This window comes from Homalodisca vitripennis, chromosome 4 (assembly GCF_021130785.1).
Source record: "Homalodisca vitripennis isolate AUS2020 chromosome 4, UT_GWSS_2.1, whole genome shotgun sequence".
NCBI classification, from domain to species: domain Eukaryota; kingdom Metazoa; phylum Arthropoda; class Insecta; order Hemiptera; family Cicadellidae; genus Homalodisca; species Homalodisca vitripennis.
Window position 1 is genome coordinate 119,120,579 of NC_060210.1, and position 144,179 is coordinate 119,264,757.

The window sequence follows — 144,179 nt, forward strand, 5'->3', positions numbered from 1 at the left end:
TTGAGGTATACAGAGAATCATTGAAGAAACATATAGAAATTATTTTGTGCAAAATTGTGAAGCCTACATGCTTTTCTTGTTATACTAAGACGTTTAACATGAAATTATGTTTACGGATTTTTGCCATTATTATTGAATAATTTGATGGCATATAAAAAGGACTGGAAATTGGCCATCGTTGTGGGAGTGTTAAACCATGCAACCTAAATCAAGACAGATGCAAAGCAGAGGGTTTACAACACTTACTTTCAAACTTTTAAATTAAATGATGGATACCGGTACAGCATTCTGGAACAAAGATGCATGTAGCTGAGAAATACCTCTAATTTTTGCTGACTCTAATCCCTTGTGGTTTGGTTCATTGAATGTTTTTCTTAGTTCTCTGTGGCTCATGTGCATAGTTTGTTATTAAAAACTGGTTTACTAACTATCCACTATATATAACAGTACATAGCCACGTTTTTCTCAACTCATACATCAGCCTTCCACCCTGCTTCACTTCATAATATTATGGATTCTATGAACACTACTTTAAGCTCTTTCCTTTGATGGAACATTCAACAAAAGTACCTCCCCCACACCCATCAACAGTCAACAAGAGCACAGTGGAAGTAGTGCTTGGTGACCTCACACTAAGTGAGGCACTAAAGCAGAGCAGTGATTAAAGTACAGAGCTGGATATCAGTGTTGGAGGGGCAGTCTAACAGTCACCTGATCCATCTTTAAACTCACCAGACCAAACATCGGCACTAATGAAATAATTATGTTTTATTTTCATAAATATTCAATATCTTGCATCAAAAACTAATTAATTGAAAGCAATTTTACATTAAATATATGACATGAAAGATTACGAAATATCCCAGGTTAACATATATACAATTATATTACAATTTGAGCTTATTTTTCAAGAAAAAAAATAAAACAAAAGAAGTTCTAACAATAATGTCCGAGGAGGGTTTCGAGTTCAAGCAGGTGACTGGTTCAAGTCAATTAAAAGATAAATTGAGGAAATTCAGTTTGAATTCTGAGTTTGTAGTTGTTATAACAAATATCAAGTTTACTGTAATTGTAATTTACCGATCATCCAATTCAGATGTGAATACTTTTCTAAATAGGTTAAGCCTTTTAATTGATTATTTCAGTAATAAATATTCCAAAATTGTAGTAGTTGCTTCTACTTTAATAGCATACTTGTGGAATAATAAAAGATTCTCTCAACTGGTTTGTCTTAACTTTCTGACAAATCTCAAATTGTATGTATAAATAATGCACTTAGAGTACAACCAATTCAAACTGCAGTACCCTTCAGTTTTGAGTATCTCTAAATTGTATCCTCTATATTTTTGCTATTTAAAAAAAGTGAATATTTAATTAATTAAGCTGCTTCTCTTTTGAGGAGTTTTCCACCTCTTCTTGATTCATACAGTTATTTTTACTCTTAAAATCATTAATATTTTAATATACAAGTTTATATAAAAAAGTAAACTTATGGTTATTATTAGCACTTAACTGTGATTTATAAACAGCTTAAGAATAAATACCAACTATAAAGTGGAAAGAACTATTTATTGAATGCTGTAAATAAAAAAACAGTGGAGCACTATCTAGTACATATATGTTAATGTACTTGTCTACATGACACTATTCACTGTATCGACATGCGAAAATACGAATAAAGATTTTGACTATTGACCATTGAATACAGTGTCCTTAATAACCAACCATATGATGTCATAAATCATTGCTACGTACTTGAACAATTTTGGTAGTTTTGAAAACTTTTTATACTTTCTTTATTTCTTGCTTTTGTATAATTTTAAATCCTGTTTATTATATATTAATTGTTGCCTATTTTTAACTGACTAACTGAATATTATAAGCCTGGTTGATTTCCAATCAAAATCTGTAAATGACCACCATCTTCAGGATTTTCCAAGTTTTATAATTTTTATACAGTTATTCTTATCTCATCAAACATTTAACATGATATACTAAAAAACGTTAACTAACGTTAAAGTTTCAGATTTTTCACTAAATTCGCCATTGTGTGTTGTTAAAGACTACTTTACTCGTTGTTTCAGACACTGTTACAAGACCACAAGAAAACATCATGGGAAAAGAAAATAAACAAAACTTTATGGAACAAAAATAAAATAATATATATTAATACACGTAATTGACAATCAAACTTTAATTCCTATACACAACTCTGTACAAATACGCCAAAAGCTGTACATCAGTTCTTCAATACATTTGCTCCTTGAATTCCAGAGTTAATTTCCAACAAAATTATAAATAAAAGTTGACATGAATAATAATACAATTTAATATAAATAATTTTAAATTCTAAACATTGTTAATATAAAGCTAATTTATGCTAAAATCAATATACAAACCAACTGAAACAAAATTTTGCAAAGGAGATGTGACTAAATACTTTGAACAAAATATAATTTTAAAATTTTATATTGAAGTACTATGCATTTAATTAATATATTGAATAAATATTAAAAACTGGCTATAATCAATTATACAATTTTTAAGTTATGGATAGGTTATCAAACAAAAAGTAATTATTAAGTAATTCATAACAAAGAAGTAGTAAGTACTCAAAACAAAGTAAATCACCTTGAAACTCTAAAAAAACAATGGGATTTAGATATGAATTGCTGTTTAGTATTTACTATATGTTAATTAAGTAATATAATTTTCAATATAGTAAAATACATAACTTCTAGTAGACTAATAGACCAAACACAAAATAAATATGATTTGTACCAAATGTATTTTTGATTTAATTTCACATGGTTATTTGTTTAAACCAAAAACTAATTTTCAGCATATTTAACTACATAATGTAAAGGGGTTTCTAAATTTGAAAATATATTTCATTTTATAGATAGTTTACTATGTGATAACCATGTTTTCGAATAAAAATAAAACTTCACAAACAGATTAAAAAGGAAACACAACATATGACAAAGTTAAAACTATTGATTAGCAAATAAAATACAAAAGCTTCTTTCACCAGAATATCACATATTAAAGCTGATATTTGATAAATTATCGGAGATGTATCCAGTTGAGAGCTTGGCGGATGATGGACAGTTTGGCGCGCTGCAGGAAACAAGCGATCAGCTGGTACTCGGTAGCAGTACGTCTTGCTCCTGTCACCCCCTGAAGCCGCCCCTCACACAGCACCTTCGTAGTAAGACACAGCAGCCATTGCAATATCTGTAACAGACATAGAGATGATCAGTATTGACTCACCTAAATCCTGGAATGATGGTCTTCCAGACTAAAAGAATTCCAGTTTGTGAAAATCACAACTGAGATGGTCAGAGCCTCGCATTTACAGATTTTTAGGCCAAGTATTCGTGCCTCTCTTCACTTCAAAATTCTTTATTCATTTTTATGTACATGTGTATACGTTGAATAGTATCAAATGTCTTGGTCAATTTCTTCCCCTTGTCCCATTTGAATTTAAAATTACGATTATTTATTTACATGTAATGACAGTTTAATTTAAACAAAACTTGTAGATGAAAAGCTTGATTTTTTAAAGGTCTTTGAAAATAATAATATAACTACTCTTTTAAATATTGATAAAAAGTATATCGCTAGCTGAGAGTAATGTTATCGTATGTTACTTTTTGATGCTAAGAGATTCGAATTTTGAACCTTTGAAAGTTTACATCTCCAGTTCTATATAATGCTTTTGTTTAATAAAATAAAATATATCTATAACGATAAATATAATAATATGTTCTACATAGAATACACAGAGCACATGTAATATTTAATATTAAGATATGGAAATATGAAACCAAATTTGCCACCCAAACACGGGAAGAACTACTTGATGCAATCAAAGAGACATGATGAAGGTATTGAGAATTGTAAATTAAAATGTAAGAACACTGAAAAACTTTTCTTCCCGCACTTGGACGATCATTCTTCCCATATTTAAACGATGAAAATGCTTTGTGGTGGAAACTCAAGACGATAATACCCGGTCTCCTTACTCCGCCTGTCGAGTATTACAGATTACGGGTTTATTCTTAATTAATAGGTCAGCAATGAATGAAAGAACTAATTAATGGACTAAGGAACAGTTGAATGAAATTAACCAGTTGAACGAATTGAACAACTCCACGATTTTGGGAACCTGCTGTATTCTATAACGCAAAGAATCAACACAGTTTTAGTTAGTTGCATATAATTTTGAGCTATTATTTCTATAGATAAGGGCCTCAACATGAACTTAATTATAATATTATAAGTTTTTACAATTCTTAAAAATAAATTAATAATCTGATTTGGAAGAAATATCAAATTTATTTAGTTAGCGAGAAAAGTGAACGAAACGTTCTGGGGAACATTGTGATCCGGATCACTCGTTCATCTGAATAACCCGCTTCCTTGTTCATATATCGGAACGAGGAACGGAACGACACATCTCTACATTCCAATTTCCAGTTGTTGTTTATGCCGAGTGGTGTTGTCTTGTCACATACAGGTGGCTTATGTTTAGTTAGGCTACTTAATGTTACGATAACACAAGTAGCCAGTTTTAAAACGAATGAATAAGAAAATAATTATTAATGTTTATTATACCGTCATTATTCATACAAAATAAGGGACGAGCTCAGCAAATCGAGTAAGTTTCAATTAGTTTTACTCGAAAATCTTCTAGTTTGACGTATGATAACCAACATTCTAAAACCTTATTGACCAAAAGACAAATACAATTACATTAGTCCTGTCAAGCAAGAAATAGGCTAAGCATTAATAACCTATAATAAATAAATAAATTAGCATGAGATTAAAATAATGTCACAGTTTAACCTACATGTACACACGTTTGTACAGAGCTTCAATATAGTACCTTGTAGATATTTCATAGAAAAATAACTTAAACATGGTTGCAAAATTTAAACCAAAGAACTCAGTTATACAATGTATTATTTACCAGGAAATGCTTTAGGCTTAGGCTACAATATAATAAGCAGCTACCAACACAATCGAATCAACTATCAATAAGAAATATCTAACCTACGAATATAAAAATATTTGACCAATAAATATTCACAATTAATAATTTCCAGCTGTTTTTATTGATCAGATTAATAATATTGTTGAAACTTTATTTAACGCAATAAAGTAAAATGAGTAGGCTAGTGACACCGGCAAGAGTAATGGTAATAAACAAGCTCTTCTAGTCTCAAAATGTAATTTTTAGTAGATTTTAATATGCGGCCTACACTTGTTCGATTGCTATTATCGAATGGTTTGATTTTTTTTATCAATCATGTTATTTTATATTATCTTAAATACATACATTTCTTTTACATAAAAAATATAGCTTCACTATAATTCAATTTTAAAAGCATATAAGTTAATGTAATACGGTTTGATATTGTTCCAAATTAATTTAAAGTAAAATCATGTGTTTGGTATGTTTGAGTAATGGTCAAAAGTATAATGCCGATTTATGTGTATTCTTTGTGTCACAAGAAGTCAGACACATTTATCCTTAAAAACAGTAAAAATTAAATAAATATTATATTGTTTTGTTTAAAACATTTTACAAATATACATAGGCTAGCCTAGATAAGGTGTAAGACCAGCAGAACTATATTGTTATGTGAAATAACTATTACGTACTTTTATTCAACTTTTTTTTTTCAGTATTTGTAGATAGTCATGAATATCGAGGATTCAATACTCATGAATGTCAATGATTCGATTATCGTGGTGGCCTCTTATTATACTGCAGCCAATGCTTTATTTTTCTCTAGACAATCTCAATATTTAGGAAGATTTATAAAACTAACAGACAAAACATTATGTATAAAGGCTAACAACTACAAAGCTTTTTATAGTTCAGGAGTATTAGTGATGCTGCATAAAAAGGTTACTTTTGCCTTGTTTCATAACTATGTACATGTTCATGTAGGCTACAACCAAATTATTTACATTCTTCTTAAAATACAATAAACAATGCAGACAGGGTTAAAATTCCAAGAAAAGCAAACTGAGGTTTACAGTGAGACCTTTGAGAAGCACCACAGATAAGTCGCACATATCTTTTCTACAGCAAGATCAGTCATATGGCTGAAGAATGATTCCCCCAGAGCACAGTGCCATAGGCCAGGTAGCTCTTCACATGAGCAAAATGCACAGCCAACAAAGCTTGCTGACAAACGACATGAGCCAAAACTCAGATAAAAAAAGTACCACTGCTCAGTTTTTTTACAAGAGAGGATGATGTGAGTTTCCCACCCCAGACCAGACTCAAATTTGGATTCACAGAAACTTAACAGGATCGGGAAAAGATTTCAAAGTGCGGCTAGAAGTGAATCTAATATCAAAAGTTTTGGTACTGTTTAAACAGAGGCTATGGATTGAAAAGAAAAATAATTAAATCATAACAAATTATTACTTTCTTAAGCTATGATTTATTGTTTTTGGACATAGAAATTAGGAATACAGTGTAATATCAAACAAGGTCCAAGTAGATTTGTATAACCACAATGTTTTGGCATAACTAGGCTAGTACAATTCCAATATTGAGTTGAAAATAATACAGTAGCATAATACAAGGGTAGGGTACGATAAGCGGATCCGGTTTTTTATATCGAAATTAGCAAACGATATTACTTAATCGTAACCATTGATATAATCAATCAATACTGATTAATTATTTTAAATTATTAACTTAAATAGTCTATATCAACAGCTGTAAACACTTTAAAATAATACATGTAGAGTAATATTTCAATTTTACATAAGTAATTTTAATTATTAAAAATGGCAGTCAATTTTAGAAAACTACACGACATTGCTTTGAAAGGTGATAAGACATAAATAAAATATATTGTTTTTGTGGCTTCAACATGTTGGACTCGTACCGAAAACCCCATTATGTGAAATTTGTGGGAAAGAAACAACTGTAACTGTGAGAGGAGCAAATATGGTCGTCTTTAGTTTTCCTAATTTTTGTTATAACTTGTTTGATCACTGTAAATATTAAATTAATATTTTAATTAAAACATATGATTGTTATTGAGGACTATAGTCTTTTATATCGATTGATAGTCTAGGATTTGAGATGCGAATATTAGGTATCCAAGACTACATTCTTTGATGTAAAAAACCAGGTCCGCTTATCGTACCCTACCCTAATACAATTTTAAAAGAATAAAAAACTGTTTTTTTCATTGTTACTGGTACATCTAATGTTACCTACCAGACTGTCAAGGTTGATTTGAATAAGTTGACAATTAATAACCCTATCACCCAAATAAAACTAGTCAATCCTCCACTTATTTTTTTTATAGAGAACCGTGTCCACTTTTTAAAAATTATTTCAAATTTGACCAATTGCTCTGAAACTCAGCTTTCACTCCCTACAGTACAAACTATGTTAAAAAAATAGATTATACTCCATTTTTTACTCTATGAATGTAATTTTCTTTACTATATATTACTTATTCTATCAGACATTATACTATTTGGCCTAACTATGGCCAGCAGTTTTACTTATAATTGATAAAAAGATTTTGTATATTTCATCTTATTGTAAAAAGTATCCAGCAGTAAAAGGATAGTAATAACTGCTTCGATCACTCAAATCTTATTTATATAAATTTCTTCAATTCAATTTCATATATTGCCCCAGTTTTATCCGTGTAGTTTGAATATGGACAAACACTCTCAGTATCTTAAATTTCCTCTCCATGTCTTTAAGTAATCAATACTCAATTAAAAGTTTAGGGTAGAGAAAGTTTTCAAAGTTGGTGAAGTTGAATAGAACCATCCATTTTCACAACTTCATCAGTATTTAGATTTTCATTATAATAAACAAATGACCTACATAAAATTCTTCCATGAAAGAACTAACACTAAAATGTAAGCAATATATATAAAATCATGTTATAAACATTATTAAAAATATATGTAAAATCTGTGAAAAATTGATACAGAATTAATCTATCAGTATTGTTGTTGAATACAAATTTTGTTTTGGTTCAATCAAAATTAAGTTATAAAGAATTTTGCATATGGTTACCTTAACATGCACCACATAATATTTCAGAGTTATAATAGCATGCTAGTGTTGTATTTGGTCATCGGAAAAAGATATGTAGCTGCTGAATGAAATTTTTTACTTGTTAAAAAAAAGACAGTAGCTGCATCTCTTTTTGGTCTAGTGCTACTTAGTGGATTGAGGTCCAGAATCTTGATGAGCGATGCCACAAATCTGACGGTCTCCAAAATAAAAGCACATGATCATAATGAATATAGATAGTGATGTGGGCGGTATATACCAAGTGGGAAGGTAAATATAAATAATTGGGTATATACCCAATGATCATTTCAATACCCAAAATTAGGGTTTATTGTTGGTTTTTTATTTTTAGTTTTTGAGCTTTATACAACATCTTTTGCTGTGCAGTGTTCAGCAAACAAGAATTAAAATATAGTAATTTGATGCATTAAAATGAAATCAGCAATAATATTTAACTTTCAAAATTAAAAGAATTGTAAAACGGGTGACCAGTTATTTTTTGAGTATTTATAGCTTTTTTCTCTGTTTTTTTCAAATTTTTTGATTTTTCAAATGTTTTTTGTTTGTCTTAAACTAAGATAAAATGAAGGATAAAACATATTATAATCAGTATTATTTTAATCAGCAGCATAAATAATGGAGTGTGAGAGGGATTGAACTCTAGAAGTGCCCTAGAAATAAAAAAGATACGTAACAGCAATCCAAATTGTTTAAATTAAGCAGTGAAATATTTATTTTAAATTGAACCTATCCAATTTATTCAAATTTAGATTTATTCCATACCTATCCCCTTGTGTGGTTTGCTCTTCAATCGGATTCATCACCTTCTCCAGAGTCAAACCCTAGATACACCCCTGATTTAAATATATGCTGAAGCATTGGGTTCGTACCATTTCATTACAATGGCATTGGACCTGTTCATTGCAAAATACAAGAAAGAGTAAACTGGAACCTAATTTGTAACAAAATAGGAGTACCTAGTCTATACTTCAATTTCTTCTTGAGATACCCAACAAAAAACAGATATACAAGAGCAGATAGACAGACAGAAGAAAAGTTTTGTCCAGAATAATAGTGTGAGTAAGCAAAATACACAAAGTTTCAAGTTTATAGTTGTTTATAGGTTTAACCTACTATTTTCTCATTGTCATCAAAACCTAATGACAAACATAATGCCTTGTAAGACGCAATCCAAACATATTTCCCTTACTCAGTTAAATCCCATGTAGTGAGTGACGTGTATCACTCGTCCATCGAATTTGGTGTTGCATACATAGAAATTAAGCTTGGTGCAAAATTTCAAGTCTATAGGACTATTGGTTTTCAAGATATCATGTGGACAGACAGAAATTAAATTTTACCATCTCCTTTGCTAATGTACAGTCAACTAGGTTACTACATTTAGCTTTTAGTTATAACATATACTTTTACAAAGCTTCAGTTTTATTACTGCAAAGTAACAACTAAGATGTGAGAGGAGTACGCTTGCTCCTTTAACCTGTTGAGGAATAGCTGAATATGGTTCCAAAAGAGAAATGATGGTTATAGCCATTTGATCTCAAAAGAGTAGTTATGGTTTTAACCGTCCATCATGGGTTTGTAAAATAATCAGTATTACAGCTGTGTACAGTCTCTAGTAGCTTTCTTACAAACTATTTTAACTATTCAATGTTCAAAGTAATTATTGACTGTAATGTGCTGGCTCCTTAGACAGAACATATAATCACAGCTTTGTCACCAAATGTCCTGTAATTTTCTTTCACCAAGTCCATTTATAGGCTGTTCTCGGTTCTAACAATTCATTGATCATCGTTGTATGGTGCTGGCTCCTAGCGACAGGATAATAGTTAAAACTTTTCTGCCAATTTTATTGTCCTATAATTTTCTTGTTCAAACTCCTCTCGTACCCGTGATTAGAAAATTATCATACTTTGCCAAACTTCTTTAAAAAAATAACACATATAGCATGTAAATAATGCATTATTCTTTACTTTCATAATATTTTAATACATCTTGAATGAAAACAACTAAAAGGTATTAAAAAAAACACTTAATGTGTTTAAGTGAAAATAAACCACATCAAAATAAAGAGTAACATAATGACTACAGGCAAACATTTTTAGGCCTTTATAGCTTTTTGTAACAATTGCATGTAATTTGGTAATTTGATGTTTTATTGTGAATAAATTTAATTCCTGGAGTCCATTGGTATTTCACATTCCTAAATATAGATGATTTATTAATAATCATCTCGGAGCATAGAGATACTGGTTACCGTGGCATCTAAAACTGCTAGAAATCATTATTGGGGGTTCTAGGTAAGAATGCTAGACCCACCTATCATACAAGTTCTATTTAAAAAATATCACAACTTTTTAATTTTCGCGGCTTATATATATTCACTTTTTTATTTTCGTGTAACCTTATGTTGGTACACATGTCTCTGACGAATGCCAACAAGTTCGACCATTTTGAATATTCAGTTAATTATTGACAGCTGATTTGCTTGCACGTGTCATGTCTCGTCTTTGATTTGTGCCTATTCAAACAAATGGATCAGATAATCTGTATTAAATGTTGTGTTAAAAACTAAATTAAGTGTGCAGACACATTCCGAATGCTGGCTGTAGCTTATGGAGAAGCTACCTTGAACCAAAGCAACGTTTATTGGTGGTACAAAACGTTTGCAGTGGGCCGAGATGTTAACGACAGACAGCGTGTCGGACGCCCGGACACGTCAAGAACAGACAAAAACATTGATAAAGTGAAGAAAATAGTATTAGCCAATTGTTGAATCACCGTTAGAGAAGTTGCAGAGGACCTGAACATATCGATTGGCTCATGCCATTAGAGGTCAGATATAGAGAGGTATGAGACAGGTCGCCGCGAATTTCATACCAAAATTGCTCAATTTCGTCCAAAAACATCAACGCATTACCATTGCTAATGAGCTGTTAGACTCTGTCCACAACGATCCAAATTTGCTCTAGAGGGTCATAATCAGTCACGAATCATGGGTTTATGGTTATAACGTAGAAACCAAAGCTCAATTATCTCAATGAGAGCTGCCCCACGAGCCAAGACTGAAAAAAGCGTGCCAAGTTTGGTCGCATGTGTAAGTTTTGCTTAGTTTTTTTTTCAATTGCAGGAACGTGGTACATCATGAGTTTTTAACACAGGGTATAACTGTCAATAAGGAATATTATCTGCAAGTTATGCACAATTTGCACGAAGAAATCTATCACAAACACCATCAATATTTGTGAAAGAACAAAAATAGGCTTTTGCACCACAATAACGTCTCTGCTTACACACTAATGATGCCGCAGCTACCGTATTCCCAGATCTGGGCTTCCTGTGACTTTTTAGTTCCCAAAAACAGACTTTTATTATTACTCTCACGGTTAGTCAAGTCAAAGTCAAAATGTTCTTTATTCATATACATGAAGTACAGAGATAGTGTCAAAAATTAATAAACCTAATTGGTGACATAAAACATTTAGAGTAGAATATTAATGTCCATGATTGGTCATTTGGTAAAATTCTTCAAGTGTGTAGATGGCCTGGTGTGAGAGCAGTTTATGGAGTTCAGTCTTTAGCTGTTTCCCCTTCTTCGTTCTTATTTCTATCGGTAGACAGTTGCTCAGCTTTCTTCCTATGTAGGATGGTTTTTTTTTTCATACTGTGCTAAGTGGTGAATGGGCAGTGGATACATAGTTGAGTTGCGGGTGTTGTAGTAGTGCAGGTCTTCAAGCCTTGATAGGTTTTCTCTGTCAACATATAAAATAACTTCTTGTATGTAGAGAGCGGTCACGGTCAAGATCTTTAATGTTGCAACGACCTCTCTGCAGCTTTCCCGAAAATGAAGGTTTGCAAGTATTCTTATTGCCTTTTTTTTGAAGGATTAGAATTCTGGTCATGTTAGCATTTGATGTCCCTCCCCATACAGCTAGACCGTATCTTACATGTGCCTCAAATAGAGCAAAATAGGCAGTACGTGCTGTAGTCAGATCACCAATCTCTTTAACCTGTTTGAGTGCATATAGGCTTGAGTTTAGTCTATTGCATAGCTGGTCAATATGGGGTGTCCAGGATAAGCTTGAGCCAATTGTAATTGTGAGGAATTTTGTTTGTTCAACCAAGTTAACTTCTGGTGAGCAATTAATTTGTCCTGTTCTTCTCCCAAACCCTAGTTGGGTAGTTTTAGAGGGGTTAACCTCTAAGTCATTTCCATCACAATATTGATATGCCATGTTGACCGCAATAAAAGCATTTACACTAAGGTTTTCAGGTGTATTGTTGTCAAGGATTAAGGTTGTATCGTCAGCGTATATCAAAGTTTTAGTATATTCATGTAAGTATTTTGGAAGGTCATTAGTAAAAAGAATAAAAAGCACTGGACCCAGCACGGATCCCTGTGGGACACCTCTATGTATAGGACGGGGTTGTGATCGGAATGCTTTAGTCAACCCTTTTTCAGTAGACTTTAGTTCGACCATGACTTCTGTCTTTGAGGTAGCTTTCGAACCATTTCAGAGCTGTTTCCGTTACACCATGTGCTTTTAGTTTCTTCTGTATGAGGTCATGACCCAGGCAGTCGAAAGCCTTGCTCAAATCCAAGAAGATAGGTGTAGTCAGGTTGCCTTTTTCTATGCTGTCAGTCACTGATTCTATCAAGCTAATCATTGCTGTAGTTGTTGACTTGCCATTGACGAAGCCATGCTGAGAGCTGCTTAACAGGTTGTTCAACCTGCAATGTTCTAATAGCCTGACGAGAACAATTTTCTCACAAAGTTTTGAGACAGTTGGTAGTAATGAAATGGGTCTGTAATTACTTAATTCTGATTTTCTGCCAGTCTTAAATTTAGGATAGATTTTTGATATTTTCAGTGCTGAGGGAAAGTGTCCTTTGTTGAAAGATTTATTGAAGATATCAGTAAGGGGATGGATAAGTTCTTCTGCACAGTGCTTTAGTATTTTTGTGGATATGTCATCAATACCGGCTGAGTTTTTTTATTTAAAGTTTTTAATAATTAATCTTAATTCCTCTTGAGTTGTAGGTCTTAATGAACTAAGTTCATTCATTTGAGTGCCTATATGTTATTGACGTAGTATTACATTCATAGCGATTGTGTAAAAGCATGCAACTGACATAATATTATACATCATTATATCGTTTCTGTTTTCTGCCGTAATAATGTGCAAGAAGAATTTTTATGATAACAACACATCACAGTAGTGATTCTGGTGTTTCTACTAGATTTCAGCACTTCCTTGGTCCTCTGTAATGAGTGTTTGTACCTTGGTGAGTTCGCTGTAGTCACACATTGCAGACAGCTACCGAGTGTTCTTGCATATCATCCGTCTTGTAGAAATGTATGGTTTTATTTCTAATGTTTCTAGTTCTAGTTCTAATAGTTCTAATGTACCATAAAAATATCTGACATTCGAATAGACAGTTGGCCTCGTTTATGTGATGATGACACGGACAGGGGTAGTGAACATTTCTTAGTGGACAATATATAAAAAAATTGAAAAAAGACACTAAAAATAATGTTTGTAATTTAAAAGTATATAATCTAAACTCTACAAACCCGTTTTTGAAGAAAAAAGAACAGAAACAAAAAAATTCAGCAACACAACATAACTTAAAGTATAACAAGAAAACTGTTAAGGGTATTAACAAAGCATTGTTTTATTTCAGGCCTTTTGTGTAAAATATTAATTCAAGTAATATAAATTGCGTATTAACTAATAAACTTTGCTTATGTAATGTTTCAGGTAATGCCATCGAAATTACTTCAGGAGAAATATTATGAAGAAGCAATGGAGACAGTTGTGTTTTCGTATGTCAGAGGTTCATGCGAAGCATCACATGTACATGAAATAAAAGCTGCATATGGTGAGGCACTACCATTAAACGATGCCAACCATCTGAGTGATAAACTTGGAAAAAACAATGTCTACATTTTATCCAAATTCGTGAAAGTACTCATTCCCTTAAAACACTGTGATTCTCGTAAAGTGCTTCAACTGTTATTTAAAGAGATCAGTGACAGCTGTACAAACTCAAGTGTGGATTCAAAACAGTTCAAAGTGGTAGTATTCAACGGGTGTGCTCAAAGAGTGCAGGAGGCCATTTCTGAACATCTTATCCGGCCAGGTGATATTGTGACCTTTCATCGACCGACAGTCATGGTTTTGACAAAAACGATTAAAGAGAATGGACTCGAGAGGGAGGACAGTGGAGTGTGGATCGAGATGGGTGCCGAGGATAATCAGCTAATCAACATCTGGCAAGCATTCAGTGACTCTTTTATTGATTCTGTCCGGTGCAAATATAGCTACAGACATCTAGATATCCATGACATGGACTACGTCGGTAGTGATTACCATGCAGTGAGGAACCTGCTCCACATTGTGGCAGATAGGGGCTTTGTCATGACCCTCAGAGAAATTGCAGCTGACAAATCACAGCAAAAGAAAGTTGCATTAGCTAGACTGAAAAAAACTCTTAGTTCACCAAAAAACTTTGATCTAACTGGTGAAGTGAAAATGCTCTTTAGTGAAATTTTACTAGAGAAAACCGGACAGACTGTTTTAACTAGCATATTCCCTGAATTTACAGCAATTTTTAGTGGAGAGCTCGCTAAAGAATTGCACAAAGCTGTGATTGATAGACATTTAGTACCTGGAGATATGGTGGTGTTTTGTCATCCAATTTTTGAAAAAGTTACATCTGCTCCTATGAAGATAGAATTTCTATCAAATGAAGAAAAACCTTTTATTGCACTCAAGTTGCGTCAATACTCGGACATGTCAACTGCTTCAAAAGTGACCGGTCTTCAATTACATAACCATAAGTATAATCAAAACAGTTCTACTTGTAATGTAACAAACAAAATTGAAAGTTTACTTGAGATTGAAAATTTTGAGATTTTATTGTTTAGGGACTTCATTAATGAAGTGAATATATTAGAGTGCATTTCTAATTATATGGAAAAATTTGGCACGGTAGAAACTTTGGAAAACCTGTACAAACAATTAAATTTTAATAACAAAAATGAAAATGGTGTGATACTGGCATATTTTTTAAAAACTGTTACACCATTGAAGGAACAAGATAAACCCATAAGGGCTATAATTTTTCTAAAAGAAATATGTTCAGATCACACATGGGGTGGATATTTTAGACTTGTGTTGCACAACAAACTTGCAGCAGAAGTACAAAAAGCGATAAAAAGTAAAAAAATTGTTCGGGGTGATATAATATCATTAGTACATCCTGTCATACACCTCAATCCTAAGTACACAATAAAAGATTTTGTAGCTGAAGAACCATTTCTTTTGGAAATAGGTGGTCGAAGAGACAGAGAAAAAGTTATCGTTTGCAAACTTAATCGTAGCTGTTGTAATTCTAATGTAAACAAGTCTACTGTGCGAAACTGTGTCCCAAGAAACGTGTCTGTTAACACACAAAATTTTAAAAAACCATTCGATAAAAACAACAGTGTAAGTGATACATCAAAAGAATCAAGTGAGCATAAATATAGTTCTTGTACAAACAACATTGATCAGAGAAACTGTGGGCAAAGTAACGAATCTGTTCAATCGGTCACCAAATCAAATTTTAAAAAACCTCTTGATATTGAACATCTGAGAGGAAATAGAAATGCCACTTCAGTAGAACAAGAAAATAAAGTGCCTAAATCATATATAAATCATAATTTATTAGAACTATGTTGTTTACTAGAAAATACAGGAAATTATGAAAAAGAGAGTTCTAATAACGTAAATAGTATAACAGTAGGTTTAAGTAAATCTCAAAATGAGTGTTCCAAGAAGAGAACTTTAAATATTGAAGAACACTGTTCATCTGTAGACAACACATTGGGTAAAACCTTTCGATTACAATCTAAGTGTATGAAAAGAGAACACAGTAAGGAGACCATAGATTCAAAAGTTATTAAATCAGTTTTAAGGAGCATAAAAGGGCCAGCTTTGAGAGAAATGGAAAACAACTGTGTATTTCCAGTGTTTGTCACCAAACCATCTTTGGCAAATCGCTGGGATCTCATCAGTGGTTACTGCTATGAGAGCTGCCACAACATGCATGTCTACTCTGCAATAAAATGGGATTTAACTAAAGATCCTTTGTGTCCCAGGTGTTTCCTCAAATTGAGACTAGTTCTGTGTTTTGAAATGTGTGCTCTCACATCAACTGGAAGACACGTCAAATTATTGCTAGTCGGAGAAGAAGCAGAAAGGATTTTGAATGTTAGTTGTGAAATGTTTCTGAGTTCCGAAAAACATAGGAAATCAGCTACAAAGTGTTTGGAAAAGATTACCTCTATAAGACTTGATGATGGTGAAACAAGATATAAAATAAAACTGTCAGATGTTACTCAGTGGGAGCTCTATTGTTAGTTCAACAAATTGATTTCTTTGTTCATTACCAGCATGAGTTATTTATTATGTTTTATTGTGATGTTTCACATGTGTATAATAATATATCAGACTTCTTCTTTCAACTTTATTTATAATAGTGTTCAATGTTCTATTTTAATGTTCATCGCTTACTTAAATTAATATGTGTGTAATATATCAAACTTATTTCAACTTTATTTATAATAGAGTTTGATGTTCTATTTTAATGTGCATGACTTACTTAACTTAATACATCTGTTTCACTATTTTATTGAATTATTGTATTTGTCATGGATCAGATTTTCCCTATACTAAGTAAGTTATTGTTAACCCTTTCTGGACGAGATGTAGGCTGTAATGCTATAGTTCCACTAGTGGATGAATCACAGGCACTGCATGGTTGGCATACTACATCTTATTTTGCTGATGTATGAGATTAGTCCTGAAGATTCTACTGGCTCTGCATTGTGCTGCTACCTCTCAGGAATAGTTTAAACTATTTGAAACAATATTGTAGCTTTTTTTCACAGTACATATACTGGTTTGTTGTCCGCCGATGTAAACAAACTAGTCGAGCCACTGTGAATCGGAGTCTTTGTACTTTTATTGTTGTTTACATCTTAAGAGAAGTTTGTTTTAGTTTTTAATCTATTTCAAATATGTGAGTTAAGTGCAATTAAATAATTTAATCTCTTTAAGGCTCAATTTTCATGTGAAAATACGTAACTTGTATTACTTTGGGTTGAGTTGCTGAAATATTGTGTTGGAACAATGCGTGACCTATTCATTTAGTACTATTTTATTTTCTGATGACTGCAAGTACAAGTGGATTACAAATTAATGACTTAAGTGATATACTGGATGAGTGGTTCCCAAACTTTTTACTTGTGTGACCCACCATCGTAAAACACTGAAGCATAAAGAATAAACAATGAAAGATCGAGCACTGATTGGCAGCAGTCAGCTGATAATGTCACGTAACAATTACGAAATAAAAATGCATAGACCTCCAAAATAAAAATGATATTCATATTAATTATATACAAATATACCAGGGAATAAAAAAGCATAAAACTTTAATCATTTGACGTATTTATTTAAGAAAACAACGAAATCAAGGAGACAATATATTGCCGCCTGGCACTTTTCAGACACATCTATGGCGGTAATATATTGCCTCCTGGCCCGGAAAGGGTTAAAAAAAATTATTTTAGGAAAGTAGTTTTTAAAATAAAAAGAAATAGGAAAATTGTTGCTTGCTTGTTTTGATTTCCGATTGATATTTTAGTCATTACTGATTTTAACATTAATAATTCTTTGCTTTTCGGCACTTCAATGTGTCTATGGTACAGGCCTTTGGGCAGTGTGGTCTTTATCTTAGTCTTACACTTTATCATGTTTAGGCTAATTATATTATGTATTTTACATTAAAATAATGAATAGTATGTATGTTTTGTATAGTGTAATGTATTTTATTTCTTGACGTCTATAGCAATGTAAAATTGACAAATGAAAAATGAAATGAAATGAAACAAGTTAAGCCTTAAAAAACACATTACATTGAATTAAAAATATGAAAGTAATATTTTTTTCTTTTAATTAAAGTTTGGACAAATTAAAGACAGTATTTTAACCCACACCGAGTGACATTGATATGACTTGTCCACAGAACCACAATTTGTAGAAAAGATTCTGTTCTAGATCTATCACGCTAAATGTTATTAAAGTTTCTAATATCACAATCACCATTTTCCCATCACCACAACAGATGTAATGGTTACTAGGATCTGAGCTCTTTGTCATTTGTTTATTATTATATCACAATGAATGCTTCAGTTATCTTTGAAGTTAGCACTGTGTTTAGTGGGAAAAAAATAACTTGGCGAAAATAAGCAGCTAAACAAGCCATTTCTCAACCTATATATGACATTTTTTGTTTGAAATGATGAGTACCATCATCCACAGAAGTTTGCGACACCCTTTTGTGAACACCCTGTATACTTTCAGAACATTTTCACTGCAAATAACAACAAAGTTGGTATATACACCCTTCACACGCCACTAATGAACTCCATAACTTTTCTTTAACGCCAAAACATCTATAAAAATTCTTTTTAAGTTAAAAGCTAATTCTTATTATACATACTACTTAAACATACTATAAAAGGTAAACACAAACCGCAGTTTTAGATAAGATTAGCATATTTAAAGATGACATTCTTAAAATAACTATTTACCACACTGTTAATTTGATCTAAATTCAAATTCATTGTACAATCCATTACAACCGAAAAAAATATATAAACTACTAATTATTAGAGCATTTTCTTGTCTACGGTTCCATAGATAAGGTCTATCATCTTATTATCTGGGCAGACAAGGGATATATTTTAGTTATGCTTTGTAGAACAGGCGAAGCAGGTGGATGGAGCAAGACAAATGGCATCCCCCTCCCCCTGACGGAATGTGGGGGGGTCATCGTCTAAAAATACTTTCTTGTCAACTCTGATAAGTTCGAGTGTGTGCCTTGTGAACTGAAAAACTTTCCAAGAGACGCAATGTATCATTTTGGATATAATCGTGTTTGGTGTTTTGTCCAAAGTCTATCATTCAAATATATCCTCTACGGTGTAGGAAGGGTTAAGTAGCCAAGTAAATAGCCTTTTGGTAAAATATCTTTCTGGATTCACTGTAAACTCATTTGGAGAAGGTCTTGGAGATGGTTTGGAATATTGAGATTACGAGACATCATATCTTAATTCTGTTTAGCATACTCTCAAGGTATTCTGGGATGAACTCACCTCACTGCTGCTGGGCAATGCTCTTGTGTGCAGAGGGTTGAGCCAGGAGGTGGGTGCCCACAGGAACAGCTGACAAACAGTAGCTGCCACCTCAGCACTGGGTCTCTGTAACATTCGTCATTATGGCTGTAAAATGAAGCTGATTTCGCCCATCTCTTTCTCCCTTTCTTTTTAAATCTCAATAGTGCACAATGTGACATAATTTGTTCTTTCCAAGATATAATTTGACTGTGTTGTTGACATAACTGAAAATTCTCATATATCTTGCTTTAACTTCAAAATTTCCAATTTTTATCTAAATATCTGCAAATTATATCGCAATTTGACATTTTGTACTCTGTTCCTAAATAGATTTGAATTACGTATCGAAGTTTAACAAACAATAGCAAAATCTACTTAAGTATATGTGATACTAGTTTGATTTCGAACTCTCGAATCACCACCTCATATCACACTCCAGTTCAGTTAATAGTTTATACTGGAAGAGTAGCTACTAGATCGATCACTTCCAGATCGAGACTCATTGCTTTGCAAAATATATTGTAGTTTAGCATTTCATGTTTATTCAATGTTAATTTTTGAAAACATATCCATTTTCTAAATTATACAGAGAAGAAGATAAGGTCAATAAATATAAATAACTCCAGACAATTTGGATATGAACCTCATGAATTGTGATATAAAATGAAAATACAGTACAAGATACTTTGATTGATCTATGATACTGAATCAGTTTGACCATATCAATGTTTTTAAAAACCAGAATGATCAGTGATTGTAAGTAACGAGTTATCAACAACTGTCTATATTTTGTAACCAATAATGATGGACCAATTCCAAAATTAGATTATTTTCAACACAACTCTTTTTCCAGGAGGGTTCACTTCTGACTGGTTTATTTGTACCATAAACCTACAGTGGCTACAGCAAAAGGCGATGTGTCACTTAAATCTGGGCAACCTTATGGATATCCAGAGCAGGCACATCACTAGGTCTAGTCTACTGCAGCACCCCCTGCCTGCTTTGACTGGAGCGGCTGGTTCAAAGCTGGCTTTCCTTCTTCAGAGGTGACAAGACTGAGATTAATATCCTAAATTCCTCCTCATGGATCTTGACAGGAGGTGGTCCCTACACCTAAACTTACCTATCCAGAATATCCTTTCACTCCGGAAGCAGTACAAAGGTCTTTTTAGGACTACACACATTTCTAAGCTTCTTATCCTAAAAAAGCAAAATAAAAAACAAATCTTTTACTGCTAGATGGGAATCAACATATACAACAGCCAGTGTATAAATTTCAAGCCAATTAATTGTAGATTTACCTGATTAGGATTCCTAGCGAGCAGGTCATGCACAAGCCTGGAGACAACTGGAGGGACAGCATCGTCAAGTGGGGGGAGGTCGGTATCTGTATAAGAAGTGTTTCGGAGGATGGCACCGGTGGAGGCAGAGCGGTAGAATGGATTGCCTTGCTCTGACATCAGCTCGTAAGCAATAGTGCCAACTGCCCAGGCATCAGACTTGGAGTAGTCTATGTATGTGAATAGACCAGGAGTGGCACAGGCAACCTGAATACAGTGGGATGTAAAGAATGTGCATACAGAATATACCTCTGAGAGGCAATAAATTATTAAAAAGCCAAACTGGTCTAGAGGAATGTACATTTTTTACAAAACAGAACTTATCCTATGTATAAACTGGACAAATTAAAACTTTCACGGCATCAAAACATGCCTCTCTTTTATCACAAATCTTAAATAATCAAATCTTAAATCATTATCACAATCCAATTAATTGCAAATCTATTCAAGAAGTCAAATTTTTATCCTGCTCCATATTAATGAAACAAGACCATCATCATCTTACGGGTGAATCAAGCAGTTTTCAGATAACACAACTCTATTTAAATGAAATTCTAAAATCATTTTTGGGGAAAACACACTTGTTGCAATCTACTCTCAAAATAATTGTATGCAACATTTCAAAAGTATTTGTGTATGAAACTAAATTCTTAAAATTCCAATTTTCTCAATTGCTGTTTATGATTGGTAAATTTTAAATGCAGCCTTACCATTGAACTAGAAGAGCCTTCTCCTTGAAATCACTTAGAGAGTTTTACTTAGAATGAAGATTGTCATGGATTGTTCACATAGACTAAATTTCTGATATCACACTACTATGGTTATATTTATTTCCACCTCGTTGGTACAGTGGGAGGACAGTGAGGAGTATATTGTCAAACAAACAGTTTTTAATAATCGTTCAAACTACAAAAACAAGCAATCTGCACTATCGCAAAATTATTTAGAGTTGTAAAGACCTGCTTTCGAAAGTTGAAACTGATCTCTTTGCCAGACCTCTTTATTTAGGTAATAACTCTATATTGCATTTATATAAATTTGACTTTTGAAATGTACAATTTTGAAACATGAGATTAGAAGTAGAAATAACTATCGAACTAGTAGATGTAGGGAAGTCCATGAACTTCATCAATAGTTTGCCAAAAAGAGTTTTTCAAGTTATATTTTCCCCGAGGTGTTCAACATTGAAACTCTGATTAGCTGACTGACTCCCAAATTGGGGTGAGAATACTGATTATAAATAGATGCAGTATAAGTGTTCAGACATATTTTTAAATGTGAGTTCAATGTAGTATAGGTAGTTATTTGATCTTGATGTTTGCTGTACAAATTTACTCCGTAATAAATATTTAACCATCGACCGTCACACACTATATACTTCTAAATGTACGTAACTCATATATGTCTTGTTAATTGAATGTAAGATATTCTACAACAAAGACATTTTTTTAAATTCTAACTTATGACAACAAATACACTTAACCTCTGGAGCCATGAGAGCAGCGTTGCCGCCACGGTTGGTATCGAGAGTGCGGAAAGGCATTGATAGACCCACAGTCCTGTCAGCCAGACAACAGCCAAAGTCTGAGACAGCCAACATGGGACAAGAACCACTGCCCTCGGACAGGTCCAGCAGCACATTGTCGCTCTTCAGGTCTCTGTTACACAGTTGTGCATTAGCTCTAGAAATACAAGTATGGACTGAGTTTGGGTGACCTCAATGGACACGAAAAGTATCTCTCCAGGGACAGCCTACCTCGTGCCATTCAGACTATTGTGGAAATCCAAACTTGTAGCTGGTATGGCTCAAGAACTCAGTACATTGAGCTGGACTGAAATTACAAAGTCCAGCTCACACAGTTCTTTTAAATGTACTGACATGATCCAGTTTAGTTTGGGAATTTCATGTGCACAAATTAAGAGAATAACTGAAGATTTATATAAATATTTTATATACAGTGTATACTGTGTATGTAGACATAGTTTTAAGGGTGTATTAAAACTAACTGTTGCACAAAATCAAAAAAAAAAAGAAAAACATAAAATAAAGTAATTGTTTTCAATTTAATATCTTAAAATTTATATTTCTCATTATTTAATATGAACATTTGTTGCAAACGAAATAAAAATGACGCACTGTTGCAATTGTATTTATTTTTTATTGAGTGATATTATTGTGTTATTTAAAATCACTCAATAAACAGAAAATTTATTTAATTGAAACTTGTGTGAGTTACTGCCATGTTGTATGATTAATAAAAAATCTAAAATTAAATTCAATAATTATGTTTAACTGACAGTTATTACAGAGAAACCAAACAAAGAAGAAATTTTTTATTGTCTTTCTTTTTTATCTTACATTGTTATACAACTGAAATTTTTAACTCATTGATAAGAAATTGTTGTGAGCTAAAGTTTTATTCTCCATTCAGCTTTAATTTAAATCTGTTAAGTAATCAATCAATATGTGCACTGTTTATTATGTACATTTAAGATTCTTATTTGAAGTAAAATTTTATAAAATTATGAAGTAGTTATAACTCAATCAAAATATAACTGCAGAATTTTGGACTACACAAAATATGTAACACAATAAAGATGACAATATAATATACACTGGCAACAGCAAATTACACTATCTAAGAATTACAAGCTAAAGAAATAATTTTTAACTTGTCCCAAAAAAGGACTTCCATTAAAGGGCCAAAAATTATTTCCATGTCCAATGATTCAACTAACAACGGTTTTTAATACCATTTTTTATAAATGCAGTGAATAAATATTTTAAGCAATGATTGAGAAATATTTACTTATTTAAGTCCTTTACTGGTATGATCATGTCAACAAAAATGTGTGTTATCTTTTAGTTAGGATCTGGAATAGACGGTCTAAACACGCAGTTATAATATTCTTGAGTTTTTTATTTCTTGGCTAACTCATGTGTGATATGAACAGCACTAAACATGCAATCTAATCTTGTTTCTAAAACTTGAGTCATATTTCTACACCTTAACCGTCATTGGGTTAAAATTACTGCTATCACAAGTTTATAGCTATACAACATTATCAGTACGACAATCCACTCTACTTGTATGTGTAAGAACTGATTAACACTGTCAAGAAAAATCAATGTTCATGTACCACAAGATTACAAGTTGATATTTCAGCTCTGTAATGTAGGCAAACCGTTTTGGACCAATTAGCAATATTTTAAAAGGACTCTTATTAACTTTTTAATTATATTCTCATCTTTTAATGATGATATACTAATAAGAAAAATATGCTTTATGATTATTATTATTATGTTTTACTAAATTATTATGGTATTTCACAATATACAACGGAACGTTCCATCTGTATTCACAGAGTGTAAACAACTGATCTATCACTCTATTACTGACACTTTTATCATTTATACCTAAAAGCATCTTATTTGGGTCAAATAAGTAGTATTTATTACTTTTATGTACTTAAATGTAAACCATTTTCTAAACCTCTCTCACTATTTTTTATATTCCCATTGATTTGAATGCTAATGGAGAGTGGTCTTCATTGTTTGGTCCATTAGAATAAATACCAAATTTTCTATATTTATACTATGATAATTACAGTCAACAACATACAAAAATAATGGTCCTAATATTTTACCCTGTAGGACACCAAAAGTGTATTGATTGTAAATATAAAGATTATAAATAAATTAACTGACTGTAATTCATCGATAACTTAGATACAAATCTATGGGACTAATTTGGTTAACTTTTTGCAATTCAAGGATGTATATCTTTTGTACACGATTTGGGTATATTATGCTATGAAAAACTTTTGACAGATTTGAATATTCTCTGTCAAATATCTCCCTTTATCTATAAACTCTATTATCTGTGGGTTCTTTGTGGTATGAAAGAAACCACAGTCTTTCCGTTCTAATTGCATGTTAAACCATTTTAGTCAAAGTTTTAAATGTAAATAGTGCTTGTATATTAGTAGAAATTAAACCTATGCTAATTCAAGAATTTTGTCACATGCTTTTTTCATGGATGTGTATTATTTATTACATTTTATACTGAGGTGGAAGTAACAAAATCATATAATTTATATGGAAAACTAAAATTTGTCCGGTGTACTTTTTAGTTACTCATATCCATTCCTTTTCTTTTTATTAAAGAATGGATTACTTTATGCAGTTGCATCTTCTTAGAACTGCTTCCTAAAATTAATGGCACCACCACTAATAGTGCTCACTAATTCTATAGTAAACCTGGATCGGAGGAGCCATAAAGCAGTACGATATGCTACAAATGAGCTCTGGTAATAAAAATTTTATACATATTATGGTACTGTTAAAGGTGTCCTGACTAAAGAATTTGTTTAAAGAGGAAGTAAATCATTCACAAACAGATTCTATATTTATAGAAGACTTTTTTAAGGGCTTGTGGAAACTTCTTTTCAGTAACAAGAAAACACACAACTGGCCTTAACGTGTTCACTGCCATAGGATCAAGCATAATGTACTTCAGATTCACATTAGAAACTGGCCCGTTTGGTAGCTAAGTGTAAACACAACATATTAACTTGACTAAAGGCAGAGACACTATTGTTATGATCAGTGATAATACATTCTTAAGAGGTTAGATTCTACAATTTTTTTTATAATAATTAATGCCATCAAAAAGCAACCATTTGGCTGGAATTTCTTGGAAATTGTGAGAAGGCATATATATAGGTCACTTGATGGCACTGTACTCACTTGTACAGTTAGTTCTTTCTCTGATAAATGTTGAAAATTTATCCTGAGCATATTTGTGATACCAGCGCTATATTCTCACTAACAGAGATTATTATGCTGGATCACTCTACAATTAGATAGGTCTTCTTAAATTTTGTCTAGACAAATCTAGTTCACTATTCCTAAGCCTTCTGTTAATTTTTACATGTCATTTGATAACTTTTTCGATCCCATGGTATAGCCACCATGAGGAAGGATAATGAACACTATTCAGTCATGATATCTTGAAAGAAGAGAACGAGTTCTCTATTTTAGCCTCTATCAGTCAAAGCAGACAGTGATGGATTCTCCCTTACATGTAGGTTTGTAAAAACCTTTCAACACTAGGGGAGCCCTATCAACTCCTCAATCATCCTCTGCAGTAAACTAGACCAAGTCAAACTGCAGTAAACCGGTCAAGTTATTCCAATATCTCAAAATGCCCGTCCAATTAGTTAATTTTATTTCATGATGATAGTTCGTTATCAAGTTGTGTATCAACAAGTTTTTGATTGGAAGTGTATATGTTCTTTGAAGGAGAGAAAAGATCATATAACTTTCCCTGTCAGAAACGAAGAAATGCCAGAACTATTGGCCCACAACATAGTTCTGTTGTTGATGATATATCAGACATTTTTGAACAAGTTGTGATAGGAGAAGTAAGGTTATCTATTTACAATGTATTTGAGCTGTTAGATGAGCCTAATAAACCTAAAAATGTTGTTACATATATTTTGCATTCTACAAAAACACTGAAATCAATAGGATTTCCCAGGGGTCTAGAGCAAGTTGAAAATAGGGATGCCAATGGGTATCCAATGCCATTCACTCCTTACAGAAGAATGATTCAGACTCACCTATGAATTCTATACACAGTCCATTGATACAGACCTCACGTGGTTCACATGTTCATTAATTACGTTCTTAATGACTAACTGGCAACTACACGCAGCCAACTTCTACTCACCTATGTGCCACCCCATACTTGGTCATGTGTGCCACAGCCTCCAGCAGCTGTGTCAAGAGCAGGATGGCTTCTCTCACATCTGGCTTCTGCTCCCTGAGATACTCCTTCAGACTACAGTCGTACCTGGACAGCATATTTATTATGTGCCATAGCATGTACCATAGCATGTATAACTAGTAGTACTGCTAATAATACACTATTGTATGATTATCACTCCTGAATCAAAGGCATCTCAATACAATTCAGTAAATAAGCACTAAGATCGATCATTTTATTGAATCATTTCATGTCAAGGGACAAAAATTACAACTTACTAAATTCCTTTTTAAAATTTTACACATTTTGCCAATGTTTACAGAATTATTAATTGATGTAACAAAAAAACAGACATATCTCATGTCATTTTAAGGGTGAAAAGTGGCTGCTAGTAATTCTACTGTCTACCTCAGAGCCCCAAAAATATATCTGGTTCCTATAGATTTCCTCTCCCAATGTATCACTTCCTTTTATCCCAATGAATTATCACTTTCTCTCATAAACTGATAACAATGTGTTGCAATAAAATTGATAGAATAACTGGTGATAGCCGCAGATAACATACCTCTTCATGAGAAGAAACAGGCTCATGTTTCTGCCAGAGCCGTCAGGATTGAGGCGAGAAGGCAAAGCGTCAGGATAGTCCGAGATAGCACCAGGAATGGACGGAACCCAGTCAGCGAAAACACAATGCATGGCTACAATGTTGGGGTGTGGCGGCAGCACCACGGCATGCTCTTCCATGCTGCAACAATACATACAATATCATCCAACTCAGTAAACCTGGTTTGCTCTTAATGTATGAGCTCTAGGAGTATGAGCCTACCCAGGGGAAGGAGAGGGATCCCTTCAGCATAAATCGCTTTTGAATTATTCATCCGCTTTGAAACTAAAACGGTGAAAAAATAAGAAGTAATAAAAGGGACAATCCAAAAATACAAAAGATACCACATTTATAAAAAAAATTAATTGTTAATGCCTTTACAGCTTTTGGAAGTTAAAATACTCCACTAAGTGCAACATAGCCACCAAGTGACTTCAGTATGGCTCAAGCCTAGTGAATAATACGAACCATGAATTAAACAATACCATGAACAAATTAAACAATATTTTCAAATAACCTTTAAAATAAGATCCCTATAGAGATTACTGAAAAATACCAAAAACTATGAGCTGACATAGTGAACCTACCTTTGCTCCCATTCAATCAACTCGGAGTTTGAATAATGTACCCTCGCTGGAACGGTTTCACAGTACATCGATCGAAGAATTGCAGAGGCATTGGACTCTGCATCGTAGTTAAACATCATCTTCACCGCATAAGGGAATCCTTCTATTGGTTCTTGTGTGTGGAATGTTTCCGATACTGAAATTTAAAAGACCATTTAGAATGTCTTTCGAAGAAGTTGGCAATGTTAATCAGATGAAAATGTTCTAATACAATACTTCAGATTTTCATAATAAAATTCAAATTAGGATCAGTAAAATTCTCTCTATGAAGATATCAAGTCACCTAGGATGTCTTACCAATAAATATAAGAACTAATCCAGTATTAGCAACTCTCACATTATTTTTGACAATGCCTGTTTGTTCCCATGTAGCCAATGATTTATCAGTACCCTTCGACTGATAAGCTGTAGGAACAATTAAAATTGTGATCTTCTCTTTGGCTCATTTTACCATGGAAATTTATGAAATTATCGAGAAATGATTTAACATGAACTTTTAATGCACACAAATAATCCCAGGATATTGGTAAAGATCTGCTAAGGGATTTTATATGGATTTAATTTAATTTTGAGCTTTCTTTTTCAATCAGCACTACAGAATTAATTTTTATTTTAAAGCATAAAACTGAAACTAAATTAATGAAATTCATTCTGAAAATTTACATACTGTTTTACTGAAATTCTTCTATAAGATATCAAAGAATTAACCAGTTTAAAACTATTTTTATACCAAACAATAGGAAAAATGAATCAAAATTATTATTATTGACAAAGATAGACAACTACAAGAAATGTACTTGATATTTTAATACTGAAGTATGTCTGTGTTAAGAAACAGGTAGTAAGGGCTTGTTACACACTGTTTACTTTAGCTTCTCTGTGGCACTCTTTGTGAAGTTGTGTTTACTCTCCTTCTCACAGATCTCAGACTATTACAAGACAATGCAAATAAACACGTCCACATTCCTGAGAATACCCACCTAGTCAGTTATTATCCACATGTTCACTGATTTTTAAAAATAGCACGCTATTGATATTATATTTGTTGGATAAAAATCCAAACAATAACTTTGTAGACAAATTTAATTTCAGGTTATACAAACATTTATTTATTTTTTACATAGTTACCTTGTTTGTGTTGTCATTTTTCATACCTTAAAAATAAATTTTGCATTACTTCTTCAAAGAAATTTGTCACCAACTCTTGACAGGCCAAAGTTTATGGCCGTCTTACTTCATCATTGTTATCAAAGATCTTCCCGCCATGATGATACTTCAATGAATCATTTCAGGGTCTGGACATCGGTATCATCTTGTCACACAGTGAAAGATTATAACAACAGTTTTTGGGATAGACATGGATTGTGCTGGAGGAATTAATTCATACAATGAGGAATAACAATTAATGCAGAAGCATACTATGCAACCTTAACCAAGTTTTGTTGAGCGATACAAAACAAAAGACGCAGCTATCTGATGAAGGGAATTTTGCTCCTCCACAATAACACCATATCTCACAATACTATATGGATTCAGGATATGATTGATTCTTTTCTATGGAAGTTTTGAATCATCCACCATATAGTCTACAATACAACTTTAACCAAGTTTTGCTGAGCGATACAAAACAAAAGACGCAGCTATCTGATGAAGGGAATTTCGCTCCTCCACGATAACACCATACCTCACACTATTACATGGACCCAGGATATGATTGGTTCTTTGGGATGGAAGTTTTTGATCATCCACCTAATAGTCCTGACTGTGCTCAAAGTAATGACGACCCTTTCCATCACTTGAAGCATTAAATTGGAAGCACTTAAATGAGAATGAAGAAGTGAGAATGGCCATAAACTCTTGGCTGTCAGAGCAGGTGGCACATGTTTTTAAAGAAGGAATTCAAAATTTAATTTTAAGATATGACAAGTGTTTAAGAAAATAAACTAGCCCACTATGTAAAAACAAATATAGAATCCTAAAAATAGTTTTTTAAATATTGTTGAGGTTTTATACTTTAAAAATTCCTTACTTTAAAAAGCAGTGCAGGATCTTTTCCTTTTAATAGCCTATTACGTTTGTTAGTGAACTTTTTACACATAAACATACAGTTTTAAGCTAAATGTTATGTTGACTTTTGTTACAAAAGAACAGTTCATTTTTAATAAATAATGAAGAAAATATTGAATAATACAATGTACTTTAAGACATAATAAATTATCAGACGTAAAATGTAATGTTAAGGAAGATAAATGTTTGTTTAATATGGTGTTGTACTTATTAATTGATAATGTACCAATTACTGGTATTGTAAATACTCACTACTGAAATTATGCCTACTAACTGATAACCTATTGATATTATGTGAACTAGCTGATAGCATATCTACTGAAATCCAGTACTAATAATTATGTAATCAATACTATAACCTACCTTTAATATTGATATTATCACTACTTAGAGAGAGAGAGATCTTATAGATATAATTTAGATCCTTTGAATCATGAAAACATTAATCCTGGAATTGGATAGACTCATGGAGAGTTCTTTATGTGTTCGTAAAAGACTTATGGTGAGTCTTGAACTAGGGCTATTTTTATCGTATTTATTTGAATCCAAATAAAACATATTATGTAATCACTGAATTCAGAACGATATGCTGAGTATTTAGATACAAGATTTTTTGTGGTATACATAAACTTCATAATAAATTAAAAACTTTGGTAAAATAAATCACAATCAATAATCTGATCTGGGTGGCAGCAGTGACGAATATTTCATACAGTACGTTATTTTCGGGCTTCATTATTAAAGCTTTATTTGAAGTTTGATGTTGGTACGACTGTCTTCTATGTCTCTTTGACTGCAATCTACTGTAGGCCCAGTACACAGACAACCCCTGGCCCAGTGCACGGTGCAGCTGTAGAGGTATCAACTTATTTTGCAGGCACTTAAGTCAGTAATTACGTCTGTAACATTAGTGCACACGATTATAGTTAGAGTCTCAAAAGAGGTGATCAGCGCCTTGAATTTGCCGGTGTGCAAAGAGACCAGGGGGGTCGTCTCGTGACTCGTCTACTGTAGTCATCTGTTTCCTAATGTTGTTTTTGTTTTATGTGACATACAGAGTTTATTCTACAACATAGTTTAGCGAGTTTCTATTTTGGCAAAAGACTCATGTATGAGTCTTTGGTTTTCTGGCGTTTGTACGAAACAGAGAAACATACAGCTTCCTACATGTTAATGTGTAACCTAAAACTACAAGACATTCTACATTAAACAATGTTACAAACTTATAGTTAGTTATATATATTTTTATCGAGGCAAAAATATTGTATTCGCTGGTGACTGTCATGTCACCTAGGTCTATTTGTAGAACTGTATATTGTGTTGGAATTTTTGAGAATAATAAATATGAGCAACTATAGTATCATTAGATGATCCTTATAAATGCAGCTAAGCTTTTATAATGTAAAAGGTAAACACTCAAAATTAAATCATTTTAACAATAAAATAATAAACAATAATAAATAAATACGAAACACAAATTTATTCAGTAAAATCATTATAATTCCTGTACACCAACTTATTTTATTTATATTATGACCAATAAATAATAGTAATAATTGATGTTTTGAATTTTTCAAGAAAATTAACACTTTTTGGTACGTAATTTGATAAGACTCTTACTAATATAAAAAATTTACTTTGATTATATACAATTAAAAACAATTTTATTTGTAATTCTTATAGATGTTTATTTTGTATCTTTGACAGAATGCATTGAGGTGAGATTCACTTCCATTTCTTACTACTTTTCACCATACATGCTTTTCCAGTTATTTTACTTGTACTTACAAGGAGTTTCTTTTTGACTTACAGAATCAACATCACTGGTTTCTCTGACAATTTCAAATTCTCTATTCAACTCACAATCTGTACTTACAAGGATCTTCTTTCTGTCTCGCAGCATAAACAACAGCATTGCTCCCTTTGGCAATTTTGGGTCCAACTTCCAGTTTCTCAAAACTCGCAGTTTCTTGGTCGAACATTTCTGTCTCTACTTGAAACATGTTTTGATGCATCTTTCTAACTGCTTCCTGCAATTAATTATTATCAATTGTTTACTATTTATGTAGTAAGGAACAATACAATTAATTAATTTGAAAAGGTTTGCACAACTACTAGATAAATCTTAAGAGTACATTTTTTTAGGAAACCGTTGAAATTTCATCGGTCTATCACTCACAACAACTGGTAAACAATGAATTCCTTTTGGTATACAGTAACTTAGTACGAATAAAACAATTTATCAAATAGTATCAATTTCAGTAAATATTACTTGCATCTTTAACGCAAGTTAGAGAGAGAAAATTATTCTAATACAGTTATCAGTATCACCATTATTCTTATTAGAAATTCGTCTGCTTGTGTTCTCATTGTGAATAAACTATATAATTTGTTGTTAATATGAAGTAATGTTAAAATTAGAATGATAGATGTTTTGCGTTGTGCAGGAAAATGTTTTTTTTTTTTCAAAAGGCGTGCCAGATTACTAAGTGTGCCGAACTATAGGATGCGGATTAACAAAATTTTACCGTATTTTAAACATTATTAGTAACTAACCCTTTATTTAGCATGTATCCATTTAAATACATTGTTCTAGCTGTGTCTACTCATAGCAATACTATAAATTCACTAGGCTTTATACAGTCAAGAAAAAATTAGTACATTAAAAAAGCTGGCAATAAGCGAATTATAATTGTAAAAAGTAAGCATAGCCTTCACGCAAACAGGAAGGAGGTGTGATCTCTCGAGTGTTTAAGGTTTATTAGCTGGACTGAAGTCTTCAGGTAACCTGTAGCCTATTTAGTGGGCTACTTATTTATATTATAACTCATGTCATTAACTTATTCCGATTGAATAGAGTCCAACTTACCCTGATTTCCCAACAAACTCCATCCAATTCATCCTCTTTGGTAATTATTCCTGTTCCAGATGCAAGACTTACTCCAACTAAAGCAAAAAATGGTGCAGAATTCCCACTTAGTAATTGTTTGGTTGTTTTTCTTCGTAACTCTGTGGCCAAAGAATTTGTAACTCTCTTCAGAACATTATCAACAAATAACTTTCTTGCTGAACTGAGGTGTGATGGTAAACCAAACACACCAGTGTTAGGTGGGCTTACACTATTTTTAGCAGCCTCAATCTTTCCTCCTTGGGGTAATATGTTGATTTTTCCCACTTCCTGGTGTGGCCTAATACTTCGGAAGAAGATTTTACCATGTTGTAAGAACCTAGTTATGTATAACCTTACAGACATCTCCACCCCTTCGACGTTTTGGGCCCGAAGAGCAGTGGTAAGAAGGCCGACCTTCAAAAACGCCAGTTTGTCACGTCAACAAATAACTGACTGTGGGAAATAAACACAAGCTATATTAGCCACTTTTAAATAGTTGAAACAAAATACTCAAACGCATAAACATAGTAGCAAGAGACAAAACCTTGTGTTATAGATTAATGTTAAATATCTGCTTGCATTCTCAAAACCTAAACACAAGGACAAAGACGATGGATCTCCAGCAATTAACGACTTTGACTTGACGTTTGGTTTCTAGTTTGACATAAATCAGCTGATTACTTAGGAAAAATTAAAGAGCAAGTGATTTTTTCCAACTTTTGGTTTGTCGATACAAAGAGAAAAAGATTACATCAAGGATTAAATAGTGAGTGTTAATCAATATTGTAAGTATATGTCTTAATTTGACTGCTTTCGAGTAACTTGCCTTTATTGGGTAGTTTGGGTCTCGGATCCGTGCATTTACCAAGGCTCTACTTTTTTTAATTAGTCGAATCTGAGAAACAGAAATAAAAAATTGTTTGTTAACTGCAGTGGAGTAAAATAGAGAGCAAATTTTTACTCTAGATAAAAATAAACTTGGGACAAAACATATATCCATAAAATGAAGAATAATTTAAGTACAAGTAATTTTTGTGACGTGTTTGTAATAGAATTACAAGTTATTAGCGTAAAATTTTGATTATTTATTCTGTTAACGTAATTCTAGTGGAGTCTTGACTGGTTTATATGCACGGTAGTGATAAGCAATGCTAAGCATAGTAACAGTTTTACCATCTTTTTTCAGTGATTTCCAGCAATAATGATTTCATATACACTGTTATACTCATAATTGAAACTTGATACTCATTGATACTCACAGATGGAACTAAGCTGTGATATTGAGCTGATGGGGGTAAAAGGCTAGGGATAAGCTTAAAAATATGAAGTTTTTGTGGTACCTTTGACTCTTTTTTAAAATCAAGTGTTGTACATAATTATATCAATTATTATATTTTTTTGGAAATAACATGCATACATGATGTATGCTCAATTTATAAACGATCAAATTAAAATATGAGGTAGAGGATATTACTTAATTTTTAAAATATACCTATTTCCTTGAACTTTAGCAAACCCTTTTAAGATAAAGTGGTACTCTTAAATAAATTGGGTAGTCTCAAAGGTTTAAGAATGGGGAAAATTGGTTAGCTGGTGATTTTATTTACGCTGTGGCTATATGGCCGGCTACCGTCTGTAGATTAGAAAGACGGGCGATGAGTGGTGACGTCACCGTGAAGTAACGAAAGGGCAGCCACAACTGTCACCTTTACACCACTGCCTTAGAAATATAAAAAACACAATTTGTAGACTATTTTTAAATTGCATGTTATGCATTGGTAACGTATTGAACGGTAATATAGTAAAAGTGTACGCTTAAATAAATTAAAAAGAAGAAATATACAACTAAAAATTAACCATGTACCAGAATCTACACTTCGTAGTTTATTAAGATATAGTTTTGTTTCTCGCAATTTTACTGGAATGTTTCAATTAATAGTCATTAAGAAAAATCATAATTAATTATAAATAATTTTTGTCATATTAAATATGTATGTCATTTAATAGCATAAAATAACTGGAACATTTGTTTTATTTACTAATAACACTCAAATGGTTATGATTTCATTGTACATTGTATGTAAGTGGTAAGAGGCAAATTAGTCTCTCGTCTTGAGATATTTGAAAATTCTTCCATTTACCGATTAAAAATAGTTTTATTATTAATCACTTACGTAATATCGGACTTTAGCAGGACTGTAAGTTCTTATAGAAGGGATCTAGGTACAGTTTAAAGTATATAGCATACAGTCTACATCACTACGTAACTTTTCTATTTTTTCGGCAAAATACTGTCAGTTATACAACCGTCTGGATGAGTCAGACAGATGTAAAGTAACACTTAAACTGGAACTTGAAATGTCATACATCAATGTATAATTCTCATTCATTGTTATAAAACACAGGGATGTGTCATTACGATAACAGATAAGATTATCTAGAAAAGTTGGCTTCTTACACGAAAGAATTTTGAGCTGTTAACTTACCGTAAAAAGAAGCCTGAATATGTTCATTAAGATGTGACTGGCCAAAAACGGAAAATTGCGTTAAAGCAATAACAGTCTAGAGAAAGTTATAAGAGTTGTATACGACATCTCAACGAAACAACTGATGGCATCTCACACCCAGCACAACTGTCGTAGATCTAATACATTTAACGTGGATGATACAGACAGTTCTTTTCATTACCACAATCCCTTCCGCTTTCCCATTACTGTACAATAAATCTCGGGGACTGATGTTTCCTCAAGCTTAAAATTCTTATTTAACAAAAAACGATCATGAAAATTCCTAAAATTGACTCTAAATATGAAACTTGAATTATTAATTATAATTAGGAAAGGCAAACTAAAAATAAAGCCGTAGAATGCATTATAAGAAAATTATTAAAATGGAATTAACTGAGAACTTACAATATTTATTAACTTTAAAAAAATGAGTAAAAATAAGTAATTCACTTAATAGAGTTGTAAGAGGGAATGGACGTAAGTTACCAATGCGGTATAATGCTGTTAATTAAAATGTGACAAATAGCTCTTTGTAAGCATCCAAATGAAATAGATTAGTTATAAAGTTTGCATGATAATGTTTACACGGATCAATACTGTGCACTTTATGACCAAAAGATAAGATCACTGTATATTTCTAATGATTTAAAATTTTATACGTACTTGTAATTTAATTTTTGTTTGTATTCACACTTATGGAATTTAGGCCTAATCACAACTGTGAAAATGGTGCATAATATTGAGTATATTTAGGGCATAGACCTATTTCATGAAATATAGTTGTTCATGAAATGCAATTGTTCTCGAATCACTTATTCTTAATTTATTTATTTATTTATTTATTTATTTATTTATTTATTTCAACGGTAAACCATTTTGTACAACATAACTTATAACAAAGTTGGCAGCTATCCATAACCAAGCATTTTACTTAACATTAATCAAAACAACAAAATCAAAACACAATCAGAGAAAAATAACAATAATAACATAAAGGATTATGGTGATTTAAAATAAGGTTTATGATGAGTGTAATGATATCCATGGAATCTGAACAACAATAATTATTGCAAGTTAACAAACAATAATAATATAATAATACGTAAAAGAGTCTGGGCGAGATAATAATAAAAGTAGCAGCTAAATAACAAAAAATTATATAACAATAATACACGTATAGAATCTGAACACAATAATAATAACAACGGAAACAGCTAACAACAAAAGTTATATAATAATAATGGCGAGTTACATTATGGTCTATAGTGAGATGATATTTATATAATCTGAACAACAGTAATAACATGTATAAATCTGACACAATAATAATAACAACAGAAACAGCTAAACAACAAAAATTATATAATAAAAATAATAATGGTGGGTTACTTTAGGGTCAATATATATATATATATATATATATAATATATATATATATATATATATATATATAGGAATCTGGACAACAATAATAACACGTATATAATATGAACACAATAATAATAACAGTAAACAGCTAAACAACAACAAAGTTATAAGAACTAGTTGCCCGTCATAGTAGCTTCCCCAAGCACGATCGAAATGACTGATTAAGAGGATCCAAAAAATTCCACACCACCTGAAACCTCATTACCTTCTCTCATAAGTCTGGAATACAGCTGTGGTAGCTGTAAAGAGAAGGAAGTGCCCTCTTGAAAAAGATGTCCCCGGAACGAGTGGATGTCGGAATTCGAAACTCGAGAAGAGAGAGAAGACGAGGGCAGTCTAGAGCACCGTTAACAATCTTATGAAGAATCAAGATGTCCGCCATCCTTCTTCTAGTCGCCAAATGTGGAAGGCCAAGGGAGATCCTCAAAACAGTCAACAGGCGTCTCCAGGAACTGATAGCCAAGACGCAGTCCGATGAGCCTCAAGAATCTGATCTGCACCCGCTCAAGAGTATCAATGTGCCCTGTCAGGTAGGGACACCAAACAACAGATGAAAAATTCTAGGATCGGACGCACTAAGGTTTTGAACAGTGTTGTCAATGTAGTTGGGGATTGAAAGTCTTTCGATGTTCTGCATAGGAATCCCATTAGTGAATTGGCCTTGCTGCATATGCATGAGATATGATTCCACGGACTGAGATCATGAGACATAACGACCCCAAGGTCCTTAAAACTGCAGACTTTATTTAGTGAGGAGCCGAAGAGAGTGTAGTTGAATACAGTGGGTGAGTCCAGCCGGGAGTACGTGAGTACAGCCACTTTTATCAGCATTCAGGTCCATCCCATTCCGCTGACACCAGGCTACGATATGATCTAAAGTATCCTGTAGTCGCTGACAGTCCTCAGGAGAGTTCACTTCGACAAATATCTTGATGTCATCAGCGAACATGAGACAACCCGTAGAGATAACTTCGCAAATATCATTAATGAAAAGACTGAAAAAGGAGAGGAGCCAAATGCGAGCCTGCGGAACACCAGACGGGTGCTGGAAACATTTCAGAGTAAGAGCCGGCAAACTTCACAATCATTCCCCGATTAGTCAGGTAACTTGACAGCCACTCCAGTAGAGATCCCGTTATACCATAGCCTCTCAGTTTAGAAATGAGAAGATTGTGGTTGACTCTATCAAACGCCTTTGAGAAGTCGAGCAGTATGCAATCGACCTGCCTCCGCCTGGAAAATGCAGATGTGACAATAGTTATGCAGCACCAGGAGATTGGTAGAGGTCGATCGACCACTTCTAAAGCCATGCTGTTCCTCGGCGATCACATGCTTGAGATCAAATGCAAGTTTATCCACCACAAGGCTCTCAAAAACCTTTGCAAGCACCGACTGAATGGCTATCGGCCTATAATTGGTTACATTGGATCGCTCACCAGATTTGAAAATAGGGGTGATAAAACTAATCTTCAGATTTGCAGGGAAGGTGCCACTGGCGAGCAGTGTATTGAAAAAAATTGAGAGATGTGGGGGCCAAAACTGGACTGCAGTACTTGATCACCGCAGGAGGTAGAGAGTCCGGACCCATTCCCTTATAGGGATCAAGGGCTTTAAGTTTTGATTCCACTTGTTGAGCAGTTAAAAAACGAGGCTATGTAGGTTGACAGAAGTTCTAAAGTCAAAGTCCAGATGATGGGAGTGACATGTTGGTATAGACTGACGAAAAGTAATCAGCAAATAGCTCGCATTGGCCGCTAGGTTCATCCACTTCAACATCATTATACACCAGGTTCGATGTGATGTTTGCTTTCTTCAGATTGTTGATATGTGCCCAAAAAACCTTAATGTTATTAGGAATGGCGGACTCCACATAGTTTGTATAGTCACGATAGCACTCACCAGCCAACTGCCTGCACCGATTTCTAAGTTTTCTAAAATAAATCGTATAAGGAGAGATCACCAGTCTCTTTGAAACGCCTATGGACAGTTTTCTTCTCGATCACCAGGCGCCTGAGCTCAGCAGTAAAACCACTTGGGAAAGGTTGATCTTTTGGAGTTCCTAATGGGAGAGTTAAGCTTGATAACATCGGCAAGGTTCCTACAGAATATAGTGAAGTGTTCTTCAGCTTTAGTGGAATCAACCGTTGGGTAAGACAATCCCTGGATCCAGGCAAAGACGGCATCCAAGTTGCATCGTCTGAAGTTGTGACTTGAGCAAGGGTTCGAATTGGTCTTCGCACAATTGAGGTTGATTGAAAAATTTAATGGTGGGTGATTTAATTCCTCGGGGATTATCACATCATCAGCTGGGCTTACTATCGTGTCAGTAAAAGGAGTAAAAAATTAGGTCAAGAATAACACCTCGGTGATTTACAATCCTGTTGTGCTGATAAAGCTGAAGCAGTTCTGCCAAGCAACAAGACTTTGAGAGGCGCTGCTGAGCGAACAGGAAGACGTATCTTTCCAGTTTGTGTCAGGTTGATTGAAATCACCAAGAATAACAAAGTTATCGATTGCAGGATTGGATGAGGCCACATCTATTACGGCATCACAAAAGCGTTTCATATTTGGAAATAGGCATGTTAGGGGGAATATAGGCTGCACACAGAATGAGAGGGAATGCCTTAGTAAGAACCTTCACGAAGACGCACTCAACATCAGTCACAGAAGTAGTTAGTTGGGCGCAAAGAAGAGAAGAACCAACAGCAATGAGGACACCACCACCACTGTCCTTATCGCTATTACTTATGGATCTATCACACCTGAATGTGGAAAAGTTGTTGGAGTGCCAATTCTGAGTCATGAATTCCAATTGTAAGGTTGGTCTCGACCAAAATTAGTACATCATGAACACACGTAGCCGTGGCTTGTTTTAAAAGAGAGAAACTTAGATCTAAGTCCATTGACATTTTGGAAATATACATTAAGAGTTGGTTTACCGTTGATACAGGCTAGTTTTTTTGGACAATAGTTGGGACGCCATTTCGGTACTTGATTGTCAGGTTCTTGGCCCCAGCATCAGTCCTCCTCTTCAGGTCATCCCGTCCCGTAGTCATTCAAATATTAGCCTATCCCAGGAGTACGATCCCAGCAAGGCTGGAATAAGAGATCACCAGCAGTAGATCAGTAGATAAGATATCCTCTCTTAGCTCGTATGACTGACCTCAGATACATTAATTAAGGATAACCTTAATAGGTCTACTCTTCCAGGAACCACTTTGCCAACTCTGAAGTAAGTAAAATTATATGTGATAAAGCCCTGGGACACAGGTGATTAAAGAGAAGAGATACAAGTTTCTTATCATGGTCCTTTTTGGTACCCGTATCATGACTCTTAGATTCAGGAAGCTGAAATGAAAAAATCATAAGATTGCGAGCACGTTGAGTCCGGTCATTCATCTCAGAGATTATCATCTCCGGTGATGTTATGTTAGTAGCAGGTGACTGCTCAATAGCTGACACCCGCTCTTCTAGGCACGAAAACTTGGTCTCAAACAGAGTGATTTTAGAGTTCAACTCATCTATCTTTTGTGGAACATCAATAAGTTTATCAATTTTCAATGATAGCTCCGTTACACTTTTGGTAAGAGTGGTCAGTTGAGTGACAAGTGAAATTCAGAAGGCTACCGTTAAGAGTGGCCGACACTGTCTTGTGGTCCTTACAGTCCGTCCTTGTGCAAAACCATTTTATATTAGAATTACCGCTTATGCGTTGATATTCCTGTTTAGTCATCCTTACGCAATCCCTATGAAACCACCGCTGGCAATCAGCATCGCAGCCGATACCCTCCTCAGCATCAAGAACGGCCCCCTCACACTTAATTGAATATGGTCCGTATTTTCTTTATTATTGATCAAAGTTTTCAACTGGTCAAAAGAACTAAACTTTCTACAACCCGCCATTCTAATAACAATGCACAGTGCTAGAGCTACTTCAAAATCTTTGGCGTCACAGTCTGTGACGTCATAGTCGTTCCCGTTCTTTGAAACCAAGACCGGTGACCGGGCGTATAGCCACTCTGTTTTACTTAAAATAAACTTAGGTTAAAACAGGTATTAGGATTTAAGAATATATTTATAAGGTTCTAAATTGGATTAAAGCAATTCTGATTTGACCATCACCAACACAGATTTTTTATACTGAAAAACCATATTAGTTCTTGCAAAAATGACACAATAATTTTATACTATAGTTCAATGTGAGTTTTTGCTATGCAGACACGCAACTACTTTTTATTCAGGACAGAAAAAAACATTGTATCAAAACTACAATTACGTGTCTATGTGTGAAATTTAAAATTATTTTGGCAATCCCAAAAAAGTTATTACAGTAAACACTAACTGTAGGAGACTACAGTTTTTTTATATCCATGACCGATGCCGATCTTAGACCGCACCGTGCCCGTCAAAATTCAAACTTCACGTATCGGTGACGGTGCGGGCACGGCGGCGGTTTGATGTCGGTGCGGACATGTGTGGACTTGCAGGTTAAAAACTGTGCTGCAATTCTTTCACCGTATGATGTTTAGAATAGAATAGAATAGAATAGAATATATTTATTTCCTCAAAATAAAATAAACATTTACAAGTTATTCATTTTTACATAGAAAAATTCAAAAAACTAAAACTAAAACTCAAATGTCTTGTTGCCCAGGTTTTTTTAGGCTACATAAGTCCTACTTAAAAATAAACTTAAATTCAATTAAACGCCAGTTTAATTTATAGTTTTAAAACAAAATAAGAATATGATATTAATATATGAGGAAATAATAGGGCCTCCAAGGCTAAGCCTGTTTGGAGGTTCCATCAATGTATTTTTTACAAATGGTTTTATCCAGCTTCAGAATTACAAAAACATAAAATTCAACTTCTCACTCATAAACAATCAAAACAAAACACGCATCTATTTAATATGGTTAAATTGTGCCATATAATGTAAAATAAAATAACTCCTTGTAAAATATACATTCACACACATATCCATATAAACATACATACACACATACATACATATATACATATAACAATAAAATAATATTAATACAGCTACTACGAATATTGAAATATAAGAAATCGAACAATTAAATAACAATACCCTGCTGCAATTTTTGCCACTACAACTTTAATTTATTCATCCAGGAATCTCTAGCAGTGTTTTAATCTCTTTTATACTAAATAGCCAATTTTTAAGTCTTTTTACGAATATATTTACATTTTTAGAAGTTTTAATACTCTCCGGTAATTTATTATAAAATCCTAGGGGCAACAACGAAAATATAGGATTTGTAAAAAAAGGTTGTACAAGGTTTTGGGACAAAAAATGCATTCCCATTCCTAAGTCTATGCTTGTTATGTATTATTATCTCGAGGCATGCTACCATTCTTTTTATAGAAAAGTTTCATTACATTATAGACAAACAAGTACTGCAATGGAAGTATTTTTAAATGTTCAAAAAGAGGACGTGAAAACTCAGTTCTATTTTTAAAGGATATTAATCTTATGAAAATTTTTTGCAGAATGTATAATGGCTTAATGTTTTGAAAAATATGGTCCCTCCCCAAAAAAAAACTATTCCATATTCTAATCTACTTTGGGACCAAAGCAAAATATAACATTCGTAACAATGTTTCATTACACATTTCTCGTAAAAAATAAAAGTATCTCAAAATATTGTTTAAATTGTTTTTTAATTTATTGATATGAATTTTCCAGTTTATTCTTTCGTCAAGATGAATTCCTAAATACTTAATGTATTCCGCTCTTTCACAACAGCAACAATTTACCCGTCCACAAACTCCCTGGTAAATAAGACAGTTAGCACACTTATATTCCAGATTAATATAAAAAAAATGTTCTTCTTTACATTAAAATTTACGTACTTGGTTTTCTCTGCACTTAATAGCATATTATTATTGGTAAACCACCATTGAATTGCCTTAAGATCGTTTTGCATTGACGATTGAACCAGATCCCAACTTCTCTACCAACATAGCAAAGGGCAGTGTCATCGGCAAATGATGTAACTTTTCCTTGAAATCTGGCATTACATAGATCATTTATATAAATTATGAAAAGGGTTGCTCCCAGAACAGAGCCCTGAGGAACCCCTTGCTTTATTATACCCATTTTCACTGATGTACGAATTTATTTTTAACACACTGTTTTCTTTCTAGTAAATAACTCCTAAACCATTTAAGACTAACACCCCTTATTCACTTTTATACAATTTTTTCTAACAGAATACCATGATCAACAGTGTCGAAAGCCTTTCTTATATCTAAAAACAACCACTGACACATTTGTTTTCATTGATTCCATTATAGATATCAGTTATAAAAATTTGACACAGCACTTTCAGTATTCATCCCTTCCCTGAAACCAAATTGATTCATGCTAAAGAAATTGTTGTTTTCTAAAAACTTAACCAATCTTTGCTTCATAATCTTTTCATATACTTTAGAAAAAACATGAAAGCAAAGATATAGGCCTGAAGTTACTGCATTTTTTATTCGAGCCTGTTTTGTATATGGGTATGACTACTGCAGCTTTCAGACGCTCAGGAAAAACCCCAGTCTGAAAACTTAAATTAATTAAATAAGTTAGAATTTTTAAATATATTACAATAAACCTGTTTTTAATAAAAAAGAACTAATTCCATCCCATTCCTGGAGCTGTATTATTTTTTAGAGATTTTATTACACTTTCAACATTCTGTGGTAAGACGGGATAGATAAATATTGAACTCAGTTGATTGGTTACCGGAAAGTAGTCTTTAAATATCAGCGAAGAGAACCCAATAGGCGGAGTATTGCCTAAATCGAGATTGTCTACTATATTGAGAAGAAAATAAGAATTAAATTCGTTTGCCACTATTCTACAGTCTTGTTCAATCCTATCGCCCACCTCTAAACACACTATCCTATTATTTTCTTTCTTTTGTCCAGTCACTTCATTAACAATATTCCAAGTAGCTCTAGAATACCCTTTACATTTATCAAATTTATTAAAAATAATATTCGTTTTTTACTTTTCTAATTTCCTTTTGCAAATCATTCCTAAATCTTAAGTAATATTTATTTAATTTTTCGTTTACTCGGGTGTCTTTTTAAAATTTTAAAAAGTAAATTCCTTCTCTTTATTTTGAAGCAGAGTGATTCATTTATCCAAGGCTTAAGTTTCTTAATTCTTAGTTTGATTCTGTATAGGGATTTTACATTGAGAAATAAAACAAACGAAAGTGTGAAAGAAACAATCGAAAGCAGATGACGCATCTGACTGGCGATACACAATCAGCCCAGTCCGCACAGGACCAACAGACGATTGAGCTTATCGTAATCAGTTCTATAAGCCTGGGCGGGGGAGGCAAGGCCACCGCCATCGTCTCTAGCCTCACACACTCCCACACACACGCGTACTAAAGAGTGGTCAGTTATGCCTGCATGCTCAACGTCTGCCTCCACAGAAATCATGTCTACACGTGAAACCCTCGCAAAGACATGATCGATGCATGTTGCTGTATCTGCTGTTATTCTCGTTGGATCATTTAACAGACATTCAAAACCAATTTACCGCCATTACCATTTTATAACTGTCTGTTGCAACTGTGTTCTCTAAAATATTAATATTTTAAATCCCCTACAATTAACATGTTCTTAGTTTTACTTACAATCCCTAAAATAATATGTTAAATCAGTATAAAAAGAGTCCACTGATAAAAATTGGCAATCTATATAGCGCTAAAATATGGATATCTGTATTGAAGTGTGTTATAACTATACCTACTGCATCAGCTGACGTGAAATGCACCTCAGTTGTATTGAAACTTATGCCATTCTTTACATAAATAACTACACCACCCGCTTTATAATCATTATTGCATTTCGCTATCATTGTTAAGTCAGGAATTTCGTGTAAATTTATTTCATTAGAATTTATCCATATTTCAGATGTCCGACTCACCTGTCGGGCACGGTGCGGGTATGTGTGTCTCGGCCTTAATGACCACTTTCCACATTATTTAAAAATATTACTGATAGTCCCAGGGGCGGGAGCTAGCATAAATGTTAGGAAGAGATCACTACCGGAGGGACTGGAAGGAAGAGGGTCTGGAGATCCTTTCACAGAAACTTTTTCAGAAGAAGAATACACATCTTAAAACTCACGTCTACACATTTTGGAGTGTAAAAATTGTTTTATATACATACATAAAATACCTATCTCCCTAAATACACCTCTAGATCGACCTCAGAGGCCTCCTACTACAATATTATTTATTCTATCAAGCTGTACAACTCCTTGATTTTCAGCATCTCTCTACGTATCAGAGTCAATGATCCAAGCCTGCTGGTTATGAATTATATTCCCGACAATAGAGTCCGGCAAGTGGGTATTTCATACCCTCTCCGTTCTTCTTCTCACATTCTTCAGCAGAATTGTATTAAGTGTCATTGAGCTTCAAATTCCTGAAAGAGTACTCCCGATTTTCTGAACTTACCTATTTTTAAAAGAAAAATAAGCCATTGAAGAACTAGATCAAGAAAAATATACTTTAGCGTGTTCTCAATCAGATCTCTGATCAACCTGACAGTCTACTTACCTCTTGCTCTTGTGTTTTGAAGTCATTGCTCTTTCCAATCATCTATCGAATATATTTGGATATACACTGTAGTAGTCATGGTGGAATTTAAATCGAGAATGGTTTAGCATATCAATGGAAATACTAACACTGATCAGCTTAACCCTTTTGCATATATTGGAATTTATGCAGATATTTTTGAAGTTCTATAATTACTTGTTTCAAGATAAAAATGTAACGAAACTTACAATTTTGCTATACGAAAATGATCACAAAGAATTGAACTTTATACAGTATTTTACAAATGCTGTAGAATGTATAATTAATAGGTGATGTTGGAACTTGCTATACTACTATATATAAATCAGCTGTAAAAGAACTAAATATGCAGTTTATTGTTGAGTGACCATTGGATTGTTCTTTAACTTTATTACTAATTTCAGTATTATTATTTATTGTATTTAACATTAGTATTTTTTAATTTAATGTTAGCCTTGTTTAGTTTGACTGTTACTAGTAATTCTGAATACACTTTAAATTATTGAAAAATGTATAAGAAATCCCATATTTTATTTATGTACTGAGATAAATTTGTGAAATTCAGTGTGATATCTAACCTTATTTTGTTTCTTTCCTGATCAAGAAAATATACATACAAACACAACTCCGAGAAGTCTACTTTTGTCAAAAAACAACTAATTTGGGTTCCATAAAAGTCTTTAAAAGTGAAGTAAAAATTAGACTTCATTGTCTCTTATATTTGCACTGCTATCAGTTACCCCTTGCTTTGCACGCAATTTAGTAGGTGTTGCACTTGAAGGACCATTGCTGGTTCAAGTGAATTATATATCCGACACCAATGTTAAGTTTGCCTTGTGCTACTATCAAGAAAATAGGTCAAAAAGTTCATAGTTATGGCCATTGTAATTTACTTGTCCTCAGTATGATTTGTTCCCTATATATATATTCCCTATTATATTTGTAGCATAATATGATGTAAGAATAAATATTTCCTAAAGTTATTATTGTATAATTTTGTATATTTTATACTGAACAAAAATAAATTTACGTCTTAAAAATTGATTCAACAATTTTTTACAATGGTCTACAGAACGGGAAAAATAGTGCTGGGACTTTTAGCAGATATGTTGTACCTGGGAATCACTGGGATGTTTGGGAGACATTTTACAAAAAATAGCTGGAATTGTAAGAATTAATGAGGGTTCCCATAATCCTACACAAATGTTCCCATAGCATCTTTCAATAAACTGTCAAATGTTTTATTTTATTTTATAACTGCATAACAAAATTTCAATTAGTACATGAATACTATATTGAATACAAGAACAACGAAATTGGCCTTTAGTCCGGTAAAATAAGGATGAAACCTCGGAATGAAAGATAATAAGCTAAAAATTTGCATACGTCTTTATTTTGATGGTATAAAACTTACCTCAAAAGTCTCATATAATCACGTGTACGCGTCTTTAGATATTTAAGGTCAAAGTTCATGAAAATCATTTTTTTCCAAATATCTCGTTTCCCTTACGCTAAATGACTTTGAAGGTGGTTAGAGAAATTGTAGAACGGAAAATTCTCTTCAACTTTTGTCTGAAGTAATTTTATGTACGTTCAACCCTTTTTTAGATACAGGGCAAAGAGTAGGGGACCGCTTACCTGTATATACGATAATGCGAGGTCAGCCAGTAGAATACAATAAATAAATTAGTTATATTGTTCAACCCAACACATACCCCTTAAGGGTTCTGTATGTGGTTCTGTTATTCATTCATATTGTGTTTGTTAATTTTTGTGTGGGGAAGGTAGACTTAATGTGGGGAAACTAATAATAATATTTAGCTTTCTCATTATACTTTATTAACAATTTCAAGACAGATAATACTAACAGGCTCTTAAAAAAAATACATTATAAAACAACACATCATTTTGTATATTTTGACAAAAAATATAAAAGTGATTAAAACAAATAAACTTAACATTTAATAGCTACAATTTAGAATAACCCAAATCAAAGTATGAATGTGGGGAAACTAATAATAATATTTAGCTTTCTCAAATACTTTATTAAAAATTTCAAGATAGATAATACTAACAGGCTCTTTAAAAAACATTATAAAACAACATTAGTTTGTATACTTTGACAAAAAATATAAACATGAATAAAACAAATAAACTTAACATTTTAATAGCTACAATTCAGAATAACCCAATTCAAAGAATGATTTTATAGGTTATTGAAGCTATTATATTGTGTTTGTAATCTTAATGCTATAACACAGAAATTATTCTAGTTACAATACTGTATAAATATCATTTGTCTTTCTACTAGCTGCTAGAGTTAGAGTGTGTTATTTATACTAGTGCAGTGGTAGCTACAAACAATTTTATTATATACACAAGAGACTTATTTAGAGCCATCAATTTAATATTTGATGTTTTAAGTTTAAGTTATTGTACTTGTAAAATACATGATGTAATACACAACAAATAAGAATACTTTAAACAACAAAGTTTTTATAGTAAAGTACACATATTTATACATGAGTTGCGCTTTGAAAAATAATATCTATAGCAAAATAAAATCTATATTGCTGTACGAAAATTGTTTCACTGTATGAAGAAACAACAAAAACACAACAGCTCCACCAGCAGACACAATTAATTGAATTTGAGTGGGAACTACTTATCTATAATAAAGTATCTTCAAGAATATCTTTGAGCTCAAGACAAGATATAAATAAAATCTGAAGCTGCGATATTTGACTAGAAAAAGCCACCACCGCACTCTCTAGGCTACCAGTAGGGCACCATTCAGTGTATACACAGTAAAAAGCTTTACACGTGACAAAGCTAATAAATTAAAAATATATATATCACAGTATGTAAATAATTCAAGACATTCAATCAAGTTAGTGGGCACGATACCAATGTAACTAAGTTGTAGGTAACTTCTAGGAATAATATAAAATAATGACGAGACGTTCTAAGCTAATTTAACGGTGCTTTTTGATCTTGTCCTCATCGGGAATTCACTTTAACACACTGTAACAAACAGAAAAAGTTCAAATTTATATCCTCTGATACAAAAATTTAGAACTTTTTAACATGAGCTTTGATAAGAAACATCGTACACTTGCAAGCAAGCTCTGTAGAGATAGGAAGAATGTGAACTTGAATAGTCTAAAATTATGTTTACAAAATCTAATATACTTTAGAAAAACTTTATCCATCAGTTCTAATTTTTCAATTATGATTCTCTAAGTTCGATTCTTGGTTTTTGTGCTAATTCCAAAAATTAAATTTCTTAGAGACTGGCTTATTTCAGTTTTTGAATTGTAAAATAGTGACTCTGAAAATCTGGACATGGTTCTGGAAAGTACTGCTTCATTAGTAAGCTTATTGTATGCATAAGAATTTTACATGTAACTGTTTAGCGTTCTATTCCTGATCCCAATTATAATTTTTATTGTGAATTTATATTTAAGAAACAGTAGCAATTTGTGTCATATCGACATAATGTTCCTTATCTCAATATTCTTAATTAGGCACATGTGTTTTTGGCAGAAACTGGTTTCAATGTAGAAAAATCATCGTCAGTTTTCAAGGCAGTTTTTGAAAGAGTAAAACTAAAGAATAATAATGATGTTTCACTTCAAAACCAGTTTTGACAAAAATAGTGTTTGGATTGTTAAGGTAAAAAACTGTGGATAGTGGCTCCTTTTGTTATTGAGATAATCCTCAGCATTAATACATCTAGTAATGTATTCATATTGGACAGTTATTTTAACCCAAAATTAATTAAATTCTGATTGCCATATAACAATATTACCGCATTGATACTAAAATCAAGCAGTACAAGACGTTGGACTTTGGATCTGAGTTAGAGATAGCACAGGTTCAACTCATATTTGCCACCTTAGCGTTTATATCAATACTATTGACCTTGTAATGTATTGACACTCCCTTGTATTCTGTTCGATAAACCTTACCAATCCCAAAGAATTATTTAGAACAATCCCAATTTGAAGCTTATTGTGTTGATTCAGAGTTATATTCCAATATTTTACTAGAAAGAATCAGAATTGCAGGTTTATGTGCTTGGAATAATCCTATTATCATCGGACTTGAAAGATGTTAACTCATCAAGTTGGCTTTTACCTCCATTTTTGGAGTACAGTTTGTGGCAAAGGTGTTTTCTCACCATCTCCATCCTGTTTTAAGACAGACGTGTGTTGTCCTAGAGTGGTACCAGCTGCAAAATATTGTTCAATTCCGTAGGTTTTTAACCACGCTGATGAGTTCTAAATAAACAAAAACAGGATCACACAAACTGGTTCTTAAATTATATCCCACTTAGCATTAAGTCGTTTGAAAATGTCTTACAACCTTATGATCTTCGAAGAGATCAGTTATCCGTTTAGGATTTGTTAAGCAAGTAACTTTGTCATGAAGAGATCAGTTACCCATCCGGAATTTGTTACTCAATTGAATTTAACCAAACTGCATTTCAACAACTGCCATTGCAAACAAAACTATAAGCATACACTTTTGCCAATTTCCCCTTATGACCTGTTTCAGCAATGATTCACCTCTTTAGCGAAGAAGTTTGTGTAAAAGCAGCAGACTTCAGTTGCAACACACATCTACTTTAGGACAGGATGGTGATAAGCAAACACAACCCTATTGTGAGTTGCTGAATTAGTATTCACACATGAACAAGTGTCTTGTAATTGAAAAGTAATCAGTCAGCTCTTCGTGTATGAAGCTGTACTATGTATACAAGTTCATCACTGTATTACCTTGATAATCAGTTCTGGATAGTCCCATAGTTATTGCTACTGTTCTTTAAATATTAATAAATAACAAAATGAGTAGTTTGCATCCATCTTATGTTGTATCAGGTTTAATTACTTTATGCAGGTATATTTCTAATAAATATTAAATGTTCATAGGATCTAGTAACGTACATTACAAATGGTGTTCACCAGGGTTTAAGCTGCAATTGCATTTTCTCAGGTCATCTCGCAAAATGGGATGCTGTTTGAAAAGCTGTTGCAAAATTGCAATGAAAGAAAAATATAATAATAATATAAATATAAAATATTAGACACCATAACGCCCTGCTGGCCGACGATCCATGTAGTTGGAAAGTACCTGCCTATTCAGCATCAAAAAGTATAGATATCCAAGTTTTAACATTGATCACAAAATAACTAATAAAGCTACAATTACGGGAGTTACATTAAAATTTAGCTTGTTTATTTCTGTACCTAGATATATAAATCAAATTATTTACAAACACTAAGTTCTGTGTCTGTTAGAATGTAAAAGTACCGGTTTCTGGCGCTTTACTGCTTAACTGCAATTTTGTAAATTAATTATTCATTGTTAAAACTGCTATTGGAGGTCCAAAACCACTATGAGAAGAGATGCAGAAAAATTAGTTAAATATATTAAAACAATATTTAATTTATTATGGTTTCCTCTTGCAGTCAATGGCGCGAGCGGGTCACACACAATGCGAGAGTAGTGTTCAATGAACAATTGTGCTTTCTTGCTATGACAACAGTGCTGGTGCGCCTTGGCTGAGAACCATTTTACTCTTGATTATGAAACCTTCAGAGGATTTTCTTGATTATAAAATCTTCAGAGGATTTCCCTTGATTATTATACCCCCTGAAGGTTTCATAATCAAGGATTATTTGTCTTGACTTTTTTACTGGAGATTTTTTGAGGTTATAGTCAGATTTTATTTGGAATGACAGACATTCACAAAACATTAAGTTTAACTAATTTAAGCATCTAGTAGGCAGAAATCCATTTCAATGAGGTTTAAATATTGGTGTTTATAAAATGAAGCAGACTACAGATTTAGCGAAATTCATTCGCTAGAGCCTAACTAGTTTTCTAAAGATAAATTGCTGTTAAACAAAACTTGTTTTATAAAAAAAACCACTATACTATTTTATTTTTGTTTGTATTTTATATTGAGAGAAGACTTAATTTGTATGTATATTTTTATAATAAATTTCAAATATTATTTTGTAACTAAATTGTTTTTAATCAAACCTCTTTACAAAATATCTCATCTTTTAATTATTGAGATCCTAAATATTTTAACAGCAGTATTTTTATTCGAGTAAACATTGGTTCTAGAGGCTAAAATAATAGAGAATTTCAGACTATTTTTCGATAAGTGTTATTGGAATAACCACTGAACACCAACCACATTAATAAGTGCTACAGGACAAATATTTTTACTAAAAAGTCTGAAGAGCTTTTAGCATTTTTGCTAAGAAAATCTTCATCCCAGCTTAAACCCTGGTGTTTTTAATTTCCAAACTAAATTTTCACTGCTGTACTGGAGTATGGACATAGCAAGAGAAGGAGATTACTCACAGAAGGCCTCAGTAGGGGGTCCCAGGCTGTGGTGACCAGCTGACTAGTCTGCAGACAATGGCTGAGAAGTGCCTCACACTCCCACGAGTCTACCACTGCCTGTAATCACGAAACAATCCACAATAGTATTTACTCATGACTGATTTGAAAATTATGTATAAAAACTCAGTGGTGAATAGGAACAAATACATGATGAGGGGATGGTGAGGTTTACAACTTAAGATTTAACACAATTAAAAAGTAACTGCCTCAATTAGTTCCAATTCATGAGAATTACAAAGAAATTAATAGGAACCAAACAAAAAGTAAGGTTAGAGATGTAGTTTACTACTTTTTAACACATTCACTGCGGGTGACGAGCATGCTCGTCATGCGAAAATGGTGCGCCGGGCGGTGGACGAGCAAGCTCGGCATACGGCAGCTGCTTTCATATTGCCTCAGTGTGAGCTGAGCAGTTGCCTGGGAAGGCTGTAACACTCATAGCGAGGTGTGCCTGTTTCGGTGAGTTGGTGCGATTTGTCGCCGGTTCGCCATTTTCGTTTGTTGTGTATGTTTTGCGATATTGTGTGAGTGGATTATACAGTGTCATCGAAAAATAATGCCTAGATTTAATAAAATTATAACATCAAAACCTTTCATGTTAAATGAGTAATTCTTTCACTGGGCCATAACTGGTGAACGCAAGTTTTGTTTTTAGTTCGTCTGATTGTGTTTCCCTGTCTTTGTGATGCGCAGGCAAGCTGCGCAATCGTCAAGGTCAGCCGGCCACAGACGCACCGCCGTTCAGTACGATGTTGACCGTGTAACAAAAAGCACAGTGCGTGATTTGGTACGCGGAGTCAAAGTCAATTGTCAGTGTACAGCGGCTCTTTCGGAGAACATATCCGGGTCAAACAGTACCTGATAACAAAGCTATCGTTCGATGGTTTAACCAGTTTAGGGAAACAGGGACCGTCGGCAAAAAATCTAGACCAGGCCGACCAAGAACATCAGAAGAGAATGTTGAGCATATCCGGCAATCTTGTGTTAGGAGCCCAAAAAAATCCATTGCTCGACGAAGTCTTCAACTAAACATTCCAAAAACAACAATACAAAATGTACTGCACAAGCGGCTAAGACTTCATGCGTATAAAATTCAGATAAAACAGCAAATAAAACCTACCGACCGCCCTAAACGAACTGAATTTGCAAGTTTTATGTTAAATGAAATTGATGATAATCCAAATTTTCTACAGAGAGTGTTGTTTAGTGATGAAGCTACGTTTCACATAAATGGATGTGTAAATCGTCACAATTGCCGTGTATGGGGATCGCAACAGCCAAACGAAATCCACGAGTATGTGCGTGATTCTCCCAAACTCAATGTGTGGTGCGCGTTATTTCATGACAAAGTTATTGGACCTTTCTTTTTTGTAGAAAAAACCATTACAGGCCTAGTTTACCTGGACATGCTTTAACTGTTTGTGTTCCCCCAATTAGACTATATCGAACAACAGACTGGACAGCGAATCATTTTTATGCAAGATGGGGCTCCACCTCACTACCATTGCGAGGTACGCGCTGCACTAAACGCACGCTTCCCAAACGGTTGGATTGGTAGAGCAGCCCCCATTTCTTGGCCTCCTAGAAGTCCTGATCTTACCCCTTTGGATTTCTTTTTCTGGGGGTACATAAAAAATATAGTTTACGAAGAAAAGATTCGGGATTTGGACCATCTTCGGGAGCGAATTTCTTCTGCAATCTTAACTGTTACGCCAGATATGATATGGCAGGAAGTTGACTACAGACTTGATATCTGCAGGGCAACGAACGGTGCTCACATTGAAACATACTAAGGTATGAAAAAAAAATGTATTTCTTTCCGCACATTTTAAGACTACAACCTTTAAATTACCTTTAATAGTTTTTTTATGACAGTTATTTAAAATCTAGGCATTATTTTTCGATGACCCTGTACTGTCTGTTGACTGTGTAAGTGTATGTACTCATAATGGAGGAAGACGATAATGTTATTGACGATAATTTACTTGATACTTGATAATCTACCACTGGTAGCGCAATTGCGCCATGGTCGTCATGTCATGTAGTGTCTATTCTTCAGTAAAATATTCCTCTACTGAGTAATAGGGTCTTTGGATTAAGTATTCCTTCAAGGCTGTCTTGAATTTTGAAATATCTTCAATTACTTTGATTTCAGCTGGGATTCTATTATATATTTTCCCAAACATGAATCTTGGGCCACTTCTTGCTAGGCTGGATGTTACTTGGCTGACATAAACGTTTTTCTTTTGTCTTGTAGCATATTGATGTACTTGGTCCTTTTTTATAAATATTTCAGGCTTCTTACTTACCATTATTGCGGATTCAAGAATATAGATGGCTGGCAATGTTAGCACCTTTAACTGTACAAAGAGTGCCCTACAGTGAGCTAGATAGGGTACTTTGCAGATAGTTCTTATGATGCGTTTCTGGATCAAAAAAATTCGTTGCGCCATTGAACTGTTTCCCCAGAAGATAATTCCATAGCTGATGATACTGTGAAAGCATCCAAGGTACACCTTCAAAAGCACATCCTCGTCCATAATTAACTGGAGCCTTCGCACCATGTAACATACTGCAGTAAGCCTCACTGATATGGATTCTATGTGTTGTTGCCACCTTAGGTCACTGCTTATGGTTAAGCCAAGATATTTCACGCTTTCATCTACTGCTATGCTCGCTCCCTCAAGCCGTAGTAAAGGGGCACTATTTGGTTTTTTCCTGTTGTAAAACATTAGAGCCTTAGTTTTGCCTTTATTTAGCAGTAGCTTATTTTCCTGACACCATTTGCTCATTTCATTAAGACCTTCCTGTGCTCTGCATCTTAGTAAATCCTTGTTCAGGTCTTCAAAACAGTGACAAACATCATCAGCAAATAGGCAGACCTTACCTTCTGTTAATGATTGTGGTAAATCATTCACATATAGCAGAAACAGTACGGGTCCCAAATTTGAACCTTGAACACCTGTGTTAATAGGGGGAGAGACCTCTGAACGGTAGAGTCAGACCATCTGCTTCTGAATATCGTACAGTTACCACCATTTTTCTGTCCTTCAAGTAGCTATGGATCCACTTCAATGGCCTGCCTCTTATCCCAATAGCTAACAGTTTCTTGAGAAGTACATCATGTGATAGTAGATCAAAAGCCTTTGTCATATCATAAAATATACACAACTGTTCACCCACTAAATCAAGATTCTCATATAAATTAATTAACAAATCCAATATTGCATCTGTTGTGGACCTACATTTCCTGAAACCATACTGGTGGTTGTTCAAAATTTGATTTCTCTCCAAGTAAGGGATTAATCTTTTCAGAAAGATGATCTCAATTATTTTAGAGAATACACTTTGCACAGCTACTGGCCTATATTGCTTAACTTGATCTCTTTCATTGCACTTGTGTATAGGCACAACCTTGGAGGTTTTAATTTCATTTGGGAAGTATCCATCCTCAAAAGACTTATTGATGATAATAGTGAGTGGCTTTGCAATAATATCTTTACATACTTTTAATATGCTACATGGAATTTCATCCACACCAGCACCACGCTTCGAACTAACTTTAAGTATAGTTTCCTTAACTTCTTCCTCATCTGTAAGCCACAAGATAAATTCATCAGATGAGTCATGTTGGTGGTCTGAATTTTGATTCACATCAGCTTGCACCGTTGGTCCGGTTAGTTTAAAAATTTCACTAACAAAATAATTGTTAAAAACATTTGCTACATTGCTTGGGTGAGAAATGAGCTCGTCCTTATCCTTTAAATAAATATTAAAACTATTTACATTTTCATTACATGTTAAGTGTTTAACAATGTCCCAAGACTCTTTGCAAATATTTTTTGCATTGCTTATCTTCAACCTGTAAAATTGTTTTTTAACTTGACATAGTAAGTTGGCATGTTGGCTTTTAGCTCTTGCGTATTGTAACTTAACAATGTGACTAGGATTATCCCTAGTGTGCCAATACAGATCCTTTAGATTTGTCTGGGATATAATAACTTCTTCATCGACCCAGTCCATGTGACTCGTCCTTAATACTAAAAATCATCTTAGGAAAACAAATATCAAATATGTACAAGAAAGTTGAATAAAACTCATAAAACAATTTATCTACGTTTTGTTGTAGATCAATATGGTCTAGGTTTACCAGCCAATTCTGGGTCGTCAGTAAATATTCAAACAGTGCCAAGTTTGATTTATTTATTTTCCTTCTTTCGATTCTCCTCTTTATAATATTATTTGCACCTATGTTCATTTTGAAGGATAAAAAACTATGATCTGATAACAACGGTGGTAAAGTTACAGTATAGTATGAGTTTGATTGTAAATCAGTTATGAAATAATCTAGTTGACTGTTAGTCTTCTCCGTAACTCTTGTAGATGTTCTAAGTGTTACATGAAGGTTGTATGACTCTAAGACATCGTAAAAACATTCTTTGGCCCAAGTTTCTTTTAAATTTTCAATGTTAAAGTCACCACATAATACCAGCGGCAGATCACAATAAGTATTTTTTATCATGCTTAGAGAATCTTCCAAAAGTTCAATAAATTCACAAAAGTTATCTCTTAATATATAAAACTATTAAAATAAATTCGAATCTAGGCCTATTACCATTACAAGATATGAGGAGGCCACAACATTAAAACACGTTTTCCACTGCTAAAGTCTGCAACTTATTAAAGCTTGTTTAGGCTACCTATTTAAGCATATATTGCAACACAGCCACCAATAGTATTCCCTCTATATTTCTCAGCTATTTTACAATAATTGTTTATCTTAAAGTATTTATTTTTATCCTTATTTAACCATGTTTCCACTAAGCAAATAAAATCTGGTCCTTCGTTATCCAAGAATGATTCCAGTGCTTCAACCTTATTAAAAACTGACCTAATATTGATAAATACTATTTTAAGGTCATTCGTCTTAGCTTGGTAAAATTGGGTTTGTTCTACCTTTGTGGTGGTGTTTCTCTCCTCTTGAACAAAAAACGTTTTAACGTTACATTTTTGGGCCAGAGTGAAATGTCTGTGACTTTATCCTTCATTGTAAAATCCACTCCAATCTTGAAGCTTTCATTCACTCCCTTACACTCCATTTTTTCCACAATGAAACCTGTACCTGGGAAGCTTGTTTTTATGAAATTCCTCCTCTTCAGAAGTTCCACTTTTTACCTTTCCAAGGTGAAACCAAGCCATTTTTGTTCCCTGAATGAGATTTGTTTCACCCGTGCCAACCAAAATTTTGTTTGACCTACGTTTGAATTTGTTTAGGTTAGGCCTAACTCTGTCAATTTCCTCACCGGCATTTACACGAGTTCCTACCTCCTTCACTACAGATGCAAAACTCTTTTTCTTTTTATCTATTACAGTTATCCATTTTCCTGCTTGATCATTACCCGAATTTGGGATTTCGTCAAAACCGTAAAAATCACTACAGTCGCTTGACACATCGACATCGTCCGAATTCGTCCCGACGCTATGTTCATGTTGAACCATAGAAACAAGTTCGCCATTTAAAGATGTCTGACTGGAAGCTACCTTTCCGCCGTCATCTACATTGCTACTCTTTTCTGTGAACCGTTCCGTTCCAATTGCTCTATTTGTCGAATCCAAACCAGAACTCTTGATATTTTTGTTGTTCTTTGATCTTGTGGTAGAACCAAGTACTCTTTTTTTGTTCAACGACTCGTTCCTTTCCAAAGACGTAATCTCCTCAATATTCCTGTTGTCGAGATGAGATTTTTCATCTGATGAAGACAATGAGTCAAGTTCGAACAGTTCTAGGGACGGTAAAGGCAGCGTCCCCCACCCCCAGTGGGCCGGTACGGCCAGCGACATGACTGGTTTAAGTGACATGCCGATCACTGGTCAACCTGGCTTGCTCGTTCCCATTCCAGGTGACAATAAACCAATTGACTGTATATACTATATCTCTTTCTTGACACCTTGTTTTTAGAGAATATCATTAGACAAACCAACCTGTATACCCTGGAACTATTTTGTGGTCCCATCACTACTCCCGCGTCTCGCATAACCAAATGGAAGGACTTAGTGATGGCCGAACTAAGAAAATTCGTAGGCCTTCTACTGTTGACTGGCAACGTCAGACTAAATCGATTGAACGACTATTGGAAACTCATCGGTTGTTGAATTTCCCTATGTACAAGGAGTACATGTCTCGAGATTGATTTCTTGGCATTTTGAGATGTCTGCATTATTAAAGAGTTGATACCCCTGATCACCCCGAACGTGTAATTGATGTACTATCTACGTGCTATTCATGTACTATATACATGTAATTCACGAGTGTTTGTGCCGAAACCTAGTGCGCTGCGAGCACATACAATACGGGGATCAGCACCCGGTGCGGATGACAAGCAGACTCGGCACGGACATGACATCACCCGTTCCGGCCAACGAAGCTTCCGGGATACCTTGGACAACCCTTTTGGCTATCCTGACTCCGTTTTGGGTAAGTAAAAAACAAAAAAATTCCAGCATTTTCTGTCGCCGGTAATTTTGTCATCCGCAGTGAATCTATTAAAGAATAAAACATACTGATATTCCCAAATATAAAATAAAGCAGTACATGTTGTAATTTTGAGTAATCAAAAAAGTACTATACAATTTATTTATACTTTTTTTTTTAAACAATAATTGTAAGATAACCATAATTCTTTACTAAACGATTTTAATAAATTCCTTATGAATAGTTTTAAAACGATTTAATGGATTTTTAAGTGCAGTGTACCACATCTGTAGGTACAGAACTCAAATCTGAACAGAGTTTTGCAAATAAAAACATACAAGTTTGATATAAAATATTTTAAAGGTTTTGTGTAGTGTTTTACTTACAATTATTTAATGTTTTTATATCACATTGTACCACAAGTGGATCAGGACGTACAGTATCCTGTCCCTGGGGACCACTGTGCTGGACCTCTCTCATATTTGTACAGTAAGTCAACAATAAACTTGGTAAACCATTTACCTGTTTGAGTTGTGGCCTCAAGGTGTAGAGAGAGTCCAAGAACTCCGATATGGCTTGCTGGGTCAGGAAGTACAGTATCCAGTCTCCACCACTCTGCTGGACCTCTCGACAGGTGGTCTCCTACACACATACAGGATATCTGGTTACAATTAGTGACACTGAACACAAGGCTTTTTTATCAGTTGGCCTTGTTACAAATAAAGGAATAATGATTTGGACTTCTTTTAATTTAGAAAATCCAATCAACAACAAGTTTTGATCATTCTGTTATAATAATTAGGCTTAAGCCTGGCAATGCACACAATATTTTTCTTCATTTAAGAAAAAATCAAGTATTGTTTACCAAAACAGGAGTAAAAATGTTATGAACCTACCAGCACGCAGCACGTTGTGGCAGTCCGGATGATGGAAATGTCCTGGAGCCTGATGCAGGACAGAACTGTGTCTGGGAAGTCCAACGTGAGCAGGTGACGAGTGGTAAGAAGAAGACCACAGCCCACCACAGGTTCCTCACTGGTTGGGCTTTGTGACATCTGGGCAATAAACAGTGGAAATTTAGTAACTACTAGACACATTGTAGCGTTGTAGTTTACTATCAGTTGATTATTTATTAGTTGCTTATAAAACGATCCAAGTAATATGGAATTATAGGTATATCTGTTTTAAAAGTGTCTTTATTTGCAGCAAAAAAATACAGTCAGTCTTAAGTACTGAAAGAATATAAACTCGTTTCCATATTTTGAGCTTCATCAGCACTAGTATTTTAATACATTGATAGGATACATTACAGTGATACTGACACTTGGATAAAAAACCATTCTGAATGATATTTACTGTGAAATGTGCTGCAAGTAGATAAATATTAATTTAGTTATTTATTTGGCTGAGAAATTGAAGTACTTTTCAGCTACAACTGGATAAGGATTGAATATTATAACCGTGCAGTATAGTGAGCCACACATAGTGACGTGACGAGCTGAACGGCAAAACAGCAAGGGCCACTAGGTGTGTTCTGCCGAGCTGAGGAACAGGACGTGGTCATCAATTAATGACCTGATGCAAAGAACAGCCATGGCTACTGTTGTGGCCGGGCGATTTGAGAGGGCAATCATAAAAATTTAATGCCAATCCCAAAGGGTTAAACTAAAGTAGACAAGAATTAATCTATCCAGAATCATACTCACAGTGGCCGAAGTCTGTATGAACGCCTGTAACCAGTCAGATGACTCGTAGTCATCAGCCGCTGCGAATTGGAAGGTGCCGTACAGCCCGCTCTGACTAAACGGAAGCACTTCAAACGTGTGAGGTCTGTTGGCATTGAACACACGTCGACAACCACCAAAATAACCTCGGTGGAATGACAAGACGTGGCGTGGTGTGAGCTGGTGCACATCGCTGAACACGTATAACACACCACCCCTGGGACAAGAGGAATGGAAATTATTGGTTAGACAATTGGTTGCCTTACTGTAATTTACACATGTCATTAAATAAAATACCACGAAAAGTAAAATAAAATACCATCTTCTTCTGGTAAAAGAAGATACCAGAAGACTGGAAAATGGGAATAATAGTGCCGATTTTTAAGAAAGGCAATAAGCAAAAATGCGAGAATTACAGGGGAATAACTTTGTTGTGCCATACACAAAAAATTTATGAAAAAATACTGTTGCAGAAAATTAGACCAGTACTGGAAGAAACAGGAAGAGAGGAGCAATGTGGTTTTAGGAAAGGTAGGTCAACGGTGGATGCTATTTTTGTGATGAGACAAGTGTTAGAAAAGAGGTGGGAATACGGAAAAGATACAATGGTAGCGTTTATAGACCTACAGAAGGCATATGATAAGGTACTGAGAGAAAGGATATGGGAGAGTATGAGAAAGAGAGGATTGCGTGAGGGAATAGTAGAAAGAATAAAGAACCTGTACGGCATATGTAAAAACAGGGTAAGAATTGAAGAAAAATATACAGATACTTTTAAAACAGAGAGAGGAGTAAGGCAGGGAAGCATATTGTCACCTTTCCTTTTCAATATTATAATGGATGAAATTATTCTAGAAGTACAAGGAAACAGAGGAGCAGAAGAACTTAAGACAATAGCATATGCGGATGACATAATGATATGGGAAAATAGGGAAGAAGAGTTAGAACGAGAGTTAAACAAATGGGCAAAAGTGGCGAAGAAATATGGTTTAGAGATGAACATACAAAAATGTAAAGTAATGAAAGTAGAGAGAAGGGATGGAAATAACAAAGACGTGTTAGTTGAAGGAAAAAGACTTGAAAAGGTGAAGGAATTCTGTTATTTAGGAAGTATCATAACAGATAGGGGCACAATAAGAGAAGAGATAGGAAACAGAATATGGAAGAGTGGAAAGTTTTTCAATATGGTAAAGAAGATTGTGTGGAGTTGGAACATTGGGAAAGAATCAAAAGTATTGATGTATAAATCTTATTTCCAACCAATTTTATTATATGGAGCAGAGACGTGGACGTGGACTAAAAATGATTTAAGCAGATTGCAAGCTGCAGAAATGAGATTTTTAAGAGGGATAGAGAAGACTACAAGAAGAGATAGAATAAGGAACGAAATAACTAGGGAAAGATTGAAGGTAGTTTCACTGCAAGAGACAATGGAAGGAAGAAGAATACAGTGGATGGGGCATGTGAAGAGGATGGGAGATAATAGAATGCCTAGAATAGCACTGGAGAAGGAGGAAGGAGGAAGAAGACCAAGAGGAAGACCGAGAGGAAGATGGGAGGACCAAGTGTGGAAAGACATAGAGAGAAGGGGACTACAGAAAATACAGGTGGATGAAGAGGAGACCTGGAACGATAGACTAAAGTGGAGGAGGCTGTGTACGACGACCCGTGAGAACGGAAACGTCTGACGATGATGATGATGATGATGACCACGAATTTGGGCCCAAAATGGAACATTAGAAATATTTGAGTATATTAACTTAAAGCTTTTTCTACATTTTATGTAATACAATAAAGAGTGATTTACAAACTGTGAGGGCTGTGTGAGTAGTGGTATGAAGCTAGCCTTGCAAGTGAGATATTCAGGTTTGAGTCCTAGTGGAGCAAGTACTTTTTGTATATCAATTTTATTGAAATTAAATTCGGCTATTGCTACTTATACAAATGTAACGATTGAATAAAGATCGTTTGACAGGTATTTAGTCTATGATTACATCTTAATACATTTATATGAATACATGAGTGGTGAAATACAAAATAAGTGAATCGCAAAAAGTGAGGCACTGTGGTGTATTTGAAGTAGGTTTGGTCAGCAAATAAAAGATCTGGGTTCAAATCCCAGCAGACTTAATTAAATCCGACTACTGCCACTTATTTAATGAGATAGAATCAAACTTTTCAAAAATTGTTACTTATTCAGATAAATCTTCGCTGAATAAGTATTTATCTTTGGACTTGACAATACTGCTATTATATAATTTTCACCCTTGTTCTCCATATACTATGGATTTTTGTATAATCTCTATAAGGTGTTAAAGTTATTAAAGTGATAAACACCTGAGCACAATATAGCCAGGCAGCCAGGGAGAGTGGTTGTGAGGTCGGTACATGAGATGACCGCACTTGGAGGGTCCGAGAGGACCGCAGGGCCCAGCGATGTAGCTGTCCTCTACACGAATGTAGCGGTAGTAGTGGAGTTGCTCGTCACTGGAGACAGAGGTGTGAGCGAGCAGTGCTCGGTACAGCGACTGCATGGTGCTGAGTGACAGCTGACAAACTGATAGGTGGCTGCGGGCCCGCCGATACACGGCCAAGGCCAGGTGTGTCACCATGTGTGTGACCAACGCTCGCCCGAGTGCTGAGATCACAGTCACTGTCACACTGTGGTCCACCGTCACCAGCATCACGGTCTGGTATTCTGGTCCGATCTGTAGAATCATCACAACAATGCACACCTTCATTGTTGCATCCTTGTTGATACACTATGATAACTCCATGAAAGTTATAAAATATCCAACTTTAAATCACAGGAAATATTTAAATTTGGAATTGCATTTGTACCACAAGTTGACTGAGTATTTGTATGGACACAGTACTTACATAAACACAGTGTGTAACAAGTTGAGGTTATTTTACATGTTATACAGAGTGGAAATGGAGGTTTACTTTGTTCTACAGTTTGGTTTTTCTTATGGAATATCCTGATTTTTTTTATTATATTTTACAGTAAAAGTAATTGCAACACTTTTTTATTCTTGGATTTTTTAAATATTTCGTTTAATAAAAAAAAGCCAGTTAGAGGCCACACTGTATATCGTTAAAAAAGCATAATAAAATTGACTTGAAGTATGATTGCAACCTCATTAAGTCGGACTAGCCGGGACCGCAGCCAATCCAACATAGCAAAAATCCGGGTTAAACAGAAATAAAAAACCACATGTACAAACAATACAATATTTTTTATTGAAGATAACACTTAAAGTACACATCATGATAAAGTATAATACAGTATGTACAGTTTAATTTTTCTGAATGAATTTTGTTAATTTGAGTTGTGTCAGCTTTGAATGCTGTTTCCGTGCTGTGTGGGCACACATCCTTTTCGACATGATCAACTTGGCCGATCTTGAATCTTCTTGTTGCTCGAAATAAACCATGTGTAATGCTACTTATGCTTGGCTTATAATGATATTTTTAGTATTGTTTTCGTCAGTAACCTCTCTGTTATTGGCATTGTTATCACAAGAAATCGCAATACATGTAATTGTTGATTTATACAAACAGTGTACTGATAAAAAACATCCGTCCCATGCTCAGCAGTCTGGGTCGATGACAAGAAGCTAATTTTAAATTTCTCTGATCCAGGTTACCCCGAGATCTGATATAAAGGAGTCCGACTTAACAAGGTTGCACTGTAATTAAAATGACACAAGTGCGTCCTGGACTAACACGAAAAACAAAACCTTAAGTTGTGACTGTCACTAAACGTTACGCTGCACAAACACCAAAGAATCTTCCTAATGAGCCCAGAATGTTAAATCTAGATAAGCTCACCACAATAGTGTCCAGGGTATGATAGCATATGTGGTGTCGCCTGATGTACTGCTGGTCCAAGCCCAGGCCTGTCATGTAGAGAGCCATGTCAGTCAGAACGGCCAACAACGGCTCACCCTCTGTGCTGGCCACTCGATACACCTGTAACAGAGGGTTACTTAGGGGCACAATCTTGCTATCCTCAATCTATTCAACAAATAAGCAACACGATCTAAATCTATGAGAAACTTAATCTTTTCATGTTTAGAAACAAGTTTGTTAAGACAAGAGTCTTATCTGTTACTTTAAATTTCCCTTTTCAAACCCACTATTGTATAGTTTCAAACACTTTGTTGACAAAATTCCTCTACTGGATGGTCCAGAAATGTCACTAATTATGGGGCATTAGGAACTTCACTCAACTGCTCCTCATTTCAATTAAGCTAACATTGGCTAACATATTCTGTCATCAATTTCTTGGAGACAACATTTGAACAGAAAGAAAGATTATGGTACTTTGTTCTCATAATGACTCAAGTAAAAATAAAGAAAAAAAAAATTGGCACTAACTTTAATTGCATACATACAGAAGCAACACAGTACCATTTTATTACTTTTTTGTTAATTTTTAAATTGTCTTATTAAAGACAAAATTAAATTTAAAGATTTGTATTTTGTTCCCACTCATACTTTAAAAATAACAGGTATTTACACAATACTATAAAGAAAATGACTGAGTTAAAGACTGAAGAATGAAAATTGGAATTAAATTTAAAATTACTTAGTTGAAGCGATTGGGAGGTAATTTCTCTCATTTTACTTCAGATTGTACAAAACACACCATACTCCTTGATTTAAAAAATGTTCCTGAATTAGATCCCTAACAAGACTTTCAAACACTTTTACAATTATGATAGATTTGTCAACTCACCTTGTATATCCTCTCCTGCTTGTCCATAAACACTGAATCAACTAGAGCTGCCTCCATTACTGCTGTCACTGTCTCATCCTCAGCATCCTCCTCTCCCTATCGGACAGAACATTGATCATGTAGGAATTGTTTGAAACTCACATACATAAAACTGTATGTAATTTAAATCACATGATAGAATAGAAATGATAACATGATTTTTCAAACTTTTATGCCTCCAATATGACACCTTTCGGTCTGCATGGGAGGTTACAGATGTCTGTACATTTCAGACTCATGACTATCTCATCCATTTAACAATTTCTAGCTTCAAAGAATTTGTGTCATCCTATCCATCAAATTAAACAGAGTGATGATACTTTGTTTCAGTAGCCATTAAAAGAAAAAAAGTTTCTCTTGCGCAGGTTTGCCTCGTTTGCAAATAGTAATGTTGATAATAGCATATTATGTTTGCTTCTATACTTACTTGAATTATGGATTAATCATTTGGGGTTATGAATCCTCCAAAACTAAATCCCTATTCGTTCTTCAAAAGAGAGCCATACATGTCATTTTTGGACTCCACCAATCTCAATCATGTAAAGGTGTTTTTAGAGAAAATAATTTACTTACTTCTAGTATATACATTCTGAAATGCTTGACATTTGCCTTTAAAATAAAGACTTGTTTCCAATAAAACAAAAACTTATAACCTACGAGATAATAATTCCTTGGCCCTTCTAAAACATAGGACATCTTTCTTTGAAAAACATATGTTTTATTCCTGCAACTAGCTTTTTAACAACTTGCTTGCAAGGTTCAAAGAGGCCACTAATCTAAACTCTTTTAGGAATAAGTTCTAATTCTAAAAGAATACTACATCATCAATAGTTTTTTAATAGATAAAAACTTTTAGATTTAAAGTATTTTATGTAGTTATAGTAATTTTATGTACTGACAATTTTTATGCAGTTTACATTGTAAACAATAATAAAGAAGTTTTAGTTCAAAAGATTTGCCGGAAAGTCTTACTGATCTTACGGAAGTGACAAGTTTGAGGGAACTCTAGCAAGCAAGTGGAGTGTCCCCTCTCACGAGACCACCAGACAGAATAGATAGCTATGTTTCTACACTGACCTCTACATCACTATGGACCACCTGTCCTCGCCTCAACTCCAACTCCAGCTCTCCCAGCAGCTTCTCCGTTAGCCCTGAGTCAGGCTTCACTCCCGGGATGTACAGGCTTCGCTTGATACTAGGCTTCTTCTCCTTGTATGGCTTCCTCGTGGGGATGGATCTTAGGAACCTCTTAACCAGAGACGTCTTCGACGGAGCCTCGTGGAGCATTCTGGCGTGCCAGTTTGGCTGTCCCACCATATTTCTCTGTGGGCCTGAAATACAAGGGTGTTTACTCATCTCCATGTATTTCCAAATTACTTGATACTGATGAGTAACAGTTTTTATACTAAACTGTAGTTTTAACAGAGTAACATTTTTGATACTAAACTGTAGTTTTAACAGAGTAACAGTTTTGATACTAAACTGTAGTTTTAACAGAGTATTATATTTTTAAATCCATTTTAGTTAACAACATATTTATACATCAAAATTGATACTACAAGAATTAAGCCTTATTAAGCATTGATTGTAAGCTATAACATTAATAACATTAACATTAGAATATTATAATATCAGAGTATTGTGAGTTCTCAAGTAACAATCAAAGATAACCTTTTCAGTGCTGGACATTTTTTTGAAATGTTAGTCAATAATGCCAAGGGTATTTTTACAGGTGTTATCCAAAAGTGAAGTGCCATTATTAGCAATTTGCATGTGGTTATTATCAAATGTAATAACTTTGTTACTTTTTATAATATTCTTGTTTTGTAAAAAAATTGTATATTAACACTAAATATACATGAAAACTTTATATGATACAAGAAAAATAAAAGATATCAATGATAAAATATTAACTTTTTTTTCAGATTCAACACTCAAATATATTGTACCCAACAAAATTCTCACACTCAATAAAGTCACGCATATCTTAAAAAACAAATATCTATATCCTTTATTGATTGGCTAATCCTTAACCAGGGTCCATACAATTTAGTTTCATTGAAAAATATTTGTTTTTGAAATTAAATTCAACATATTATAAAAACATTCAAGGTTTTTGCACCAGAAACATCGCTTACAATGTTTAATACTAATGAAGTTTTTCATTGTTCACTATTGTGACGTACCTGGCTGTCTGAGGTACCTCTTGCCCTGCCGATCCGGTGTATCCATTGACCACTCGGAGTCTGAGGTGAGGTCTACCGAGGACCTGACAGCTGAAGTGTTGCGTAGCAGTCTCTCATACTCTCTCGCGCTCCTGGCAGGGTCCTCCTGACCCTCAGGAGCCTCACGCTCCGCCAGCTGGGGCCGCCCTAGACCAAGGCTCTGGCGCACCACACTTGTCAGCTTCTCACAGACCGTCTCGATGTTCAGCTTGGCGTCGTCCAGCGTCGTCGTGCTGCTGTCACAGTCTGCCTCTATCCCCAGCTCGGACTCGAAGATGTTGATGCTCGAAGACAACCCTTTCCTTTCGTAAATCTCCGATTTGACTTGGCGGAAGTTCTCTTGTTCCTTGAAGATTATAATTTATTACTATTTCAAAATACACTGGCTTTGAACACCACATTACATGAGAATTACAAAAATGTAATGTCAACATAATTTTTGTTAAAAGTAAAATCCAATTTATGTCACTTAGCTAAAAATGATTACGTCATTTACGTAGTAATTAAACTCACATAAGCTACAGAACGAAACGTTGTCTCAGTGGACAGTCTACAAGTCTGTTAGCTGTTAATTAGTTTCTTGTCTGTAGTATAGCTAGCCACGATTCCTTCTAGTTTGAGTTGAAGATACAAACTTGAAATAAATCTGAGTTGGAAATAAAACCCGAAAATTAATCAACTATTAATTGTTAAATTACGCAGGACAAAGCTCATTGTTGACATGTAATACTACCACATTGAGATAAGGACATCTAAAAATATAAATTACGTTAAGAGAGTTATGTTAATGTAGAGATCTCTAATTTTTATCTATTTTACAATTACAGATTACAATAAACAGAAAAATGTAATACTGTAGGTTATTTAATGGAAAATGAACTAAGGTTTTCCAACCAAAATATCAAAATCTCATATCTTCTCTAGTGCACGTAGCAAAAATATAAAATATTAGCAAATGTTTTGGTTTACATATCACTACCAGTCAACAAAGCATGCTTTGAATACCCAATTGCTCAAATAGTTCCTTTCACTGCCCATAGATTGCAGCAATGCAGAGAGGGCTTTGCCTTAAATTCCTATAACAGATGCATGAAATTTGACTGCTTCACCTTCATTGACTGAAAGCTTTTGCCACTTGAGTTATTTTGATGCTTCGGGTCAACTCTGACTGCATCTGCACAAATTGCGATAAAAATGCTGACATCACAGGTTTTTCATTGAGGGTTCAATTGATTCTTATAGACTTTTTCATTTTTAATAAGTTTATTAAAAATAAAAAGAAACTATGTTTATTTACTGGAAAGCTCTGTTCCAGATCACTTGTGGATCCATCTTAAACAGGAACCCTAGTGAGCACTAAAAAATTATGGAGTCTTTGTAACTAAACGTCAATAAGTTTAGGTAAGTGCTTACATACCTTGATGAAGAAAGTGTCCCCCTCGCCTCCCCAGCTGTAGCGGCCCTCAACATAGAATTTGTTGAGGTTACGAGGTTCTCTCAGAATCACTGGAGCATCAGAGTCATCATTGGAGTCCTGATGGAAGGATACTCTCTTGCCCGGCTCGCTCTTCTTCTTCTTGCGCCGGCGGCATACGCCACCGCTGCTCGGCTGGATGATACCCTTGGCCTTATTATCTGGTTCGTCAGTATTGGCGTTGTGCCTGTCTGCTGTAGTGTTGTCTACTGTTGTGTTGTCCGCCAGTGTGTTGTCAGAGGATGTGCTCACAACTGTGTTCAGGCTGGTCCCAAACTCTTGGCCTCCTGACTGTTCACAAGGTTGGTTCCTGGAGTACTCCTACACACATCATGCAGGCCATTTAATAAAACTCGAATTTTAATTTTATCTCGCATAATACTTCATAATGCAATCCAACAATGTGTCAGTGCGATTTATCCATCATTGGATTGGGGAATAAGTGAGCTAATGAAAGTTATAAATTCTTCCTCATATTTCATAAAGCTCTAGTGTAAGAAGTCAAGTGCTGTGAACACAATGCTAGCTCATTCAAGTTTTTTTCCAATAAATTTTCAAATTAAAACAAAAAGTACATTTTAAAACTTAATTATAATCTATCCTAAATTTAAATAATATTTTTGTTTCATTCTGAATAAAAAATGTAAAATCATGTACATTGCTTCGTACTTTGTTTTTTGCACGTTAAAAAACCCTCGCATTAAGCTCTGAAACAACCTGACACTACAAAAAAAAAAAAAAAAATGGCTGCCACTTCTTCGGTCTATTATAAATAACAGGAGAAACTAAGGGACTAACAATTTAAGATAGGCTCTGGTCCACTTAGGCATTGGTCTACTTGTATTGGCAAATTGATAATAGCACTACCAGCTTTTAATTTCATTTAAAAAAAAAAAAAAAAACTCTTCTGTCTGTCCATTTTATCATTCAGTAAAAGTTCTTGAAGAGTCACCATTTTATTTCCATGTGGAAAAACACAATTCGTTAAGTTTAAAAACATTTGAAAGTCTGAGGGTGCTAAAATAATCAGAGCATGGTCCAACTGCATTGTTGTCCTTGCTGTAAAGTGATGCCAACCACTGTCATGTCGAAGCTCCACACACAGTCAAGTTTTGAATTATTATATTACTTTATTTAAAAAAAATTTACTACTGAATAATGTTAATACTCCAAATATGATGATTTAATTACGACAAATTTTAGAATGTAAAATTAAATTTATTCAAAGTTTTGAATAATCTTCTTACCTGTAGGCACTTTTTTAAACTTGCAGAAAATTCCACAAACAGTAATTAAAACCCCCTTTAAATGTTTTATATATAAATGTGTGCATACAGTTGGTATTTTGGTTACATCCCGAAGTGACTATTATAATTATATAAATGGTTAAAATATTAGAATGACAAAATAAGAGAGTTTGATTAAAAGTATCTATTACTAAGCAAACAACCTCAACAAAATAATTTATTGACCATCTACCTGTACTCAATACATGTACAGTATATTAGGTGTGAAATCATGAGTGGTGTATTCCACTATCTTAATGTCAATGCCCTTTGTAAACAATTACTTTTCAAGATAAAGGAACACAAAGAGATATATTGTATTTGTTGTGATGGGATATTGTTACCCATGGAGTAGTCAATTTAAGTATTTTTAAAATATATTTCATAAAATTATAGTGCATAAAAACATTAAAAAAGAAATTTGATAAACAAATATGTTCAATTTCTGGTAATTTGCCTATTAAATTACCAAGTTAGCAAAATAAGTAATATTTTATTAATGGAAAATGTAATAAAGAAAATATATCTTAAAAGATCATACTTGTCTAGAGTATTTAAAAGGTTTTGGGCTAAAAACCAAACGCTTGCAAACCTGACCTTTAAAGGTGGGTAGAGGGGGGAGTAAGACGGGAAGGGTGGGGACTTTTGACCACACATTTGTCTACATTATAAATGTTTCCTCTAAAAAGGTCATATGTTCACTGAACAACTATTTCTGTGAAAATCTTTTACTACACAAAATGTATATACACCATTATACAGAATGGTTAATGTTTTATGTACTGGTAAAAAAATTATTATAAATCAGTAAAATTATCTTTAATGTAAAAAAATAAATATATAAAAATTGGTTATACAAGGTGCTAATAATAATTTTTAATTGGGGAGGTTCATTAACTACTATTACAGAATTTCATGGATATTTAATAAGAAGCTAAGTTTGTGACATTCCATAAAGTAAAAAGTAAGTTATGTGTATCATATCATTAAGTCATATCAGAAAAAACAGAAAGAAATAATAAAATTTTTTTTAAATCAAAGATTTCATTACTAGCATTTTAAAGTAGTGAAACCTCAGAAAAAAATTATTTCCTTGTTTGTTTCATCTAATATGTTCATTCAAGCATGCTTTGGCAGTTATAACCTTATACAATATGATGAAATCTCTTATTTAATTAATACTATAAATATTGTGTCATGGATTTATTAAAGTTGTATGATTAGAGAATTTTGAGAATAACAAGTATACAAACCTATCAGGATGGCAAAACAGATAATACTAAACATGTTAAAAGAGCAGATTTTGACAAAGAAACATCTATCTGAGACCCCAAAATGCTAAATAGAGGATTAGATAAAAAAAGACCAATATAAAAATTGCATTTAAGCAATTTAGAAGCCTTTTTTTCTGAAGATCACATAAACATCAAAGATGACTTTGGTCCTCCACTTCTACAACAGTTAATAATGGTAATCTCATTTTGAAAGATTTTGTGTGTGTGGAAAATCAAAAGATTATGCTTTTTTGTATGAATTTTATTTATTGATGAAGAACACGTTTATGGGAGTTTTGATGTTGATAATTGCTTTTTAACAGCATTCATCATGATAATTTGAACATGTATTGTATTTTGACCATGGTTCCAAAGATGTTATCCCTTGAACTAAAAGAAGTGAGATTAAACATGTCCAGTTACATGAAACTGATGAAGATGAGAAAGTATCAAGAAAGTTGTGGTAGATGATGAGACATGCCTTTTTTATGTCCATTACTTAAAACATCAGTCACACTGCTCTAAAAAGACATTTCAATATTCAACAAATAACCTAAGTTCAATATTCATAGAAAAAATCTATAGCTTCTGATATAGTAACGGCAAGGAGCAACAAATGGGTCGATGTTCAGTGCCATCCGAAGAAACTTTTTTACTCGACCTCGTATGAACAATTAATTCCAGAAGTATGTTAATTCTCACTGGATAGATTTAGTGGACAACATGGTTCATTTAAACCACTGTAAGCATCTACGAGGGGGTACCCAAAAAAAACCGGAATTGTATTGCTGGCAGCCGGCAGCGTGTAGTACACATTCCTGCCGCTAGGCGTGTGTCGCGCAACCCATTGCGAGCTCAGTGACCCCAGTTCCTTTGTACTAGTGCATTCTGTTCGTTCGTAGCGACTGTTTTCGCTAACCCTGTTTTGTTCTTGTTTCGTTTTTTGTCATGGCAAGTTTAAGTGAACAACGTGCAGCTGTGAAATTTTGTTTTTTACTTGGTAAAAATGCTGCAGAAACTATTTTAATGTTGAATACAGCTTACAAAGATGATGCTATGGGGAAAACTCAGGTCTACGAGTGGTTCGCTTGATTTAAAAATGGCGACATGTCGATTGAAGATAAACCTCGTTCTGGACGTCCATCAACCTCTCGAACGGACGAAAATGTTGAGAAAATTCGTGAACTTGTGCTCACCGACCGTCGACAGACAATTGAGGAACTATCAGAGAGTAGTGGGTTAACTTGGAGCTCGGTTCAGCGAATTTTAACAGGAGATTTAGGACTGAAAAGGGTTGCTGCCAAATTTGTTCCTCGCACCGGCACACACAGCCATCTCAGTTAGGCAGTTTTTAGCCAAAAACGGCATGGTTCCGCTGCCCCACGCACCTTACTCGCCTGACCTAGCTCCATGCGACTTTTTTTTTTTCCACACATGAAAAGAGGCTTGAAAGTTCAACGATTTGACAGCGTTGAAGAGGTTAAGAAAAAAACGAAACTCGAGCTTGCAGCCATTTCTAAAGATGACTACAAAAAATGTTTTGATCAATGGAAATAACGTTGGGACAAGTGTATTAGTTGTAATGGAGATTATTTTGAAGGAGATAAGGTCGTATTGTAAAAAATTTGATAATATATAATTTTTATATAATAATTCAGGTTTTTTTTGGGTACCCCCTCGTAAATGCAGAGGATACACCTGGTTTAAGTTACGTTAGTTAACACTGGTTTCGCAATAGGAAAGACATAATATTGTGTGTTACTGATGAATGATCATTGATGATGGGACAGTTGTGTCATTTATAAATAAATTTTGGTTTTCCAACTTAAGTGATTCAGATAATTGGCAATCTAATTAATCGGAGGTCAGATAGCTGGAGTTACACTGTACCTCGTTCTTCTCCCCATCACTGCCTGAGTTGTCGCTGTCCACGAGAGCCACGCCGGAGTCTACAGGAGAAGTGAGGGAGGGGGGCTCGAGCGGACACTCGCTCATCAGGCTGCTCTCCATACTCTACACATTACACAATTCTAGCACAAACTTGAACAAATTTGGAACTGTAATATAAGAATAAATAATTGTGAATCTTGTAGCATCTTAAATCTGATGCTGTCTTCTGGAATCTGGAGTCCACGTCCGCCTGGAGAGATCCAATAATAACTCAAAATGCTCAAACTCTTTGTATCGTTTCGACAACAGAGATACCTAGACTACAATCTAGATGAAAAGGTGTTTTCCTGTAGATTATGCTTGATTTTATAATTTAAGTATCTCTGTTGTCAAAACGATATAAACAGTTTGTATTGAGCTTCTTTGTCACCATCTGTTTTTGTATCTTACAGGTCTGGACTCCAGAGACCAGAGTAAAGTCTGTGACAGCGTCAGATTTCAGACGCAGAAGGCGAAGTGGAGCTCAACTCAAAATTCATATTGAATCAGCCATTCCCACCATAGTACACTATAATAAATAATTACTATAATTATTAACCTTTTTACTAAACAAATGTGCTGACTGTTCTTTAAACAGCAGCCAATTAAAACTGTCTATTTCGACATTAACAAAACATTACAATTGAAGAAAAAAATAGAAGAAAATTTAAACTATTTGCTACTCCTAATTTATAAAGTTCAATTATTTTTAGAATTTGTAACTACTAAAATAAATTATATTAAGTACTTTTATAGTAAAATAATACTTTCTGGTTATTTTCATTCAAACTAGGCAAATAAGATAATCAACTTTATACTATTTGTTATTGTTAAACAATTTTTTGTCAATTTAAATGTTTTCTTTGGCAAAAGGGAATAAGTTTTGATGAATTTTCACACAAGTCTTTTTTTGTGCAAAAATGTATAGTGAATTTATTTAAAATATGAGGTAATACAATGTTTTGTTTAAGTTTATGTATAAATCCAATAATTACTGTATATACAGAAAACTGCATGTGTGAATCATAAAATAACAATTAAAGCACTCCAAAGTACTGACCACTGGAATATTGGCTGCCTCAGCACGCAGCGTGCTGATAGCCACAACAACTCGCTGACTCAGAACTGGATCCCTCATCAGGCTCTGCTCCATGTAGTGCTGCTGTAATGTCTTGTTGTCCTGCAGCAGGGACGATAAGTAGAACTCCAGTGAGCCTTCTTCCAGAGTGTAGAACGTCCAGGCTAGACCTGCACAAGCCATATCATTCTCACTGTTTGGTCTGACTCAACACTACATCCCTCATCAGGCTCTGCTCCATGTAGTGCTGCTGTAACGTCTTGTTGTCCTGCAGCAGAGACGATAAGTAGAACTCCAGTGAGCCTTCTTCCAGAGTGTAGAACGTCCAGGCTAGACCTGCACAAGCCATATCATTCTCACTGTTTAATCTAACAAAGCAACTGTTAATAACAAGAATAAGAGTTTAACGCCAACATCACCTTTTATTTGATAACCACAAATACTCTAATGATACTGTCCATATCATATTCAACATAAACTTTTATAATTCACTAATTTTGTTAACTCACTGGATTTCTAATAACATTCATTAAATAAGACTAAATTAGTGTTGGTTTAAATTTCATACTGTAAATTATTTAATTTCCATTTTTTGAGAGATGGTTTTACTTACTATGATTTTACAACCCAGAACAAAACATTTTGAAGTGGACTTTAATGAAATTCAATTTTAAAATGTCTGGATTATTCTAAGAATAGGTTACGGTTTATTACAATATATTTAAAAAATTAAAAATATATAATTGTACTATCTGTACTAACCAAAATGTTATAATTTTTTTATTTCTTTTAATGGATAAAATCAAATAAAAATGAATTTACTTCTTCAAATAAAAAAATACTACATTACATGGACTGAGAATTATTTAACAGCCTACCTAATAATATCAAGAAAATTAAAGAGTAGCAAACTTTCAAATCTTTAAAAAATGTTTGTTCTTAAATTAATAATTGTACTTTATAGATTACCACTAAACACTTTGACTGCAGTAAAAATATTTTACCGAATATGGGAATGGCTGAACTAAACTGAACCCTTAAACAAACAATGGTGCGCCCGGTCCCGGTGACCACCACGCTCCCGGTCGGGTGGTGGTGCGTGGTGGTCCCTGGTGATCATGCAGCACGCGATTTGTTACATTATGCTTCATAAGCTATGTCTCTTTTTAAATTGCCAAAATCTTTAATACCATTCTATTTATAACATTAATATTTATTACATTTTTACTAAGTAAAATTGTTATATTTAGTTTTATTCCATTTTAAATAATAAAAATCTAAATTGTAAGTATTTTAATGAATTATTACCAGGCTTTTGCAATAGCCATTTTCTAGTAAACATGAAATAAATAAATATAAATTATAGTACATATGCTACATTATTTTGTTCTTCTTTCTGGTTTTACGACCAAAACTGTGTCAGTTTGAGGCATGACGTCACCTGACTCAATTTGTACCAATGACTAGATAGTACTTTTCATATAAAATAAGTTCATTTTATTTATAAATCACGTTACATTCAGGAACTATAAGACTAGGTAGAAACAATTCACAACATAAAACGCTTGGCTTGGGTTAAATATGTTAAACACCATTCTGAGATTGGAGAAATGAAGTTTTTTGGCAAAATTCAATGTGTAATCATGCCACTTAGATACTGGTGAGATAGCGTTGACATTTCAGATCATGTAGTTCCAACGCAAATACAATGATGGCAAGTTTTTTTTTGTAAACACTTGTACACCAAATGTTTTGAGGCTGGCAAAATATAGAAAGTAAGTTTTGTTTCATAACAGAATGAAAACCAAACTATTGTTTTTATTATTACAGCACTCCAGTATTTTTAATTGCCTCTTTCATGAGGTCAATTGTCATAACGAGAAAGAAATACTCTCACTGTGAATTCTGTGAACTTTAGTATTCTCTCTTTACTCGTCATCATATTTAAACTTCTATGACGTTAGCCATTTTTCATAACAGGAATCAGATGAAAACCACCAAGTGCAAATCAGAGCGGTGTGAAGAATCCTATTTACAACTTTTAACAATCCTAGCATGTATTTCACCAATAATCAATCTTCCAACAGACATGCCACAAGACTAATAAGTATGCTGAAATCTTTACACCACCCTCCCCCACACACTACTGTGCACCAGACAATATCACAATTCATTGTGCAGCCCTATATTTTGAACAGAAATGGCAGAAAGATTCACATAACATTCTGCAAACATATTTCACTCCTAAACATTTACATCAAGCAGATCTAAAGCAAATCTCAATAATAAAATAACTTCTCCCAGTTTTATTATAGATATTAAACCATTGTTTGAATTTTTGACAAGAACCATGAAAATTTCTAGAAATCTTAACCCTTCACAGACGCCTTGAAATAGGAAATTTTATTAGGAACATTTTCTGGTTAATTTCAATGTGTGTGATAGTAAACTGGCACCAAACAATTTATTTGGTGGTTTTACAGCATAAAAAATGTCATGCTGAAATCAGAAAAATAAGTCAAGCCTGGCTTGGCACAAAAGATATTTTTTTCATAAAATAATATTTTACTGTCACATTTTAATGTAAAACTTAATATGTAACAGTAAATTTGTACCAGTAAATGATTTTTTAGTTCTGACATAAAAAATTAATTAGCATGGTTTTCATATGACTTTGCGGATACATGGTTTCAAGCTAAGGATTTTTTCATATGAAACAATAACTATAGTAAGTTGTTTCCAGCTAAGGAATTTCTCATATGAAATAACAACAATAGTTAAGTTAATGTCAGGAACACCTGGAAATGGGTATGTTAAATATTGTAACTTATATCAAACAATGTGCACTTTTTTGTTGCTTTCCTGGTGAATGATTCTTGAAACTTTTTTTACCTTCCCATTTAAAGAATTTTTTTATTTCTTTTCTCTGTTTTCAGCATCATATTTTATTGTCACAATGAATGTTTACAAATACAGCAATAGCTGCAAAATCAGGTAACATTTTCATAGTATACAATTAAATCATATAAATAAAATTTAGTCATACGCAGTTTTACAACAATTATCAGTGAATATTCTACTTAAAATATAGCATCATTCCTTATGAACAAAAATATAAACATATTCGGGAGTAAATGTTTTGACCTGTACCAAAAACACATCTAAACTATAAATATATTTTTCTAGTAGGTAATCAGCAAAAGGAATTTGTGTTTGTTTTACTCTTTAGGTCAGAAGGTGGTTTTTTAACATTTTTCCCCATGTACATAACTTTGGTCCGTGTATTGAAAATCGCTCTTTAATCACGTATAAAAGGAATAAAAGATGGCCCAAAATTGACACTTGTAGAACTTAGTTAATAAGTACTCATCATTATGTAGTTTATACTCAATCATTTTGTCTTTATACGCTGTTTTTGTATAAAGTTTTATCACAATGCAAAGTTCCAACAATATAAACAATAATCTATACAAGTAATATAAAATAAAAGCAAGAGGAACAGTGTAGCCTACTCAGAACAAAAAAGGTCATATAACACATACCCACTAACTGATCAAGATGATAATCAACTTAGTAACTAGATTTACTAGTAGGTAATAAGTGAGCTTATATCACAAAATATATTAAAATTCTGATTATCTGAATTTAATTAAGAAGCTACAGAAAGAACAAATAATTTGGGCAGACAAAACCTCAATATTACATCGACAACACTCAAAATATTTATTGCAGGGGTTGTAAATGGAGTAAAAGGGGTAATAAAGTTTGTTAATTAAGGAAACAGTAATTTTATAGTAGTCAAAATTTGTATATATATGCTAGTTAGTCAATCAGTTCAGAAAACTAAGAACCCACATATTAAATACAATTACAATATATAAAATGGTTCCTTTTATTTTTTATTTAAAATAGCATTCATGCTATATTGTAATTTGTTGAGATTACTCCATAAAAAACACCCTCTGATTTATTCACGTTAAAACGATGATGTGATATTGCTGTTAAAAAGCCATGTAAAACAGTAAAGTAGAAGATTTCTAATTTTTTTCATTACATATTTTTAAAAAATATAGTAATATTATAGTTTGGCTACAACTATGTTTGTTTCCTAGAAGTTTTTACATTACCAAAACCTCATATTATTGTAAATTTTGGTTATCCGAAGCGTGTTCAACCCCTATTATTTCCAATAACTGAGGATGTAATGTATCTAAGAAGTTATTTTTTAAAACTAAATCAACTGATTCAGAAAAATATTTAAGCTTATTTTCAATAGAGAAGAGCCAATTTTATGTAGGTGAACATTAAGTGAGGTATTTACATATCTGTAAAAGGTGTTAAAAAAGTATAAATATCAATAATAAATAGGAACACTACAAGTCACCTTTCTGGTGTGAGCTGCTGATATATTTGACGAAAGCCTCGAGTGACTTCAGTGTGGTGGAGTGTGTGAGGCTACGTACTAGAGCCCAATAGCCTCGCACAGGGTCACGCAGGCCGTGCTGTAACACACGGTCCACAGCACGCACCAGCAACGAGTCCTGCTTGACATCTAGAAGCCCTACAGGTCCCACCTGGAGAAGGCACAATAGGTAAGTTCTTATCTTTCTTGTTTCATGAACATTACATGTTACATAATCAGCTAGTCATAAGGTCAATGGTACTAGACAAGTTCAAATTCCTTGAACGGGTGGTATAAACTTACACTAACCATTGTGCCTCTACAGGGTGTCCCAGAACTTTCTACCAACCTTTCAAGTATTACTCTTCAGGACCAAATACAAAACAAAATATCAATTTAAATTTACAAAAATTCAACATCTACCATTTTGTACTTTTTACTTATCTACTTTTAATTTTGAACGACTTGTAACATGTTGAAATTTGGTACTATAAATTGTTTTTCACGTTTGTTTTTATTCTGAATAATATATGTCACAATAATATAAAATGGCATGCTCTTAGGGTCTATGCTCTGTAAAAGTATTATTATAAAACTTCCTATGCTTAATAGAACCAAGCCACATTAAGAGAACACTTTATTTTCATCATATATAGGACTTTTTAAATAGTTATCTAAAAAGTAATCATTAGACGTTTATTTTGTTTAAAAAAATTACTGACACTGGTTATGTTGATTGTTGTCACTTCTACTATTTATTAATAGCCGTATGTATGCAGCATATAACATGTTTAACACATAGAATTTATTTTTAATGTGAGCTAATATAAAACTTAAGAATATACAATTTCATATGGTAGCTTTGAGTTAGGCCTAATAAAGTTAGGCTCAAATTGATATTGTGTAGATGATAATGCACTAATTGACATACCAACAGCTAAGTCTTAAATAGTGTTCGAAATTAAATGAATGCATCAACATTCAGTAAGGCATTATTAGAACCGGTAAATTTAATAAATCATACATCAGCAAATGCTACACCCGTTTTGAAGCCCCTTACCTGATCAAAAGTATTTTCAAAGTCAATTAGTACTCGATCTTTGTGAAGAATATCGTAACTACTCTTTGACCTCATTATGGAGGTTTTTATCACTACTGCGCTAATGATCTCAATAGTTACATGATAAGTTCAACAGCTAGACAACAAGATATTGCATGAACAAAAACTGCAGAATGTAGAATTATGATGAAAATCTTCTGTCTGCTATGGTAAATAAAATTGACAGCCTACTAAACAACCCATATTGACATTTCTGTCACCGCCTTCTGTATACACAGAAATGTGGGCACTCTACGAAACACATTGGACTGTACTTTTAACGTTCATATAGTATTTAATGTATAGTAATTTTAACCATTAGTTAGCCAGCATTCTAAGAGATTTCTATAAGAACGGTTCGGCACAGTCTTACATAAATTATCAAATTAAGTATACAACTACAGTTTAGTAAGGCTAAAGGAAATTGAAAGCGAGTTTGCTTCAAAAAGCAACTTCTTTGAACCTTTGTCGTCCTTCAAGATAAAAATCGCCCTAAAGTGAACCCACCTTCATTTTGTTTGATTAGCAATTTCTTAAGTTTTGTTAAACATTTAAGTTAGTATATTTATAATGTGTATCATTGTTCTTATAATTGTTAAATAGTGTTAGTTGTGTTATTAGCTATTCTATAATGTTTACCACTATTTTACAATGTTTATTCTTCTTAATGTTATATAAAATAACATACATAATTATTGCCATGTCAAAATAATACTTATCCCAATAATAAATGCATACTAGTTCTAGATGACAACCACGTATTAATATGCATGAACCCTCTTAACTGACAAAAGTATTCTTTGATTTATAGTGATCTATTCTTTCATTTAGAGTTACAATGGACCACGTTATTATCACTAGTCAGTCATTTTTATACCAATATTATACTCGAAACATTCACAACACCATCAGTCCTCTTCCTACAGACACTAACCACGACGATGTAATCTTGTAGCAGTTGTAGCCATTTCTCCTGATGGCTCCTTTTCCAGCTGCATTTTTCTGTATTTGATCAGATGGTGTGTACTTTATTACATGTTTTCCACTTAAGAACAGTATTCATGCATTATTACATTCTTTTTGTAATGTAAATTTTGGTTTCAAAATGATCTTCTCATGTTAATAGATTGACAAGATAACTGATTTTAACTCTGAGATTCCTTTCCAGTTTTGCCGGCAAATCCTTTATCTAGAATATCAGGAACTTTTTGAGTAAATGGTAATTTTTGTATAATAGTTTGGGGTTATTGTTATGCCACTATACATTCAAACCCACCTTCAGCTGTCAAGTGTATGTTTTAGTTACAACGCAACCTTGTTGCTTCTTAAAGTATGATTGTCGAGAGAGGCCGAAATAGCATGTAAAACGCAAACCGTGCCCATGGTCCCATTGATCCATTGGTCGCCAATATCTCGTACGCCCAATGTTGTCCTCACAAACCTTTGAATTTGAAGCGCCTCCTAAAAGTTTACAAAACAGATTCTGTGGAAAGATTTTAGTTTTTCATGCCTATACTATTTTGTCTCGTCCATGCCTTGCACCCCTTCTTTAAATTAATACAAAAAACGTGAGATAAATTAAAGACAACCCCACATCTCTATAGTTTATCGGTCTGTTCAAAAACTGAACGCTCCAATAGGTAAAACCTTTCTAAGATTATTATTTTCCGGAATTTTACAGTAGTTCTTAGTAGTATTTAGTAAAATACTGCTAATCTACACGTTGTAAATGTATTGTAATAAAACATTATATGTTATGTGAACATTTTATTTCCAATTTAAATTAGTAAACAATACCAGTAAATTGAAAGAACTAATCCATACAAAATTATAATAAATAGTAACCACTTGGTAATATATAGTCCCGCTCGGTGTAACACTTAAATCTGTTAACTGGCTGACTCACCTCGCCTCAAGTATCACCCGCCTACATGCGCAAATACATAATTGGCTAGAGTAACAAAGCGCCCTGCGACGAGCACCGAAACTTGTCTCTGATCAGGTAATGACTAATTCTCTACGGCACACGCTTTACTCTAACACTTTCAGTGCGTAAGGTCCCTTTTTTGTACTGTTATAGCTTTGCTTACTTAATATTCCGGTTCTTTACCTTTTCAGGAAGTCATGTTTCACATTTAATTGTTTAGTACTACTTTATTCCTGATCGCCAGTCTTGAAACATGTGTAAATTAAAACAGCTGTTTATAAAGCTTTGTTTGAATTGATTTAGTTACCAAATTGTCTTGAGGCAAAGTGATGGTAACGGTTTTGTAACATCAGCACGATTCATCTAAAATAATCGTTTGGTGTGATCTGTCCTGAGATCATGTTATTGGTCCATTATTCTTTGCTGAAAACTCTATTAACAGATGTACCTATTTTTATATGCTAGGACACTATCTTCTTCCACAAATGCAAAATGTAAATGTGATTTTTCAACACGATGAAGAACCCTCCCCCCACTATGGTAAAATTCTTCGTGATATTTTGAGGGAGAAGTTGCTTAAAAGTTAGATAGGTTTAGTTGTGTGAAAGGCTTTCCAACCACGCTTATTTGACCTTCTCCCTTTGGATTTTTATTGTCTCCCTATAATTCCTTATGAGGCTGTGTCATGATAACATAATGTTTATTGTGAACATATTCTTAATAGTGACACTTAAAATAATGAATCAGAGCTGCGATTGAATCAGAGTATCCCAAAAATTCGCATCAAGGTATTGGAGGAGATTGAAGATGGACCTCTGCAAGGTGATTCAAGATACTCATGCCAGGTTAAGATAAACTGACGTAAAACTGCTTAAAGTATTCTTTAATCATATATTAATCTCCTTTTTATATACTGTGCTGTATATACATTTGTTTTAGATAAATTGAATTTATATGTGTGACATAAGCTTGTGGATACACTGTATACGAGATGTATAATGAGGGTCAAAAATATTCTTCACAAAGATCGTATTCTTATTGACTTTGAAAGTACTTTTGATCAGGTAAGGGATTTAATGTTTTACACTAATATTTGATGATGTATGAATTCCGATTTTAATTATATACAACCCGAATATATATATATATATATATATATATATATATATATATATATATATATATATATATATATATATATATATATATCTTTGCTACTAGACAGCGATATCACTGTACATTGAGCACTGCAGGAATGCAAAAAAGCTGGGAGTTGTTCGATACAGAATAAACCCCTCCTCCTTCCACTATACGAATACAGAAAACCCGGTACCCGTATTATCTTTCACAAAACTTTTACATTTCGTCCATTATCCCTTTAATTGTGTGTTGTTTCCTAAATACACAATTCAATCTCATCTTTCATGTGAGATTTGTACCCATTCAAAAATATAATGGTATATAATGAAGTTAAAGTTATAACAGAATTCAAGCGAAGATGTGGATAAAATATATCGTACTATTTACTTTTACATTGTAGCCGGTGTGATTCTCATATAGAAAATATCACATCAGGACTAGTCAATCGGGCGACATTTGTGCGTATTAAGTCAAGAACGGATAACAGAGACGGGGCCAGGGCACAGGGACTCAATCAGTCGAAAGTCGGATTAGTCAGAAGAAAAAAGGTAAATTTCAGACGTGGCTCTCGTCCCGAAATGTCAAACTGAAGATGTATTATTAGTTTAGAGTGTCTCGGTGTTAATTTGTACAATATTGATAGTATGGTGACTATAAAAGTTGGCATGTTAATAATATATACTCTACCTTTCAACTATTTGGAAACTCCATCATTTTGAAATCTCACAAAAAACATTATTATTAGTGTTTGTGATGGTGCAAATGTCGCAATACATCAGAAATGATATTTGAAGCCTTCCAGTTCAAATGGAGCTATGTGCCATTTTAAGAACTTTTGGAAAACAACAAAAACACTGTTTTATTCGTATTATAATTATTTTTCTTAATTGAAATTAAGTAAACATGGTTTCTATAAATATATGAACTCTTCTATGTCTTTAAAAAATCTTTTATATGTAATGAAAATATTTAAAAAAAAATTTTTAATTGACATTTTTGGAAAAGAGCTATGTGCCTTATGCATAGACGTTTCTAAAAGAGCTAAGTCCAGGTATTAAAAAAGAAACAAGATATCATGGTAGTAAAACATGTTTAATGAAAAAGGTACAATTAATTATAAAAAACGTACAGGGTATTTAAAAATGAAATATTGTTAACATTATATTGAAATGTCATTGTAATCAGTTAGTTTATACAAATTTTTTTCAAAAAATTTCCTGTTTTCTTCTTTTATATAAGGTAACATTTTCCTCAAATCTTCTTTTTTGGCGATTGATAAATCTACAGTTTCTGGTAAGGATTCAAGATTGACTGTTTGTAGAGTCCTTTCATTTACACCAGGGTTGAAAACGTAGTGATCTATCCATGGTTCAATATCTCATTGAACGTCTTTTTTGTTTGTACTACTCCTGGTTTCTTTTTTTCTATACGGATCCAGGAAGCTGTAGATATACCTAACTTTTTGGTGTTTATGATGGAAGAAGCAGCTTGATCAAAGTCAAGGAACTGTTCAGCCATCTCTACAACTTTGAATGGTCTTTCGTGGCGGGATGTGATTATAGCACGCTTAACATCGTCAGGCGTTTCAGCTTGTACACGCTTCCAACGTTTTTCAATGATTGCAAAATTTTCTATCAGCTGGAGAAAAAACTATGTCCCACAACAAGAAACTTGTGGTTAATTTGGTCAAATAAGTCCAGGGAAATCAAATACATATACATGAACACCATCATTCTGTTCTTTATCTGGCCGCAGCAATTATCACTCCAAATTGTTAACTGACGCTTATTAGTCAAGTTCATGTTGTTTATTACTCTGAACAAACAAGACGCCATTTGGTTTCCACCACGAGACGATTGGCCTTCATGCCAAAGGCACATAATACCATCACTGGTGTCAGTCCACGTGAATGCCAAAATTGTAGCATGATAACTGACGTGCATAATACATGTCTGAATGTGTTAATTTCGGGATTGGGAATACTTTTTGAAGATCAATTACAACAGTGCAAGTATTACTGGTAGGAGAGGCGGAACTGATACTGTCAGACGTCATTGATGTATAAGCTGATTCACTTTTACGATGGTGTTGTTCTTGTTCAATCTTCGCTTGTCTAACAACGACTGGGTCTTTACTAGTCATTTCGAGTTTTAGGCGGTCACATTTTTTACATGTATCAACACGAGGTTTCCTAAATTTTAGATTTGGAAAATCATTTCTTAAAAACTATGGAATAGAAATTGTATGAGATTTTAATATTAGGAAATTTTTCCATAAACGCCTTGTATAGGCGATACAGATTGAGATCTTGGCTCAGGTATTCATAATCAGATCGGTTTCTGTTGTAGTGGCTAGGTTCAGATTGGTATGGATTTAATATGGTCCTTGACCAAAATTTCTATCAGCCAGAGTGTATTTGAAAGTTTTCAATCCTCCCCTGGTATCCTTCACAACAGTATTGCCCATTTTTTTATTTGCCACAAGATTTTGTACTCTTTTGGATGACTTAATTCCAAATATAGCCATAAAATGTGTTTTTACATACCCGGATATGGTGTCCTTTCCCATTTGGCACGATGTAACTCACAGTATTTTGACGTCGGCTTTCTGTTGGGGTATCATATTTACCATGTCGCCTCCTCTCGGAACTGGGAGAATCTCTATCAGCCCAAGCAAGTATGTGTTCTGTCCGTTCTTGTCAAGCTCATGGATCTTTTAAATAACTTCATTTTGTAGTCATCAGATAATTCCAATTCACTGCATTTGTACTTGCATTTGCACTTTTCCTGAAAGTAATAAAATTGCTTAGGAAATAGTATGGTTAAATGGGTAATAAGATTGACATAAGTTTTATATAGGATAATGTTAATTAAATTATTATACGAAAAGAATAAAACATTGGTTTTGGATTCAGTTCAGAATTTTATCTACGGCTTAACGATTATGAGTTTTACCTTAGGCCTACTCTAATCTTAAAATATAGGCTACCGTTATCCGTTAGTTTGTAGTAGTGGGGCTAAATGAGATACGGGATAACAGCAGCCATACTGTTAAATTATACACTATTATTTTACTTTACACAAAGTTCAAGTAGCCTACCTACTCCTGGATTTTAGAAATAAATTCCGTAAAAATATAACTTATGTTAGGTTATGTTGCTAAAAAATTATTGTAGTATTTATTCATTAACTATAACTACAAACAACAAAACTTACTCAAAATAATATAATATTGTTTAAGTTACAATCAAATTAATTGAAAAAACAACTTTAGCTTACTAAATTAAACCTACCTGTGTAAAAGGTGGATCTTTTGCAGACACTTCTTTGTAACCTTTCTCTTTGCTTCGAATAATGTATGGCTTTTCCACTTATTCTTGCTTTCCGTTGTTTAATTTTAAAAGATTCATTATCCTTAGGAGTTTCACTAAACGCTTTTAACTTTTGATTATCCATATTTACAGCATAATACAATATACTTTTTTATTTATTACACAACTCACAGTACTCACAGCTGCTTAAAATGGTTGCCGGCACTTAGCTCCAATAGCACTGAAGGCCAGCTGGAGTTGCCACCGGCACCATCTGTGATCATTGATTGCAACTAACAGAAACATAGTTGGCACATAGCTCCTTTAGATATGGAATCACGTTGGAACATAGACTACTTTAATTAGAAAAAACTATTTTTGGAAATTTTTGGCACTTAGCTCCATTTGAACGGAAAGGCTTCATTTGTAAACATATTCATACATACAAACATATTTATATATAAGTAAATACTTATAATTATTAAATGTAATTATATACTTATAAACATTGTGTACGGTAGTTGTTGAAATATGCCGAAATATAAAATACCCATGTAAAAACAAACATCATTATAAATGTCCTAATCATTCTAAAACTCTTGAATGTTGTTCTATCATTCATAATAACTGAGGTATAAATAACCATCCCTTTGCCAAGCTTTGGACGATCGGTATCGTGAATCTCTCAAGAGTCGGCTATACTGTAAACTTACAGAACACAATTATGGAAGATGTCTCATTTTAAAGTTTGGAAAATATTTTTCATGTTGAATTTGTAGTCCTGATAACTTGTTATAATACAGAACAAGTATAAAGTTTCATTTAAGTTACAATCCGCGTGAAAATTCAGGTATTCAAAGTAAAAAACGGACATTTTGTAATAAACCAGGACCAAACAAAAACTGTTGGTGGTAAAAAAAATGTGAAATTTTACTGTACACGAGCTTTAGAGAGAATAAAAAATATGACAAAAAAAGTCTTCCACCATATTAATTTCTTACACTATATTAAGATTAAAAATATATAATATCCTTAAGTTATAAATTAATAAAATATGTCACTCCCTGAAGCTAAAAATCATGCCCATAGTGTACAATTACAAAGTTTTATGTTCAGGCGATTTTATTTGTGTTGATTATGGAATTGCCTACATTTTCTTCCTTAAATTACTAGGTACTAACTTTATTAATTATTAATATTTCTACTTGATGTATTCAGGTAATTTTACCATGAAAACTGTGTTCTTATTTTCAGTTGTACCACAGTTAAACAGTATTGATATTTCTGTATATATTGTTATTTACTTTTATGATGTGCAAATGAATATAGACCGAAATAGTTATATAAACTTGGTAGCACATTCTAAAATTAACATTTACAAGTAAATGAACTAATTGCGCAGGTAAATATTAAAATACTGAGATAAATAGAGTACACAGTAACTACCCAATTTAAAATAGTTTATTAAATTCTATGCGATTTTAAAACACTCCCGATTATTAGAAGAATGATTACGGCTTTTTCTTTAATTCTTAAAGTATGTAGACTGAGTGACAGCCTTTTTTCAGCGCAAAGAATGGTCGATTACACAAAATTTAAAAGCGTGTGTTAAGAACTTTAGAACATACAATGCTTTTTGTGTAGAAGAAAAATTTATTTGTGATTTTAATAATTTTTTAAGTGGCAATAATTGTCGATATTAAGCCGTCTCTGAAGTAAATAGCAAATATTGCCAAGAGAGATTACAACTTATTAGTAAACTGAAATATTTATATTGGATGATAGTAAGCAAAACCTATCAATCGAGGAGGTGGAACATTTAATTTTAGTCTATCTGTCTTAACACACAGGGTATCCGAAAACGAACTGATCTTTAACTTGAAAGTTTGCATCAAGCTTAATTTCCTTATAGTTCGATAATTGTGTATGTCACTCCATGGAATTTTACTGAGCGTTAGCAAATATTTTTACATTGGTCTTATTGGAAAGCATGGTGGGAACGAGATAATAGCAGAATAAATAAATTTGTAAACAAACTGAGAACAACCATATGAGATGTAAACGTGTGACATCAGTATTCATAGATTTAAAAAAATGTAGAAAGTCTATGTTAAAAGTTGGTGACAAGATTTCATTTCAGCGCACCCTTGCGTTGTAGTACCCTCCCTAGCTCACCGGAACACTTCTTATTTGTACACTGCTGTTAAACCTAACTTAGATAAAAAAAAAGTGAATGCACCATGTGGCAAAATATCTCGAGAAAGATTTTAACTGTAGATCTGCAAATTTTGTGTGAAAATTCATTTCTACATAGATGAAAATTTTCTAAGGTGGTTCTTGCCTTTACCATGGAAATTGCCTGAGCGCCATTGAAGCTTAGTGGGTGACACAGTTTTTTTCTTTTCTGCCTAGAGAATGTAAAAATTTTATTTCTGCATGAATATCTGTCTGCCTAACCGTTCACAGAACAAGTTGGAAATTAAATTTTGCCTTGAACCTCAGCGAAGCCTGTTACGCGACATGCTGCGTGGCGTAATCCTAGCTTTTTACCATTACTGTTATTTGTATACAAACTATTGTAGTCCAGAAACCGATGTGCTTGTAGTCCAATCTGCACTGTATAAGCACACAGCACGGTTATGCTTGAAACCAATAGAAACATCCCCCCTATGAAGGAATTGATCGTCAGCAGCACTATTTTAGAAGAAGGTCGAAATGGGAGGGTATCAAAGGGGTTAAAAATGTGAAATGATAAATTATTTCCTTAACACCTTAGAAACAAATCGTCAGACGTCTAAAAAATGAAGATTCAGCGTTAACTAACCTTGTATAGATCCTTACAGTGGCGACTTTCAGGCTCTTTATCTAGTTATCTGACGGCGATGTAACTAAAAGACTTTCAGTTCTAAGTGTCACAAGTTAAGGCAAGTATAAACTGGAAAAAATATCGAGTTATATTTTTAACTCGTTTGACATTCAATGTGAGAGTTAAGTTTAGCTCCAGTTTAACTTCCTCTTCTAGCATCTGAAATCTGGCTCTGAATAGATAAAAAGTTGGCGACGAAGAAGTTAAAATCGAACTCCTTTCGTCGTGTTTACACCAGACTCCTAGATTACAAAATCAAGTGTAATCTAGGTGAAGAGGTGTTCTCATTGTCTCATCAGCTGCACAATTGAGTGTACTACGATGTTTTGTACATGAACCCAAATCACGGGGGAGCAATTGAAGTTTCTACACATACCGTAGGAAGGGTTTATTCAATGTGAATGTCGTGTTTACCGACAGTTTATCTGCCGCTTACTGCAGCGTCTGATTTTGTCTTGATTCATATGTTTCACTTATACGAGTATACAGTAAAACAGTGCCGGGACGCTGTTTTTTTTTCGCTTTCTAGCATTATGACGTCACCGCTCCTGCCACTATAGCGTATTACTGGTACGAGTTTTAAATTTCTAGACGTTTGCTATATACATGTTAACATGTTTCCGCAATACAAGATTTGACTTTGACTATGCTTGATCGATTTGGTCGCTCAGTAAAGATAGCACACATTACCTAGGCTTGATTACAACATTAGATGTAGTATAGGATATTCTGTTTAGGAAAAACCAAATATTATCAATATATAGAGTGTCAGGTAATAACTATCCAACATTTTACCAGTTTATGCTATTGGTCAAGACAAATAATTTGCCATATAACGTATAATCCTACCTTCCTTAGTTATCTGTCTGTCCGTAAGGGTGTTAAAAAAATTTATAACAGTGTGGAATAAAACGTTGTACGTTTAATGGTCTAAACAGGCAACATATTTTGAAAATGTCTCAGTAACATCGTTACATTGAACAACATATGGTTTTTTATAAAAGGTTATTAGGCTTTACATTAAAGGTCAATCATTAAAGGTTATTAGGCATTACATTTTTGAAAGACACCAATTTTGTCGTTGTCCCGAAATTACTTAGAAATCCTTTCTCTGAGATTTGGACTGGTTAGGCATGATCTATTTAAATAGACCATTACACATGATCTATTTAAAGCATCCAAAACTTTGGAGTTAAACTATTTGAAAAAACCCCATACAGACAGACAGACAGAAAACTAAGCAAGATGGGCCTATACATTATATGACAACTGTGACAGTCTCTGACAAGTCGGTGACAGCGTCAGACTCCAGATGCTGCACTAAAAGGGAGGTGAACTGGAGCTAAACTCAACATTCACAATGAATAAGTACCACCACAGCTACGTTATGTGTAGATAACTCGGTTGCTTCAACGTCCATATAGACCGTGTCAAAAACATCGTAGTGCATTCAAGTGTCCACCTGATGAGACAATGAGAATTCCTCTTAACCTACATTACTCTATAGTTTTATCTCTTGTAGTCTAGGTCTCTCTGATATCGAAACGATGTAAAGAGTTCGTATTGAGCTTTTTCGTCACCGACTTTTTCTGGGGTCTCTTCAGACGCAGTCTGTGACATCATCATATTTAAAACGCTGGATTAGGGGGAAGGTGAACTGGAGCTCAACTCAACTATTCACAAAAATGTTGTGTTTGGCGTATAGTATAGTCTAGTAAAATATTGGTCATAAATTAAGGGACACCAATTTTTCAAAACACCCAGAACAGCCCAAGGGTTATGAGTAGTAGTTCATGAATTAATCGTGTAATCTGCAATTCTCAAATAAACAGGTATAACAGAAATGTTAGCAGAAGGCACATTGTCAACAAGCTTGAGTTATTATAATGTTCATTAAGCATCCAAACTCCTTTTAAAAAGTTTTAATTCTGAAGTATATACTTGTATGAATGTTAATAGATGATTTAAAAAAACATTGTCATCCAAATGGCAGTTTTAGCAATACTAGTTGTCCTAAAATCATCGACACCCCTCTATACATTAAATGAAAAAAATTGAAATATTTACTTATTACATAATAATATTACAATACCATAATGATACTTGAAGTAATAAATATTTAATCAAACTTCATTCATGTGAAGGTAATAAATTTGAAGTCTTATGCAAAAGTCTACTGAAGAGCCTTCACGCATGTCGCGAAGACCAGATGAAGTAACTTTGCATTGCATGATGTTCCAGTAAAGGTATTAGCATTATTTCTCAATAGACCTTTACTGTACGATAAACGTGAGAATCTACATTTGGCACCCAGGCACAGCGGATTAGATTTCTCTCCAGCATTGTTTTGAATAAACTAATCATCTAAAAGTTCTTTATCTATTCTGATAAAATATCATTCCTTTCAATGTTCTCATGCACGATACCTGCCCGATTAGTAAATAAAAATAGCCTACTAATTTTTTCATGCCTGATAAATAATAATTAAACATAAAACATAAATAAATAGAAAGGTGTTTTACCAACGTTACATCTCTTCTATATTGTTAAAATTCCACAGTTATACCTAGCTTGATTCTCTAAAAAACTAATTAGTAAAATAATTCAAAGACTGAAAGTTCTGCTTATTCACATATAAATCAGTATAACGAGTTGTTTTTATTTTACCCAATTAGTCTATATGGCGAATCTAAGGATCAGCTCCAGTAAGATTTTGTCTTTGTCAATGGATTTCATACCAGGACGATGTCAAATTTTAATGAGTATCTTAAAATGACGTAAATGACAGCTTACGTCCAAATGACAAATATATCGTTTGCCTTTTTAGAGGGATGAAGCTAGAGAAGTAGAGAGATCAATTTAATCGTATTCAACTCTTCGTTGCATAGATCTATAATATCTGACCTCCCATGTCGACGAGATGATGAAGGCAGTGAATGCGTCTGTCAGTGATCAGCTGACTACTGCAGTGTAAACAGCTGAGAGGCAGCTATTAGCTATTAGTTTGTTTATCGGCCACACACACATACTGCCTCGCCTTGTCTCTAGTTTGTTTGCTTTAACGATCGATCCCCCTGCAAACACTAACAAACATAATATCCCCGTCCTGCAAGCAAGGAACAATCATAACCGATCGGAGTTTATAAAAAGTGAGGCTATTTTATGGCCTCTCGATACGATCTTCAGATAATTCTGTAGTTACAGGCCTTCACAATTGCGGACGAAGGTTACTTGAGAATCCAACCGTAAATGATGAAACTGCAAAGTATGCCATGGACGGTACTTCGATCACTATTACAGAAGGCAGCGTAATAGGTATCAGATGATCTTTGAAGCGGCGTATATGACGAGTTGAGAACATCGAGTGTCTTTGATGACCTAGAGCGCGCCATCTTATCTGGTTCTCTGAACACGGGTTCGCATCTTCACTCTTGACTGATTAACTTTTTTGATTGAAGTGGGTAAACTAAAAATAGACCATTATATACACAACGTCAAATAAGATACCTCTCTTTTTCTACGATAACGTGCCTCTCTTTTTCTCATCATGCCAAAGTTAGATTTTAACACAGAATCGAACAAATACACAACTATTCCGTGTTTATTTTTAGCACAAGAGGGATACTACGTGACATCCATTGGCGAATTGGGAAGGTCATCCTTACTGCAGTTATGGACAAGTAGTTGATGTCGACTCGAAGATTAGTTATGTTCCCAATGACTTAATTTGCACTTAAAATAAAGGTGTATTTTCACTTTGGAGTCTAATTTCTTTAATTTGTTTAACCTTTACGTGACCGTTGGTAGTGAATGTGCGTATGAATAGCAACAGTTTAGTTATTACTAACATTGCTGGTCTCCAAAGGCTCGAATTTAAAAACGTTTAATAACAAATAGAGACGTGGGTAAATAATTTTTTAATTTGTTTTGTTAAGACGACAAATCTGACCTAAACTTAATTAGGATTATGATACTACATAAGTATTAACATTAATGGTAAATACGCAATTTAATGTACACTAGAAAGCTAGAAACACTCACTGTGTCATTCATTGGCCGTCGTAGTAGTACTTCACAAAAAGTTCGAACACGTAACCTTATATAGGTCTTAAAATGAGCTCTTTTATTTTAGGGGGTTTTACGGAGGTACGAAAATACAAAGTGAGATATCTAAGGAGTGACGTTCGATAGTCCTTCGAATTCCCATGACATACTATGTACAGTGACAACGCCTGGGTTCATTTTTTCCTGCCTGGATTCCAAGCACATTTCGGGCACGTTGAACCCATTTTCTTTCTCTTCTTTTTATCTTTATGTCTTACTTTCTTAATATACTGTCTTCCTAACTGATGACTAGGATAGATTTCAATCGTCGAAATGCGTTACTCATTTTGTAATGATATATTATAACGATGGCAAATGTCCGAAATCGTATTATCGTTTCAAACCTTCCCTAATCCATAATACACTTTAAAAAGAGAATTTAAGGTGTTCTAAACGTATATTACAATAACAATTAGAACTATAACAAAGAAAGGGCAAATCACAACGGACCTATAGTTTAATTGGATACAGTAAAATGAATTCCATCTCTAAACAAAAGCTTTAGTTCGGTAGCGCTGTCTGCGCATTATCGAATAGAATTAGGTTTACCGAACAAAGTTTCTACCGCACAATCCCCCTATAGATGCAAGGTCTCTTTAAATTGGCAATGGCTATACTGAATATCCAGCCATAAATTCTGAGAGCAAATGTGTTATGTTAATATGACTCTAGAGTTGTGGTATATAACGCTAACACTTTAGATCCTAAGTGGCAGAAACACTAGGTTTGAGCTGGGGACGAATGTGTTATGAATATTTTAATGCAGTTTTCAAAAACACATAATTTGACAAGCAGAAAGTCGGCACGTCCTGGAGAGTTTTATCGCAATATGATTGAACGTTGGTATCTAATGTCCAACATATGGAGTTTAATAGGCATCTAATGTCCAAAACATACTTTTTAATCCAGAAGCCAAGGGGCAACAAGCATTGTATAAATACACAACCCGGTTTTAACAAATCGATAGAGGAATTTCCCTACGAAAGAAACTATTGTCACACACGCTAGTTTTGGTGAGATGTCGAAGTGGAAGGGTATTAAAAGGGTTAAAATATTAAATGCATTATTGTTATACCCTAGCACACATTTAACACTGACCGTCACACACATAAATAAATGCTAAATCAGTGTCAGCTAACCTGAACTTGGCGATTTCCAGTCTCGGTCGGTCACTTTTAGGTGTATTCAGCTAAGGAATATTTGATTTTTAAAAATCATGGGTTTTTCAATTGTAACATGTTTGATCCCTTCCCAGTTCTACCCACCCTCACCAAACCTGACGATCTATTTCTTTCTTACGAAAAAGTCCTTTGTTGGTTTTAAGAAAAAACTGTTGTGTGCGTATACAATTCAAATATCCTATCGGTTCCTAAACCATTGGCGTATATAAGGGGGGAGGGTTCAGGGTCGTAAGCCTCCCCCCTCAAAATGTTGAGACAGTCATTAAAATTGCACCCAGTAATTTGTTTTAAGGTAGAATACATTTATTAGGTCTTAAAGCTCAACCATTTCCCTGAAGAGGATTCCCGAACTCATACTATTGGAGTATATTTTATACACTTCCTAAACCACAAAGTGCGTCACCCCCTCTTTCCCCCGAAATAATTGTCTATATACGCCACTGTCCTAAACTGTAGATGTCATCAATCTTTTCCGATATTATAAACTAGACTATTACACCGCTGATTATTGCCATTATTCCATCCGAATTAACTGACAAACTGAATATTTTCCTTTACGCCACGAATTGGTTTTGCCCACTAGAATTGTATGACTGTTAAAAATTGTAGTCCTCACAGAAAAATGCCGATGCTACCCCCCGGCCTGACTGGCGACTGCAGGAAGTCGCCTCATCTGGTCTGAGGTAGCTAATTAAAGCATTCGCCGACGTCTCATTAAGGTCTAATGAGGAACAGGGCGGAGGGTTGCTATTGAACCATAACTCAGAGGAGCGAGGGAAGCTGTCGATATGATGCCATCAGTCTCTCCCTGAGGCCTGGGTCTCAGTTCTCTATATTGCAGGCTAGAAACTAATTAGAAAACATGCCGAATATCTGGTCTCTGAGCAGACTGGGTGAGCGTGGAAGAGAGAGCCTGATGGACTGAAAACCCCTCGAAATACGTTGTCCACAAAAGGTCTTCATTAGCAACCAATAACTATGATAGTTTACTGTTGATAGTGTATAAGTTTTTATGGTTCGTACTGTTTTACAAGAATAGAACAATGCTTGGGTTGGAATCTATCATCTACGTCAGGTGTTAAAAAAGTTGATGTGTGTGTGTGTGTGTGTGTGTGTGTGTGTGTGTGTGTGTGTGTGTGTGTGTGTGTGTGTGTGTGTGTGTGTGTGTGTGTGTGTTGTATCTGGAGAAGAGGATGAATTTCAATATCTGAAATGTGGTATACTACGAAATTGTGACGACTCGATGAAGTATGAATGGAATTCTATCTGATATTATCTCGGTCTGGAAGCAGTTCAACTAAGCTATATGTGCTGACAATCCTAATCGGACAGTTAGAGACAGAACCCAGCCTAAAAATCTGAACACTGTGCTCTAAAATTGAGTCTAGACGAACAAAGGCGGTATATCAATATACAATGCATTTGTTCGTCTAAACCCAATTTAATTCAAATTCAAATTTTTTATTCAAGAATAACCATTTGTTTACATTGCACTTCTTTTTTATCACCTCTAGCTCCTAATCAACCATACATTGACATGGTCTCTGTCAATTACCACATACACACCACATAGACCATCAGACCTGACGAACATAATATACAGTGACCCCAGTAGAAGGAAAACAAACAATATTATGATATTTCAACATGCCAATTGGTTGAACATAACCAGGATTACGACACATCTATCGTATATATAGATGTGTAATCTGTCTTATATTAACTAATATAAGTAACTATTATAACAACTAATAAAAATCTCTTGTAAACAATTGTAAAAAGTCTAATTATAATAGAACATTGCATGTATTTGATTGATCATATATTGATTTAGGAATGATACATTTGCAATAATTCTACCATCCAAGACCGAAACTAGGAACCAAAAACAACACAAACCTAGACGTGTCGCTGAAGGTAATACTAGGCCTGTTGCGATAGGCCTATATACAATACCTGTACTGTACTGAGAACGATTCATAATCAAGACTTCCAGTGATACTTTTGTACAATGTTCTGTTTCATGTGCTAGGGAACGGTTCAGCGAGCTGGCGGACTCCGACCGGCTGGCGGACCCGCTCGTCTAATTATGACACAGAAGATAAATTAGAACGCTCTTTCTATTATAAGCATGTTTACAAATATTATAGATGTCTCTGAGAAAAAAATTAGACGTCAGTTAAATCTGGCTTTGTTCATTGCCTCCTTGTTTGATGTATACGTTGGGTATTTAGCTTGACTACATCACAGCTAGCTAGAATCTTACTGTCAAAAGCTACAGCCACTTGTATAAGATTAAATATGTCAGTTAGTTTGTTACCCTACGTAACAAATTAGATAGCTTCAAACACATTTTTAAGTGAATAACAATTGTGGGTAAGTAATTGCTTGCAGAAGATGTTCTGTTTAGTATACTATCAGAGTAATCAGATCCTTTTACTCATTTCTTGAGGATTATTCATAAATTTTCTAAACATATATGTCATTTTATAAATTTATCTTTAATGCGTAACATTAAAAAAAATTAGTCTACCTCCCCCAAATGCAATGTGATTTAAGGCCTGAGAATACCTCAAAGATCATGTTATACCCCTAAGCATAGGCGTCGCATCGGGTGGTGGCAGGGGGAATTTGGAATATTTTTTAAGTGTTCAATATTTTGCAAACTATTTCCAAATTGAATAACATAATATTGTAATAGAAATGCCCAGAACAACTTAATCAATCCTAATAGTACAAGGAGTCGCTAAAATTAGTGTCAAGCAAAAGCCCAAAGATAGAGCAACCCTAAAAGTACTCAAATAACCTAAAACATTTTGTTCGAATGTTTTACTTTTCAAGTTATTAAGGTTTATGTTTTTTTTTACTAAACTCTTAACTGTTATAACGTATTTTGGCTATAGCCATGTACATAGTTAAGGTAACATGTTTATTTTTCCAAAACTACCTGAATGTTAGTATATGTATGTGACGGATACAAATTGTCATCATGTATCTATCCATGGTATTTTGAATAGTCATTGAACGCGAATTCTTCACCAATTTCAAAATCCTCAAAAGCAAATTAAAAATAAAACTCTTATAATTTTTTCACAGTTATCATTTTGTTTAAACGTGTACATTTTGTAAGCTCTTTGCCCAAAAATAATGGCAGTACTATCCTAAGCACATCATACCTCAAATGCCACTCAAAACGCATAGAGCCAAAAATTTCAGTTTTTTGGAATATTAGAAAATCATATAATACGTAATAAATCGTGATTGCTATCATTATTATTATTCACATGTTTTAGTTGTCAAATACAAGTATTAGTTCTGTGTGTCAACACAGAACAATAAATGAGTAAATGTATTAAACTATACAAATACAGTTTTCGTTTAAGCAATACTATGAACTTTAACATTAAAAAAACCTGGTGTTACAATCAACACTACACACAGTTGGAATATAAATACTCTACAAAGATAAAATTCTTAAATTTTAGTAGTTTGTTTTATCTGATAGCTTGACTATCTACAATATTTTCAAACCAGCAATTTATTTGTAACAAAGGTTACACCGTTATGTAAATCATCCATAACTTTAAAAAACATTGCTAATCTTTTCTGTCCATCAACTTTATGTTAATGCATCAGATGTAAAAGATATAATAAAAATTGCACTTAACTTACTTGGATAATCAACTGCTACAGTGGAACGCTTATTTTCAACTCTTCTGAGACTGAGAACTACCTGAAAAAAAACAATGAAAGAAGAAAGGTTAAATGCTCTTGCCGTTATGATAATCGAATAAGGATAAGTTTGTTAAGAGGATGGAGAGTGATAAAATGGATGAGTCGAACTTTTTGATAACAAAAAGGGAAAAAGATACTTCTTAATTAAATGAGTTAGGGACTCGTATATTTTAGACTCATTATATTAGAATGTTAAGAGTTGTATGCGAATACAAGATTCTTTTTATGTAATTCGAAATGTTTCTTTCTTGATATTTCATATCTATTAACCACAAAATTTGTTTACATGAAAATCAATAGATCTATATAATGTGCTGTATTTCGTTCCTTTAAATGAGCAGCCTTAATACTAATTTAAAAATAATTTTTTAACTAGTAGAGTAATTGAATTTTGAGTTTAGTTCCAGTTCTTCTTCCTTTTATTGCAGCATCTGATATCTGAAGACTTGGTTGCTCCACCGTGCTTAGAGATCGTGTCTATCACATAGTATTGCACTCAGTTGTGCACGTGATGAGACAATGATACTAACACTTCTCCTATTTATAGGTGCCTCTGATGTCGAAACGATGTAAATGCTTCGTTTTGAGCTTCTTCGTCGTCGACTTTCTTCGGATCTCTTCAGACGAGTATGGCTCCATATTCCACAAATCAGGTCTGAGACAACGTCAGATACCAGACGCTGGAATAAAAGGAAGGCGAACTGGAGCTGAACTCAAAATTCAATTGGATCAACCCTTCCTGCCTTAGTTACGTTATGTGTAGTGGAATAGGTTTAGTTTTTGTGTTCAGCTATGATAGATTAGTCAGTATATTAATAAAAAGGTACGTAATGTTGCATCTGGACATATTTTTGCAAGAATAATCTTGTCCTTTCAAAGTGTCAGAATGTTAATATGCTTTACGTACCTCCCTCTCCAATGTTGGTCACGGTACGCATATGCCCTACTTAGGATGTCTAAGCTTTAGGATGTCTCAATCAAAGAATGGTGGTAGCACTCTTCGGAGGTCAATGCTTTGGCCATGAACGGCATTTATCGGCTCTTTACTTTTGACTCTCCCCTCATAAAATGGACCGCCCAGGACCTTAACTCCAATAATTATCACAGTTCCAAAAAAAAGCCGAAAGACAATGACTAGGGGTGAAAGGTCACGGGGCTGCGCGGGGGGTCGCAGGGGATCGCGGCACAGGGGGCACCTTCTAACATCTGAACCAACAAATAACCTCGCCGCGCCGTGCCGCCCCAGAAACAATAAAATGTCCGCTATTCTCAGAAGGAAGAAAGTCACCACCCCCGCCGACCCTGGCCCAAGAGGCTTGTCAGTCTTCGGAAACATATTTTTCTTGCTCAGTCAGATTCTGAAACCCTGCAGCTGTATTTCCTAATTTTGAGAAAACGGAAGTGAGCTCTAGAAACTTAATTGAATTCGGACAAAACAAAAACTCGGGGCTTCTCAACACTTGCTTTTTTCTACACGAGAAACTATAAGTAAAATATAGAAAGCATTAGGCTATATTTGCAATACTGAGCATAAATAACTATTGTACTTTATTTATTGCAAGCATTATGTTTGCAATGCTGAACATAAACAACTGTGTACTTAATTTATTGTAAGCGTTACGTTCGTAATGGTGAACATAAATAAATATTGTGCTTCATTTATTGCAAGCATTATGTTTGCAATGCTGAACATAAAAAATTATTGTACTTCATTTATTGTAAGCTAATGAAGATGGAAGTATTTAACTAGAAGATTTAATAAATATACTGCCAGTATTAGAATTTTGTGTTAGAAGTGATGAAAAGTTGTTAACGCCATTAACTTAACTTGTAGTACTATGATTTCATGTATGTAGCAACGCGCGCCAGTATTCATTCATTGATAATGTATAACAATAGTCTATTGTTATCCTGTCGGCCACAGAGAGAGAAACGTGTAAATGATTTCTATTATGCCAAATTGTACTTTTCAAACAAGTTTAACTCTATGAAAATTGTTATCTATACGAATTTTAACACACAGGGAAATTGCAAACTGTCAGGTTACGTTTTGTTGTAAATTTGCTTGGGGGTCGGAAAATCACAAAACAAAATAATTATGCGTAAATACGTTAATATACTGTCTGTCTATATTCTTGGTGAAAACAAATCTTAATTCCCAAAAATTACAAGTTACGGCTTCATAATTTTGCATGGACATTTTCTTATCAACTCCATACTTAGGACATTAATGAACCGGTGGAGTATATCAATGATGCTAAAAGCTATCGTTCTATAATCATCCAATTAATTTACACTGAGTAAAAACTTCGAAAGGTTTAATCCGTCTAAATGTACCCCAGTTCTCGTACTTTACTAGATTTGCATGATGGATGGTTCCAAAAAGTGGCCAGGAGATGTTATTTACCAAGATTTTTGACAAAAAGATATTTGATTTGACAAAATAAGGCGAGAGTATTATTGTAAAACTTGAGCCGTGTGGACTATGATAGAAATGTATGCTTGATTAAGAAGTTATACGGCGAATAGAAGATTTGTATGCCACAATCAGAAGTACCTCAAGGACCACCCTTGGCCCTAATAATGATAATCTTTTCATAAATTGAACAGTCCACAGTATTAATGCTAAGTGTATGCAGAATCCAGCGTTGTCAGATATCAATAAAACTGATATAGCAGTCAAATATACATCAAGTAAAATCAAAGCGGCTGTTTGAGCTTTTCATATTATACATTTAAAACGATCAATGTTTTGAAACAGTATTATTCTGTTATCACTCGTGGAGCGAAAAATTTCTGTATTTCTGTGTTTCTGTAAGCACGGTGTTTCGGAAACAACATGACGTATGGACTTCACAGTTTGCATACAGATTCATTTCTATATAGGTAACGTCGAGTTCGATGATGGTACAAGTCACTCTGTGGGATTTGGCTGAGCGTTAGCAAATATATTTACATTGGTTGGACTTATGGGTAATCATGGTGGCAATGAAAAATAGGAGAATAAATTAATTAGTAATCAAACTAACTAAACTCATATTAAGTTTTTATTTATAGACTAAAACGAAAAGGAAATAATAGTGTAGAAAGTTAATGTAAATAGTCGGTAACAATATATACACCTAGTTTCAGCGCACTTTTGTGTCGTAGTAGCCTCCCTAGCTCACCGGAACTTTTATTAGTTGAACACTGCTATGAAACCTACTTAATGAAAATTATCAGTGTATCAGGTGGCAAGATATTTCGTGGACTATTTATCTGTAGACCTTAAGCTTTACATGAAACTCTATAGGCAAGAATAATTTTCATGGCGGCGTATGTCTAACCAACGAATTTGGCTGAGCGTTATTAAACTCAGTAGACTCTCTTTATTGTCTGCCACAGGGATGTTAAAATGTCTTTTCTGTACGATTGTCTGTCTCTCTATCTGTCCGTAGGACATTTCGAGAATGAGTTGAGCCACAGATTTGAAACTTTGCATGCAACCTTACGGAAGCGACCCTTGGTATTTGATACTACCTTGTACAGTTAGACTTTAAAAAACAAAGGACATGAAAAAGTACAACGCTGGGAAACAGTCAGGAAAGTAAAGTGTTTCAGCTATGAGCAAATATAAGCCGGTTTCCAAAACGAGTTACTTGTAGGAGCATTACAAAGATGTTGACGAAGTCGAGAGAGAATCTACCAGTTTACATCACGTGTGACAGTGTGACAAGGCGCTTGAGTAGGGTGTCTGTAATATATGTGTAGTATGGCTCAAGTGACAGGGACCCTCTATATCCAGGACTATCAGGACTATATATGTCTGCATAGTCCTGTTCTATGACCGGTGGGAGGACTAGTGTTGACTATCGACATATGTACTCGTATATATCGATGGTGTAGTGTAGGAGATCGATAATCAATGCCCAAAAGAGTTGACTTACCTAAACCCAACTATAAGCTCGAATTAAAACACTGATCATATCTCCCAGTTTTAAACTGTCATTGTCATTTACAATGAATTTCGCGTTCTTTTTGTACACACCAAACGTTAATTTAAATGTTGCTACATATTAACAATAGAAACGTGTTGGTAGTCTATAAGTTATTAATATGTGAGCCTGCATCTATAAAATATACGAATTTAGATCAATTCCAGCTCTAAATGTAACTTACTAAAATATTTGTCAGTTTATAAAGAAACACACGCGTAGTGTCATTGTTGATGCAGTTTTAACTGTACATGTTTTATCAAATAGCCTACTAAGTATAAGTACCTAATATACTAAGTATAGAAAAGATAGTGTTACAGTTTACATTTAAAGAGCCTTATACAGCACATCTTGGTTCACTTTTGACAGAAGTCGGCCTACCTATCTGCGATATATATTTTCTTGATCGGAAAAATAGACAAATACAAGTATGGAACAAATTATACTAAGAATAAATAAATTGTAATGGCCAAAACTATAAACCTGTTGACGTATTTTCACAGTCAAACTCAACATTGGCGTCGGAAATATAATTCACACGAACCAAAGGTACTCATAAAGGTGCAAAACCTGCGAAATTAAGTGCGAAACCTCGAGTAACTCCTAGTTAAAGTTTTGTTCTTCCTTTGATATGATTTATTAACTTTAAGGAAATTTGAGGAATAAAGGAAACTCTAGTTCCTCGTGATAGATTTGTACATTTATTGATAGCCAGAAGCTCTGTATTGTCAATCTAACCCTGAATACGTCAGAGGGAATCCCTAGAGGGTTTGTTCACACACGGTATTTCATGCACCCTTAGACAATGCCGGATAGAATGAGCCCATCAATATTGTGACGCCTCCCCATCAATGGCCAGTGAATGGTTGCACCATGAGCCAGGTGAGAGGGTGGGAGATACAATATGGCGGTAGTCTCACCTGAGTGACGCGGTTGGTCCTATTACACCTAACCCACCCCCCTCCACCTCTACACACCTGACAGGTAAAGTCAGGTATAGACACCAGAGGATGGAGGAGCTGTCAGGCGTCCATGGCATAAAGCTCGTCAAAACCGACATAAACCAAAAAGAATAACAAACTAAACAGACAAAGTCATAATCAATATCGCCAACAAATTCAAAACAAACAATTAAATTGTTTAATGAGTTTTCTCCAATTTCAATATCTTAGATTTATAAACTGTTATATAAAAAAAAAATACAATATAGTAACGGCACTCTGAAGTCATTATGTAACTGGTAACAATAAAAATTAGCAAACCTAGAAAACAGTAGGTAAGTTTAAAAATAACTACTTTAGCCTTGGAGTCGAAAATCTTGTTCAAAAAGTTACAATTATATATTCCCCCCTTCTCTTTTCTTTGTTTTATTTCTTTTTTCATGTACTAATGAATTAATCCCTCACCTGAAGAAGAGGATGGATATCAATCCTCGAAACGTTGTGTAAAATATAACTATGGTAAATGTCCGAAATTCTATTATCCTTTCAAACTTTCCACTGTCAGTAAAAACTTTAAACAAAGAATCATATGTTGCTGATAACAAATATCACTAATTTCAAACTACAAACATTTATATTGCAGATCCCAGATAGTAATTGGAATCGGTCAAAATTTAATAAAATCTCTGAAATTAGCGTAGGTACAATTTATGTTTTAAAATTGACATGAAAGTTATTGAAAATTTCCAAAAGGAGATATTAAACGCAATACATTTTATAACTAGTAGGGTACCTCAATGAACGATATAATCTTCCCAGAACTGAGCGAGCCTATCGAATTGAAACCTATCTTTAAGAGAGGGGGTTGTTTGGGAATGGAAAACTATAGCCCAATTTCAATCTTTCCATTAATTTCTAAACTATTCAAACAAGTCAACCTCGAGAAAAATGTGAGCTACATTCAAAAGTCGTATTAGCTTTGAATATATATAAATCAGTTTATCATTAATTGACTCTTTAAATTAATTTAAGCAAAAAGAAAAGATCGTTATGAGATCATTTGTAGATCACACAAAAGACTCTGATTGTGTAATAAACAAAATTCTTTAGAAAAACTCGAAACTTTCAAACTTGAGAAGAAGTATTCTTAAGAGATTATTATTCCTCTTTAGTCTATAGGCCTCTCAGTTTAGAGATCTCAGTATCAGTCCAAATTTTAAATTATGTTCAACATGAATTAAATTAACAATGAACTAATATTCAAGACTATTCTTTTTGAGTTACATGCACCCACCTAGGTTACCCATCTTGCTGTACCACTTAAGTTGTAAGACTTTTACATTTACATATTCTTATCGAGGTTTTAATACGAAAATTCAAACCTCACAACCTACAAAGATTATATATTTAATTTTTTTAATAAAACTAGATTCTGTCTGGACAGCTGTAGCTTCTGCAGGAAACAACTCTGTTTCCTAGGTGCTATGGCTTTAAAAAGTAAGATTTTGGCTCACACTAAGTAGTTATGTATTTAAATATTACAGTACGGTTCGTTACTATTTTGTAAAGTAAACAATGTTGGTACTAAATCGTCTTTTAGATACGAACAGAAAGCAAGAATTTAAGTTCATTAGCGTATGAAAATAGAATAATAAATGTTGCCTTTCATCATGTTGCAAGTAGTAATTTAGAGTAATGGTTACAAACAATGCTTTTCGCTATTATAATACAAAAATGGAGCAATTTTACATACTATACGTATGGCACGCAATACAGCCGGTTTCAAACGAAAAGGTATATTAAATGCCAAATAAGGGTAATGTTGTGACTGGAACTTTAAGTGTCTGTAAATCTCGAGATGCGGAATTTCCGGGGTTACTGGGGTATTACAGGGGCTGGGATTTCCTCACTTCCTTTCATCAGTCCAGGTGTCCACTTCTGGGTAGTCTGGGGGATTGGCAGCGGCTATGGAAGAGGGTGGAGAGGGGAATTCCCAGCTGGAAAGTCCTCACCCCGCCACCTACCAGCCTTGCTGTATATCTTCGTGTCTCCTCCGTTGACAGAATCCTGCGATAGCTTTGTCTGAACCACGGAACCGGCCAGCGCTACATAGCCTAGTACATTCGAGAGCCAGGAGATGAATGTTGACCGTGCTGCTCTCTAGGGCCGCACACTCCTCCCTGAACAGGAAACAATCAGTAGTTTCATTTCCTGGCTGGACCTCTGGAGATTAAGATTTACCCCATAAGAACCACTTTTAAATTCACAAATACTTTTACGTTGGTTCGTTTTTTTGTATAGTACATATATACTCTTTGAATATTTAACCAATAAAGTACAAAACATTTAAGGTTTTTTCTGAATTACTAATAAAGATAAAAAACAAAAAAAGACTTTAGACGTGTAGCCTATAATCATATCCTTAAAATGAACAATGTCCCATAATTCTACTACTGAAATAAACATCCCGAAATACTAGTTTTTAACACCAGTAGTAACAAAAGTGGTTTGTTTTCGAGGGCAAAATCGCGCCTTATGAAATAAGCGAAGCCGATTAAGCACCTAAAGATACTTTTGTTACGTGTGGTGAAAACTGTTTTTATCATACGGAAAACAAAATTAAAACGCTCACATTTTATTTAATCTGTATTACTTACGTAATAACCAACATAGTAATACTGTCAAGTTTACATATTAAAACATGTATTTATATTAACGTTTAGATTTCCCATAGTGACTAGTCCATTAAAACCGTTGTAGTGTTCAGTAACAATTAGAATTAATTATCAGAATAATATTTTAATGCTTGTGGTTGAACTGTAGGTTAAACTACAGATATTATATATAGGCCTACTACAGATATATAAATACAGTACACCTTAGTAAATGTATTAGCCTTTAGAGGCGATTGATCAACAACTAGATTATAACAACAAATTAACATGTAGGCTATTTCAGACACATCCAAATTATATGAATTTATAAGTTAACTTTCAGGGCAACATAAATATTCCATTTAAAATTAACTTTAAAACTAGCTTTCTAAGTACCTATTTCAGAGCATTTGAAAGAAAATCTATTACTTGTTTTTGTTTTCAATGCCAAGAGCATCCCGTGTAACCAAGTTCTGAAAGGTCACTGTCCAGATCTATGATTCATTTATATAACAACATGTTCTATACACAGTTAATAATGTTTTCATTTTTCAATTAATAAGGTTTCATGTTCTCTCTCCAAGATAACTGAAACCTTGACTGTATAAAAGGCAGCATAAAACCAATTTCAATGCACTTCTAATGCAGTATAATGGATCTTTAGGCACACTAAATTCTTAAAACACACGTTTGCGTTATGAAAATGACGATTTTGTATGTAAGTCCGAATCAAACGAATAGCCCTGATCCCAAAAGTCCAGTTAAACGAGGCTAATACAATATAATCTTCATACACTCTTGGATTTGGACTTGGATTTTGGGGTGGATGAATGTGATTGAAGAGCACATCAAACAAGGGGCTATGGAATAAATTTAAATAAATTAAATATAGCATTTAAATGAAACATTTAAATTCTATATTTAAAAACAAGTTAGATTCCAGTTTTAAGTATTTACCTACATTTAAATCTCTTTTACCTTTTGAAGTGGGGTTATATTTCCCTCACCCCCTCCTAGTTACGTCACTGGATAAAACATCATTTACAGTGTGTTTATGATTCGCACAGTTAAATTTGTTATTGGACGATTCCAATCTATACACAACGTAGCTATGGTGGGGTTGATTCAGTGCGACGATTGAGTTAAACTCAGTTCCACCTACTTTCCTTCTGATGTCGTAAAGATGCGAAGAGTTCTTTTTGAACGTTTTCGTCGCCAACGTTTCATGGATCTAAATTCTAAGAGTCAATCTGTACCAGAGTCAGATTTCAGATGCTGCACTGAGCGGACGGTGAAATAGTGGTTATCTGAATATTCGAATTCCACTCTAATTAAATGTTACATAATAAATCAAACACGCTGCCTTTTATAAATGAGTGTTCAAAAAACTACCTTAATTTAACAAACAAGCTCATGTCCTTATAAATACGAAGAAACTGACCGTTAGTTAATGTCCCTCAAGACGTTTACCCCTGTCAACAAAATTCCGGGGAATTGATCCCTTCATCCTGACCCCTTGGATACGCCCCTGGCCTGGAGTAGCAGCTGTTCAGTGTCCGCTGATGTGAGGATCTCGATCTTTTCATACTTGACTTATGATAATGGATGTTCCCCGCAATAGCAGTGGGGAATATCACCGTCGTATACAGAATGTTAGTACAATTTTGTTTTGTCTCAAACTGGCTATGAAAGAACAATTGTTGTACTTTGAGGATTTAAATTAGAGAGATTGTCAGTTTATCCTAATAATTGAGTTGATTATAATAACTTATTGTGTTTTCACAATAATCCCCCTGAACCACTGTTAGCCAACGTATTGTTGGGAACAGATTGTTTATTCACTTATTTATTTTGCATTTTTCTTCACATCCATAAGGCCAAAAACATTCAATATATAATTCATGGCCATTCTATCGCACAATACCTGCAATTTGATGAGTTATAACATACGACCGGTAAATATTATAGTTTCTAAGAGGCGTTTGGTCCCTTCAAGCGTTTCTGGCATAAATACGACATGCAATAATTATTATCACCAAGAGAAAGACTTCGGTGACATTGGAAATTAAGAAGTAGAGGAATAAAAAAATCTTTTAAAAATCAGTACCTAACGACCATTTATATGTATTCGTCTTATTTTTGACGAATAAACCCAATATAATCTATTTTTTCTAAATACTTATTGCGGCTGATACAGTACGGTATAGTCTACTGAAAATGTGTTATTTTGGTAGAACATGGTTTATTCAAAACGCGCTAATAGACTACTTGTGCAATATTTATCGCCAAACTCATCCCCAACCGGATTTAAGTTCCAAGAAAGATAAGGGTCAGAGACGTCGACTGTCTTTGCCGCCGAGTAAACAATGCCTTCGATGGCGGGAGACAGTCACTGTTTTTGTCCGCCCATCCGCCGATGAACCAGCGACAGAGGCGCCACGGGAGTCCGGCCCCGCCGCCGGTGGGAGGGACCCCCCTCTCCCGCCATTCTTCTCCCACTTCGGGGCTCTGAAAATATTTCTCGGTATCTCACCAGTCACCAGTTGCTTGCTGTGGAACCAGAAACGTGGAGTTCCTTCGACTTTGACAACACCATCTGTGAAGTTCGTTCATTGTGTTTCCATTCAATCGAATTTGTTTGCAATACATTATTTGTCAAGTTAGTCACGTGATGTGAGATGCCCGGGTCCTTGCAGCCTCTGGTTCCCAACTATTCCGCGCCACCACCCTCTCTCTCGGTACCCGTGAAGGAGGAGGTGTTACTGATGGACCTCAGCGGCCCGCCTGAGTGTCAGGACCGCTACCAGTTGCCTCAAGAGCTTCTGTTCCCCGGATACTACCCCCCGACCCACCCCTTGCCCCAGGAACGACCACAGGACGACCGAAAGAGGAAACGCTCCCAGGAGTGGGTCTCTGGAAGCAAGCTCCGAAGGAGAAACTCGACCGCATCTTCAGAAGAACTCCACAACCAGAGGGTCCTGGCCAACGTGAGGGAGCGCCAGCGCACCCAGAGCCTGAACGAGGCTTTCGCCTCTCTGAGAAAGATCATCCCCACACTCCCCTCCGACAAGCTAAGCAAAATACAGACTCTGAAGCTAGCCGCGCGCTATATAGACTTCCTTTACCAGGTCCTGCACTATGCCGACACCGACGACCTCCCGGACTCCGATCCTGAGGATTCTACAGGTAACAATCTCCAGGTTACATATAGCTTACATTACGAAAATGGTTCCGTAGGATTTTTAACTATTTTGTAAGGCACTTTTTTGAAGTAAACTCGTATTCCTTTCTTGGTGGCGTAGTAAGTTGATGACACAATTCAATGTGTACAGAAATGTATTTAATGTGATGTGTCACTTGTTTTAGGAATTGGCTTACAAACTTAATTATATAGTTAAGTGCTTGTGGAAAACATCTAGTGTCATAAACAGTTAAAACAAGGAGATTACATTTAAAGACATAAATGTATCAGTGGGTCATATGATATCAATGTTGCAACCAAACCCTTTTATTTTTATTTTTCACCGTTTAAAGCAAAATAATTCATCGTGTTTAAATAGCAAATAAATTTACCTCTATAATCATAATTTTATAAATATATTTCAATCAAAAATAAGAAATAAAAACTGAGAATAAAGTTATGTTCTAGCTATTTAAGGTCACTACGAATGTAACATTATTATTATTATTGAAGAATCTTTACCATATAGTTAAAAAAAGGTTGTCTTGGATTTCTTAATTTAATTTCCAATTTAATTTAATCTCTTTTAAATATTAGCCTTTTTTTATTGAAGTAGAAGTATTGCACATTCCTGAATAGAGGTGCACGCTGTAGGCTAAAGTACTCAATATAATTCGGAGTTGAGAAATATTAAAACATCTGAAGCGAAGTGTTGTGGAGACCACGGCATAAACATGTATTAGAAGTAGGAAAATCACGACAAGTAACAGTTAAGTAAACAATATATAGTGTAATGTTGAATAAAGAACACACTTTGAAATGCATTTATTCAAAAGGAGCGGTCTTAAAAACCAAAGTAGGTCAGCCGAATAGCCTGCTAGGGCCTTAGCGCTCTCCGACGAGTAAAAAGAGAGGTTCATTACATTCCAGCCCGTTACTGAACCATGAGCTCCCCGTGAGTCATCACGGAACAGGTTAGTCCTAGACATAAAATTTAAGGATATTTCCAACAGATTATTACAAGGAAGTTTTAGAACCTCTTATAATATTTAAAGATCAATTACTAAAATTAATCCATTAGATTATATTAGATTCAATCCGAGGGGCCGGACATCCTACAAAATGTTCAATTACTTTTTAGTAAACTATTATTATTATTTAAATAATTCAGTAGTACTGGCATGTACTGGTGAAAGATCGTTCTCAACAAAGAAACAGGTCTTTTTAAGGAACAAAATGGGTCCTTACTTTCTGTCAACTACGGAAAAATATAAAAAATTATCAGTTGTCTGGACCCCCCCAATGTTTTCCTGCTACATTCTTGTTGATAAACATTTATCTTAGGATTAATATGTTGATTAAATTGTTAAAAGGATCTCATTTGGCTTGTTTTTAATTAAAAAAGGTCTAAACTCTACTCCTCTTATATTCTTAAGATTGTTTACTATGCGTAAATTGACTCCGTAATTTGTTTTGAAGTATGCATCTATAGAACTAATTAAACATCAATCTAAATAGAATACTTTTATTACAAAAAAACGTGTTGTACTTCTGTATTTAGGTGTAAATTGAAAGGAATCAGTGAGGGATGGGTTTGTGCGCTTGGGAATAAGGACTGTACAGTCAATATATTAACCAAGCTGTCCTTTACACACAACAGTTAAGTAGTTCAAATGAATTTCCTATATTGGGTGCTAACCATGGGTATTCAACTCGCTATAAAGACAGCATAACAATTATAGTGGTCCAATAAATTAGAATTATTTAAGAAGAATATATCCTATTTGGGATAAAAATGCCTAAACAAATTACCAAATTACAATTGCTTTAAGAAATTTAAGGGATACCTGAACAAATATTTCAAAGCTAAACATTGTTGATATTTCAAAATGTATTAAGAAATAGGAAATAGTTTTGGAAAGAACATTGTTAATTGTTACTTATTTGAAAATATTTTATTAGCATTCTTATTGATTAATAGATTTTTTCTTTTTTTTACACTTTTTATGCTTTTATAGTTTTCTGCACTGTTACTTATGAATAGTTTATTTGCATTGTTATTTATTTCTAGATCGTTTATGTGCACCTTTTTATGTAGCTGTTTTTTCATTCTTATGTAACCGTAGAACGTCATATCATGCAGTTTACATGTATATTAGTAAAATAATTTTCTAATTTATTATTTATCATTACCGTTATATTAATTATAATTTATACATTTTGTATATATGGTTAGTTATGTCTAGGAATATAAAGTCCAGTTACATGTTTGGCTTGTCCCTATGATGTTAAATACTGTAATAATTAGCTACCTTGTAATATGTTTATAATTGTAAATTGTTCTTTGACCGTTTGAAGGAAATCAAAAGAAAATTAGGTCTAACTTACATCTCGTAATTATTATTATGTCATTATAGGTATAAAACATACATTTTACCAATATGACACCATTCAATGTACAGATTGTACAATTCAATTCAGTATCTCTCATTACGTTAAAACGTACTAAACTCATATTGAGTTAGCTCTGACAATAATAAAAAATATCAAGCATTTGAAATCCAATTTATAAAAACGTGTTAATTAATAGAAGATTCAAATGAATTACGAATTCAAAGATTTAGCTCACTAGAGCTACCTAAAAATAACCGCACAGGACTAGCTTTACCGCACGATATTATAGCTCTCACTACCGGTATTAGCTTTAAAATTTTTTATAGTTTCTGATTATATATTATACTGGCATTCACCCGCAGCTTCGCGCGCCATTTTGTAGGTTTTGCACCGGTAAGAGCACGATTGGTCTGAGTGAATTATATTTCCGTCGCCAATGTTGTTTGCCTTGTTGCCACGACCAAGAAAATACGCCAAAAGTTTATAATTATAGACATTATAATTTACTTTGTTCTTAGTTTGTTTTATTTCCCGATCAAGAAAATATATATCACGGATCATAGAAGCCTACTTCTATATAGAAAAACTAAGTTGGGTTTTCTTTAAGTCTTTAAATTTATAGTAAAAGGTTTTGAATATTTTAGAATATTTAGATCTATAATTGGTACATTAGTTTAAGAAAACTGCTTAGCGAAATTTCATCTAGCATTTCATGTCGACTGCTTCAAAGGGGGTCTTCGGAGTGAAATTCTGATTAAGTTGTTTTAGGGTATTTTCTAAGGTAGATTAGTACTTACATAATCGCTGAAGTATAAAACTATGTAAAAACTATAAAACTATAGTTTTATAAAACTATGTAAAAACTATATAAAACTATGTAAAACTATGTACAATTTTTTAGACAATTTATTTACTGTAAATGTAAACAAAGTGGACAAATAAACAATGTTTGCAGGGAACAGTTGATTACATTTTTTTTATCTCTTTTAAGCCTCAGCTTCTGCTATGTAGGCTGCGATGTTCACTGGTTTATTATTATTTTTCAAAGTACACTGTTTCGTGTCTATACATGATTGGCCCTCCCCGGGATTTGAACCCGTGATCTCTCAGTTAGAGAGCCGAGACTATAACCATTAGTCTACGGAGGAGGACTGATTACATTTGACAGACTCATTCAATTACTATTAAACAACTTTAGAGACCAAGATGGGGGGTTTTCGCTACTTTAACATCAGTGGGGTGTAGGCTATCCCGGAGGGATTTTCGAAATAATTATAGACCTATATACATACCAGGAATCGTATGAATGCCCATGTAAAATTTCAATATAATCGGTTGAGTAATTTACGCATGAAAACAAAACAAACAAACGCATTGTCGTATTTATAACAATAATACTATAGGATAAGTTTCTGATGATATATTATTATAATTTATCAACTATATAAGCTCATATGTGCTGTAATAAACATGACTCGTACTTTTGTAGTGTAAAACGGCAAGAAAATAAAACTAATTTAATAGAAATAGATAATACATTACACATGAATACACTATGTAACTGCAGGAATAAAATTAAATCTTTAATGAACCGATATATCGGAGTATCCATGGATTTGATAGAATACTTAATTATACTGCATACATATATAAAACCCAACTACACAAGAATATGGCATCAGAACGTTGATACTATAACATTGTGGCTACTCCTAACAGAAATTTAAAAATATTAGAATTTAAATTTTTGTGCCCCATTCAATCCCAAAATAAATACCGTTCTTCCTTGTTCCAAAAGGAATCTTTGTACCAAGTTTCAAGTTGTACCTAAAGTCTATCAAGTGTTATCGCACAGGCAGGTACGATTTTAAGGCAGAAGGGTTAGTAATTATAGGATTTATATACTTATTATTATTGATGAATGTTGCCATATCATTAACCGATCCGTACCCAGAATATTATTTTAACCGGAGAATAACAGTATACATCGCTATAGTATAAACAATATGTTGTTGGTTATTTTCAGACCACTAAGAAACCCATACACTTACAAAATGCCATTAACAGCTTAGTCTTTATGCATACAGAAGCTTATACTCAATATTTTTAAATTTATTTTATTTTTAAAATTTTATGTGATTTAAACCGTATACTTCCCAGCTATGTATGCCCTTGTTGGGTGAACCCTCATCCTTTAAAAAAAATGCTTAACAAAATGTTAGTGTTGTAAAAACATAAAGAGGTGAACCCAACAAAGCAAAATATTACTACCTTTACTAACTATAACATTCGAAATTATTATGTAATTATAAAGTAATTAACAAAGACCTCAATGTTAGATAATTAACTTTTAACCTACAACACATGCAACTTCGTTTTAAAAGCGTTCAAATGAAACTGTCCGTTTAGCTCTTATTTCAATATATCATACGAGTATAATAATAAAAAATTGCGGAGAAATATGGTTTGTGCATTAAAATAAGAAACAATTGAGGATAGCGGACAATATAATGGTGTACCCCAAATATTAGTATTTATCACACGAGAATTATCGGCGAAACGCTGCACCTCCTCAATATTTTTAGAATCCTGACAGTATTCTCCCATGTACAACTTGGAGCCTTGGCATGTGGAATATAAGATAATCAAAGCTTGAAAACTGCGAGTGTATTGGCACAGCGTTTATAGGTTTTTAGCTATAGATATTATTTGCGTACTCTCGTATGCGTTAATTTTAATGATGCATAGTAAATTAACATTACTTTCTGCTAGTGCGCGGTAGGAAACATAGGTTTTTCTGTCATATAAATGTGTTTCTGAACTGAGATGTAATAGCCTACATTTCTGATGATAAAATAAACCTTTATTTATATTTTAAAAAACTGGTGAAAGGTTCCTTTAGATGCTTCATATTAATTAATACTAGCAGTTACCCGAGGTTCAGCACGCAACGTCGTAGGCTTTGCACTTGCATGCACTTCTGGTTCGGGTAAATTATATTTCCGACGCCAATGGTTGAGTTTGTTTTCTTGCCACGATCAAGAATATCTGTCTAAAAGTGTATATTTATGGCCATTGTAATTTACTCCCGTCTTAATATTTTTTGTTCCATATTTGATTTTGTCATGTTTCCAATAAAGAAAATATATACATACACAGGTCTGAGAAGCCTACCGGTACTTCTGTTAAAAGACAATTAAGATGGGTTTTATAAACAGCCTTAAAATTGATAGTGAAAGTTAGATGGTAACTTTGATTTTGATCTCTGCATTACAGTACTGACTAAGCACTACATACTTAATATTTGCTAAAACGTACAGTTAAAAGTATATTTTTACCAAAACGTTTAATTTTCTTACACTGTGCTTAACAGCGGATTCTAGAACAAGTTGAATAAGAAGTCTTGTTATCATCAAACTATGAATGTAAACCAATTGAACATAATGCTTAAGTTAATCAAACATATAGTTGTGGTGTCATAAAGCAATGTTTACACAGAACAAACATTTCATTACATTTAACAATAATTTTCAATATTTTTAATATGTATTTGCTATAATGCAACTTTAGAGATCAAGATGGGATTTTCACAACTTTTATAACCAGTTGGGCGTAGCCCGGAGTGGTTTTCGAAAAAAATAGGCCTATAAGGGTACCTAAGAATGTACATGGAAAATTTCAAATCGGTTTAATAGTTTACGCGTGAAAGCGTAACAAACAAACATAATCACGTTCGGATTTATAATATTAGTTAAGAGAAAACATTTTCTTCGGGGGTTTAAAATGTTCTACGATTAGTAAATTGATGACTGAGTTTATAAAAATACGCAATCCACGGAGTGGGTAATTTCTTCTACTCAGTAGCTTACTTCGGGTACTGCGTTAAATAGAAATACCCACTCCGCGAATTGAGTTTCTTATTAGTCCGTTCTCAAATGAAATACCCATTCCCCAGAGTGTGTAAAACCCAACTCACACATGGTGGAATAGGTAAACATTGCTGACAATGCGATTCTACAATTGCTAGTAACATAATATAAATTAAATTTAGTTGTTAAATACATATATCTGTGATTTCATTTGTTATTTCAATATTGTCAGACATTTTTGTCAATTCTTAACAAATTGGGACTAGAATTGGGTACGCAATGTCTATGACAGTGGGTCATCATTTTCATTTTACGGAAAGTAACCTTTCCTGCCTTTTCTTGATCTTTAAATTTCCGAATAAATTGAGGAAAGTAACTCACAAAATGAGAGCAACACTTCCTGAAATAACTTTATGAAAACCATAAAAGATCGAGTACTTGAAATAATTGCCCCGTTGTTCTCCATAACGTTAATTGATAGTTTGTATGTTTATTTATTTTAAATGTAAGGATTCAATAGGCGTAGAAAATAATAAAATATTTATATGCCCCCTTTTAATTGAGTGTTTGATATAAAAAATATTGATTTGGTTATATATTATCGTACGCTTAATCCAATTTGCATTACAAGTTATAAGTGAACCTGTTATATGACAAACTATTAATTGTGTAGATCTAGTAAAAATCTGCGTATTACAATCAATCAAGAGATTTCCCTCAGATCCTGAGATGTTCCTCATAACCCAAAACCATCATTATCTTACAATTTAAATATAAATGTATGTATGGGATTAATAATGCTTGTGAAATACGGTAACTGCTGTCATGTTGTAATAGATCCAGGCCTAATTTTGTACAGACAGTATTTTTTACATGTTTGGATGCTTTCGTTGCCTAATCCAACATAACTTTGAAGATAGCGGGCATTCCCATTTGTGCAAATATGCTTTCGTTGCCTAGTCTTAAGCCATCTTGACCGACAAAACGTTTGAAGATAGCGGTAATCCCATTTGTGCAAATATGCTTTCGTTGCCTAGTCTTAAACCCGTCTTGACCAACAAAACGTTTGAAGATAGCGGGAATCCCATTTGTGCAAATATGCTTTCGTTGCCTAGTCTTAACTCATCTTGACCGACAAAACGTTTGAAGATGGCGGGAATCCCATTTGTGCAAATATGCTTTCATTGCCTAGTCTTAACCCATCTTGACCGACAAAACTTTTGAAGATAGCGGGCATTCTCGTTTGTGCGAAGATTGTAATTCAGGTATTTCGCAATACAGACTCAAACGACGAGACGTGGTCTATTTTAATAATGTGAATGTATAAACAACTTTCAGTCTTGTAATTCTGTGACACCTCTTAAGGTTTCATGATGGCGGCCGTTCAAAGTTTGGAAAAGGAATGATTATATTCCAGTTACTGCGCATTGTAGAATAAAGTAAAGGAGTGTTTTACAATTCTTAGGTAATTTCCATAAATTTGGAATAATGTTTGTTCTTAACTGTTATATTATGATGTCTCATGAAATTTCTAGGTAGCAAGCGGCCATATACAATTTACAATATTCTACAACATTGCGGAAAAAATTAAAATCACGTCAACTGTCGTAATGTTGATACATCCAAACTAAATTTTGTACAAAGGCAATAATTATACATAGGTGGAATAAGTTCTTAACAACAATTTTAAACAAACACATTTTTAAAATAGCTGTATAATATCACATTTCTGCATGAAATTTGTTATAACTCGGCTACTTTTTAATGTAGATAAGAAATACAATTTTTTAGTTGTATTAGATAATTTTAAATAACTTATTCTTGCACACCGCTTAATTAAGGTTTTAAAGGCATCCTGTCACCTCTACTGTGGAACCTAGTAGTAGATGGTCTACTTGAGGACCTTACTAACAACGGAATCTATGTCCAAGGATATGCAGACGACATAGTCCTTATGGTACAGGGAAAATACACAAATGTTGTTGTTGATATCATGAATACCAACCTTCAACATGTACACAACTGGTGTCAGGGAGAGGGACTGAAAGTAAATCCCTCTAAGACAGTAGTTGTACCATTCACTAGAAAAAAGAACCTAGAGTCTCTTTCTAGGCTGAAACTCGCATCCACTCAGCTGGAGTGGTCAAAGACAGTCAAATATTTAGGACTGACTCTAGACCATAAGCTTACGTGGAATGATCATCTTAATAATATCCTGCACAAAGCAAAGTGGGCGCTCATGACGTCCAGGAGACTTGCAGGAATCTCATGGGGCGTAAAACCCCATATAGCACTATGGCTTTACAAAGCAGTTGTAAGGCCTCAAATCACTTATGGTTCATTAGTCTGGTGGACAAAGGTGAATCAGGTAACTGCCAAAGCCAAGCTTGAAAGCTTACAAAGGCTTGGCACAATCTTTGTAACCGGAGCATTCAGGAGCAGTCCCTCAGCGACCCTCGAGGTGGCTTTAGGACTTCTACCTCTTGATGTTCATATAAAAGCTGAAGCGCGTAAGTCAGCTTATCGGCTGATGGTTGCTGGCTTGTGGAGGAATGGCGCGTCTAACGCGAGCCATGGCGCCATCACTGAAGCTGTAAACCCAAGCGCTATTCTCGAAATGGTCTCCGACACAATGAGAACGGAGTTCGTATTCAATAAGCCATTCTCTGTTGACTTCTACTCCAGAGATGAGTGGAAATCGCAAGATAACATCCCAACAATAAGAAAGAGCTTTGTCTGGTACACGGATGGCTCGCTTATTAAGGGTAGAACTGGATATGGAGTGTTTAGTCAATCCCCTAGAACTGCCCTTAGCGGCAGTTTGGGTCGGAACTGCTCCATATTTCAAGCCGAAATCTATGGTATCCTAGCCTGTGCCAACCTAGGCCTCACCAGAAGGTACCAGGAAATGAACATCTGTATAATGTCAGACAGTCAGGCAGCTCTTAAAGCTCTTGACTCCAACAGCATTTCATCCAAGCTTGTGTGGGAGTGCTTTAACACTCTCTGCAAGCTTGGATCACGCAACTGTGTGCGTCTTGGTTGGGTACCGGGCCACACAGGCATAGGTGGCAACGAATGCGCCGACAGGCTTGCCAAAAGCGGAGCAAGCATGCCATACACCGGTCCAGAACCGAGTTGTGGTATAAGCAAGTCAGCCGCTTATCAAAGTATAAACAAATGGTCCAGGAAGACACACCGCTTGCGGTGGCAGAGTCACCAAGGACAAGCACTCGGCAAAAGACTGCTTGCCGATTCTAGCTCCGGATTCACCAGATGGCTGATGGGGCTGGGGAGGGATCGGGTTAAGCAAGTGATTGCCTTGATCACTGGACACGGCCACTTCAGGAAACACCTAAACACTCTAGGTTTACGAAATGAGGACTCGGAGTGTAGACTCTGCAATAAGTCTGAAGAGACTGCAAAACACATAATACTGGACTGTGAGAGACTGGGAGCAAGGAGAAGGGCTCTTTTCGGTGATAAACAACCAGGCGACGAACCAGATGCTAGTATCGGGGAAAAGCTTCTTAGCCTAATTAAGGGCACGAAGATAGGCTTACCCCTCTAACATCAAAGGGGCACACAATAAGCTCAGGTTGACGTGTGAGGATCTAGGAATCCACCCCAATATCCCAAAGGAAAAAAAAAAAAAAAAAAAAAAAAAAAGGTTTTAAAAATGGCGGCCGTTCAGACTTTGTAAAATGAGTGTAATGACAGTGTTTTAAAATTCTCAAATTATTTGCAATATTTTTTTCTCATGTGCTTTTATATGTTTTAAGGTTGTTAACACCTTACATAAACTTTTGTAAAATGGTTTTTAAGCCGACTTTTGTGCAAATTAATCTCTCAACAATGCATCTGCAGTTTACATTTTAACATTAAAATGTTAAGACGGCAGCCTCATGTGAAATTACCTTTCTTCCGACAAAGTTAGAACATGTATTAAAATATTATCAGATGGGATACAAAGATTTCACTGCACATGGAGGGGAAGCATATTGGTTCACTTCAAAACTAGTCCAATGACGAGAAGTTTTCAGCATTGTTGCATGTACCGAGAAGTTTTATTCATATTATACCTGTACATAACTGTAAAACTCGTCCACAACATTTATGAAAAAATTAAAGAAAATTGGGTTGTATAAATATTTTATTTCGATAGCGCATCTTGTCACATATTTATTTATTTCGAGAATTTTCGGCATTTTAGATTTGAACATTTTAAGGGTTATGATTTTGAAATGGAAAAAGAAAACGCGTCTTTTTCACAACAGTGTCTACAGCAATAGTCTGGCAAGTTTGATGCCTTACATTAGTAAATGCATAACCCACATATCCTTTCACCTTAATCATTCTTTGAAATGTTATTATTATGAAATTAGTTGCAAGATTTGATTATTGGCGTTTTAAAAGCATGAACTAGTTTCTACATACATTTTTTTCACAAACAGCTAGCCTAAAATGATTTTTATTACTATTGTTAAGTTAATATGATAACGGTTCTTATAAATTAAATCAGTAGAACACATCATACTTTCGCAAAAACATCGTTCAGTGTTTTTTAATCTTCTAATGAGAATTATAAATTGTCCAATTTTTTATATAATCTATATTTATCTTACGACCAGAACTATCTCTAGTCATTGTTGAGTCGTAAATATTTAATTTTGACATATTCCGCCACCATTTTGGATATTTCATTTTGAAAATAAGTTATTTTTTGAAATGCAAATATAGTGCAACGACTTTTTCTTTTCATACCGCGTCAAACATTAGTAACACAATTGCAGGTCAGATAATTCGCTCTTTGTCGCTCACAGCTATCTTCAGTTAAAATACGTATATTAACCTGAAACTGGCAGAACCAGTCATACACACCCGATTATAAAGGAGGTGTAGATCAATATGACCATTCAGTGATCATGAGCTATCATCTTTTTTGATGCTATAATCTTTGTAGAAGTTATTTTCTTATTTGTTTACTTATGAGATTTCTTTTATTGTCCTTAGTTAATAGTATGGAACTTTTGTATCTAAAGAAACAGTCTGTTACAACGTCAGATATTTCAAATGCACTAATATGACGATGAACTAAAGCTAAACTCAACCTTCACATTGAATCAACCCTTTCCACCACAACTACGTAATTTGATCGTGTAAGCAATTTTTGACGCAGGGTGAACCAAAAACAATTTACATGTTGGTTATAGCACTGGTCGCGTAATCCTTAGAACTAAGATGGTGTGCGTTAGTTTACTGTACAGCGAATGGCATAATAACTCCCGTGTGTTGTTCTTGTTGTCATCGCGTCAAAATATGGTAAACAGCAATTAATTTAACTTACAGACTATAGTAAGGGATGTTTGCATGTATACCAATTTAAATGTCACCATACCTACAGGAATTCATCTAAACAGTCTGTACAGTAAGACCACACTGTTCAAATATATCGCACCCACCAAAGCCACAGCTCGGTTTCTTTTGCGCTTCATTTAGCGTGATCATCTTAAAGCTTTCATTTTCCGCCACAAGCGAGAGAGACCCTTGATAAATCTTCGGTTTGCTCAAGCATAAGTCCTTAAACAAACAACAAGTCGATTGAAGTCTTGAATCAATGTAATATAAAAAAGGTTTCCCAAGCAGTTTAGATAACAACTAGGTAACATATGTGGCTACTTTATATATTGGTATACCAATAGAGCAAACAGTAAATCTGTAAAACAGAAATGGATTCATTTATAGTTCTAAAAAGAAACTGAGCTATGCATTCAGTACGTTGTAGATGAAGGGAAGTGTCATACACGAGGTCAGGTGTAAGAAGTCTCTTGATATGAACTAAGTCTAGTGTTTGTTCCAGGAGGACGCACGAGTCCTGAGGGAAGGACGATGACGTCCTGCAGCTACATGGCTCACGAGAAGCTGAGCTACGCCTTCAGTGTGTGGAGGATGGAGGGGGAGTGGCACACGGGAGGTCAGGTGTAGGAACTTCTCACGAGGATGGGAATGTGTTAAAGTTGATCCATAGATCATAAAACATCCGGTTTACAGTATCTGTAACATTTCTCAATATTTCTGTCGGTGAACTATAAATTTTAATTATATAGCTTAGCTAGGACTTTGAATATCAAAACAGTAAAATAACTGCATTTATTATAGTCATTATTTTATAACGCACAGGTAGGTACTTCACTCGAAAACAGCAGTATAATAATTCCAATTCAGTCGAACCATTATTATTTAGTTCTAGATTTAATTTTGTACTTATTTATTTAATTACATGTAAGTGCATTGTGTAAGCTAAATGATTTAAGATACTCATTTAAGTTTATTTCTTGTGATATTGAAATGCTCTTCATTGTTTTCCTATTCCATTTACGTTAACTTTGAATTAAATCTTAATAGTAGAAGCTTTTAGTATAAGTATGTACAGTATTAAATAGGTATAGCTACTATTAAGATCAGTTAGATCTATAATTGGACGATATATTTTTACAGAATATCTATATCATCATATAGAGAAACAATACCATTTTGTCTGACGTGGTACTTATACACTAGCGAATTCTAGCGGAACCGATGCTGAACTGAGTCGTGGCGAACATAACCTACAAACCGACACTAGCGCGATCTGGATTCAGGAGGATAAACTCACTCGGCTGGATTCTAAAGCCAGGAACGAAGAGAGTGAGTTTGCCTCTGGAGCATAGTTTTATCTAACAAAATGTAAATTTGATTTAATCAAGTCATCAACTATTCCTTGCATCCAAAATTCTGCTATCTGTTAAATGTTATTACAAATTTTCATTATATTGTGGTATATTTCTCTAAGATAACTATTTGTTACTTTACATTAACAAAATTAGTTAAGTAACTTAAGTATACGTTTGTATTAAGCTGTGCGAGGTGGTGCTTCAATTGTATATAAACTAAAATCTGTTAATATGATCTGTAAATAAAACTGTGATACTCTCTTACTGAGTTGTTTACAATTTTATTGATTTGCCTTGAAACCTTTTCCACTTCATACAAAACTCGATGGTATTCGAGGAATAAAATTGATCTAATTTCCGAAGTAATAATAATCTTTATTGTATCAATAATTACATGACTGCATGCATTCGTCAGGTATATTCATAATTACATATATGTGCATTTATTCTACTGAAGTTATAGCTATTCAATTGTATAACAAAACCGGGGTATTTATTTTATTCTTCTTTAGTTAATTTTCATCCAAACAATTCAACATGAACTCTTCAACGGTGTCAAAGGTTTAGGTGTTTATGTTCTCTAAAACGCCTTTGACGCTAGGAGTTGTTTTAATCGAGATTTTAATTGTTTATAATAACTGAGATGTGTAATTCCTTCAAGCATCTTGTCTATCAGTTTCACACTAACTTGGGACAGCAAGTGTTCAAATGCCGTCGTTCTATGTTGTACAATCCGAAAGTTGTTCCTGCCTCTTCTTGTCTCGTATTGGTGGACGTCACTGCCTTGGACCAACTCGCATTTGATTCGACAGTATAGAACGACGTCGAGAATATAGACACAGGGTAAAGTGAACAATCCTAGCTCCCTAAAGGCATCTTTGCACGACTCTCTAAAATTCAATTTGTAAAGAATTCTGACCGTTTTATTTTGAGCTATAAATACTCTTTCGAGTTTGTATTTAGAACAGCTGCTCCACAGTCTCAAACCATAAGACAAATGTGGATGTATCAGGACAAATTAGGCCATTTTTAATACATCAATAGAACAGGATTTTTGCAAGGTTACACATAACATAAATGTCAGAAGCAATCTTGGAGCAGATGCTGTCAATCTAAAAGTCCAATGTAAGCCTTCGATCAAGGTACATTCCAAGGCACTTACGGATTCGGCCTCTTCCAAGAGAACATCGTCCACCATTAGCGCGGGACGATACTCTTGTTCTTGTCAATGCCGAAGGTAAAAATGTATTGAGATTCATTTTGAGCTGTTTGTTTTCAAATTGAGTCTTAAGAAATATTCGATGAATGAATTTAAATCGTTAAATGATTTAACTTCAAGATCATTTTAAAGCTTCAATTTAATACAGAGAATCATGTCATGAGCATATTGAATCACCCTTCTATTCTGGATTGATGCATTAAACTTGTTGATATATATAAGAAAGAGTAGTGGCCCTAATATCGATCCCTGAGGGACACCATAGGGCATATTGACCCTGTTATACAGAGCATTCGCAATCCGTACATATTGTTCTCTATCTTTAAGATACGACGAGAGCCAATCGTACGGCAAATCCGTAATACCACTAGTCCATAACTGGTGCAACAGTGTCGCATGATGGACACAATCAAAAGCTTTAGAGAGGTCGAGAAATATGCTCATCACACGTTCTCTTCTCTCCAGGCCATTGACAACATTATGAATAAGTTCAGTTACGGCATCGATGGTCGATTTGTTTTTCGTAACCCGAAATGTTCAGCACAGAGAATTTCGAAGCTGTCAAGGAATTGTTCATTCTAATAAAGGAAAGCTTTTTCAAAGTCTTTTCCAAGACCTGGCAGAATGGAAATTGGACGATAGTTGATTAAGGTGCAGGATCGTCTTTTTGTAAATGGTAATCACAGTGGATATCTTCAGTGCGGACGGTAAGACACCATGCGCAACAGATTGATTAATTTTGTGAGTGGTGTCAAAATATGCTTGAAGCACTTTTTGATTAACCACACAGACATGCCATTAATGTACAAGACTTGGTGAAGAAATCTATGTATCCTTCATAAAAGCATTATTATTGTTGAATATTCGTGCAAATCCCAAATAAGATGGGGCCTGTATATGCCTATATATTTAGCAGATTGCAAGACATCGAACCCTAGATATTGAGCCTTTCTAATTAATATTAGCTCTGTTATAAGGTTAATTAATTACATTCCCAACAGTCTCAGTAAAACTGAAAGGCTATGATAAACTCCAAGTAGATCTTTGATTACAAACAAAGTTATGTCTTTGCATTTCTTCCATGTCATATAAAAATACATGAAAATGGATTTTTAATTAAGTATGTCGCACTGGCGGCATATGAAGAGTCTACTGGAGGATATTTATTGGTTAATCAGAACAATATCTTAAACTTATAAGTACTTCATTGATTAAATATTTAAAAAGTATACTTTTACGAAAAGAAAAAAAAATTGCGATGCTTATTCTGTAAAGTAAATCCTTTGTTGAAACGTATGAATAGACAATGTAATCATTAATCTAAGAGAAGCCCGATTAGTAAGAATGTACTTTAATTATGGATTCAGCTGAACTTCCTGAAACAGTAAATAAAGTACCTAGATGTTTCCTCTCACAACATTCACAATGCACCAACCGTAAGTAAATTTTAAACATAATTTTAATACTGTTAACTGTTTATAACATAATAACTACTAGATATAGTTTAGGGTGTAATTAAAATTATTCATATACATACAAAGCCTTCCTCACTGATGTTTCTAAACATTGTTAATAAACTTGATGCATGAATTGGTGTGTTTACGTGATAAAAGCGGAATTTAAAGGTTGTTGCTATAATTACAATGGCATATTTTTCAATAATTTTGTAACGAAAATATATGAAAAATTATCATTAAATGTTTTTAAAATAGGAGTTTGGTCAAGCATTTTCATTTTATTATATGTCTGTATTTAATTTACGTAACACTGGAAAGCCGTTTAAAATATGTTTGTTTAAACATCCTCCAAACAGGCAGAGTCTGGGCGGAATATTATTTTCACAAAAATGTTAAGTAATGTAACGGTGAGCCCTGGAACTTGGATTAGAGACTTTAATTTTAAATGTTATTTATAGTTTCGATAGGTTGTATAAACAATATGGTGTAGATGGAGCTTATATTGGTTACTGTTAACTTACATTAAAACATAAAACCAATATTTAATACTTTTATTTTTTTGTGGGGCCCTTCGATAGCGAGGCTATCTTCTTCAGACACATCACAGAAAATTTTACAATTTACAAATTTTTTTTGTATTTAGCCTACTTTTGTGTTGTGTCTGAAGAAGATAGCCTCGCTATCAAAAGGCCTTACAAAAAAATAAAAGTATTAAATATTGGTTTTATGTCTTAATGTAAGTTAAACAAAATGGTGTCTATTTCATACTTATAAATAATCATGTAATTATTTAATGTGTATGTATTTTGAGAAAAATACATAATTATACTAAACTATTTTTTTAATTTTCTTTTTTCACTCCTCAAAGAACATGTTTTCGCTCATGACTTTCTTGACCAACTCGTCTAACATTCAGGATGTCCTCCCAACTGATGTGAAGATTAATAAAGTTTTTCCCTATTAAAAAAATCAAGGTTTTACCTTAATAAATTCAGACCAATATCAATTGTTTATTGTTTTCTTCAACACTTAGAGAAAACTGCACACTCCTGCAAGCGTACATCTGTAGTACATCACTTAAGTCCATTTCTCTACTATATTACACCCATGACACCAATAATATAATATACTCATCTCAATTGGGATTTTATAATAAAGTCTTTACAATTTTACTCACTTTCTCGATTCAATTACTGATTTGATGTTGTCGACCACGCTTCTCAAGATTGCTTAAGGTGGCATATTTGAGTCTAGGCTGAGATACGGTATAGTTGTCTTATGATTTTGTTTTCTTCGAAATTTCAATAGAATTTTTGACCCATATGATCTTGCAGATCGTCTGGGGTCTCAACCGCGAGTCAATTGCAGAGAATATTTTCGGTCCGTTAACACTCCCTCTTAATTAATTAATTTATCATTGTATTAACTTTATTTTTTTAACCAAAATTGTTTTAATCTTCCAAGTTATAGCTACAATAATAGAAACTAAAACCAGTATTACTATATAGACGTTTAAATAGAAACAATAGACATTAAGGTTAAATATTTATAAAAACTAAACTCTTAATTTTAGTTGTAAATGTTATTTAACTTTTTTCCTCTTTAAATAAAAGCAGCTTTAAATTTAAAATCATTTAGAACAAAGTTTGGATGTTATCTGGTTGGAAAGGCTTTTACACTTTTGCATGAAGTTCTAGAGGTTATTTGAATAAGAGCTTAACATTACATGCTTATAATAGTTTTGCATTTATTATTATTTATTTATATTTTATTCATGTAGGCTAATTTGTGTAGACAAAAATGAAATATTCTATTGTGTAAAATAAAATCTGTACAATTTTAGTATTTTTTTTTTTTAATTTTAGTAAAATAGGGCAATCCGCAAACTAAATGGTGTTGTATTTTACTTTTTACGTTACTACTGCCACTATAATTTAATTAATGGCACTCATTAAATAGTGTCTCTAAGGGATTGTTTTACATGCTTACGAAATTAAGCACGTTAAACTAACAGATAAACCTAAAAGTGTGGAGTTTTGTAATGCTATAATAACAAAAAATTAGAATCATGAGTTCTTTGAAAAAGTTATTTAGTAAGAAACCAACTTTTTTCATTAATGTTTATGTCAATCGTCGAATTTGGGGGTCAGAACCACCACATGAGTTTGTCTAGCATGAGCGCGACACTCAAAGTCAACATTTGGTGTACTTAATGCACGATAGATGGAGCCATTTTTCTTTGCAGAGAATTCTGTAACTGGGTACAATTTATTGTGGTATGCTGACACTTTTTTGCGTTTTCCTGAATAGATGAACTTGAAACCACAGAAAGGCCAATGCACTTCCAGCAGAATGTGGTCCATAACATTTCCACAACCGTGTTCAGCATGTTCTGGATGACAAGTTTCAAGATCGATGGATTGCGAGGGAAGGACGATACAGTGGCCACTAAGGAGTCCAGACTTAAATTCTTATGCATTTGTTCTGGTCAATGTTAAGAACATTGTTATTCAGAGAAGATTAGAACCCTGAACCACATACGAGTGCGAATAAGGGATGCTATTACAAGTGTTACTGAAGAAATCCTGAAAACTGTTTGGTGGGAGAGTGAATATTGGTTTCATACCTGCAGAGCCATAAACGGTGGTCATATCGAAATTTATTGAGTACCACTAAAAATGTTTCGCATTTATAAATGTTATCAAACAGTTTAAATCTTGTGAGTAAAAATTAAAGTTAATATGTGTCAGTTCTTTTTGGACCTTCCTGTAATCTGATAGGTATTGTGACCAATTGTTTTAAAATTTTTCATATTGTCACCAGCTGTTCAATGAGGCAACCATGAGCTATTCTGAAATTGGCTATTATTCGAAAGATTTCTTTGGCTGCACTTGATATAATAGTGTCACATTCGTACTTCATAATTGATTGAAATTTAATCTAGCAATTTAGTCTTCAGAAAAGAGTCAAATAAACCTCTTCTCTGAATTATCCACACGTCTTTTGAAGACTTCGACGACACATCAATACTGTATTTATCTTCTGACATAAAAATATTGGACAAATTAATACTAATCCAACTTTTTAATGCGAAGGGGTTGCAGAAGCAATTGCTATGGGTTATTTTGGAATTGCTAAAATACGTGCAATAAGTTGTATCTTCCAAAAAGATTTATTTAATATCGCCATTGAAATTATCGTGGCACCACAGCTAGTGGCGTATATACAAAATTATTTAGGGGGGCCGACACATTGATAAGGAAGTATTCTAGGAAGTATAAAATTACCTTCAAAAATAGAGGCTTAAGAATGTTCTCCCGGGAAACTTCTAAGCTTTAAGACCACATAAGTGTGTTCTAGCTGAAAACAAACTACTAGGTGCAATTTTAATGTTGGTCTTTCAAAATGTATGGAAGGAGGGGCTTGAGACCCCTGAGCTTCCCTTATATACGCCCATGGCACAGACAATAGAGCAATTGGCATCTTCTTGCCATCTCTGGAAACAATGAAACTAGGTATCTGAGATGAAGGAGACGGATGCATTGGTCAGATTACAGACAATAATGAAACACAGCAATGCTAGAATCAGTGCCTATGAATGATAATATCTGAGGCACTGCAGTCCACTAAGAATATGCTGGAACTAAATTGTTACTTCTTACTAGTTTTCGTAACCTCCTCCGATAACAATTTATATTTATTATTATTATTGAGCTTATTTTTAAACGGACACAGTACACCAAGGTGGACTTTTATGAAAACTGAATTCTGTTATAAGTGAAAAATAAACATCTGGTAAAGTTCAAGCTGTCAACACAGTTTCGTTGTCAGTTGAAAATTGTAACTCGCCAAATCATTTCATAACTCCATAGTAAAAATTCACATTTTTCTCTCATGAAAAAATATTCAGCGTTTACAGATTTAACCAAATACCTTCAGTTAACAATCCAAAAATTAGTATGACACGTTCAACAACATATTTCATTATTGTCAAAGCAGCATAAACATTTCCAAACTGTCAGCGCTGGGTATCCGTAGGTCACTTTCATTCAATAAATGAAACTCAAATGGAACACAAAACACACACAGACTCAAACACAGGATCATGCGGGTATGAAATAAACAAAAAACACTCATTTGACGTTGCGTACGGTTTGAATGTGTGCAGATATGAGTCTTGAGTTGAGTTAGCAGCTAAAGTGCATAAAAAGATGTAATTAACATAATTTTAACGCTCATACAAATGAATCAATTATTTTTTATCTCAGGACAACTTTCCATCGAATGAATTTTATAATGTTTTGTTTTTTTGTGTACACACAAGAGCAACGTTACATTACTGGTAATCAAATAAGAAAAGCTTGTATTCAATTCTTTTTTTGCGACGTAGTTTCCAGCATAAAGACGGCCAGAAATAATGTATCGGAACACTGTGTACGTAGATTAGTTTCAGAATGGCTAACCAGAACAGTTACCAAAATGTCAGCTATAGAAAAGTAAACTATTTATTACAGAATAATGGTTGTTGGAGATTTGGTTTGTATCAAGGAAATGAACAGAAGATTCATTATTAACCAAGAAGATTAACCAGCACAACATTAATTTTAGTTTCACGAATATTACGCATAACCTTATTAAAATTCTTACTTAATATAAATTCCAGATTACAGACTTAATTTAATAAAAATCACGCAAGATAAAACCATATTGAAATCGCACTGTTTAGAATAATTAACAAAATATTATTATCAAGTCTGTCACAGTGTTAGACTTCAGACGCTGCATTATTTGAAAGGTGAACTGGAGCTGAACTTAACATTCTTATTGAATCAACCCTTCCCACCATTGCTCCACGTTATGTGTAGATAACTCAGTTGCTCCACTGTGATTTGAGATCGTCTCAAAAACATCGTAGTGCACTCAATTGTGTACGTGATGAGATAACGATAACACAATTTTATCTTGATTACATTTGTTTGTAGTCAAGGTGTCTCTGATGTCGAAATGATGTAGAGGGTTCGTTTTGAGCTTCTTCAAATGGATGTTGATTCCATATTTCAGGATTCAAGTCTGTCAAGCGTTAGCCTTCAGATAAGTGGAAGGTGAACTAGAGCTGAACTTACCATTCTTATATTTTGTATTTACTAAACATGCCGTAGATATGGTGGGAAGGGTCAACCCACTGTGACTGTTGAGTTTAGCTGCAGTGAGAATACCTTGTCACCTACATTACACTATATTTTGTAGTCTAGGTATCTCTGATGTCGAAACAGTGTAAAGAGTTCTTTGAGCTTCTTCGTAGCAAATTTTTTTATATCTCTTCTCCAGGAATAGTAGCGACCATCTTGACTTTAGCTCTATAAGATCAATGTTAATCTTCATAGATTTTTACGACCTTAATTAAGTCGTAGAATTATGAAAACTGTATCGTTTAAAAAGCATAACATACATACATAAGCATACATACATAAGCATAGCTTATGCATAAAAACGTTTTTATGTATACTGTTTGAACAATTAACCAAGGATGTACAAGCAATATTTCGATAACCTATACAAAATTAATTAGCGTTTGGATCCGTTTTACATCTTTCAAAGAGACCTTTCTCATAATCCTAAGACTAGAAATAAGTTCCTAAAAGGGTGACATTAGTCTCTGATGTCAAAACGATGTAAGGAGTTCATTTTGCGCTTCTTCGTCGCCGACACCTTTGATCTTTTCAGACGATCGTGTCTCCAGATCTCAGGAGTGAAGTCTGTGACAGCGTCAGATTCCAGACGCTTCACTAAGAGGAAGGTGAACTGGAGCTAAACTCAACATTCACAGGTTAAATATTGATCCTATTAGATAAAAATAAAGATTGCCGCCATTACAGGCGGCTCATAATCGTATTATTATCTGAACATAATTTAACAGAAATTTCCACACTGAGTTGTATATAAAAGGTAAAGTATGAGAAGTGTATACTTATTTACAAGAACGCCAACCCATTCAGTTTAAAGCGCTGATCTATCGAGAAGCCCCCTCTGTGTATCACAAGAGATAGCTTGGGAGAACGTCACGAGATGATCGGCCCTGATCAGACTTACTTCAGTGTAGGCCTGCCGCATGAAAGACACCCATTGACATGGGCGTGTTGAGACAAGAAGCGGTCAGGGAAGACTCACAAGAGATAGCTTGGGAAGACATCACGAGATGATCGGCCCTGATCAGACTTACTTCAGTGTAGGCCTGCCGCATGAAAGACACCCATTGACATGGGCGTGTTGAGACAAGAAGCGGTCAGGGAAGACTCACAAGAGATAGCTTGGGAAGACATCACGAGATGATCGGCCCTGATCAGACTTACTTCAGTGTAGGCCTGCCGCATGAAAGACACCCATTGACATGGGCGTGTTGAGACAAGAAGCGGTCAGAGAAGACTCACGAGAGATAGCTTAGGAGACCGTCACGAGATGATCGGCCCTGATCAGGCTTACTTCAGTGTAGGCCTGCCGCATGAAAGACACCCATTGACATGGGCGTGTTGAGACAAGAAGCGGTCAGAGAAGACTCACGAGAGATAGCTTAGGAGAACGTCACGAGATGATCGGCCCTGATCAGACTTACTTCAGTGTAGGCATGCCGCATGAAAGGCAGCCATTGACACGGGCGTGTTGAGACAAGAAGCGGTCAGAGAAGACTCACTGGAGCGGCACGGCCGAGTGACAGCTGATCGCTCCGACCCACTCCCTGGAGTGTCACTAACATAATTTCACTGAAATAGCAAGTTGACAGTGTTCTCGGAGAATTGACGTATTCTCGAGAACACGAGTTAAATTTGACCAACACCTTTTTATAAGACATTGATCAACTCTGACCTTCAGTCAAGGACGTAGCCAGCGAGAGGGTCCAAGGGATCCGGATCCCCCACCCATTCTCAATTGTTTCAATTGTTTTGTAGTAATCAATTATTATTATTTTAATAATTCAGTATTACTGAAATGTACTGCTGAAAGATCGTTCTCAACAAAGATACGAGTCAAGAACTTTTTAAGGAACAAAATGGGGCCTTACTTGCTGTCAACTTTGTTAAAATACCAGTTGTCTTGACCCCTCACCCCCCCCCCAACTAGCACCTTTATTCGTTTTTAGCGACACGTAACTAAAAATTATTGTTTGAAAATAATTTGCTTTATATTTTTAAACGCAGAAATAAACAAGCTACAACTTACTGCAACCCCTGATTGTAACTTTACTAATATATTTTTTTTAATTCTCTTTAAAGCCTCAGCTCTTGTTTTGGATCACTGTGGCTATTATTCCTATCATGATTGGATCTCCCCGGGATTTAAACCCGTGATCTCTCAGTTAGAGACCCGTGTCTGTATCCACTAGTCTACGGAAGAGGACTACTTTGTAGTTAACGTTCAAACTCTAGTATCTATATTTTCCGATCCGAAAGTAGAGTCAATTTATAATTTAAAACCGGAAATTCATCTCGATGTTGAGATCGTGTTTATTCAGAGTGTTTCATACTATCATTATTACTGTTAATGTTTTTGAACTAGTACAAGATAGCAAAACGCCATACCACGTGTCGCATATTAGGTTTCGTTTAGATTGCTTAAAAAACTTCATAGCTATAAGAAGTTTTTAATCTTCCGAGCAAAAAAAGAGATAAAATATGCCAGCCTTCCGAGGCTTTAACGATGCTCACACGAATTCCACAGATAGACCTGCACCATCACAAAATTCATTATTTCTACGCAGAAAAATGTTTCATCTAAAATTTAAAGTCTACGGATGAAATTTTTTTTAGATATCTTGGTTTCACATTATAAATTTACATTTTTTGCTCATTAAGTTTCATATCAGTGTTCAAATAATAAGTTCCGATGTGCTAGGGAGATTACTCCAACGCAAGTGTGCACTTAAATCAAATTTTATCACTGACTTTGATTTAACATTGACTTTCCTCTCTATTATTGTTTTCTGTCGACTCTATGAATACAAATTTCATGTGTTAAAATCACGTATCATTGCACGCAGTTTGTTTACAAATTTATATATTCCGCGATATTATTGCTGCCATTATGGTTGTCCGTAAGACCATTCTAAAATATTCGCAAACGCTAATCCAAATCACTTGGAGTGACATGCACCATCATTGAACTCAGTGTTACCTATAAATGAAGCTTCATGCAAGCTTTAAAGTCTACAGGTCAGTTTGTTTTCAAGATACCGTTCGGACATACAGACAAAAATGAACATTTTGTAGTGTCTCGAAAGATTTGGCTTCGCTAACGCTTAGCCAATACCGTAAACAGGCAGGGCCAATTAATTAATACAATTACAGTATGGAATTAGATAAATTAAAAAAAAATACTTTAAGTTTAACAAATTAAATTCTTAAAAAATGTTTTAATAGCCGTTAAAACAAATAGTCGAAGAGGGAATTCAATTAAAGTGTAGCTAATGAGAAACCACTACTTCCAACCTCCAGTTTCACCTTATGAACATGATGCTATTTAAACTTTTGAGCGTCGCGTAGATTTTAGCTCCCTCTACATCTTCGGCCTAACATCATTTGTTAAACGTCAGTTCTCATGCACCAATAAAGTGTTGTCCAAGTTCAAACTCTATTTTAAATATTATGAAGTACATTCTCAATATAAGTACAATACGAGGAATGAGAATACTCTGAATAGAATCGATATTACCTTGATGTTATGAAACATGTTGCCATTTTACTTTTGGGAAACTGTGTTACAAATTTGGGATCCGAGAGAAAAGAGGAGCGAGGCATAAAAGCCAAAGCGTTATAGTTTGTAAACTGATGAACAACATCAAACAGAAGACGTCCCAGCGGTCACAAAGCAAAGTCTAAAGTGTCTATATTTTCGACCAGTTGGCCAACATAAAGAAAAAATATCGAAATTAAAAATCTAAAAGAGTGAGACGGACAAAGCGCGGAGCAGTCTCCCCTTCTTCAGCCGCCCAGACACTTTTACTGCCGGTATATCACTCGCGTCATCCGCCGGTTTTTCTGTCTTCTGACATAATTAGCCTGCCTCCTTTTTGTGGCGATTTATTGTTAGTCATCATTAGCCCTGAAGTAGTGACTGGTAAGATCGCGTCGTCGAGTGCCAATCTAAGAGTGTCAGCAGCAGCAGTAGTAGTCTACTCCTTTGTTTGTCTTCGGCCTGATATTGTCTCAGATAAATGTCTCAGATTAGTCTCAAGGGTTACTACGTCAATGGGCGCTTGGAGGCGAGGGTGTAATAACGCGCGCTGGCGGGATACGGCCTCCGGGTTATCTTTCTTGGCAGAACCGCAGGGAGAGCGTTCAAGGATTTATTATCCTGTTTTGATTACACTAGTGGGTGAATAGATCGTCCAATATCTTCTTTATCTATCAATATGTAACGAGTTTAAAGTGAGATATCATCATTGTTCGTGATATCTGCTCGGAGATCAATTCAGGTCACTTCTCAAGGAGCACAGATGCTGTTGGTTTATTCACGCATTCAAGTTCAGGAAATGGTTGAATACATGAAAACAATTTACATTTCGTGCAGAAAATTTTGACAACTAATACACGCAGTTTTTAACACCTCCAATGCACCTTTTAGGTGCGTGCGGGAAGTAAGTTGGCATAAATTGATAATTATAATAGTATATTTAAATCTAAGCGGTATTAGTTCATTTTAGTTGGTTAGTATAGATTTATCACCGATACAATCAAATATGGATATCACAACTATATGACAATGTGTAAATAAATAAAATATAACAATATAAATATCAACAAAGAAAAAACGTGCAGTCATTACATTTAGTCCATACAACTGGCACCATCATACATGTTATCGAATTAAAAACACAACGCATTGTTTGTTGTAACTTACGACGTTGGTCTGATCTTCCTCTTGAACATTCTTTTGCTCGAGGAGGTTAAAAAAATCACAGCACACTATAATTATTAGAAGTAGGCCTATACTTACTTTTGAATCCGTGAGGTGGTTACACTGTGGGATGGTTTAAGCGAACGTTAGTCAAGATATGAGAACCGCAATAAAAATTTAATACGAACTTAAATAGAAGAATCAATTATAATTCATTAGATACAGTTAGATAAGGAGAATAAGATTTCGAAACTTTGCAATTCTTACAAAATGTAAAACATAAGTTTCGAAGATTGAAATTTGTCTTCTTCTTCAGGTAGTAAAGAAAAGAAAGTTAAAAATAAGACGTGGGTAACGTGTGGTAGTTTTCTTCAATTCTAGTACCCGTGACGCGTACTGTGCAGTGACAACGCCAGGTTTTTTCTCCTGTCTGAACTCTAAGTTGTTTTCGGGTATGATTAGCCCATTTTATTTCTCTTCTTTTATATTTTTTATGTACTATCTCCCCACCTAATGAAGAGGATATATTTCTATCCTCAAAACATTGTTTTATACATTTTGTAACATATAACGATGACAAATGTCCGAAATCTAATTATCCTTTCAAACCTTCCAAGGTCAATAACAAACTGTAAACGAAGAGTTAAATAGCTATAGCTTGAAGGTTAAGAAAGATGTTAAAACAAACTTGGAAAAGGAAACTGTAGTCGATCTAATTTACATCTGGCAGCCTGAATACCAAAGGTGAAAAGATATTTTAAGCGGTTGGGTTTGAATGGAAAATGTATAACGTTAGTTTTACGCCCTAATTAAAAGGAATATGTGGTGGTAGAATCGTAACAATAAACACCAGAGCACATGTTAACCAGGACAGTGGCGTGTCTATAAACACCCAGGCTTGTTGGCCGATGTTAATGGCATCCTGTCGCACTCACTTGCTGTTATGACTTGGCTGTCGCCTTCACATGAAGGTTTCCCATCTTCTGGACCGCCCAGGCGATGAGCAAACCTTTGATGATTTGGATAAAAACTATCAAAACTGACACTGAGCTGACCTGCTAAAAATTACCAAGAGATTCAAAGCAAAGATTGTTTTTGGATTTAGATATATACCCACATAGCACCCAATAGTATCTAATACGAATTATAAACATTTCATTGAAACATAGGTGATGTTTCAGATACGTTTAGAAACGTTCTCCTTAGTTTCAGACACGTATCTAACTGACGAGAATGTCCTATCATGTTCCGTAACTAATAATATATGTTTCAAAGTAACATACCTGATACGTTTCGAATTAACATATATGAAACGTTTCAACTTAACATATATGATACGTTTCAAAGTAAAACAAACAAACAAACCAAAAAAATAAAAATAAAAACAAACAAAACAAATTTAAATATGTAACTCGCATGTTTTAGGGGCATTTATTTACAATAATTGTAAATAATTTGACCAATAATTGAGACTAATTATTATTAGTCTCTTAAATGTACCTACTTGCGTTAGAATTTTACGTGAATAGCAAGAATGCACTAAAACGAAATTAAAATTCATTATTCTGTATAATTACTTGTATTATACTGTTTTTGGGAATTATAAAACTTGTATACATTGCATTTATTACAAAATATCCTCCATTGTATAGCTAGGAATAAGATTACACAATATTTTTACCAGAGGAAAAGTTTTGAATAATTGAATTACTGAATTACTATAAAAAATCGTTGAATATACAGGGTGATTCATGAAGTTCTCTCCCCACTTCTACAGCACATTGTACTAGTAAAAATAATAATGAAAAAATGTTATATAAACATAGGTCCGAAAACGCTTCGTTAGCGAGTTACAGCTAGCGAAAGATTTCGCCTGAATTCCTGGGTAAAGAGTAAAATAAAACCATACTGAACTTTTGGAAAGGTTAATTAAGTAAGAAATATCGTGGATTCTTATGTATTTTTACCTGATAAAGCTAATAAAATAGGTTTCAGAACTGTACCTGTAGTATTTTTTGAGGGATTCAGGGTTAAATGCAAAAAATTGGGCACGAAACAATTTTTTTTAAGTTTGAATGTACAATAACTTTGTTAAATTGGTAATAAAATACATAAAATCAACGAACATTAATTGTAGAGAATTTTATTCTGAGAAAATTGATATAATCAAAGTCTAAAATAAAACAGAAATAAGTACCAAAAATCGATTTTATTCAGTATAATACATTACTAGTTTAAAGCAAAATTAAATCAGGTTGGGCCAACCGTACGCACCTTTTATAATAGATGTTCGAAAATGAGGCCATCATTATCAATACATTTTGCAGCACGTTTGTGTAATGCTTTTGTTGCGTTTCTTAATTTTTTCAGGACTTCCCTGTATCTGTACAGCCGAATCCATAATACGGGCAATTAATTCATCACGAGAATTCACTTTTGTCTTGTATACAATGTCTTTCATCCATCCCCAGATGCAATAATCCAATGGAGATAGATCTGATGATCTTGGTGGCCAAGGGTTGAGGCCCTCCACGACCAATCCAGTGTCCAGGAAATTGATGATTTAAGTAAGCAGAAGCGGCACGTGAAAAGTGGGGAGGTGCTCCTTCATGCTGGAAGTACAAAATTTTGTCTGAGATGGTTAAAGGAACATTCTCTAACAGCTGCGGCAACTCTTCTTGAAGGAAATGCAAATAGAACTCAGCATTTTAGGCGTCCAGGTAATATGAAAGGTCCAATCAGCCGATTGTGCAAAGGGCCACACGAGACATTGACGCTAAATCGGTGTTTGAAAGTTCTGTTCCACTACCTCATGTGGATTTTCTTCTGCCCATGAGTGTTCATTGTGCAAGTTATTGACACCATCCCGAGTGAATTGTGCCTCATCCGTAAACAAAATACGCTTGTAGAGTTGATTATTAATATTCAAAAAGTTGCAAAACCCCAAGCGAAGCGGACCATCCCCTAGCTGTAGATGTTGAACCTTATGTTTATGAAACGGATAAAAATTTGTTTCGATTAAGTGACCTCCACACCGTTGACTGCGAAACTCCTATCCGCCTAGAAATACGTCGTGTACTTACACCTGGACTGCGATGAACAGCATTAATAACAATATCATCATCAAGTTGGACAGCTCGTTCATAATTGGTTCTAGTACTTGGTAGTGATCCTGTTTCCCGAAGAGTAACGAAAAGTTCCTGAAATTGTTTTGGTATCTGGAATCCTCCTATTAGGGTAACGTAGTTCATATTCTTCTAGAGCAGCTCTAGCATTACCATTACAGTAACCCAAAATAAGAACCATTCCTCTGATGTAAATAAGTAAGGCATTTTTTTTCGCTGAATAAACAATCCAATTATAACTCACAGAAAAAATTGCATTTAATAACACGATTCACAGAACCCGATCTCCTGCTGTAGCTTCGCAAAACACCACTAATACACAGTTCTAACGTAACAGTACAGAATACCATTGTTTGATCAGCTGTTATTCGTGCGTTACCAACTTAGAAATTAATAAAACAAAAAACTGCATTTCGATGATTAGTAAACAATAATGGGAAAATGTTTGCTTCATTTTATTTTCGAACATTTGATGTAAAATTTTTATTAAAAAAAATACAACGTAATAAAACATGATATTTTTATTTACAAACAAATTTATTTAACAGTTAATCTTGTTTTCTCAATTTATCTCATCATTAAGGAACAAACATTTTGTTTTTGTTTTATTTTAACTAAATACCGTACGGTATTTCTTTACGCTAGTAATGTATTATACTGAATAAAATCGATTTTTTGGTACTTATTTCTGTTTTATTTTAGACTTTGATTATATTAATTTTCTCAGAATTAAATTCTCTACAATTAATGTTTGTTGATTTTATGTATTTATTACCAATTTAACAAAGTTATTGTACATCAAACTTAAAAAAAACATTGTTTTCGTGTCCCAATTTTTTTGCATTTAAACCTGAATCCCTCAAAAACTACTATAGGTACAGTTCTGAAACCTATTTTATTAGCTTTATCAGGTAAAAAATACATAAGAATCCACGATATTTCTTACTTAATTAACCTTTCCAAAAGTTCAGTATGGTTTTATTTTACTCTTTACCCAGGAATTCAGGCGAAATCTTTCGCTAGCTGTAACTCGCTAACGAAGCGTTTTCGGACCTATGTTTATATAACATTTTTTCATTATTTTTACTAGTACAATGTGCTGTAGAAGTGGGGGGAGAACTTCATGAATCACCCTGTATATAATACAGTTGACAAACTTACACATAATAAGGCATACAATTGGTAGAAAGTAAAAAAGTCAACAAAAACATGTTTATTTTGAACAAAAATAACAGTTGAACATATAAATATTTAATAGAAATATTAAACGACCACTTAAAGATATAATACAGTTTGTTTCTAAGGTCTCTTACACCACTTCTCATTTGTTTGATCCTCTAAAGGAAAGATGTTTTTAAGTGATAGCTTTTATGATCTAAAATAATATATGTATGGGTGTTCCAAATTTACTACTCAAAATGGAGAATGCGTAGCAAATATGAACTTTCCAAAGTATGAGCTTCTCCAAAGTAAGTGACAATTATCTGCATTAACCTCAAACTGAAATTGTTAATAACAGGACTTCTGTTCTCACAACACTTGTCGTAGGCTATATTATTTAGTATTAAGTATTACTCGTTGGAACTTACAAATATATGATATATTTAATATTTCCTCGCCATCCACGTTTAAAAAGGAAGCAAAATTACCCCTTAAATAAAAACAAAAAAATATTGTAGACCATATGAATAATTTGTAGTCCTAAGCTTTGCAAGACCGCCACATGTTAGTATTCACTTAATTATAATAACCCCAAAGTGTAACCCCTAAAGAATTTTACTAAACATCCAGTTTAATTAAAATATGCAACTTTTTCAGCTTGTCTTACACGTAAAATCTTGTAGGAAAATCGAATTACAGACATAAAGAACTGCCAGACAAAAATATTATTGTGTACGAAATATAAAGTTCACAGTCAATTTGGCATTGGAATGCGCAATTAAAAGTCTTTATTATCAGCACTACCCCTGCCTTCTTACAATTTTGCAGGATAAAATCGGAGAATTAATTATCAAACCAGTATAATTAGTACATGACGTTGTTATTTATGGACTAGCATTGAAACCCGATGGTAGGAAAGATACAAAATTCAAACTACTAAACTTGTTATTTATTCTAAATTCAAATTACACCGATATCTTTCGTTGGAAATACGTGTAGTCGATCACTTCATGACGGAACATGGCTCTCACTCTGGAACATGGCATGAGTTGAACCTTGAAGGCCCTTACCAATTGTCGTTCGGTTATAATAATAAGTTTCACGCAAGTGCGCGACAAGACAAGGTGGAATGACTGTCGAGTTACCGCCGCTATTCCCGGAGAGCGGCCAGCCCGAGTTATCCGCCTGACCGCGACACTGCTGTAATTGGACGTGAAGTTGCTTATGGTCCCACATATCGCCGCAGTCTTGGCTCGGGTCCTGCCACCGGTGAGCTGGCAACGGCCCAACACCACGTCTCCAGTTTGTTTTCAACAAAGAAAACTCCATTTGACAGGCAGATCCACGGTTGTACCAATTTACAAAACTGTTCAGAATTTTGAAAGGATAGGATGGATGGATGCTTTTGAGTCAAAATAGTTGAGATTTATTATAACTCAAAAATCATTTGGATCTCTCCTTTGTACGAAATAAATGACGGGTATAGAATTGGCTTACTTTCGATACTTAGTTACCGACGTACTTAGTTTGGCTTACTTTCGGCCCGGCGGGAAAAAATGAAGATGCCAGGACCGTCCCTTGTGGCACGCCATCGCAATTAAAAAAATGTTTCTACCACTTAAGGCTCGGGTGGAAGTTATTATTTATGAAAATGTCTTAATACCTTGGCTGGGCCACAAAGTTCAAAACCAGAGCCAAGTAGTTGAGTACAAAATTACCGCTTAAATTGATAGGATAACTGTGAAAGTCTTTGAAAATTTTGGTGTGATTACATATGTGATAAACATTGAAAGAAGAGTTAAAACTTGGATTATTAGCATAGGTTTTGCAAGAAGGGGTTTTCTGAATTTTTTTATATGGGTTCCCATATTGGTATTTGTTCGCAGCTTTTGCTTTGCAGGGTGCAGTGACAAAAAGTTAGAGACACAAACGTATTCTTCTCTAGAGGGTCAATATTTGCCAGGCATGACTTCTGAAAGCCCTGGAAAGTGAAATGCGATTGTCGAATCAATGGTCAAAATATTTGCAGACATACAAGTACCCAGAAGCATTGAGAAAGATATGATGGCCACAATGCAAGTCCAAATTTATCGAAGAATTAGGTCCAAAGAAACCTAAATTTAACCAATGATAAAAAACAATCCATTCCAAAGAGGCGTTATTGATTATCTCGATATTATTTGCTAATTTTGCGAGTTTTAATCCCCAATTACCTAATAAAGAAAAGGAACGCCGATTCACTTCGAATCTCGTTGATGATAGTAAAAAACAGTGGTTGTACAACTATTTCTTCACTACGTCATGACTAATTTATACATAACCCATATTTAAGATATTGTAACATTATCAATCCATGATAGATGTAAGCTTAATTGTCATATAATCTATTCTCTATGATTTGCATTATTATGTACTTCGAATTGACTATAAATTGAATGGATGATTTGTTAATGTTAGCCACGCCACCCTCACGTGGCTCGCTGGTTTTACCGCAACGAATACTCGGTCGAAACTATCGCATTGTCTTGTTTGTTTTTTTCACAATGTCTTTCTGTAAAATAACATCTCCATGAGAAGCACAGCGTGAGGTTGAGGCTCGGCCCGGCGGGAAAAGTGGGGGTGCCAGAACCGTCCCCTGTGGCACGCCATCGCCATCACTACGACCACGACGCTACGAACTATTAAGTTTTTATTATTGTCGGTGTTGCTCATCTCTGACAGCGACAGCGGCAGCTGGGGCCGTGAGAACACAGCTGTCGGCCCGCGTATCCGTTCCCGCTCTCCGCCATGTTCCTGCCCTCCTGTCGCTGTCGCCTCTTTCTTGCCCTCGTCCTCGCCGCGGTTTTTGATTGCGTCCATAACAATAATGACGTGCGATAGCACAGCCGCAAGTCGTACTGAGCTCTTGATTGATGAACCTTCTCTAGTTTAAATGAGAGTGACCAATCTTACTGCTTTAAGTGACGTTCAGAGTTCCTCACATTCTCAATTTTAGGGTTGATGATTTTTTTCAAAATAAAGTATTGATTTTTCGATGTGTATTCATAATTATTCATATTTTAGTGCTTAATTCACAAGGATTCACAGTATGGTTGGTGTTGGAACTGCTGATTAATCAGAAGGTGTCAGTTTGCTAGCGCGACAGCTGCTAATGGACGATAGGCCTACACTGATAGATGAGAGCAGAACATAAAAACATGTGTACAATCCTTGTTGTTAATGACGTTGTGATTTGACCCATATTCAAGAATGATATCCAGCATGTGACAACTTCGCTGCTCAACAATTTCGACCTCCGGCTGTTGAAGGCCAAACGTTTGACCACCTTTTTTGTAACTTGGTTTACTATAAAATTCACTTCAGTGGAGCTGAATTCAAACTTTGTAAACGTTTTTAGTATTATCCACTAAATAATAACATTAGATTAATTACAATTTCTTTTGAACTTTAATATCTTAATTATTGATTTTTAAGAATTACAAAGGAGTATTTAAATAGTTATTTGGTAGACATAATGTAGCTATAGTGGGAATGGTTGATTCAATTTGAATTGAGTTTAGCTCCAGTGTACCTAGATAAACTCTATATTTTGTAGTGTATGTGTTTATGGTGTCAACATGACGTAAAGAGTTTATTTTGAACTTCTTCATCGCCGACCTTTATATATCTCTTCTGGATATCTCCAGAGTCCATAGTTTCAGGAGTCAATTCTGTGACCGCGTCAGATTTCAGACGCTGCATTAAAGGGAAGGTCAAGGTGTAAATAAACTACTCGTAAACATTCACAACTACGATTTGTTGGATGTGAAATGATTTAATGAGTGAATATACATAAATAGCACTGCAAAAAACACCTGATTATGGAATTAGAGAACACACCCATACACACTATTATTGTTATATTTCAATTCATAATCAAATTTGTTGCAATACTATATAAAAGAAATACAAATATTGATCTGTATAAGCTGTATCAGAGAATCACCACTAAATTAATCAAAATTTTAATAGAACACAAACACACGTTAAATGTTATCATATACCATACTAAAATATATTGCAAATTGTTATGTTTTCTATGAACAGTAGGTTTTGAAAAGTTCGTACTGTCTTGGATATGTTTTAGTTTTTAAATTTGAACAGCTAATATTTAAAAAATTAATGTAATTTGATAAGTCAGGTACACGTTTTTTTACTGTAGATATACCAACTTAATGAGTTGGTCATAGTTAAGTGAGACATCATCGAGCAATTTTTAAAATTGAAAAACACGCATACACGCAGTAAATAAAAAGAGAGAAACATTTCATTACTTTAGTTTCTGGCTCCATTTGGTCCATGGAACAGTACCAGGTTTACTAAGGTTTGTAGTAAGAGTTTTAAAACATCGTGTTTAACATCCAAAGACATTTGAGGGTGAAACACGCATACTGATCAATATAGGATTTTAATAATATGAATTGTTTTAAAACCTGCAAATTATACAAACTGTTATGAAAATGTGTGTAGTTTTCCGCAACGCTCAGTTAGGTACCCTAATTTGGAAACCTCTTCTTAGTAAGCATTTGTTGATACCGTAAGATTTCAGAACACCGTAGGATTTTACGATACTGTAAGATTTTAGGATACCGTACGATTTTAGGGATATTGTAGGATTTTAGGATGCAGTAGTCTCCCAATTTTAAGCCTGAAAGTCCAATACTTACAGAGATTTTATAATCAATTTTGTAAGTATTAAGTATTAAGAATTAATTAGTAACAAAACTCGTGATTTTCCTCAATTTCTCACCATTATTTGTTAAATCAGTCAAAAGAAATCGTGAACGCAAATACACACTTTACTTCGGCCTTTCAAGAGATTTGGAATATTTAAAGACTTTCCCATGTGTCTAAAATTGTTATTACGATCATTAAGAGGATTTTAGATTTCTGTTGATATGTTGCCTGATTATCAAAATATTTTTTATACGACATGTATAACTCAAGGTTAGCAGTTTTACATTTTAACCCTCAGCATGCAACACTTTTTAAAGATTTTGCAGCGAGCATATATATGTGAGTGATACCACAGCATTCATATAGTTCTTGATGTTGGTTGTAGAAACATTCAAACGATCGTCGTGTGAGTATGCAAAGAATTCTACAGCTGATAAAGATGCAAGATGTATAGGTGTATCGTAGTTTATGAGTCAGTTTATATGATAAAAAATAAAATAAAATTTAAAAAAATGTTTAATTATTATACATTTAAAAGACAAGATGAAACTGCAAGAATTAATTAGAAATAATAAGCAAATTTATGCAAAAATTTTAATACAGCAATATTTTAAATCTGGCCACTTCTCATTTTACTTATTTAACCACATCTAAAACGATTAACCAATGCGAGTGTGGAAGTAACGAAATAATAATTATAAAATTATAACAAGAATTGTTTATCGGAATGAAATATTCGGCAGGTTGTTAATCAAAGACCAAATTCTAGATGGAAAGCGTAATCTCTATACATAAAAGGCAGAGACCTCACTCACTGATCACTAATTAATAGATCCGACGCCATATTGAGTTTGCTTTGATGCCACGATCAAGAAAATATATATCACAGATCAGAGATATAAACCTAAGTGTATGTAGAGCTCCACTGACTAAAGTATTCGATTTGATACCCCTATCAAGTGAGTTTCCAGACATTTTTATTCCTTTAGAATATTTGAAATGTTTGAGAGTTTACTTGATCAAAACAAGTAATATTTTTAGATCAAGGACAATTTGTTGTATAACCATTTTACTCGTATGTATTATGGTGGTTAAATATCCAACAGTTTGTTTCTTGATATCCTTTCTTGATAGATTAAGGACAATTTGTTGTATAACCATTTTACTCGTATGTATTATGGTGGTTAAATATCCAACAGTTTGTTTCTTGATATCCTTTCTTGATAGATTAAGGACAATTTGTTGTATAACCATTTTACTCGTATGTATTATGGTGGTTAA

The 144,179-nt window shown here is 34.1% G+C and overlaps 4 protein-coding genes across 5 annotated transcripts; 2 read left to right on the forward strand and 2 right to left on the reverse strand.

The window, feature by feature from the left end:
- Positions 1–2,137: 2,137 nt before the first annotated feature.
- Positions 2,138–33,280, reverse strand: LOC124360019 (serine/threonine-protein kinase Pink1, mitochondrial). The gene is made up of 9 exons (XM_046813247.1): positions 32,604–33,280; positions 31,611–31,764; positions 27,629–27,803; positions 27,003–27,182; positions 26,402–26,524; positions 22,150–22,324; positions 20,628–20,873; positions 19,306–19,410; positions 2,138–3,237 (listed from the first exon to the last, which is right to left on the reverse strand). The coding sequence occupies exons 1-9, from the start codon at positions 32,985–32,987 to the stop codon at positions 3,067–3,069; spliced, it is 1,713 nt and encodes a 570-aa protein (XP_046669203.1). The 5' UTR covers positions 32,988–33,280; the 3' UTR covers positions 2,138–3,066.
- LOC124360018 lies at positions 4,468–16,780 on the forward strand. The gene is made up of 2 exons (XM_046813246.1): positions 4,468–4,663; positions 13,859–16,780. Exon 2 carries the CDS (start codon positions 13,862–13,864, stop codon positions 16,502–16,504), a length of 2,643 nt encoding a protein of 880 aa, XP_046669202.1. The 5' UTR covers positions 4,468–4,663; positions 13,859–13,861; the 3' UTR covers positions 16,505–16,780.
- A 13,710-nt stretch (positions 33,281–46,990) lies between the features above and the next one.
- LOC124360020 lies at positions 46,991–79,554 on the reverse strand. Of its 2 annotated transcripts, XM_046813249.1 has the most exons (16): positions 79,305–79,554; positions 78,227–78,416; positions 74,064–74,178; positions 73,825–73,897; positions 72,726–72,848; positions 68,219–68,596; positions 66,763–67,147; positions 65,654–65,907; positions 64,538–64,633; positions 63,628–63,768; positions 62,131–62,501; positions 59,776–60,010; positions 58,966–59,124; positions 58,592–58,711; positions 51,556–51,654; positions 46,991–48,198 (listed from the first exon to the last, which is right to left on the reverse strand). In XM_046813249.1, exons 1-16 carry the CDS (start codon positions 79,377–79,379, stop codon positions 48,175–48,177), a joined length of 2,838 nt encoding a protein of 945 aa, XP_046669205.1. In that variant the 5' UTR covers positions 79,380–79,554; the 3' UTR covers positions 46,991–48,174. The 2 variants fall into 2 exon arrangements, with proteins under 2 accessions (XP_046669205.1, XP_046669204.1); XM_046813248.1 differs by lacking the exon at positions 74,064–74,178 and having other exon boundaries at positions 73,825–74,012.
- A 28,113-nt stretch (positions 79,555–107,667) lies between these two features.
- Positions 107,668–121,596, forward strand: LOC124360021 (twist-related protein-like). Its single transcript, XM_046813250.1, has 2 exons — positions 107,668–108,361; positions 120,480–121,596. The coding sequence occupies exons 1-2, from the start codon at positions 107,854–107,856 to the stop codon at positions 120,602–120,604; spliced, it is 633 nt and encodes a 210-aa protein (XP_046669206.1). The 5' UTR covers positions 107,668–107,853; the 3' UTR covers positions 120,605–121,596.
- Positions 121,597–144,179: the final 22,583 nt, after the last annotated feature.

Coding starts and splice junctions, on each gene's coding strand:
- LOC124360020 (XM_046813248.1), bottom strand. CDS start 79,379: ATGAGGTCAAAGAGTAGTTACGATATTCTTCACAAAGATCGAGTACTA. Junction 59,125..59,775: donor TCATACAGACTTCGGCCACT/GTGAGTATGATT, acceptor TTTATTGCCCAG/ATGTCACAAAGCCCAACCAG. Junction 48,199..51,555: donor ACCCCCTACTGAGGCCTTCT/GTGAGTAATCTC, acceptor TGTTTGTTACAG/TGTGTTAAAGTGAATTCCCG.
- LOC124360018 (XM_046813246.1), top strand. CDS start 13,862: ATGCCATCGAAATTACTTCAGGAGAAATATTATGAAGAAGCAATGGAG.
- LOC124360019 (XM_046813247.1), bottom strand. CDS start 32,987: ATGTCTGTAAGGTTATACATAACTAGGTTCTTACAACATGGTAAAATC. Junction 22,325..26,401: donor AAGTATGGGGTGGCACATAG/GTGAGTAGAAGT, acceptor ACTGTGTAACAG/AGACCTGAAGAGCGACAATG. Junction 20,874..22,149: donor CTGCTCTCATGGCTCCAGAG/GTTAAGTGTATT, acceptor CACTGTATTCAG/GTTGCCTGTGCCACTCCTGG.
- LOC124360021 (XM_046813250.1), top strand. CDS start 107,854: ATGCCCGGGTCCTTGCAGCCTCTGGTTCCCAACTATTCCGCGCCACCA. Junction 108,362..120,479: donor CGATCCTGAGGATTCTACAG/GTAACAATCTCC, acceptor TGTTTGTTCCAG/GAGGACGCACGAGTCCTGAG.